Genomic DNA, 144,179 nt, shown 5'->3' with positions numbered 1-144,179 from the left:
TTGTGCTAAATTAATGGTATTAGTGGTGACAACGTTTTTACCTTTGAAAATGTTTTTTTTTTTTTTGCCTAAAATAAGTTAATTTTTTTTTATATTATTAAAATTTATATTTTATTTATTTTTCTTTTTGAAGGTACCAAGTATGTCCAAACAAATAGTTAAGTCATCATAGTTTGGCCTGAAAATAATTTTTTGAAAAATTTATTTTTTTATTTTTTGATATTTGATAGAATCATTTTTTATTATAAAAAAAAAAAAACAAAACAAACACAAAACAAACAAACTTTTATGGATATAAAATATTTTTCACTTGTAAAATTTGAAATTTTTCAGATTAAAGTCTTACTAATGTTATCATACTATGGTGTCGTTTGGGAAGTAGGTTGATTTTTTAACTTTTTTGACTATTTTAGCTTGGGTTAAAAAACTTGGTTTGGAAAGGACTTTTTGACTTTTTAAATTTTTTTTGTGAGAGAAGAGTGTAATGATTATGGATTGAATGTGATGTTTTATTTTTTATGACTAAAATAACCTATTTTTTCTTTTGTGGCTAAAATAACCAAAAAAACTTGGTTTAGCTCTTCCCAAACGAAGCTTATAGGCTAAAAAACTTGGCTAAAATATCACTGTCACTTTCACCTCCACCGTTACACCATCATCACCACAACTACTACCACCATCACCGTTGCTATCACTGCCATCGTTTTCCCACCACCATGCCACTGCTTCCACCTTCAACTTTGTTTTACCACGACCATTATCAAACATAGAAAAATATTTTCTTTAAAAAATATTTTCTAGGCGAATTACACTAATAGTCCCTATAGTTTAAGGCTTGTATCATTTTGATCCATGATTTTTCAATTGTGACACATTTGATCTTGAATTTTAAATTTTGTTCCAAATAAGGACAATTGAAGAAATCATTGCTTAATTTCAAGTGCAAAATCATCAATTTGATAAAATATAAACTAATTTGACAAAAATAAATGCCAAATTTTTTTTAAAAAAATTTAAAGATTATTTCTACCCACTAAAGATAAAATTATATAAAATTGATAAATCTTTTAGACATTTATTTGGTTTTTTTTTTACCAAATTAATTTTTATTATGTGTTTGGATGATGATCATGTAATGGGTGGTTATTTTTATTTTCATTAAATTAGTTTTTATTTTTTCAAAATTCAAAACTTTGATATCATTATTAAACCAATACATTAAAGCAAAAAATTCAAAACTAAAAATATTTCATACATTAATAAATATATCGATTACACATTAAAATTCTAACAAACACCCATTACATAATTATCATCCAAATACATAATAAGAATTAATTTTGTAAAATAAATAAATGTCTAAAGGTTTTATCAATCTTACATAATTTTATCTTTGGTGAGTAGAAATAATTTTTAAATATTTTTTTGACATTTATTTTTATCATATTATTTTATATTTTATTAAATTGACAATTTTGCCGTTGAAATTAAGCAATGACATTTTCAATTGTCCTTATTTAGAACAAGATTCAAAATTCATGATTAAATATGTCATAATTAAAAAATTAAAGACCAAAATAATACAAATCTCAAATTATAAGGACGGTTAATATAATTTACTTGATTTTTTATTTAAAAATGTTCTCCGCCCAAACTATGGAGGTGGGTAATTCTTAACTGTTTATCTGGCAGAAAGACAAGAATCTGATTGAAGCAGTTTTGATATTGTAGGGTGGTGGTTCATGGAGTCAGTCAGGGCCATACTTGATTTGTTTGCCTATATATATATATATCCTAGATATATAGCTTCTCGTGAAATTAATAATGATTTTGTTTTCTTTGTTTTAAAGTTAAAGTTATATATACAAAAAAAGACAATACAATCACACACATGAGGAGACAGATTAGGCAAACAGCCCAGAGATTGAGGGTTGACAGACGAAATATATAATTTATAATATATATGTATATATATACCCCAAAGCAAACGTGATAAAGAAAATCTATCTTGAACATTAAATTATTGTAGGACAGACAAACGCACATAATGTTCCAACTACTAGTATTCATCTTTATCTTTGGTGTAGTACGTCACCTTCTTTTGCGTAGCTCAACTTTCATTTTCTGAGAAAATAATTGAAGGGTGATTATTCGATAGTTCGGTAGTGAATAATCACGTGTTACTTCATGATAATATAATTGGTGAATTATTCATTATTTGTATTGAGTGATTAAAAAATATGATAAATATAATGAATGATAATTAATGAAAAAGTATAATTACGTAATATTCCGGACTATTATGTAATTTTCAATGAATAGTGATTGGCTGCTCCCTCGTAAATTGCGGCTGCTCTTTTTTAGCTTCAATATGATGAGTTTTATTATTTGGGGGTTGGTTGTTATGCATCACTCTAGATGAATTTTATGTGAGCTTTCGCTGTAAGTAGTTTGTTGGGTCATCCAAATCCAATACGTGTAACTTCTCTTCTTCTTCTTCTGGTTGTTTTTTTCCTTCTCTTCCTCTTCCCAAGTTGTATGGTATATGGCTTGGTATATAATATCATTCACCGATAAAAAAAAAAACGTTTATACCGTGTTTGATTGGGGAATTTTTAAAGGAATTTGAAAATAGAAATAAAAAAAGTAGGTGGAATGTGAATAAATCATGCCTATATTTCATATAGTTTACACACATTTTCCTTTTCCTTTTTCCTTTCCAAATCCCTTCCCAAATCTTTCAACCAAACACAGCATTAAGGCCATATTTGTTTATGAATTTGGATAGAAATTTAAAAAGAAAATGTTAAATGTGTGTCATCCTACGGCTTCGTTTGAGAAGCCATGGTTTGGGCTTTTTTGGCTATTTTAGCCACAAAAAACAAAATAAGCTATTTTAGCCATAACAAACAAAACATCACATCCAACCCATAATCATTACATTCTTCTCTCACAAAAAAACTCAAAAAAGTCAAAAAGTCAAAAAGTCAAAAAGCGCTTCCCAAACCAAGCTTTTAAGCCCAGACTAAAATAGCTAAAAAAGCTAAAAAGCCAAAAAGCCAACCCACTTCCCAAACGGAGGCGTAGTTATATTTCATTTACATTTTACCTTTTTTTTTCACTCTCTAAATACATGAACCAAATACAGTTTAGATGAAAGTTGGTGAGACACCTATATTAGATTTGGATAAAAATTTAAAATGAAAAATAGAAATAGAGAAAAAAATCTGACTTATATTTCTCTTATCTTTCCCTTTTCTTTTTCCAATTCCCTAGCCAAATCTATAATCCAAGCATATATATTTTGTAGCTGATATATTGTGTAAGATGAACTCACAGTTACATAATATTTATTTATATGTGGCACTCGTTTGAATTAGCCCTCAACAACATATACATAGGGATTATTTATACGCATTCTATACGATGAAGATTTACAAGGAATCGAATAACATTATGATGGTTACTGATCAAAGATGGTGTAGTTTTCACTTATTTGACATATAGTTGAAGCAAGTGGTTTACAACTGCTTCTCTCTCTCTCTCTCTTGCGCTCATTCTTTTTGTTAGAATTGATCATTTTGTTTATTTATTTATATATGTAGTGTTTAGGTTCACTGAAATGAAATGTAATGCTCATTTTTTAATTTCCCTATACCTTTACAATAATAAATGATAATTTTATTTATGATATATTCTTTAATTTTTTTCCTGGAGTGGTAAAATGAATCGAATTATTCTTACTCTGTCTGTGTTTAGCTCGTTAAATTTCATTTGAGATCAATTCATTACATAAATAATTCAAACTTAGATATAGTTTAAAACTCATTTAGTTTTAAAGTTTAATTTATTATAAATTGGCAAGCTACTCGATCGATCGAAGTTGACTTGTTATGAATTGATTAAAACACATTCGAGATTTATTCGAAAAAGTAAAGTTATGGTTAAGATCGACAAGTAAAACTTAAAAATCTTACTAATCAAGTCACTTCTACCCCCAATCTTATAGGAGTTTTGTCCAATCTTCTGATCGCATCTTGATACATCATCAAAAGATTGATTACACGTGATCTACGAAGCTTGCACTTGTAAATTACAATTTCCCCATGTTTCCAAGCCATTAATTATATGAATCTTTCTAAATTGATACAAAGTTTTTTGCTTCTAAATAAATTAGAAAAGACAATTTTGAAGTTTGTAATTTTGTGGGTGGCCATATATATTGGAGGTGTGCCATTTATTTTATATGCTGAATCAGCTTCAAATAATTTATGTGGGGGAATATGCTTCTTGTTTAATTAATGGCAAAAAAACTTGTCCACCTTTTTTGTGACAATGATCTAGTTGTTATTATAGTTTAAATTATAGTTTAATGTCCATGTGAAGCATGTCATAGTTTGAAGGACCAGCTATTAGTTAATTGTTTGAATTGCCATTTTACATTTTTAAAAATAAAAAATTGTGAGAAGAAATTTTAGTAGGAGGCAAAAATAATACCAGATATGTAATAGTATGACAAGTAAATATATATATATATATATATTTTCAAGATAAACTACAATTATTAACCAAAAAAAAAAAGAAAAGGCAATCTTGTGTTAATGAAAGAATGTGCACTCCTTTAATACAATAGCTAGTACATTAGTTTTAATAACACAATCAAATATAGAAAAATATTTTTATGTTTTGAAAAAAGTTTATTATAGAAATATTTTTTTGAAAATTTTTTTCATAAAAAACAAACAGAGGATAATTGTCAAGTACTAGTTGCATGCAAAATTTCCAGATTAAGAACTAAGAACCATTTCTTCTTACAAATTGAATAAAGTGAAGTTAGGGCACAAAAAATCTGCACAAAAAATAAAAATGTATGATTCAGAATCAAATCAAAATCAAATCCTAGCATGCTTATCCAAGAAAATGTTATTTATTTGATCCAAAGTGATATTATTAGAAGTAGAAAAATTGGAGATGAAAAGATAAAGACAAGGCAAGAATCTTGTTTTTCTCAAGCCAGAGAAAGTCCTTTTACCTTGTGCCTCAAGCTTCTTCTAATTATCCAAAATTCATTTTATTGAGGGTTAAAAAGTAGTTATTTCTGTTGTCAATAAAGGTGTAAAAAAGGTAATGAACAATAAATAAATAAAAGTAGATGTTGAACAAAACGTGGCTGTCAATCAAATGCGAATCTTACGATAGTGAATAAAATGTTCAAATATAAAGCCATTGAGATTATTTGTGATTATTACCATTTTAATAAGAAAATTTTGACAAAAGAACACCAGAGAATGTTATGTGGGTCCAATCCAGCTTTTATTGTCTAAGAGGAAATGTATGAAAATGTATGAAATTATTTTAAGATATATGATAAGTTTATTGAGATTATAAATATTTTAACATTTTATACTTTTTATTTAACAACCCTCAAAGCACAACTTGTACAAGATTACTCCAAGGCTGCAACCTGATGGGAAAATGTTAAAAATATTGAAAATTTATAGAAAATTTTCTTAGAAATTTATATAACATCTAATAATAAAATTTCACAATTTGAAATGGGATTCAATAAATAATGTTATAGTAGACACATAAGTTTGTAAACTGAAAAAATTAAAAGTTTTTTAGTTTGTACAATATTATTTTTCTGGATAAAAAAATGAGAAACTAGTCAAATATAATTTCAAATTTTGTATGATGTGAGACATATTTGTAATGAATTTAATCCACATATTTTATTTATTTATTAATATTTTTGTTTGAGTTTCATAAAATTTCTAATTCTAAATAACAAGTGGAACTTATATATATATATATATATATATAAATTTATAGTGATTGCTATATTTTAATTATGTATATATCTTAACAAAAATATTTTGGAGTTCTAAAACATGAACTCTAATGCTGTATTTGGTTGGGGGATTTGAGGAGGGATTTAGAAATGAAAATGGAAAACGTAAGGGAAATGTGAATAAAATATACTTACATTTCACCTAGTTTCATACACCTTTTTCCTTTCCCTTTCTCTTTCTAAATCCCTGCTCAAATCTTCCAACCAAACACAGCATAAAAGAGTTTTAGGAGTGGGCGTTGTGGGGACATATTTTTTGAATACCAACACGTGGCATGGTGACGCCGACGTGTCAGCCGAGGTGCCACGTGCCCTGGTAGTTAAGCCGAGGTAATCTCGGAGAAGCCGAGGTAATCTCGGAGAAGCCGAGGTCATCTCCGAAGATGTCGGAGTCCGAAGATAAGGGACAAGAGTCCTAAGGCAAAGAGGGGACTTAGTTAAGATAAGGATAAAGCTCTTAGGGAGTTTATCTCTATCTCTTAAAGAGTCCAGAGTAAGCACTAAGATTGGAGTTCATAGAAGTCATACTTCTAGTTGGACTTGGATTGAGTACATTATAAAAGAAAGGCACCCCCGTGGGTCTAAGGTATGTAATTCATACTTTGAGTATTCAGCTTAATACTTGATTATCCTTGAGAATCATACTGACTTGATCGTCGGAGTGCCCCCGGGTGGAAGAACCACCGCCGGAGCTTTTCTTTTCTGTTACAGGTTGCTGGAGCCATCTATTCTGCCGGTGCTTAGCTGCTGATCACTAAACGGGCAGTGTGGTCAGATTTTTACCCACACAATTTGGCGCCGTCTGTGGGAACGAAGGAAGAATAGATGGCCAGTAACGGACAGCTAGGAAACGCTGGGGACGATGCTCCTTCTGGAAGCAGCAGACCGATTAACCTTGACGCCGAAGGAGACAATCACAATACAGAAGCCCGTGACCAGGGTCACAGGGAGAACAACGATATCCAGGAAGGTGACACAACAAAAAGATCAAACCAAGGAAAATACTACAATGAAGACAACCTCCAGGTATGGAGGGACAGGTGCCTACGCAGAGACGAGGAAGTAAAGGAATTAGCAAACAAGTTGGCGGACCTCCAGTCGGTCGTCAACTTCATGATGCAGAACAATGTCATGCAACCACCATACCCGCTGCAAGATACGCCAATGCCAGCAACCAACACCCAGAAGGGTGGAGGAAAAACAATCCCCGAGGCCCCTCAACATACCAGGAGCGGAAGACATTCTCACCGGCCTTCCAGGGAAGTCGGACGAGAAAGGCCGAGGCAAGAAGAGTCCCGAAGGACGCAACACATGAAGAATCCAGACCCCAAAGAACATCGACATGTTCAGGGGCAAGTACTCCACTTTGACACAACCCATGAAGAGAGACCCAAACGGACCCACCTCGAGGCCGAGAGCAGTATACCAAAAAGACTAAAATCAAAAGACAGCCGAGCTCCAGGGAGGAGCAAAGAAGACTTAAGGGACTACCTCAAGAGGAGGCAGCAAAATGCAGAGGCCGAGGTAAACTCCCCAGTAAAACCGAAGACAGCCTTCTCGGTAGAACTGGACAAATTCGAACCACCCAAGAGGTTCAGTATGCCGAGGTTCCAAATCTATGACGGTAAATCAGATCCAAACTTTCATGTTGGGCTATACCTAAATTCAATGGCACTATATAGCGGGAACGAACCATTGCTCTGCAAGGTATTCCCCTCATCCTTTGGGGAAATTGCATCTGATTGGTTCCACAAGTTACCGAAAGGAAGTATAAAGACATGGGAAGGCCTGGCCGAGATGTTTGTGGCCAGGTTCGTGACCAACAAGCTGCAACCCCTGAGGGTTGATGCTTTGATGGCTCTAAGAATAACCAAGGAAGAAGGCCTTAGGGCCTATGCGAAGAGATACTACGAGGTGTTCAACCGAATACCTGAATGCAACCAGGAAGTAGCAGTCGTGTCTTTCAAGAACGGCCTGAAAGATGACTGCCCACTACGGAAGTCTTTGGCAAAAACACTACCAAAGAGCATGGAAGAACTCATGGCACGAATTGAGAAATACGCCAGGGCCGAGGAAGATACGTCGGGAAACAAAGAGGTGAAGCAAGAAAAGGGAAACGGCTCGCCAAAGCGAGGCCGAGTCAACAACGGACTCACCAGGCAAGAAATAGAATTAAGAAATAAACAGGCGGTAACCACGGTATTCCGGATCCCCATCCATAAAATCTTGGATCGGATTCGGAATCAACCATATTTCAGGGCTCCAGAAAGAGCACCAGGGGAATTCATGGGAAAAAACGTCGGCAGACGTTGTGCCTACCACAATGAAGGAGGGCATCCAACTCAAGGTTGCAGGGCCTTAAAAGCGCACTTGGAGGACCTAGTAAGGCAAGGCCTTCTGAGGGACCTGGTCGATGAAGCCAGAACAAGGGAAGAACAGGCAAGGTTGCCTCAAGCACCAGCAGCACCCCCTCCCCCAGCACAGCGACCACAGGCAGGAGAACCAAGGGTGGTCAATGTGATCCACTCAAGGGTCAACGAAAACGAGGTCAGAGGAGAAACCCAGAGGGTAAGACATTTACAGCATATCCACCAAATTGGGGACAAGAGACATCGGCCAGAAGAATGCCAAGGGCCAATGATAGCCTTTACCGAAGCCGACCTAGAACTGGTCCAACATCCGCATAATGATGCCTTGGTAGTATCCCTCCAGGTTGGGGAATGCCAAGTAAAACGCATCCTAATAGACCAAGGCAGCTCCTGTGACATCATGTACGTCAGATGCTACAGAGAGCTAGGCCTTCACCCCGATGACCTAGAGCAATCCAGCGGCCCGATGGTCGGCTTTAATGGAACGCCAACATGGCCACTGGGTGCAACAAGCTTAGAGGTACAAGCCGGCACTAAGAAGATCAGGACAGAATTCCTGGTCATTGACACACCCTCACCATACAACATCATCCTTGGAAGACCGTGGTTGCATGCAATGGGGGCAGTTTCCTCGACGTTGCATCAACTACTCCGGTTCCCAACGGAGCATGGGATTGAAGAAGTCAGAGGGGATCAACTACAAGCCAAAAATTGCTCCATGGCAGCAATAAAGTCCACCTGTAGTATACAGGAGCCAAAGAAAGCAGAAGTTGAAGATGGAGACATGGAAGTCCTGGAAGACGTCGGAAAAGAACCGACCGAGAAAAGCGAAGAAGCACTAAAGAAAATCTTCGTCCAGGAGGGCGACGAAGAACGATTTTTTCTTCTCGACTCCGGCCTAGCCAAAGAAGAAGAAAAAGAACTAGAAGATTTTTTAAGGGCAAACATAGAGGCATTTGCCTGGACACCCTATGAAATGCCTGGCATTGACCCCGAGGTCACTTGCCACAGTTTGAATGTCGACAGATCGGCAAAACCAGTGATTCAACGAGCCAGAAGGCCGACGTTATTACACGTCGAAGCAGTGGAGGAAGAGGTAGACAAACTCCTTGAAGCCAGGGCAATCCGAGAAGTCCAGTACCCAACGTGGCTGTCCAACACAGTAGTAGTAAAAAAGAAAAATGGCAAGTGGAGGGTTTGTGTGGATTTTACCAGCCTCAACAAAGCTTGCCCCAAGGACAGTTTCCCCCTGCCCAAAATCGACCAACTGGTTGACGCCACTTCGGGACACGAAAGGATGAGTTTTTTAGACGCATACAGAGGGTACCACCAGATTGCTATGTACCCTCCAGATGAGGAGAAGACCGCGTTCATCACCCCGAAAGGCCTGTACTGTTATAAGGTAATGCCTTTTGGGCTGAAAAACGCAGGAGCAACCTATCAGAGGTTAGTAACAAAGATGTTTAAACATCTGATCGGCAAAACAGTAGAAGTTTACATTGATGACATGGTCGTAAAGACCAAGGAGTCAAAAGGTCATCTTGCCGACCTAAAAAAGGTCTTTGACATACTCAAAAGATATCGGCTCCGACTCAACGCCACAAAGTGTGCCTTCGGAGTTGGGTCAGGTAAATTCCTAGGCTATCTGGTAACAAGAAAGGGCATAGAGGCCAGCCCAGACCAAATCAAAGCCATCCTGGAGCTACAGAGCCCAACATCGGCAAAGCAAGTCCAAATGCTCACTGGAAGGGCCGCAGCCCTGAACCGATTCATCAGCAGAAGCTCGGACAAGTGCATACCCTTCTTTAACCTGGTAAAAAAAGCCACAGACTTCCTGTGGACCGAAGAATGTGAAGCAGCCTTAGCCGATCTGAAAAAGTACCTGACCACAACCCCGGTCCTTTCTAACCCTGTTCCAGGAGAAGAATTATTTTTGTACTTAGCAGTCTCTGAACACGCAGTCAGTGCAGTGCTAATCCGCGAGGAAATAGGGGAGCAGAAAGCTGTCTATTATGTAAGCAAGACTTTGGCTAACGCAGAAACAAGGTACCTACCACTGGAAAAATTAATGCTAGCCTTGGTAATGGCCTCAAAGAAACTAAGCCATTACTTCCAGGCACACAAGATTGTGGTTCTAACAGAGCACCCATTAAAGTCCTTATTACATCAAGGAGACTTAACAGGAAGGATAGCAAAATGGGCAGTAACACTGGGACAGTTTGACCTAGAATTCAGGCCAAGAACAGCAATAAAGGGCCAAGTTTTGGCCGACTTCGTCGCAGAACTCACACCTGAAGCCATCGCACCTCAGGCTCCGTCGAGCCGAGATGAGCATCACCCCGACAAACAAAAAGAAACCCAGTCAAAGACAAAACAGCAAGAGAAAGAAAGGCTCAGACCATGCAGCATCTACATCGGCGATTCGTTCAGACTATATGTCGATGGAAGTTCAAACCGCCAGGGAGCAGGAGCAGGAGTACTGCTGATATCTCCAGATGGAGAGATTGTAGAACAATCCATCCGACTGGGGTTCAAAGCCTCCAATAACGAAGCAGAATACGAGGCATTAATTGCAGGACTAAAGCTAGCAGCAGCAGCAGAGGCAGACGAGGTAATTGTTTTTTGTGATTCGCAATTAATTGTTAACCAGTCAACAGGAGAATTTGCAGCCAGAGACGAAAGAATGTCGGCATATGCAAAGGAAGTCATCCGACTGGCGGCCCTATTTCAGAACTGCAGATTACTCCAAGTCAGCCGAGATGACAACACCCATGCCGACGCATTAGCCAACCTGGCCAGTTCAATTCAAACTGGAAAAACAAGGACAATTATGATCGACTACATGTCGGCCCCGAGTATAGATAAACAGAGCACCGAACAAGAAACAATGTGCGTGGGCCTTGGACCAAGCTGGATGGACGCAATCATTGCGTTCCTAAAAGAAGGGAAGCTGCCAGAAGACCACAAAGAAGCACATAAAATTAGGCTGAAATCCGTCAGATTCAGCCTAACAGCGGAAGGCCATCTTTACAGGAGGTCCTTCACTGGACCACTTTTAAGGTGCGTACACCCTTTGCAGGTTGAAGATTTTCTTTATGAGATCCATGAAGGAATTTGTGGAAGCCATGCCGGGGGCAGATCGTTAGCCCATAGGGCCATTACCCAGGGGTATTGGTGGCCCTATATGCAAAAGTGTGTGGGTAAAAATCTGACCACACTGCCCGTTTAGTGATCAGCAGCTAAGCACCGGCAGAATAGATGGCTCCAGCAACCTGTAACAGAAAAGAAAAGCTCCGGCGGTGGTTCTTCCACCCGGGGGCACTCCGACGATCAAGTCAGTATGATTCTCAAGGATAATCAAGTATTAAGCTGAATACTCAAAGTATGAATTACATACCTTAGACCCACGGGGGTGCCTTTCTTTTATAATGTACTCAATCCAAGTCCAACTAGAAGTATGACTTCTATGAACTCCAATCTTAGTGCTTACTCTGGACTCTTTAAGAGATAGAGATAAACTCCCTAAGAGCTTTATCCTTATCTTAACTAAGTCCCCTCTTTGCCTTAGGACTCTTGTCCCTTATCTTCGGACTCCGACATCTTCGGAGATGACCTCGGCTTCTCCGAGATTACCTCGGCTTCTCCGAGATTACCTCGGCTTAACTACCAGGGCACGTGGCACCTCGGCTGACACGTCGGCGTCACCATGCCACGTGTTGGTATTCAAAAAATATGTCCCCACAAAAAGGATGCCGAAGCCTATGTAAAGAGATGTGAGCAATGTCAAAGGTTTGCACCTTTGATACATCAGCCAGCTGCCGACCTAAACCCAGTATCCAGCCCCTGGCCGTTTGCCCAATGGGGCATGGATCTGGTGGGACAACTTCCCCAGGCAACTGGGCAAAGAAAATATTTACTGGTAGCAACGGACTACTTCACAAAATGGATAGAGGCAGAACCTCTTGCCAAAATCCGAGATGTGGATGTCAAGAATTTTATTTGGCGAAACATAATCACCAGATTTGGGATTCCAAGAGCAATAGTTGCCGACAACGGAACACAGTTCGACAGCAAACTTATCAAAAACTTCTGTGCGAAATTCAAGATCAAAAACTATTTCTCAACTCCAAGTTTTCCTCAAAGTAATGGGCAAGCAGAGGCGTCCAACAAAGTAATTCTGGATGGGATAAAGAAGAGGCTCCAAGCAGCAAAGGGAAAGTGGGTAGACGAGCTGCCCAACGTACTTTGGGCATATCGGACCACGCCGAGAAGATCAACGGGAGAATCCCCTTTTGCCATGGCCTATGGCACAGAAGCAGTCATCCCATTGGAGATCGGCATCCCAGGGATCAGAACCCAGGGAGTAGAGAATGGCACCAATGACATACTCTTAGCCCGAGACCTGGATCTACTGGAAGAACGAAGAGAGAAGGCTGCAATTCAGCTTGCAGTATACCAGCAACAGCTTGCCAGAGCTTACAACAAGAAGGTTAATCCAAGGGATTTTCAAGTTGGCGACTTAGTCCTAAGAAAAGTCGTCGGAAACAAGAAGGATCCCAGGGAAGGCAAGCTTGGCCCGAACTGGGAAGGACCCTACAGAGTTACTTCAGTATTGGGCAATGGAGCATATCGGCTTGAAGACAATGAGGGCAAAGCACTACCCAGACCTTGGAATACTTGTAACTTGAAATTCTTCTATCATTAGATAAACATCATTGTTTGGCCGATATTATCAATAAAGTCTTTTCAGAATTCTCTCAACACGTATGATTAATGGTTATTGAAGACATATCAAACTCAGGCAAACTAAGCCGATGTTATCCCTTGATCCACTTGTTGAAATTTGTAGCAATTTACAAGTTGGAATCAAGCTGATTCCTTATCTTCACTTGTTGAAATTTGTAGCAATTTACAAGTTGAAGTTAAGCCGATATAATTCCTTGATCCACTTGTTGAAATTTGTAGCAATTTACAAGTTGGAATCAAGCTGATTCCTTATCTTCACTTGTTGAAATTTGTAGCAATTTACAAGTTGAAGTTAAGCCGATATAATTCCTTGATCCACTTGTTGAAATTTGTAGCAATTTACAAGTTGGAATCAAGCTGATTCCTTATCTTCACTTGTTGAAATTTGTAGCAATTTACAAGTTGAAGTTAAGCCGATATAATTCCTTGATCCACTTGTTGAAATTTGTAGCAATTTACAAGTTGGAATCAAGCTGATTCCTTATCTTCACTTGTTGAAATTTGTAGCAATTTACAAGTTGAAGTTAAGCCGATATAATTCCTTGATCCACTTGTTGAAATTTGTAGCAATTTACAAGTTGGAATCAAGCTGATTCCTTATCTTCACTTGTTGAAATTTGTAGCAATTTACAAGTTGAAGTTAAGCCGATATAATTCCTTGATCCACTTGTTGAAATTTGTAGCAATTTACAAGTTGGAATCAAGCTGATTCCTTATCTTCACTTGTTGAAATTTGTAGCAATTTACAAGTTGAAGTTAAGCCGAGATTATTCCTTAATTCACTTGTTGAAATTTGTAGCAATTTACAAGTTGGAATTAAGCTGATTCCTTATCTTCACTTGTTGAAATTTGTAGCAATTTACAAGTTGGAGTTAAGCCGAGATTATTGGTTCTCTTCACTTGTTGAAATTTGTAGCAATTTACAAGTCGAAGTAAAGCCGAGGTTATTGCTAAACACTTATAGCAATATATGGGTTGTCTGAACCCTAGAGAAGATGCTTAACACTTGTTGAAAGTTGTAGCCATTTACAAGGTTATGTTAAGCCGACGTATGATCACCCGCTGAGGTATACAGGAAATTAACGGGTCGATGCAAAGGTTAAGTATATTATTTAAACACTTGTTGAAATTTGTAGCAATTTACAAGTAGGGTAGAACGAAATCATTGTTTAAATACTTATTGAAAACTTAAAAGATGGCAAAAGTATACATTGAGTAGTATATGTTTAGTTCTTGACAGAATTTATACAAGGTTTGCAGGTCAGTATCTCGCCGAAGTAAAAGCCTTGCAGTTATACCCAGGGTATGTAGCCCCGAGAAGATTGCACAAAGAAAGCATGCAAAAATTTCTAAGTATAGAACTATGCAAAAGCAAGCAACAGAACATCACAAGATCAAAAATATCCATTGCAAGAACAGTTGCAATTACATACTGAAAAAGGCACATTGGCCATAAGAAGGAATGTACATTGTTCAGGAATTAAAAGAAAAAACAAAGACCAAAATCCAGAAAAGAAAGAAGGGAAAATCAAGACTCTGGAACATCAGCAGCAGCAGAAACTGGAACCTCGGATGATTCAGCTGGAATATCCTCGGCCACCTTCTCCGCTCGTATTTCGGCATCTATCTCTGCTAAAGTTGTGTCAAGACTTCTGTCAGTCAGAAGAAGGTCAGATGATGGACACCCCTGAACAGGTTCCCTGGGCACTTCCTCAGCCTCATCACCCACTTCATCTTGAGTTAAGTCTAAAATTTGCTCAGCTGGAAAGGACTTGGCCTCAGTAGCGCCCCTGGGTTTTCTCACCAAGGCTTCACCTTCATCTTTCTCTTCGTCTTCACCCTCAGCTTCTACCTCGGTCTCTGATTCATCCTCAGCTTGACTTGGAGGAAGAAATGGTAGAAGATTAGCATCAACTTGGCGCAATGGTGAGTCAGCAGGGAGATCAAGCTTCTTTATCAGAGACATCCAACCAAGGGAAAATCCCCTGTTGCATGCCTGCCTGACTTGAAGTTTGTATTCTTCTGCAACGTCGGCCATGCCTTGAGCATAGGCCTTTTCATCGGCCTCCTTGACTTCGGCCTCCTTGGTGGCCAGAGCTTGTTGAAGTTCTTTTTGCGCTTGGACCTTCTGAGCCTCGGCCTCCCTTTTCTCGGCTTCAGCTACTTTTTTAACGGCCTCAGCAGCTTCGGCCTTTTCAAGAGCTAAGGTTTGGTTCTTCGTTGCAGCCTCGGCTTGATCTTCTAGTTTTTTCATTTTTACTTCAAGGGCCCTTAATTCTCTCTTCATTGAAGTTGCTTCCCTCTTCATATCAACCAATCTTTGACGATTCTCAAAGGATTGCATTGAAAATGAATGGGCATGTTGGATAGCCTGAATGAAAACAAGAGTATCAGAAAGTGTTCTCAGAAAGAAACAGAAGGAAAAAACACAAAAACAAATAGAAATACTTACTTGGGCAGAGTGTTGGAGCATCAGAGCGTAATTTTCATACTCACTGAACTTGGCATTTCGCTCCAAATCATTCGGTAGAAGAAGAGCGGTACTAAGGGCGACAGCAACGTTGATATCATCAGTACTTTCACTAGCCATGATAGGCCTGTCCTCTAGAGATAGATCAGGGGCCCATGGGACGTCGGGCTTCTTTGAAGCCGAGGTCGTCGCAGACGATGACCTTGGCCTCTTTGTTTGTGTAGATCCTGAGGGTTGGCCCTCAGCAGACCTTTTGGTTGAAGTAGAGGTCGATTTTTTGCTTTCAGCTAGCTTCAAAATCGGCAAAGCATCCTCAGCATCGGCATCTGTAACCTTGGCCTTAGGCTGAGCCTTTTTTACCCTCTTCGGTTTGGGTGGAAGCATTGATTGCGTTGCTGCGGCTTCGGCGTCAGCTGGAATGTCGGCAAGAAGATCTTGGACGACAGGCCTCGGACGAACCATCTCGGCAGTCTTTACTAGCCTTCGTCGGCGTTTACGTTCAGGAATTGGTATTAAGAAGGGGGCCGAAGTTGATGGAAGATCGGCTGGGTCAGATGTGGACTCTTGATCTGTCCGAGATGTAGAAGCAGTTAAGGTTGTGGCTGTTGGTGGAGAGAGACTCTTCTTCCTTTTTCGAGGGACGTCGGGTAAAATGGATCTGTGTGTGGGAACAAAGTTTAATAATACTGGGGCTTTTCGTTTAAGGATTGGAAGACCAAGAAGTGTTCTCAGATCTGGTCCTGGGAAGAAGGATTGACGAAAATTTTTCGGTGGTTGATGAAGATCTGCAAAGAATCAGACGTCAGAAACAACAAAAGTATTTAAGTGTTGAATGAAAACAACTAAGTGTTGACTCAGGGCTCTTACTCTTGCCCTCTGTAAGTGTTCGAGGAAGAGGGTAAAGGTGGACATCTTCATCTGGGCCAAATTCCCAATTTCCAGAGGCAATAAGATAGTCATCTCCAGCCCCCTTGTTGGAGTCTGGAAGGTCGGCTATAATCTTGTACTGAGTGGATCTCGGCTTAAGGTAATATACAAAACCCCTATCCTTCAGATCAAGAGGGCACATGGTATAACAATATTGAAGGTCGGCGAGGGTGATTCTGAGGTTTTCTTGCCTAGCTAAGGCTATAATACCATTAATTATCCTATAGGAATTGATAGTAAGTTGCATGGGGTTTAGCTTATAGAAATAGAGAACTTGACGAAAAAGGGGATCGAGTGGAAGCCGAAGTCCACATTCGATAAAAGCAACTACTGGAAAAGGCATTGTATGGTCTGTAGGCACGATAGTGTCATTATCCCCAGCCAGCTTAAGATGAACGTCGGCTGGGATAGAGAATTCTTGCCTAAAGTATTCAAGACTTGTTGGGGTATTTACCCTGTGCCTCCACATACCCATTGTGTCGGCCTAAATTAAGAGGAATATGTTTCAGAAGACGGGCGTTTTTCAGGTTTCCCTAAAGATTAAGGGTTTTACAGACAAATCCCAAACCTACGAACTATTAAGATAAAGATCGAGGGCACAGATCTGGGGCAGATACAAAAAAGAGAAAACAAAAACGAGGTTTCAGATTCAAGAACAGAGGTATAATTTTCAGAAACAATAGAGGTACAGGAAAAAATCAAGAACAGCGGCGAAAAGAATGATGGAAAAGCATAGAGGTTCAAAATATAGCCACAAAATTCAAGATACAAATAGATCCCAGACCTCGAGTAAGATCAGCAATGGCAACAGACTGGCAATAGCGCATAAAGAGAATGAAAGAAATTAAAGGAAGGGGACTTACCAGGAGAAGTGAAGCCAAGGCAATACTCGTTGAATCCAGAAACCAGTTGCGACAGCAAAAAAGGCTTGCAAGAAATACGGGACTAAGAACAGTTCCAGAGAAGAAATTGAAGCAATGGCAGATTTGAAGAGGAAGAACGAGCTTTCGGAAGAGAAAGAGTAAAGAAGATGAAAAGAAAAAGTGAAGAAAAGATAGAGGCAAAAGAAGTTTTGTCAAAAATTTGAAACGGCGGCAAAAATAGGGCAATTATTGCGCCTAGGGTAACGCACGCGTCAGACGGCGCAGACGAACGAACAGACAGCTTCCAGGCGCGTCACTAACACGCTCAAACAAAGACGAAACACGTGGAAGGAACAGTTAGACATGAATGACAGCTCATGTGCATAGGGGAGTACGACCGAAGCCACGTTCTCCGAAGAGAACACGTCGGCTGAAAGAAGATAATCTTGGCAAAAGCAGTCTTCTTGAGCCATTATTCAGAAAGGAAGTGACAAAAAATTCGGAATAGGTTCCATCACCTCAGAATGCCGAGGTAATAGAACCTAGGGGGCAGTTGTGGGGACATATTTTTTGAATACCAACACGTGGCATGGTGACGCCGACGTGTCAGCCGAGGTGCCACGTGCCCTGGTAGTTAAGCCGAGGTAATCTCGGAGAAGCCGAGGTAATCTCGGAGAAGCCGAGGTCATCTCCGAAGATGTCGGAGTCCGAAGATAAGGGACAAGAGTCCTAAGGCAAAGAGGGGACTTAGTTAAGATAAGGATAAAGCTCTTAGGGAGTTTATCTCTATCTCTTAAAGAGTCCAGAGTAAGCACTAAGATTGGAGTTCATAGAAGTCATACTTCTAGTTGGACTTGGATTGAGTACATTATAAAAGAAAGGCACCCCCGTGGGTCTAAGGTATGTAATTCATACTTTGAGTATTCAGCTTAATACTTGATTATCCTTGAGAATCATACTGACTTGATCGTCGGAGTGCCCCCGGGTGGAAGAACCACCGCCGGAGCTTTTCTTTTCTGTTACAGGTTGCTGGAGCCATCTATTCTGCCGGTGCTTAGCTGCTGATCACTAAACGGGCAGTGTGGTCAGATTTTTACCCACACAGGCGTCACTCCATTATTATGATGTTTTATTTTATTTTTATTTTTTTTAAAATTTCCACGTTACTAGAGCAGAGAGTTATCTGTCATCACCCATATCTTAATACGTGGAAAGTCGCTATATAAGAAAGTGAATGGTGAGATTGGGCAGTGGCTAAGGGTCCCATGAAGAGGCCATAACTTACGGAAGTGAATTAAGCAAATCACAAATGGACCACTTTAAATGATGAACCAAATTCCCGACAAATTATTTTGGTTCCTAAGGCTGGAATATCAAGCCGTTACTCTTTCTCCAACGCCTCTCATATTTAATCCTTCCTCCCAAAAAAAATTATTATTTTTTCAGAATTTCTTTCATCAGAATAATACCACAATAATATTTTTATAAATTACAAAGTGCCTTAATGAGTTCATTTATACAAGTTACTCGACCACAAATGACACGTTATAAAAATAATCCAAACTCCATTACTCACAGAACCAACTATTACAATTAGTGAATTTATTTTTAAATTCTTTTATTTATCTATAAATCTTTTGTGTTTGTAAATTTATTTATTTATTTATTTTTTGAGAATGTAAATTTATTTTTTGTTGTATTTTTCTTCCATGGTTAGGATAGTCAATAATCAAAGGAGAATTACATGCTGGTAAGAGTTAGGGAAAAAATTACAAACATATGGAAGTGCAAATGTGTCTGAGGTGCGGTACAAATGAAATGCTGTAATTTTTTTACCCCAACTCCTATCTGCATGTAATTTCTCCATAATCAAATCTCCAAAGAATTGACACGTCACGCAGCAATGACGTGTACTACGTCTAGATTATATGATATGCATACATCACATCAAATATGTGCTCATTTGGCATGTGGGTTTGGATTAGGTTGGGATTATTTTAGTCACAAAAAGACAAAATAAATTTTTTAACTCTAGGCTAAAAGTTATCATATCCAAACTATAATTATTTTATTTTTTCTCTCACAAAAGTAAAAAAGTTAAAAAACCCATCTTAAACGAGACTATTTTAGCTTCAGGATAAAATAGTCAAAAAATCCAAAAGCTAATTCATTTTCCAAACGAAGCAGTTCTCATTGGAATCTTGATAGAGAACTTTTATTTATTATTATAATGCGATTTAGTTAATTAATGATTTTAAAATACGATGTGTTAAGTGCAGAGCCTTATTACCTTCTAAAAAATAAAACAAAATAAGTGCACCATCACTTGAATAAATGGTACAAGAACAGAAGGGTAATATTATAATTTGACCTAAAGTATAAAAATTGAATATCATGATTGAAAGTAAAGTAAATCAAAATAAAATTTTGTTTTCACCACCCAAATTTTAATTTCCTCAAATGCCCCTTAATGGAGGTTGACATATCAACTTAATATGTTATAATTAAAATTATATGAACAAATCGACATAAAATTATATAACTAATTTGATTATTTTATAGTCCAAAATTTGATTTGAACAACTTTATGTCGAATCAAGATGAGTAATTTAATTAACTGTGGCAACATTTTTATATTTATCTCCCAGGATCCCAACAGGGCTTATTAACGTTCTTTGAATTTTCTCACTTCATTTTTTGGTCTTCATATTATGTTTTCTTCTTCTCCAAGCGACGATGTGAAAGTGATTAATTGGCTTTGAATTTATGAAACAATGGCAAAACACACTCATCATTACTAGAATAGGTTCTTGACACGTGATGCTCGATCAAGAATTGAAAAGATAATCTTGACATTTTAGAAAGAATCAAATGTAGAATCGGACACAAAAAATAAATAAAATAAATAATTTTTTTGAAAAATAAGTTCATAAAGAAATTTTATAAAGTCTTATTCAGACTATTTTGGAAAGATAATTATAATCAGTTTTTTAGTTAAACGTTTCAACTTTTTGTGAATGAGGGAAGTGGGTTATAATCTGGAAACTGAATTATAATCCACTTTTCAAAAGACCCCTTCATTTATACTGCTTCCAAATTCTGTATTATTGTCTTAAAAGTAGGTGAGATCATATATGGTTCAAACTCCATTATTTCCATCTCTTGTACCAAGAGCTAACTTTGATGGACCCATTCATGTCATTATCTACCATATACAAGCCTAATTATTAGCATTAAATTATATATGTTGTGACAAAAATACATTCTGTCCTCATTTTAATTATTAATTATTGCATCAACACTTAACCAAACTTTCCAAAATTCATGTCAATTTTTTAATAAAAAAATAAAAAATAGTGATGGCCCCAATGTCATTCATATCATTAGTAGGCCTCAGATCTCGTGCCCCGCAGCAGTTGCCTCCATCAAAGAAAAAAAATATGAAAAATGTTATAGATTCTAAATTTTTTACTAAATAGATAATCAAATATCTCACATAAGTATAAAATTTATATAAATATTTGATCATTTATTTAGTAAAAAATTTAATATATCTAATATTATTCAAAAATTATTCATATATGACCGGGATCGAGATCGAACAGATGGGACTTCTCTAACACCATGATTAATTAGCATTCTAAAAAAATTTAAAAATTACTCTATAGGTTTCATGAATTTGATTTGTACAAGTCTGAAGACGTGATGATCAAATAAGACGGATCAGTGTCTCGTCAAGGAGAATGGCCCACTGAAAAAGATTGGAGCTCCAAATAATTAAATCAATAAGAATGGAAGTGAAATGAAGTTTTAATTATAAATAATTAATTAATAGTCATATAATCTAGTAAGCTAATATGTGACCCTTTGCCTTTTGCATCACATAGGTTGTCTTGTCTGTTTGATATAACTCTAAGAGCTTATTGTTTAATCTATAGGTTTTTTAAAAAATAGGTTAAAAGTTAATTTTTTAATTTTTTTTAAAAATATATAAAAAAAAGAGAGATAATTTGACTCAAAATAAATTAAAAATCAAAAGCTGACTTTTAATCTGGTGATGGACCCAATATTGCTTGATAAAGCTATGCTCATTATTTCCCCTCTTAATAACCATTTTTAATTCTTTGATGTCAAGCAATTTTATTATGTTTTGTTTTGTTTTGTTTTTTTTTCTCTTCTTGGTGGGCCGTGGCCTAATAATCCCATTGGCTGCATGACCTTAGCTATTTGATGGAGATTATGAATTGTTTTGCTAAGAGAAGAAATCAAGGCAATGAATTTTTTCCCCTTAAGAAGTGAAAAAATTGCTAGTACTAAAATTAATAAGGCTTCATTTGGGAACTGAGTTGGCTTTTTGACTTTTTTGATTATTTTAGCTTGGGATTAAAAAGTCTAGTTTGGGAAGGACTTTTGGCTTTTTTAATTTTTTTGTGAGAGAAAAAATATAATGATTATGGGTTGGATGTGATATTTTGTCTTATTGGACTAAAAAACTTATTTTATTTTTTATAACAATTTTAACCAAAAAAACCTCAAACTCATCTTCCCAAAGGTGCCTAAATAAGTTCTCTTTGTCTACTTATATTTGTTCCCATATCACCCACGGGAGGATATGAAGTACTAAAAATAATTATAAACTAAAAAGGAGTATTTTGGAGGTTTTATCAAATATATAATTTGGATTTTACTCATTAAATGCACCAAGATTTCTCCCTTTATGACCCTCACCAAAAAAATTCTTCCGACTTTGGTTTTTCTTGAAAGTTTCCACTATACGGATAACCAACAACTCCTTTTTATCATTTGTTTTTTAATATCTATAACGATTTTGTTATTATTTTTATTAAACCTGTTAGCAAAAGATAATCCCTAGTTTAAATTTTTTTTTAAATGTATTTTTATTTTAAATTACACATTTTAAAACTACATTGATTTATTTCAATTTTAAATTTGAATCATTAAAAATTACATTTTAAAACTACAAGAAATTACATTTTTGCCGACCAAAAATTTAATAGGCAAAAGTCCATTTTTATCGGCAAAAGTTTTCTGTGACTAAAATTTGTAGTCGCCACTTTAGTCACCAATGGAGGGTCAGAAAAAGTAATTAGCGACTAAAATTTTTTTAGTCGGGAAAAAGGTTCTATTTACCGAATAATTTTTTAGTCGATAAATATATATTTACCGTGACTAAACTATTTTGTAACTAAAACAGTTTAGTCACTAATTGTTACATTCTACATCGAAACATATTAGTCGCCAAAAATCACATGCCTCGACCAAACACGTTAGTAGCCAAAAGTAATGTTTGAGCAACCATTACTTTAGTCAGTAAAAAACCTATTAGCGACCAAACCCTTTGGTTGCCAAAATTAATAATTTTACCAACTACTTATTTAGTCGCCAAATATACCCTCTCGCCCACCAACATTTTGGTCGCCAAATGTGAGCGGTGATACACTGACTACCTTATTTAGTCGACAAATTCTTTATTGATGTTTCCCGACTAGTCACTTAGTCGCAAAAAAAGAAAAACAAAGCCAAAATTTGGTCGCCAACATGCAACAAAATCAACCTGTAATTTATAATAATTCATCCAATCCATTCAATATAATCTATAATTTACAATAATCATTCAAATCAATAAAATCAATGGAATTATGAATATTCAATAAAATATATCAATCATCCAATCTTGAGCCTGTTTAATTAAAATCATCAACTTTTATAAGTTTTCATTCACAAGTAATTCCAAACTACATATTTCTCTAATTAAAAATCCACTTATAATCTATGTAATCATCCAAGTCACATCATCTAGCATAAAAATTTAAAACATAACAAGTATTTGTTATTATGTTTTAAATTTTTATCCATACGTATCTATCAAAAAATATAACTAGTAGCCTACCCAAATATTTTTCATACACATCCATCCAAAAATATAATTGCTAGTCTACCCAAACATTTTTTATACACATCTATTCAAAAACATATAATCCTTCAAAAAATGTAACAAGCCAACTAGTCCTATACAATTCAGCTTCGTGTACCAGTTCATCCATCTGTACAAAAGAAAAAGAAAAATAATGTTAAGTAATTTTTTTATGAAAATATTTGCACATCAATTTTTTTCCTCACATTTTTTTTGGTCTAAATTTCTAATAAGATTTCAATTTTGGGCCTATTACACACACACACACACACACAAAAACCTTCAATTCCACTTACATCTAGAATCAGATCTTTCCCTTAGTAAAATTATCCTTTTCACCTACACAAAAATAGTAGTTGCAAATTATAATCCTTTTGAAGAAAATCTACAACAAAGTAATAAATACCATCAAAAGCATGAAGAGATAAAAGCTAATACATATATCGCCATATTATAATAAGAATATGTATATCCCTATATAATAAGATCTTTTAGGTGAGTTTTATCAATCAACATTTAGATATTCAAACACCAAAAGATCACCATGAACTTTCTTTATTATCCATACTTCTTTCCATTACCATGGTAGCCAATATATACTCAAAAAACATAATCATCATACAACAAATTCCCTTATGAACTTTCTTTATTACCCATATTTCTTTCCACTTATTTTTTAATTCCCAAATTTCATTATATATAGCCAATCGTTGCTTATTCTAGATTTAATATAATCAATTATAAAAATCATATTATGTAAGTTCAATAATTAACCAAACCAAACCAAATCAAGCCTTAAGTCCCATCAAATGAGGGCGGCTACATGAATTCTTTTTCTCCACGCGGCTATATCAAAGGTCATTTCATTAGTCAAATTAAGTATATACATATCTCTATTTACAACGCTAGCCAACGTTAATCTAGGCCTACCAGGTTCTCTAACACTTCCATCTACCGTCACTGCATCACATCTCTTCATCACTGCCTCTGTTGGTCTCCGTTGAATATGACCAAACCATCTCAATTGATGCTCTCTCAACTTATCTTCTATTGGTGTTACTCTTACCCATTCCTGAATACACTCATTTTTAATTCTGTCTTGCCTAGTCTTGCCACACATCCATTTTAGTCTCTTTATCTCAACTACATTCATCTTATCTACATGTTGTTTCTTGGTTGCCCAATACTCCGTCCCATATAACATCGCTGGTCTAATAGCCGCTCTATAGAACTTACCTTTTAGTCTAGTAGGTATTCGTTTATCGCACAGCACTCCAGATGCACTTCTCCACTTACACCATCTTGCCTTAATCCTATGGGCCATATCCGCATCAATCTCCTCCGCTGTTGTAATAATCGACCCTAAATAATGAAAATGTTCACTCTTAGGCAGTTTTTGGTTCTCTATCTTCACTTTTCCCCTACTTTCATTGTTACTGTTACAAAATTTACACTCCATGTACTCAATCTTAGTTCTGCTTTTCCGGAATCCTTTAGATTGAAGTGTTTTTCTCTAAATCTCCAATTTTGTGTTAACTCATTCTCTTGTCTTATCCACTAGTACGATATTGTCTGCAAAAATCATACACCATGGCACGTCATCCTGGATATTTTTCGTCAACTCATCCATAACTAAAGTAAAGAGATAAGGACTCAAGATAGATCATTGATGTAACCTTACAGTGATAGAAATTCATTTATCTCTCTAGCAAGTGATCTAATAGTGGTCACCACCCCTTCATACATGCCCCTAATCACATCAATGTAGTCTTTTGTCACCCATTTTTTCTCTAACACCCATCATATTATATCTCGGGGCATTCTATCATATGCTTTCTCAAGGTCGATAAACACCATATGAATGTCTCTTTTCATTTCTCTATACTTTTCTATTACTCTCCTCAAAAGATAGATCACTTCCATTATTGACTTGCCAGGTATAAACCCAAATTGATTCTCTGATACCTCTGTTATATCTCTCAATCAGCGTTTCATTACCCTCTCCCACACTTTCATTATATGACATATTAGTTTCATTCCTCTATAGTTGTTGCAATTCTAGACATCTCCTTTATTCGTGTAGATTGGCACTAAAATACTCTTCCTCCACTCATCTGGCATGTTCTTAGTTAACAAAATTTTGCTAAACAACCTGGTCAACCAAATAACCCTTTTTCACCCAAACACTTCCAAGCTTCAATAGGGATATCATCGGGTCCTAAAGCCTTATTTGATTTCATCTTCTTAAGTGCAATCTCTATTTCAAAGTTCCTAATCCTACGATAGAATCTATAGTCTTGGTTTATCGTATTGCTGGTTATTTCTTCTCCTATTGACGTACCTCCATGTTTCTCATTTAATAGTTTCTCAAAATAGTTCTTCCATCTTTCCTTAATCTCTTCATCCTTCACCAATACCTTAGAATCCTCACTCTTGATGCAATTAACTTGATTAAAATCTCTTATTTTCCTCTCTCATATCTTAGCAAGTTTGTAGACCTATTCTCTCTCTCCTTACTATTTAGTCTAGTGTATAGGTCATCATAAACTTTCAACTTAGCCTCTTTCACTACTTTTTTGACCTCCTTATTAACTAATCTATAACTCTTAAAGTTTTCCTCAATTCTATCTTTCTGCCACTGTTTAAAGCATTCTTTTTTTTTCCTTAACAACTGCTTGAACCTCTTCCCTTCACCACCAAGTTTTTCTAGAGCTGGGTCCTATTACTTTCGACTCTCCAAGCACTTCCATTGAGATTCTAGTCATACAATTGGCCATCAAGTTCCACATAGTATTAGCATTATCTTCCAAGTCCCAAGTACCTTTTTTATCCATTCTATTATTAAATATTGCTAGTTTATCCCCTTTTAGGTCCCACCATCTCGTCCTATGACGCCCACCATCCTTCCTAACTTGGTATTGTCCTTTAAAACATAAATCTAGTACCAAAATCCTATATTGAGAGGTTAGGCTCTCTCCAAGAATCACTTTACAATCATTGCATTTTAGGCGGTCCACTTTTTTCACTAAGAAGTAATCTATTTTGCTCTTAACTGACTCACTCTTAAAGGTTATCAAATGCTTGTCCCTCTTCTTATACATAGTATTGGCCACCACCAAGTCAAATGCCAACGCAAAATCTAAGATACTCTATCCAGGCTCATTTCTGTCACCAAAATCGTATCCACCATGCACCCTTTCATAGCCTAATTTATCTATGCCTACATGGCCATTAAAATCTCCACCTATAACCAGGTTCTCTCCTACGGGTATCTCCTGTAAGATCTCATCTATTTGCTCCCAAAAATCCCTCGTAGTTTGATTATCTAATCCTACTTGAGGGGCACTAATAATGTTCACTAGATTCCCTCAAATAACTAGTTTAACTAACACAATCTTTTCCCCTTTCCTACTGACCGCCACTACACTCTCCATAAAACCCTTGGCAATTATGATTCCTACCCAATTCCTGCGTCTATCCTTATCACTATAATACAGTTTAAAACCGGTATCCTCAATTTCCCTAGCTTTTTCACCCGTCCACTTAGTTTCTTGTATGCAAGTTATACTAACTCTCCTCATAATCATAACATCTACCAGAGTTGTTGGACCATAGAGGTCCATTCACACTAGTAGAGATCAGAGAAACGTGGAGGAACAAGATAGGTTCTCTCTAACTTGAATGCGTGTTTCTCATGCTTGTAGTCTAATTTTTTCAATGAAATTAATTAATAAGCATAGAAATGGAAATTCAAGTGCAAAACTTGTTAAGTTCTAAAAAAATTCATTACCTGAACTCGCTGATGTCGAAAATCCATATCAAACAAAGACTTCCTTTTTGCTGAACTCCTTTTGTTTCTAGTTTTGTCTTTTTATCTTCCTGAATAAAAAATTTCAACAATGATCTCACCTAGTTAACTACATGAACAATTTAATAAAATTGAATAGACAAGGAAAAAAAGAAGAAATTCTCTTACACACTCCTCATTATTCCAACAAAGTATTAATTAGCTGTAAGGAAGCAATTCATATGTGATATTTAGATGGGCAATATGACCTACATGAAGTGATAGCAACTCATTCAACACTAAAAGCAACATTTAGTGTAATTTCAAGTAAACCAACATTCTCAGTAATTCTCTCACACACTCCTCATTTTATTGAATGAGTTTGTCCATGGTTTTTCCTGCATATTTCAAGTAAACCAACATTCTCAGTAATTTCATAAAGAAATCAAGTAGCTAGTAATAAGAAAAATTTTAAACCATGATGGACTTGAGAAACTTGCACATAATTCATATAAATTAAAGAGAAAATTATATAGAGGATAGCTCTAACTACTCCTTTTAAGAATTCATAATTTCAAAATAGATTAAAATGACAAAACTCAAAGACAAAACTTGTTAACTAAAAACCATAAATTATTTAAATCACATTTGGTATTTTATGCCAAGAGTGATAGGTGCCAAAGAGGAACAATTAGGTACATGATTTATTGGACACTGTCAATAAGTTCACATTCAAATTTATCATATGAAACTCTTGAAAGGGCTAGACATCCTTTTTCGACTAAGTTTAAGGCATTTTCGACTCTAACTCCTAACTTACGTGTGCTAATTACATGTCGTCTATCCCCATAGGTCATATTTTTCATGGGGAAGCTACCCGTGACATCCGTAGAGTGGTTTGGAGGCTGTTTTGTATTTTCGCCCCTCAAACGCCCTTTTTCGACTAAGTTTAAGGTGTTTTCGACTCCAACTTCCAACCTACGTGTGCTAATTACATACTGTCTATCCCCACATGTCCAATTCATCATGAGGAAGCTTCCTATGACATCTGTAAAGTGGTTTAGGGATTGTTTTGCATTTGCACCCCCCGAACGCCATTTTTCCACTAAGGTTAAGGTGTTTTCGACTCTAACTCTCAACCTACGTGTGCTAATTACATGCCGTCTGTCCTCATAGACCCTATTTATCATGAGGAAGCATCCCGTGACATCCGTAAAGTGGATCGGGGATTGTTTTGCATTTTCGCCTCCTGAACGTCTTTTTTCGACTAAATTTACAACGTTTTCGACTCTAACTCTCAATCTACATGTGCTAATTGCATATCGTCTGTCCCCACAGGTCCTATTTGTCACAAGGAAGCTCTTTGTGACATCCGTATAGTGGTTTGGGGGCTTTTTTGCATTTTCACCTCTCAAACGCTCTTTTTCAACTAAGTTTAAGGCGTTTTCGACTCTAACTCCGAACCTACGTATGCTAATTACATGTCATCTATCCCCACAAGTCCTATTTATCATGTGGAAGCTTCTCATGACATCTATAGAGTGGTTTGGAGGCTATTTTGCATTTTCATCCCCCGAACGCCATTTTTTAATTATGTTTAAGGCATTTTCAACTCCAACTCCTACAATTCATTGACAATGAAATGGCAAGGAACATGGGCCTTACATGGTGAAGTTTGTGGCAAATTAAAAGTTAACGCATAACTTGGCATGTCATTGTGGGTCATCTTTTTCCTCATTTATATTAGAATTGCTACAAGCAACTCTTCATTCCATAACCTAAGAACAAAATTTCATTTCCCTTCCACCAAAATAAACGAAAAATTTCTTTCGCAGGAAACCGACATAAAACACTAGTTAGTGGAATATCAAAAATTTTATTTTTCAACTTAAACACTATGAAACAATTAGCCGTTTCAACACCAATTAGGAATATTTAGTAATGGTCATTTCTATTTATCTATTTTAGTTAAATGAAAATCATTCTTACTTAAGGGACTTAAAGTATTATTAGGTAATCAGTAATTACGGAAGTTAGGAAGCAAGATTTTGAGTCAACTTAATATGGTCAACAAGTCGTAGTAGAAGACTTTTAATTATGTGTCTAGTAGAAGACTTGGGATGTAGGTAGATGATATCAAATGTTATAATATCTTACAAACATGAATGAAAAATATGGACAAGGCATACTTTTCAACTTAAAAAAAATATGCAATATTGGGATCTCTTCTTAGCACATTGTTCCAACCTTAGTTGCCAATTTAAAGAAACTGCAGATTTATTTCGCACAAACTCTTCGTAGTGTAATTTCATTATTGAATCACTTATTCTTTTTTTTGTTACTGTAAGTACTACACTCCTTTTTTTTTTTCTTTGTCATCCTTAATACTACTAGAATGAACATTTTTTATGCTTTCTTTTAACATGGAAAACCCATACCCTAACTAACCTTTTGTTATTAGATTCTAATATTCACGGACCTTCATTGAACCTTAAACTGCTTTAAGAAATAAAAGTAAAAGAAAGTTTAATATTATTTTCCCAAAATATTTCCTATAACTTGGAAACCTTTTGATCTTTGTTTATTATTTTTTTGCAAAACCTCACTTGGTTGGAACCTTATGCTCCCTAAGAATAGCATACACTTGTTCATGGTAAGATTAATTTGTTTGACATTAATTTAAATTTAATAATTCTTAATTCCCCTTGAGTTTGCTTCCGTGTTGTATGTTGGTATTTTTCCATAATAATATAAGAAAATATATAAAATACATTAAATAGAAATGACAAAATAATTATTTATTTATTTTATTTAAAGAATGAAATGCATAATAAACTACACAATTAAAATTACAGAAATGAATTAGATTACATTACTAATTAAACGAATTATTAACATGAATAACTAAATATTAGAACTCATCTTTGTAAACTAAGTATTGAAAAATTTAAGAACAAATGATAAGAAAAGCAGTAAACCTAAGCCTCCACTAGACAATTTCTTTAAAACAGATTCACCGCTTCCCGATGGATGCTGGAGGTACACCAGCGTTTGTCTCCTAGGATACGACGGTCGAAACCAGCTAATGCATAAGCACCTTCTGAATAGCTTCAGCAAACTTGATAATAGATGCACTTTCTCTAACAAGAACGAAAGAAGGAGCTGACAAAAGAAGATAGGAAATTTTTTCTTTGGTGTAAAAAATCATCTCTAACTTTTTCATCTCAAAACACTATCTCTATTTTTTATCAAAAATCTCTCTCTAAAACTCTTCTTCTAAGTTGAAGGGAAAATGCCCTTTTTATACTTGTAGAGAAGGGGCCTTAGCCATGAAAGCTAGTATAAAACCTAGCATCAATGACCATCAACACTAACCATTAGGGCTAAAGTTACAAAGGTGCAAAACTCCTATGTACATAATATGATCATCAACTCTATCATCAAAAAATGAGAGTTACAAAGGTTGAATAAATAAATAAATATATATATATATATATATATATATATAATGCTATTTAAATAAACCAACTAGATATGTCGCAAAATGGATACAGGTGTTGGGTCACAACCCGATCCTGTCACGACCCAAACCCGGCCCTATGGGTTTAGCACCGTAACCGGCCAGTAATCCGAGATTACCGAAGGCCTACAGAACAGTAGTACAGTAAAACAGAGTACAGGGCCTGGCGGAAGCCAATACAGTAAATAAATAATGTCCACTGAGCTGTGACAGTCTGTATGCCAAAAAGATTTTTTTTTATGCATTCATATAATCACAACAGTACAGGCTACGCAAGCATTTACAGACATTCAGTACAGGGATCTAATCCCTTGATAACAGTACAGTTCAGTGGATAACAGTCTATACAGTAGTACAGTAAACAGTCATATGTGGTACATCCATTAGCATATCAGTAACAGTAGGTCTTAAAAGACCGAACAGTAATGATGGCCATCAGTCGGTAAACAGTAGTGGCTCCACGAGGGAACCGACAGAGATCTCTGTAACAGTAACAGTAAACAGTAGGTGCTAAGGATGCCACAATACAGTTCAGAAATAAAGGACATACATTCATTCAGTAATACTAGTTTAGTAAACAGTTCAGTTCAGTATTCAAAGGTAATCAGTTGAACATATCTTTACACAATTGTTACTCACAGAGTTCTGGGCTACAGTAGGCTAGAGCGTCTCCTCGAAATGCCAACCCTATACAGTTAACAGATTGAACACACTCTAAGTTTCACAGATGGGAAAGGTAATAATTAAATCCCTAAATTTGCCTCGGTGTGTTCTACATCTATATCCTCATTAAGATGTCTAAAACTAGGCCTAAGAATGCCTAGGATGACATGAGGATGCAAAGATGCACTGAGAAAACATTTTCGGAAAACAGAGTCCCGCTCGAGCGTAAGTTACTCCGCTCGAGCGGAAATGCAAACAAAGGTACCCGCTCGAGCGTATAATTACCCACTCGAGCGTTCTGCAAAAACAGTCAAAAGTGCTGGATAGATGGAATCTCCGCTCGACGAACGCTCGACGCCCGCTCGAGCTTGAGACACAAGACTTCGCTCGAGCGCCCAGTCCTCCGCTCGAGCGGATAGTAAAACAGTGCAGAGATGCTGGATGCTCGAATTCCCCGCTCGAGCGCCACTTACCCCGCTCGAGCGGGAGTGCAAAATCTGGAAATCCCAGATTGCACCTCCAAGCTCAAACTCAAGTTTAAAAGCATCAAAACCGATCCTCTTGGGCTGAATTTCCAGAAAACACTTGTAAACACATGGAATAGCATGATTCAAAACTCAATTTGAGAAATCAAAGCCCAAGGGTGTTTAATTGAAACTCAATTTCAAATCAATTTCAAGAACAAGATGAACATGCAAACAAGCATGAATTCAAACCAATTTAAAGCTTCAATTTGATGCTCTAAAGAGCCAATTATTTCCAAAACATGATGAAATCATGGCCTACACTCAAAACATGGACATGAATGCAACAATTTGCCATGAACTCAACTCAAAATACAACAATTCAAACATGCATGCATGAATTATGTTCTATGTCAACATGTATGAACCAAAACATGGCTTAGCTCTACAATTTATCATGGACCATGCAAGACTTAGCTCAAACACAAGAATGAGAAGATGAAATCCTTACCTAGGTTCCTTGAATGCAAGTCTAGAGGTTCAATTTAGCAATCTACACTTCAATTACCAAGCAATTCTTCAAGTTTCCAAGCAATTCAAGGTGAAAAACCAATTTCTCTCCCTCTCTACTCTCTAGGTCGGCAAGGCTCAAGAAAAGGGTTGAGGGAATTATGTTATGATCAAGTGTAAGGCTCAATGTGTGAGATAGTGGCCCACTTAGTGGCAAGTTTGGTAAATAAGTCAAAGTTTGTAATTGATCAATGTTTAATCTAATTTAATCATACCTAATCAGTTTTCAGATAATTACACCATAAAATCACACAAATTATGATGATCATAAAACTTCAATCAATTCCGGATTCGGCCGCCGATAAGGCCTTCAACTTACAGTCTAAATATATAAACATGAACAGGTAGAATACAATTTAATATACACACTCAGTCAATTCAGTTCCAGTTTTCAGTCAGTCAGTTCAGTACTTTAATCAGCTCAGTTTAACGGTAATCAGTGTTTATTGGTAATCAGTCAGTCATTAATCGGTAAACAGTATGAGGGTTGTTACAGTCTCCCCTCCTTATAAAGAGTTTAGTCCTCTAAACTCGAGTTACCTTCAGTCTGGAAGAAAACAGGGTTCAGTGGGAACAGTTCAGGATATCTTTTAGCCATGTCCTCTCCCCTTTCCCAAGTGGCATACACACCACCATGGTTCTGCCAGTCAACTTTCACTAGCGGGATCTCTTTGTTTCTCAACTTCTTGATCCGTCTGTTTACAATCTGTATAGGCCGTTCCTCATAAGTGTAGTCATCACTCAGCACTACACGAGTGGGCTCTATTACATGGAAAGGATCCCGGAGATAGTCTCTCAACATAGAAATGTGGAAGACGTTATGCATATGCTCCATTTCAGGAGGAAGCGCAACTTGATACGCCACCGGATTGATTTTCTCTATAATCTCATATGGTCCGACGTATCTCGGTGCTAACTGGGCTTTGACTCCAAAACGAGTCTGGCCTTTCATTGGTGTCACTTTCACAAATACGTGATCACCCACTTCATACTCTCTGTCTCGTCTTCTGATATCAGCATAACTCTTCTGTCTGCTCTGCGAAGTTCTCAGTCTCCGTTGTATCAGTTTCACTTTCTCAGTCGTTTCATATACAATTTCTGGCCCAAGCAAAGGCCCATCTCCAACTTCTGCCCAGCAAATCGGAGATCTACATTTTCTGCCATACAATGCCTCGAAAGGCGCCATACCAATACTCGAATGGTAGCTGTTGTTGTAGACGAATTCAGCCAATGGTAAATGGCTTTCCCAGTTTCCCTGAAAATCAAGGACACACATTCTCAGTAAATCCTCCAGAGTCTGAATGGCCCTTTCTGACTGGCCATCTGTCTGAGGATGGTAGGCACTACTCAGTCTCAGTTCAGTACCCAATGCAGTCTGTAGGCTTTGCCAAAATCTCGATGTAAACTTCGAATCCCTGTCAGAAACAATGGACACAGGCACTCCATGCAGTCTAACAATTTCGTCAATATAGAGTATAGCCAATTTGTTCGCATTATAAATTGTCTTAACATGTAAGAAGTGAGCAGATTTAGTCAGTCTATCAACAATAATCCAAATCGAGTCCATACCTTTACTGGAGCGAGGCAATTCCACAATAAAATCCATAGTGATATGTTCCCATTTCCACTCCGGTATCGATAAGGGCTGCAATAAGCCTGCGGGTCGTTGATGTTCGGCTTTAACTTGTTGGCAATGAAGACATTTCGATACAAATTTTGCGATTTCTTTCTTCATTCCCGGCCACCAGAAATTCAATTTCAGGTCTTGGTACATTTTCGTGTTCCCTGGATGGATAGACAGTTTTGAATTGTGGCCCTCTTGCAGAACTCTTCTTCTCAATTCAGTATCGTTCGGTACACACAGTCTTTCTTGAAATTTCAATACACCATTCTCAACCTTGAAACCCGGTCTAGGTTTAGTTTCCCTTTCTTCGATAATCTTCTTTAAGAAGTCATCCAGTTGCTGTTTCTCTTTAATTTCTTCGATCAGTGCTGGTTGAGCAGAAATAGTAGCTAAGGTTCCGCCTTGTTCTCGCAAAACAATTTCAATTTTAGATTTTTCAAGGTCACAAAGCAGCTCTTTCTGTCCAGTGAGTAAACAGGCTAAGTTTCCAATTGATTTCCGACTCAATGCATCGGCAACGGTATTGGCTTTTCCGGGATGATACAATATTTGTAGGTCATAATCTTTAATCAATTCTAACCATCTCCGCTGTCTCATGTTCAGTTCTTTCTATGTGAAGAAATATTTTAAACTCTTGTGGTCGGTATATACTTCACATGTCACTCCGTACAGATAATGACGCCAAATTTTCAAGGCAAATACCACTGCAGCAAGTTCCAGATCATGGGTCGGGTAGTTCTTTTCATGCGGTCTCAGTTGTCGGGAAGCATAGGCAATTACTCTCCTATTTTGCATTAAAACACATCCCAAACCCTTATGAGAAGCATCACTAAAGACAGTATAACCATCCGTACCTGAAGGTAAGGTCAGAACAAGTGCAGTCACTAATCGAGTTTTCAACTCCTGAAAAGCAGATTCTCTTTGGTCAGTCCAGTCAAATGATATCCCCTTCTGAGTCAGTTGAGTCAACGGTAAAGCAATTTTGGAGAAATCCCTGACAAATCTTCTGTAATATCCAGCCAAACCCAAAAAGCTTCGGACTTCAGTCACGTTTGTCGGTTTAGGCCAGTTCACTACAGCTTCAATTTTCTGTGGATCAACAGAAATTCCATCTTTGCTAACAACATGCCCCAAAAACATAACATGGTCAAGCCAAAATTCACATTTAGACAGTTTAGCATAAAGTTTCTATTCTCTTAAGGTTTGTAGGGCAAGTCTCAGATGATGTTCATGTTCTTCTATATTCTTGGAATAAATCAATATGTCATCAATAAATACAACAATAAAATTGTCAAGGTATGGTTTAAAAATTCTGTTCATGAGGTCCATAAATGCAGCTGGTGCGTTCGTGACTCCGAAAGGCATAACTAAAAATTCGTAATGTCCATACCTCGTTCTAAAAGCAGTTTTATTAATGTCATCTGATTTAACTTTCAACTGATGGTATCCAGATCTGAGATCAATCTTCGAAAATACTTTAGCACCCTGTAACTGATCAAACAGGTCATCAATACGCGGTAATGGGTATTTATTCTTTACAGTTACCTTATTCAGTTCACGATAGTTAATGCACAGTCTCAGTGAGCCGTCTTTCTTCTTTACAAACAAAACAGGCGCACCCCATGGCGAAGTACTGGGCCTGATAAACTTCTTGTCTAGTAGTTCTTGCAATTGCACTTTCAGTTCTTTCAATTCAGTTGGAGCCATTCGGTACGGAGCTTTAGAAACCGGCTGTGTTCCGGGAACCACATCAACAGTAAACTCAATCTCCCTGTCAATCAAATCTCCTGGCAAATTGTCTGGAAAGACATCTGGAAATTCTCTGACTATAGGAATACAGTTCACATTAGCATTATCATCAGTAGATACAGTCAGTACAGAACACAGATATCCCTTACAGCCCTTTCTAATCAGTTTAACAGCTTTCACAGATGAAATCAGATACGGGGGAGGTACTACTCCAACCCCATTAAATACAAATTCAGGCAAACCAGGTGGACGGAAGACTACTTGTTTTGTTACACAGTCTATGGTGGCATGATATTTCGTTAACCAGTCCATCTCCAATATAACATCAAAATGATCAATATTCAATGGCAGTAAATCAATAAACAGATGTGCATCTCCAACAATGATTTCACAAGCAGGGTACATGTATGCACAGGTCATAGATCTCCCAACGGGTGATGATACAACTAACAGATAATTCATAGGTTCTAAGGGCGACACATAAGAATGCGTAGACCCCGAATCAATCAGTACATAAGCATTTTGAGTACAAATAGAGAGAATACCTGACACAACGGTCTCGGTATTCTGGACGTCTCCCGGTACTAGGGCGAACACTCGGCCCTGCCTCATAGGCTCTTTCCCGGTAGCTTTGGGGTTCGGTTTTGGTGTAACAGTTGATGCCGCTACGCTTGGTGTAGCTTTACTACTAGCTTGTGGAGTAGAGGGGCAGTCCTTAACCATGTGGCCCACCTTGCCACACCTGTAACAGGCTCCTGATATCTTGTAACAGACTCCCTTGTGATTTTTACCACATTCAGAACAGGGCAGTATTGTACGGTTTCCTTGACTAGACGTAGTCGTTGACCCCGTATTCTGTTTCTTGTTCAATGGACTATGCTTGCCTTTCTTAAACTTGAAACTCTGCCTTTTACCCCGCCATTCAGACAATGGCATTTCAGTTTTCAGTGCTTCAATGTTCGATTCAGCCATCAAGGCTCGGTCAAGGACATTCACATAGTTCGGTAGTTTCAAAACATTTATTCGGTCAAGAATTGCAACATTAAGGTCGCCTTCAAATTTTCTGGCCTTCTTATACTCAGTATCCACCATATGCGGTGCATATCTAGCAAGCTCGGTGAATTTCGTCTCATATTCAGCCACATGTCTGAGCTGTTCAAACTCAGTTACTTTCCTGTCCCTAACACACTGAGGGAAGTATTTTTCAAAGAAGGCTCCCTTGAATTGAGCCCAAGTCAGAACGGTATTTTCATCACGGATGAGCATCCACCACCTTCTAGCTTCTTCTTGCAATGTGAAGGTGGCCAACAGTACCTTATGTGCTTCAGAGCACGGAAAAACCTCAAATAATTTTTCGGTTTCCAGAACCCAAGCTTCAGCTTTTAACGGTTCAAGGCCTCCCTGAAAGGATGACGGTTTCATTTTGCTGAACTTCTGGGTCAGAGCAATTATATCCCCATCATTAGCATTCACATTCACATTTTGTTCCGGTACAACCGGAGGAGGAGGTGGGGGCTGTTGATTTAGTTGTTGGTCCAGTCTTGCAGTTATCAGTTCCATCATGTGTTCCAGTCTGGCCATTCTGGCCTCAGAGGATGAGGTTTCAGTTTCGTTTGCAGTGTTTGCATTATCCATTTCGCTATAAGCAGTTATAACCGTTTTAAACATAAGTAGTCATTTGTTTAACAGTTTACCACATTAGCATATATTCAGTCAGTCATATCACACACTTATCATGCTCATGAGATGCCCTAATTACTTTTCTAGGACACCCTATAGCTCATTTGGACACGTGTGTGCGGTATAACTCGTGATTAAGTATTGCTCTAATATCACTCTGTCACGACCCAAACCCGGCCCTATGGGTTTAGCACCGTAACCGGCCAGTAATCTGAGATTACCGAAGGCCTACAGAACAGTAGTACAGTAAAATAGAGTACAGGGCCTGGCGGAAGCCAATACAGTAAATAAATAATGTCCATTGAGCTGTGACAGTCTGTATGCCAAAAAGATTTTTTTTTATGCATTCATATAATCACAACAGTACAGGCTACGCAAGCATTTACAGACATTCAGTACAGGGATCTAATCCCTTGATAACAGTACAGTTCAGTGGATAGCAGTCTATACAGTAATACAAAACAGTAACAGGGACCAGCGGGGGAAAAGACACCCCAAGCCATAGCATGGCGAACTCGGAACCTCGCAGTGAGACATGGTGGTTGGCTTGACAAAACTGGAATAACCCTGACGCCTCTAGCTTTGATCCGGTGCCTGTACACCTACATATATATATGAGCAGTGAGCTAAAGCCAATGAATAACATAAAGTGTAAAGGGGTTTAGAATGAATGTCCTTACAGTAATGAAAACAGTTCATTTCGATCAGTATTTCAGTTGCTCAGTACAGTAAACAGTCATATGTGGTACATCCATTAGCATATCAGTAACAGTAGGTCTTAAAAGACCGAACAGTAATGATGGCCATCAGTCGGTAAACAGTAGTGGCTCCACGAGGGAACCGACAGAGATCTCTGTAACAGTAACAGTAAACAGTAGGTGCTAAGGATGCCACAGTACAATTCAAAAATAAAGGATATACATTCATTCAGTAATACCAGTTCAGTAAACAGTTCAGTTCAGTATTCAAAGGTAATCAGTTGAACATATCTTTACACAATTGTTACTCACAGAGTTCTGGGCTACAGTAGGCTAGAGCGTCTCCTCGAAATGCCAACCCTATACAGTTAACAGATTGAACACACTCTAAGTTTCACAGCTGGGAAAGGTAATAATTAAATCCCTAAATTTGCCTCGGTGTGTTCTATATCTATATCCTCATTAAAATGTCTAAAATTAGGCCTAAGAATGCCTAGGATGACATGAGGATGCAAAGATGCACTGAGAAAACATTTTCGGAAAACAGAGTCCCGCTCGAGCGTAAGTCACTCCGCTCGAGCGGAAATGCAAACAAAGGTACCCGCTTGAGCGTATAATTACCCGCTCGAGCGTTCTGCAAAAACAGTCAAAAGTGCTGGATGGGTGGAATCTCCGCTCGACGAACGCTTGACGCCCGCTCGAGCTTGAGACACAAGACTCCGCTCGAGCGCCCAGTCCTCCGCTCGAGCGGATAGTAAAACAGTGCAGAGATACTGGATGCTCGAATTCCCCGCTCGAGCGCCACTTACCCCGCTCGAGCGGGAGTGCAAAATCTGGAAATCCCAGATTGCACCTCCAAGCTCAAACTCAAGTTTAAAAGCATCAAAACCGATCCTCTTGGGCTGAATTTCCAGAAAACAATTGTAAACACATGGAATAGCATGATTCAAAACTCAATTTGAGAAATCAAAGCCCAAGGGTGTTTAATTGAAACTCAATTTCAAATCAATTTCAAGAACAAGATGAACATGCAAACAAGCATGAATTCAAACCAATTTAAAGCTTCAATTTGATGCTCTAAAGAGCCAATTATTTCCAAAACATGATGAAATCATGGCCTACACTCAAAACATGGACATGCATGCAACAATTTGCCATGAACTCAACTCAAAATCCAACAATTCAAACATGCATACATGAATTATGCTCTATGTCAACATGTATGAACCAAAACATGGCTTAGCTCTACAATTTATCATGGACCATGCAAGACTTAGCTCAAACACAAGAATGAGAAGATGAAATCCTTACCTAGGTTCCTTGAATGCAAGTCTAGAGGTTCAATTTAGCAATCTACACTTCAATTACCAAGCAATTCTTCAAGTTTCCAAGCAATTCAAGGTGAAAAACCAATTTCTCTCCCTCTCTACTCTCTAGGTCGGCAAGGCTCAAGAAAAGGGTTGAGGGAATTATGTTATGATCAAGTGTAAGGCTCAATGCGTGAGATAGTGGCCCACTTAGTGGCAAGTTTGGTAAATAAGTCAAAGTTTGCAATTGATCAATGTTTAATCTAATTTAATCATACCTAATCAGTTTTCAGATAATTACACCATAAAATCACACAAATTATGATGATCATAAAACTTCAATCAATTCCGGATTCGGCCGTCGATAAGGCCTTCAACTTACAGTCTAAACATATAAACATGAACAGATAGAATACAATTTAATATACACACTCAGTCAATTCAGTTCCAGTTTTCAGTCAGTCAGTTCAGTACTTTAATCAGCTCAGTTTAACGGTAATCAGTGTTTATCGGTAATCAGTCAGTCATTAATCGGTAAACAGTATGAGGGTTGTTACAGATCCAAACCCAGTCTAAAATATATGTACAAGATAAGCCTAGTCTAGCATAACACAATTTAGCCCATGCCCAAGACTAAGTCCAACACATGCACATACACAAGCCTAGACCAGTCCAGACCAAGACTAAAACTAAGTCCAAGTCCAAGCCTAAGCCTAAGCCCAAGCCCAAGCCCAACTTCTATTGATGCCCACTTTATGAGACAATTCTCATTCACAACTCAATGGTTTCGGCCCATCATTTTTATATTATAATCTTCTCACTTGAGATAATACAAAACCACTCAAACCCATCTCAATTGACAGTTGGGTCCCACTTTAATTTTGAATTAAAGTTGTCGAAAAACCATTATTTTCTAACATTGTACACTTGTTCCCTTTATGCAATGATATGTATAGGCCTGTTCAATTATTCAATTATTGAGAATGTATAAGCATTTATATAGACTTCAATTTTTGGTTCAAAATAATTTCATATGTTTCTAAATTCTCTCTCATTTCCATTATGTTTTTTAAATGTTTTTGTTTCCAAGCTAACCGAGACAAAATAACAAAAAAATTTGTTGCTTGTCCACAACTAAAACATTCCTCCTTTATAATTATCCACCCTATGGAATTCAGTTGTATGTGTTTCAAGTCATGGCCCTAAAAAACTAATACCATGATTAGATAAAACACTATACTGTGAGCTTATGTTGAAGAACTGTCCAAAACTCCTATACAACAATCTACATTTGATCAGCCAGTTCTGAAGGTCCACAATAAAAATATATAGGTAGGAAAGATCCATTTAAATATGCTTACAGTAATGAAGCCCAAGTGCAAGGCCATATAGTCACCTCGATTAATGGAGCTCCAAAACTGGCGGCTGAAACAAAGCTGTACACTCAAATAGCTTGAGTTTGAATTCTAAACTCACTTGGCAAAAATGACAACTATAAAAAACAACCAAGAATACCAAAAAGCAAGAGATAAAAGCAATATCATTAAAAAGTTAGTTAGTATTAAACTAAATGGTTGTGAAACAATTTAGATTGAATATGACATGATAGAAATTTTCTAATAAAGAGCTTTTGAACTAAACTCTTAAAAGATAAATGGTACTTCAGAAAAGAAAATATCAAAATCACCCCATGGCAACCTCATTCCAAATTTGCTCCATTTCAATAAGTGAGAAATCAAGTTGAACTATGCAGTAATTACTAAAATGCCTCTATCAGAGATCCAGGGAACATATTATTATTTTGTACGCATTAAGAATAATAGCAGTAGGAGGGCATAAAGAAAATAAAATATATTGATGAACCCATATCAACAATTAGTAGCCCATAAGAATCAAACAGCAACCAGAACCTAAATAAGGAGGGAATGGGAGAGAGAGAGAGATTACCTTAGGTGAAGGGCAATAAAATGCTTGCTTCTCATCCTCATTCAATGGACCAATTGTTCAGCCATTTCAGTTACAGGATCAGTGAACTTCAAGGCATGATAGTTAACTCTGCATCGAAGCTTTTGTAAATCTGTATCCAACCTATTTGAAAGTCTATAATCAAATTTGTTGAGCTAAACAGCCTTCATAAGAATGAAAACCATAAAGTATTAGTTTTATATATTTTTTCAAAATAGCACTTGAAATGAAACTCACATATCAATTGATTTTTTTGTTTTTCTGTGAACAGCTTAAAAACTTATTTTTCTCCTCAAATTATCTACAAGTTTGTAGCTTCACACATAAGAGATATTAGAAATCTAACCTTTCTAGGCTTGTGACCATTGTCAATAAGCTCCCAGCGCTCTTTATCTAAACAGAGCACTTCCATATTTCCATCATCATATAGTACCTTTAACACAAAATTGATAAGAGAAAACTTCTTTTTTTGGTAAGTAAATAAATTTTGTATTCAAAAATATATATTATAGAAAGGTTAAATGAGATGCTTCAAGAATCAAGCTACCTATAGTCTATAAAGAAAGTAAAACTCTCACAACTCAAGATAATAGGTATAAAAGAACTATCCTTACATCTCATGGGGTTAGAAGATCCCCTTAGCCAATGAAATTATATGAGATACAATTATAGTTTTATTGATGAAAAGCATCTCCAAAGCATGATTAGCTATGAGTATTTAAAATGAAATTTTCTTTTAAAAAAAGGACAGAATAGTACAACTTACCACATGTTTCTTTTTTTGAGGATCATAACATTTCACCACTCCATACAATCTGTTGATTTCAACAAGAAGCGCTATCAAGACAGTAGCATATTTATACAAGGTTTCTCACTAATGAGTTCTCCATTTTTTTTATTTTTTTGTTTATAAATACCACTAAAGTCTCATTCTCACTGATTGTTATAAAAAAATAATAGATGTCTCACTCTTATTGATTCAAAAGAACGTCTCCATCTCACTTGGTCACTAAACCTTCTCATCTCTCAATTGCACAATTCCTCTCTCATTTAATCTCTTTTCTTTCTCACTCCTCTCTGACTTTCTCACTAGTCTCTCAGGCTCTCTCTCTTCCCCTTTGTCACACCTCTCTAACTCTTGCTCTCTTCTCTCTGCCTCCCACTCTCTCTACCCTCACTCTCTCATTGATGAGTTATATGAATTTGGATATACTGTAAGGTTTGAGTTTTTTAAACTAGAATTTATATACAAAACATAGCAAAACATTTTTCTTTAAATACAAAACCTAGGAAAAAAATATTCAATCTATTTCAATGCAAAGGATTTCTTAGACATCCTAGGTTTTATGGATAAAACACACAGATTGCTAAGATATATTTAATATCATCATTATTTATATTCAATGACATCACAAACATACACGAAACACTAAAATTACCTCTCATCAATTGTATGAATCTGAAGCAATAGAAGGGAAAAAATAGAGCATGAGAATCGACAAACTTAGGTGATCGATTCTAGCAATCTCAATCAAAATTCAACACATACAACCGAACAGAACAATTCAATTAATAGAATTGATGAAAAAGAGAGAATTAACCATTTCAAAATCACGACAAGCAACATTAGGTAAGACAAGAGTCGGTGAATACGTTGATCCAAACCCTAGAAGTAGATTCGGATAAAAAAATAAGAAGAAACAAAGAGAGAGGAGATCCGAGAGAGAAAGAAGGAGCACGGAGAGATTACTAGATAACGAAGTTAGGGAAGTTCATACTATTGGAGGCCTCTTCTTCAGACGACCATGGCAATTTATAGAGCGAGAAATAGAGCGAAGTCGAGAGAGAAATATCGAGAGCGAAATCAAGAGAGAGAGAGAGCAAAACTGAGACAGATTTGGGAAATGAGAGTGAAAGGAGATAGGGCAAGCTCGAGAACAAGAGAACCTGGTATTGCGGTGGTGGAGGTGGCGATTTGGGGCGGTGGCGATGTGCGACATTGAATGCTTCTCGGCAGTGAGCGCCTGCGATGCGGTGAGGTGATGTGAGGTTTGGTGGTGACTGATTGTATATGTGAGAGAGACAGTGTTTGGTATTCCTAAACAGGGCGCCAATAGCTTTTTATTTTCCCACTCAAATTTTGGCACCTTTGGCGGCTAATGTCAAATTTTGTTGGCAAAATTTTTAGTAATAGTGACTAAATTATTTAGTAGCCAAACCAACTCTAATAGCGACTAAAATGTTAGTCGCCAAAAGTAGACATTTGGCGACTTGTTTTTCTTTTGTCGGAAAAAATGAATGTACCACGACTAAATTTTTTTCAATCACCAAAACTTTATATTTGCCAACAAATTTTTTGGTTGCCAAAGAGTAACAGTAAAATTATGGCTATTATTTGTTGACTAATTTATTTTAATCGGCAAAAATTAGCATACCATGACTAAAATAGACTTTGGGAACCCTCCATTTTAGTCAAAAAGTCAAAAAGTTACTAAATTAGTCAAAAAGTCAACAATCCATACCAAAAAGTCAAAGATTCTTTTTTCTCTCTACTTTTTGCACATCTTTTTGTAAAAAGTTAAAAAGTTATCCCAAACATGCTAGTTTTTTTTAGCTCATATTTTAGCCAAATAGTCAAAAAGTTACTAAATTAGCCTGTTTCCAAACGAGGCCAGTAGCCTAAAAACTAGACTAACGCCGACAAAAAAAGTATTGGTCGCCTGTTATGGCATATTTAGCGACTAAAATTTTTTTTAGTTGCCAATAAATAATATACCTCGACTAAAAAAATTTAGTAGCTAAATCCTAAACCAACGCCAACCAATACATTTTTTAGTCACCAAAAATTACACTTTTGGCAACTAAATTCCTTTTAGTCACTAAATTTGGTCGCAAAAATGTAAATTGTTGTAGTGATATCAAGGTCATTGCAGAGAAAAGGAAAATGTTTGGGACCCCCACAAAAGAAGACCCCCATAACCCCCACTAATGTATTGACCATTAATGTGTTTGAATTTTTTTTTAGAATTGTGTCTGACAGTGACATGAATGGTTCAGATCATTTTAGAAGTTGTAAGAGTGATATTTTGTGGGGGTTTTTATCATTACTGGCAGAGAAAATCTTGATCCAGATAAATTACTTGCTATGCACGTTGAATAATCTGTCCCAAAATACAGTTAATAAAATTTTTGTATTTTGAAATTTTTTCACATTCTATAAATTTTAAGTATTTTAAAGGAAAAAGATAAAAATTTAATAACAGAAAATGCTTGGCTATTGGCTTTGGCCGAAGTACCTGTCAACCCATCTATAAAAATAATACATCCCTTTCTTCACCCATAACATTTCCCAACTCCCAAACTAGAGAACTCAAAGCTTTCTTTGTACACCAACTGCATTCCATCTCCCACCAATCCCTAACTGATCTATAAATTTTCTTTGGAATCTCAAACTCATAAAAGTGTATTAATTTACAATTTTCCATCCAACCAACCCTTTTTATATACCCTCCAAAAACAACAAAAAAAATGGGTCTAAGAGACATTGGAGCATCACTACCACCAGGGTTTAGGTTCTATCCAAGTGATGAAGAACTGGTTTGCCATTATCTTCGCAAAAAGATTGCAAATGAAGAAGTTTTGAAGGGAACTTTGGTGGAAATTGACTTGCATACATGTGAACCATGGCAGCTTCCTGGTAGGTTTTAATCTCTTTTCTGTTCTTTTACTTAATTTCCGTGGCTGGTTTGCCTCTTTTCTCTTTTGGGAAATGTTTTTCTCTTCCTAGCAATTATATCCTCTAACCTCTGTGAGACTGATGATTTCAAAATGTTTTTACAATTTTTTTTGTTTGTTTGTTTTTGTTATCAAAATTGATGAGATGTTCTTTTCTTAGATAGTTATTGTTTTGTACTACATGAAGAACATATTTTTGACATAGAGAAACTGTAAAACTTGCGGAAGATTACCACAAAAGATGAGAGAGAGAGAGAGAGAGACAGAGAGAGATGGTCCTGGTAGAAGGTGAGGCAGACAACAACAATGATATCAATTGAGGAAAATTACCTGAAAACTACCCCCAAAAAACAAAATTGTGAAAGAAGATATTTTTGATGTAGCCCACACCGTATCAAATTTGAACTTACGCTATCTTTTTGTTGTGTGTATAATTTTTTCCGGTGGACACAACTATCCACAATTGTTTAAAAGGACAATAATTTACAAATTTAAAAATAAAAAATCTATTGAATAAATGTGACAATAGTATTTTTGAAATAATAAATGATTTTGATGTAAATAATACAAATTTGACACATAATTCCGCTTTACAAAAAATTATATAAATTTTTTAATTTGTATATCATCACTCTAATTAAAAACTTTCAAGTAATGACTTATGTTGGGTAATATTTAAGTTGTTTTGAGAATTAATAACTTTTTGATTAAAAAAAACTTACAAAAAATTAGAAAGAAGGTTAATTTTTTTTTATAGTGACTTTTTGATTAAAATTTCAACTTTTCAAAACACAAATGGTTATGCTATCTTGTACAATGGTGTGACACACAGACTGTGGTTTCATCTGTTTCAAAAGTGATATATTAATTAGAATAAAGCTTTGGACCCCAGTGGGGGTACTGGGGTCCCTTCCCATTGGTCCAAAAAAATAATTTTTTTTTTTTTTTTTAAGTTTCCAGTCACCCCAGGCCGACACGTGGTACTGAGGTCACTGGGGTCACCCAACTGGAGTCTGTAGCATTACTGTATTAATTATTCGATCTTTTTCGCCTTTTCCCTTGTCCTCTTAGTCAAAAAGCATCCTTTTCTTTTTTTTTAAAAGTGGGAAGTGACACCGAGAGAGAGAGAGAGAGAAGTGTTCTTATTACGCTTCTAGAGTGCATGCATGCATGCGTTCAGTTGGGGAATTCACAAAGCTAGATTACAAATGGAACAAAGGATGAGAAAAATAATTTTGATTAACTCAAACCTCCTTTAAATTCACCATAAAAACAATAAATTTTTCCCCCCTATTTTTTGATATTTTAAAGACGACATTAATCTCTTATGAGACTAAAGAGTCGAATTTTGATCTCGCACTATTGTGATATTGTCAAGTTCAAATTATTAAAAAGATATGATGCTGAAGAGTATTTTTTAAGGCCATTAAAATTAGTTCTTCTTCTTCAATGAATATTTAAAAAGAAAAAAGAAAAAGTGATTAGATAAGATTGAGAATAGGTAAGTACATAATGTGATAGACTTTCTACGACCTTTCACATGAGAGCTTTTCTTAGACACCAAGTCTGATGGTAATATTCCGAGAAATATATGACTTTGATGAGTTGCTTGCTAATAACACTTCAACTCAGGCCTTTTCGGGAAGTGGCTTAAAAATTATTTTTATTTTAGATCATATCATCTCTCATATTATTTACAGGTTTTTCAAAAAATATCAAAAAAAGTTAAAAAATTAATTTTTCACCATCTTCCCAAAACACCCTCAATATATAATTTGCCCCTCTTTTTAACTGTTTTATGTTTTGAAAAATGCCTGTCTACCTAAAAATTTTATCCCAAAATTTATGTATATAGTGTAGCTTCAAAATTAATGTGGTTTGGTGGGGACTATAATCATAATGAATGTGATTCATAGTTGTTGTTTTTTTTTTCTTTGGTATATACCACTGTTGTTAAATTTTTTAATTGAGTTGATAGTTAATAATTTAACATGGTATTAAAATAAACAATAGATTCTATGTTGAAATTTCATTACTTTTTTTTTTTTTTTTTAATCGGCGAAAGAAAACTTTATTGCTTACATCAATGAGGAAAATACAATCAACAAAGAAGAGGGATGCAACGAATATCAAAGGATTCTAACTAATCCCACTAAAATACTTTACATCAAAGGATTCCAATTAACATACTTGACATGTATTTGGTTTGTTTTATAAAAAAGTGAGGGTATGAATCAAAAAAAAAAAAGAAAAAGTGAGGGGCGCGCTGAAGATATGAAGTATCACACTTTAACAAATTATAATTTTAAATGAATGGGTAAATATTTTATGTTCCTAGCATTAGTGTATGATTTATGAATTGTTTTTTGGTAGTCAAGTTTGAATTCAGTTTATGCATATTTTGACTAATCTCGAGATATAAAATTAACGATTGGACAAACTTTCAATAATCTTGTGAGATGACTTGTGGTTGAGATCTTAAATTTTACCAACTCGGCCAACCAAGGGGTTGCATTATTGTATGATTTTTAGCCAAACTTTTGAAGTTTTTTTTTTTTAACGTCATGTAGGCAAATATTTTCCTGACACACACAAACATGGAAATGCACAGAAATTGAAATTTGTGGTCCAAATTCAAATTTGTAGGATTTGTTTAAAATATATATTTTGTTTATTGTTTTATGTTCGTAATTATTAAAAATATGAATAATAAAATTATCTCCGTTTGTTTGTATTATTATTATTATTATTATTATTTTTCTCTATGCTGTTAACTGTTATGCTATGTAAAAAAAAGAGGTGGCGAAGCTGAATTCAAACGAGTGGTACTTCTTCAGCTTTCGGGATCGCAAGTATGCGACTGGGTTTCGGACAAACAGGGCAACAAAAACCGGGTACTGGAAAGCAACAGGGAAGGATCGGACGGTGAATGATCCGAGGAGCGGAGAAGTGGTGGGGATGAGGAAGACACTGGTATTCTATCAAAACAGAGCTCCCAATGGGATCAAAACTGGTTGGATCATGCATGAGTTTCGCCTTGACAACCCACACTCACCTCCCAAGGTTTATTCATCTTACCTTTACTGCTTTTGAATTCATCCCACACTTACTCATAGGACTCACATTATTAAACTATGTTTGGTTTTCACTTTTTAGTTAAAAAAGTATAAAAAATAAAATTGATTACATAAGTCAATGAAATAAAATGTCATATTCAAATTATAATTATCATACTTTTTCCTTTAGAAAAATTAAAAAAACTAAAAATAAAAATCAAACGAAACTAAAAAAACCAAACTATTCTAACTCTACCCAAACTAAGGTCTCGTTTGGGAATCCTTCTTTTTAGTCAAAAAGTTACTAAATTGTCAAAAAATTAACAACTCATACTAAAAAGTCAAAGATTCTCTTTTCTTTCTACTTTTTTCACATCTTTTCGCAAAAAATCATCCCCACCATACTAGTTTTTTTTGCCCATATTTTAATCAAATAATTAAAAAATTACTAAATTAACCTGTTCCCAAACGAAGCCTAAGACTGGCTCTCTCACTCCATGTGTGTGAGTGAGTGTGATTGTCCCATTGTTCATTCTAAAAAGAGTAACTCGATAATTGAAAATCGTCATCTAATTAAATATTTGAATTGGACTTTTCTCTAGCCTACATCGGTCTAGTTTGGGCAGTTCGGCCTACTATGAACTCTATTTTAATGATTTAATTTGTTATTTTTTAAGATTTTGCATTTAGATCATTTATAAAAAAAATATAAAAATAAAAAATTAAATTAATTTAATAATTGTAGTCACATGATTTTGTTGTATTTTTTTTAAAATGACAATAATAATTAAAAAAATATACCGTTTATTTTTTTCAATGACAAGTGTAATTAAATCATTTATTACAATTATCATATCAATTTGATTTTTTAATTTCTTTTATAAATGATGTGTACTAGGGTTTAAAAAATTAAATAATCAAATCATCAGAATGAGAAGGCCTATAATGGACCCACTAGTAAGAACAGCACACTCTTAGATGATTTTTTTTTTGCACATTTTTCTTCTTTTTTTTTTAATTAACTTTATCTAACTGTTTCGTACTGATGAATGACAGGAGGATTGGGTTTTATGTAGAGTATTTCACAAAAAGGCATCAGAGAACAGCAACAACAACCTTAGCCCACAAAATGAGTTTGAAAGTGCCATAACTACTACTACTACTCGTGCCACTTTTCCTCCTCCGGACCAACACCAAAACCCTAGCACTGTACTACACTTGTCCGCAATAAACCCTAATTTTGTTCAGTTATCTCAGGAGATAAACAATAACATTCCAATCACTGAAATCAACTCTAAGCTTGAGGACGAGTACGGGTTCTTATTCGATATGGGTTTCGAAGAAAGCAGCAGCTTGGGGGATGGAGTTGCTCCAAATTTAGACGAAATGAGATTTGATTATGATGATAACAGTTTGGTTTTCCTATGAATTATCTTGTGATTAAGGTTTGGTGTTTGGTTTCTTGGTTTAATTAGCCGTATATAAGTCTCATGTTTGTTGATTATATTTAGAAGATTTATTAGGTATTGTAGGTATTAGTATTGCTCAGGGTTGGTGGCTTTGTATTAAATTGGCTTTTGTTAATGTTGTAATTCTTTTCCCCGTCCTTATTTGATATATATATTTTTTTGTTCTTTTATTATCGTTCTCTGTTTTCCTAAAAAAAATATTAATTAGATGCTATTTAATTTGGATTTTTCCCGCATCACATTTTACAGTGTGCACAATTTCGTGCATGAAAATGTTAAAATAAATTTTCATTAAATTTATCTCAAAACCGAATGTTTGGGAGGGCATTTGGACAGATGTCCGGTTCAACAATCACTTACAAATTTGATGAAAGGATAAATGCTTCTTACATTTGATGAAAAAAGTATAGCTTCTTTCATTTGATACCAAACTAATGAACAGTTAAACTTGATGAAAGATCTAATAAAAGATTGAAGATGGTCTAAAAATTATTTAATTCATATTTAAAGGAGTATATAAAATCTTTAAAATAGTTTTTTAAGTTAGAGCAAAAAGAGGTTGTTTGGTGGAGCTCTTGAAACGTGATTCACCGTCCTTTGAGTGTCGTGTTTGGTTAGTGATTTTAAAAATTAATTTCACACCCACTTTTGAAAACATGCCTACCCAGTCATCCTCTCGAATGTCCCCCCGGATGTTCGGCTAGTTGACCGGAACAATATTTTTTTGTTTTTTTTTAGCACCTGTTATTTTTGTATTTTAAGTAAAAAAAAAATCGGAATTTTTTAAAATTTTTTTATGAGTTTTGAATAGGATTTTAGGTTGTGTGTTTGGTTATAAGTTATAAATTTTTGAATCAAATATCATATGTCATATCATTCAATTCAAACCCAATTCAAAACTCAAAACCAAACAAATTTCCACACTCAATTTATAATTTCAAAATTCACCAACTCAAAATACAATTCTATTCTCAAATTATAATTTTAAAACTCTACCAAACGCAACCGAAATGTTTCCACATAAAAATGAAAGCAATATAAAAATTTAAATTTGATAAAAGATTAGAGATGATTTAAAAAATGTTTAATTCATATTTACAAGGAGTTGATGAAATCTTTAAAATAGCTTTTTAAAGTTGAAGCAATACGAAATGTTTCCACATAAAAATGAAAACAATATAAAAATTATTACGGTTTTTGAAGTTTTAATGACCTGTCAAATTTGATATCTATTAATAATTGGAGTTACTCTTGTGCTTCGTCTGGTATGTTATAGTTTTAGTTTAAAAATCAAAAAGTTATTAAAAAAAGCTTATAATTTATATTAAAAAGTCAAATATTTTTTTTTCTTTACTTTTTACATATCTTTTTATAAAAATTTAAAAAATCATTTCAAATATATTAATTTTTTTATTTCATATTTTAACTAAAAAATTAAAAAATTAGTAAAATAATCTATTTTCAAAGGAGACATTATTCATCATGAAATATGGCTTGCTTTGGCAAGTTAGCAAAAAGCTAACTTTTAATTTTTTTAACCAAAAAAACTAACTTTTTTTCCCTAAGCCACTACCCAAAAAATTAACTTTTTTAATTAAAAAAAATCAAAAATTAATTTTTTACCAATCTCTCACAACACTACATAATAGACATTTTCATCCCATTCATATAATGGAAATGATCCAAATCCCAAAAAGCAAATTCAAAATCCAAAGGTTCACAAAGAAAAAAAAGGCTAACCCGACATTGCTTGTTGTAATCTTTTACTGGTAGGACCTATTATGGGCAGTACCACCAGCTAATGTTTTAAAAATCAGATTGAAGACGGAATCGAAAAATAGATGAGATAAATAGGCTACTGGTTCAACTGTCAAATTGAATTATAATTAAATCGTGATGTCATAAATATATTAAAATTATATTTAAATAAAAATATAAGTAATAAAAATATAAATTAAAAAAAATTGAAAATATTAAAATATTTTAAATATTTTTCCTAATTTTTTTATTAAAAAATATAGTAATATATTTTAAAATATTATTAATTTTAATTTTGAAAGAGGAAACCAAATATTCAATGTTTCCTTTATATGATTTTAATTCAAATAATTTGATTGAAAGAAGAGCGAAAATTTTGAAAAGATATCAAAATTTCAAATATTCCTACAATAAATTTGATTGAATCTCACATTGATTTCTTGAGTTTTTTTTAAATAATTTTTTTCTTATAAATATGTAGAGATTTTCACAATAATTTCAAACTCTCAATGAAATTTCTCACAAGATGGGACCTTTGAAAGAGAATTTCTAATCAAAATTTTGTTATATATATATATATATATATATAATAAAAAAGAAAAAAAGAAAAAGAAATAACGAATAAAACAATAGTTAGAAAATACCAAAAAAAAGTCTAAAATTTTTAGTTTTATCAACCCAGCCAATTCGCTTGATCCGTTTTCGGGTCATCCGGTTCGGCATTCTAATAATCAGTTTTTCTAGTTCGCTTGACCCATCTCCGGGTCATTCTGTTCAGCGGTCCAATCACTGATTTTTCGATTCTCTCTAAATAGGCTGATTTTCGACTTCAAACGACTTAGAAGGTATCCGAACTGAAACTCTGACCGATCAATGGCTTAACCAGCCAATTCAGTCCGATTTTTAAAATCATGCCACCAACATTTAACTTGGTTTTTGGGCTTTTAACTCTTAATTCTTGGATTTTTCTATATATTTAAAAGTCAGGATAAAGTTTTAATTTTTTTCCCCACCTTTAAATAAATAAAACATAATCCAAATAGAGGTGCTGTCGAATGGTCAATGATCAAGTTTATTTATTTATTTATTTTTGTAATTCGATATGCGGTCTATTAAACTGATTGATCTCGAAGTTTAATCCTGCCATTCATTTGTGGGAGTTCAATCCCACTCTCCATCATTAGGCATAATGTCCGAGGGCTAATCTGACCCCAAATAATTGATACATAATAAAAATTAAATCCTTGTTTGGCATAAGTTAAATGAGAATTTTTTGATTAAAATAGTTACAAAAAAATAAAATAATTTTTTAATTCAATAAGACAAAATATCACATCCAAATCATAATTATTTTATTTTTTCTCCCACAAAATTAAAAAAAACCAAAAAACCTATCCCAAACAAGACTTTTTAGCCAAAAACTAAAATAGTTAAAAAATCTAAAAGCCAACCAACATCCCAATCGAACCCTAAGGCAAATTATAAATATACTTATGCAATTTGTTTAAAATATGATTTATCTTTTGTAATTTTTAAAAATTACATCTCGTCCTTTGAAATTTTCAATTTCATAATAAATTACTTATTTTCTTAATAAATCAACAAGTTAAATAACAATTTTTAATATAAGATATTTATTATAATTAATAATTCAAGTAATTTTATCATTGTATAAGAAAACAAGAATTCTATTTTTTCAATTAATTCTCTTAAATAAAATTCTTTAACCAACAAGTATTTGTAATTTTTCAAATTACAAAAATAATTCACATTTTAAATATATTTTATGAGATGTATTTATAATTTACCTTAAAAATTAAGAATCAAAATAAAATAATTGTTATACATAGACACTAAAAAATAAATAAATAAATATAAACAGCACAACCGTCTTTTTCTTTCCCCCCCTTTTTTTTTTCTTTTTGTTGGAATTATTATATCAACAATGATTCATCCCCCCTTTTCCCCTCACCCCCTTTGACCCCCTCTCTCTCTCATTGGTTACTTTTCTTTTTTTTTTTCTTTTTTTTCCTGCTCCTCCAATCACCACCCGCCACGTGGCAAAGGGGGGTGAGGGGGTGACCCCCAAAAGGGGGTCCCAAGCATTATTCTTATTATATAGCTACACCACCCCCTAACTTTCCTTTCTCTTATTTAAGAGATTATTTCATTTTTACATTTATACTTTGTCACGATTTTTAATAATTTCTCATACTATTTTTTTTTTTCACGCGTGCCCCTATACTATTTAAGTTGCTAACAATTTTGCCCCTGTTGTCATATTTGAAATGCAAAAGGTTAAAAAAATTATATTTTTGTCCTAAATTTGAAAAGAAAGATGCAGACCCACCCATTTTTACCAACAAACCACTACTAACCATCACTTTAAGCCCTTCTATCTCATTCGTCATAACTTCATTTCGCCTCATATTTACATCGTTGGATTCAACTCACAGTCTAGTTTTCATATCACGTTTTCTACCTCTTTTTGAATACTATCGGAGCTCCGAAAGTTGATTTAAAAATAAAAAGAGACTTTTCTTCTCGTTTTTTACTTTTCTTCGAATCATTTTCGGACTTCATATATTTTTCGATTCTTAACAATTCTACTTCATTCTTTCGTCATTCTCTTCACCTCACTTCCTACTTCGCCTTACACTATCTCGCTTTCTCACTTCTTAGTGTTGTGGTATGCCGAAAATTGCCTGAAAACTAATTTTTAAAATTTCAAAACATATTCATCGTTTGTTTCTTTCTTCTCTATCTTCATCATTCTTCTGCTTCTTCACTTATAATATGATGTGAAACATGGTTCTAGGTGGTAACAAAACTAGTGATGGTAGTGGTGGCGGTAATGGAGTTCGATGGCAGTGAAGTTGGTGGTTCGGTAGTGATCTTATTCTTCTTCTTCTTCAATTATATACATACATATCATCTTTCCTACTGGAATTTTCTCTGTCCATTTGAATGGAACACCGTGCCCATTCAGACTTGGATCGTAAATAAGATGCAAACCTCAACTGTTTTGCCAAGAACAAAAGAAATTTGTATTGTTAAGAAAAATCTCATAGCAAATAGCTAATTTGTATTATTAAGAAATTTGTATTGTTAAGAAAAATCTCATAGCAAATAGTAAAATATTCTTCAAGACATATGCAATCTCTACCATCAATTTCACCATCACTGCCACTCGAACCATCAACTTCACTACCACCGAACTCCATTACCGCTACCATGAGCATTACTATCACCACCACCTTACAACACCAAACCCACCTTGTTCACAACCAAGTTCCATTGCCATCACCATAGGTATTACCATCACCACCAACACCACCTCATAACACCAAACCCACCGCCATCGCCGGACTGCCACCACCACCATTACCAGTTCCGTTACCGCTTAGAATTATGTTCTACGTCATGTTATAAGTGAAGAAGAAGAACAAAGAAACAAAAAATGAATGTTTTGAAATTTTCGAAATTAGTTTTCGAACAACTTTTGACATGTCAAACTGCCTATTACACGAAGAAGTGAGAAAGCGAGGTAGTTTCGGGCGAAGTAGAAAGTAATGTGAAGATAATGGCGAAAGAATGAAGTAGAATCGTTAAGAATCGATAAAGATATGAAATCTGAAAGATGGCTCGAAGAAAATTCGAAAATGATAAGAAAAGTCTTTTTTTTTTTTTTTTCAACTTTTGGAGCTCCGATAGTATGCAAAAAGAGGAAGAACGAGACGTGTGAGATGTGATACGAAAACTAGACCGTGAGTTGAATCTAACGACGTAAAAATGAGGCAAAACGGAGTTAAGATGAAAGAGATAAAAGAACTTGAAGTGGTGGTTGCTGGTAGTGGTTTTGCTGATAGGAATGGGTGGGTCTGCATTTTTCTTTTGAAATTTGGAGCCAAAATGTAATTTTTTTTAACTTTTCCCGTTTCAAATATGATAGCAGGGGCAAAATTGATAGCAACTTAAATAGTATAGGGGTACGCGTGAAAATAAGAGTAGTCTGAGAGTTTATTGAAAATCGTGACAAAGTATAGGAATAAAAATGAAATAATCTCCTTATTTAAACCTAAAGGTTAGGTTTGTTTGGCTTCATGAGTGAGGGGATTGGATTAATAGTGAAGGAGGGCCATATAGAGAGTATTTGGTTGTAAAAGATTGTGATGGGATTAACACTCTAAGGACATGTTTGTTTGGGCGGACTAGATTAGATTGGATTAGTATTTTCATGACTAATAATCCTCAAACTACAAATCCCTTTGGATTGTATATCATATTCTATGTTTGGATTGAGTTAGGATTATAAGGAGGGATTAACAAAATATTATCCAATTTGATGTTTGTTTAAGAGGATTGAAATGGATAGAACATAACATGACATGAGATATCTAATATATTGACCATAATACCCCTATTATAATTATTGTAAAATTTTGCACTAGCATGTGTTATAATTTTTAAAAAGCAAATTTCCCTATTGTTGCTTCACATCCATTTCAATTCATTTGAACAAAATTTAACCTACCTTTTTTTTAAATAGACAAAATAAAAAATCATTCAATTATAAAATTTATATATACATAAGCAAACATTAAAAAAATACACTGCTATTTTAATCACCAAATCATTTATTGCCCAAATTCAAAAAAGTACTTATTTGAACAAAATTTAACCTCTACTTTTTTTAATAGATAAAATTAAATATCATTCAATTATAAAATTTATATATACAGAGTCAACCATCAAAAAATTTGTACTACTATTTTAATCATTAATTGCCCATATTCAAAAAAGTATTAATTTGAACAAAATTTAACCCTTTTTTTTCAATAGAAAACATCAAAAATCATTTAACTATAAAATTTATATACACAAGCAACCATTAAAAAATATGCACTATTATTTTAATCATCCAACCATTCATTGCCCAAATTTAAAAGGGCATTCATTTAAACAAAATTTAACTCTTTTTTTTTCGGACAAAAAAATATCAAAAATCATTCAACTATGAAATATAGCTATTTAAAAAAATAATGATATCAAAAAATATAGAAAACTGAACAAATATATTTATGAGAAGATGCATACAAAATACTAATTGTAGATTGGAATGTAATCGGTTCGGTACAACCGGTATTTAGGTAAAAAATTACACTGAACCGATAATGTCGGTTTTATTATTTTAAACATCGATACAGGCCGCTTTTCCTATCAAACCGCACCGAACCGAACTGATTGAAACGGTTCGATTTAGTGCGGTTTAATCGGTTTAGGATTTTTCAAACTTGAGTCACTTTTAAATATAATCATTAATCTATATAAAAATATAAAATTAGTTATTACATATCCAATACATCCATTTAATACATATTTTTCAGTTCCTAAATTAACAAAAATAAAAATCAAAAAATGTTTAAAAATACTAAAGTTTCAAAAATAATGAGTTAGAGTTAAGATTATATAAAATAAGAGTTTACAAACTTAGATTATAAAGATGATAAGATTAATTAATTAAGGTTAATAATTTATTATACTTATTAATATTATTATATTATTAGATCATAAATATATTATACATACAATATATGTTGAAGCAGTCGGTTTCGTTTTAGATCGGTGCATAAGGTGCATAAACCGATACCGAACCAAAAATCGAAAAAATTCAAATTTAAAAACTGCACAAACCGATTCTTATTAAAAAAACAAACTAAATATAGCCGGTTTGGTCCGATTCAATCGGTTTGGTTGGTTTTTCTTACACCTCTAATTGTAGACATGTTGAATTAAAAGTCTGTGGTAGTAGTTCATAATTGTTATAAGTAATAATATTATTGTTCTTAGATCATCTTTAGCAAGGAATATGTCAATATCATGTTCTCAGTTGCATTTTGAAATTGTTTTGGGGTTTTTTTTTAAAAAAAGTATTTAAAAATTTTCTTAATTTTTAAAAATATTTACAAATTTAAAAAAAAAAAATTGGACTTCTTTTTTTAAATATTTAAATGAGGTAAAAAATAAAATCTATTAGTTATGATTTCCTAAGACAACAATAGCACAAGATTACAGTTGTATTTCTTCTTTGAAAATTAGCACTGATTTTGGAAAGATAGAGAAGGTAGAGACGAAACTCTGCAAAATCAAACTTCTTCAAATATATATATAGTCAGGGTTAATTTGGTTATTTGATGAGTTAGTCCAGACTTTGGCTTAGGCTCCGTTTGGTAGGCAATTCAAATTATAGTTCCACTCATTGATTTGAGTGTGTTGTTTGTTTTGAGCTTTCAAATCATAATTCTACACCTATTTTTCAAAACTCATAACCAAACACACAATTCAAAATTCTTTTCAAAACTCAATTCAAATCAATATTTTAAATATTTTAATATTTAAATATGTTATGATTTTTTTAATTTCTTTAATTTTTTTAATTTTTTAAAATATTTTAATTTCAAAATATTACGATTTTAATTTTTTTAATTTTAAAATATTTTATAAAAAGAAATTCAAACTCTATTTTATAAAAATATTTTTAAATATTTTAATTTTTTTGTTATGTATTTGGTTACGATTTGAGTGTAGAGTTGTAAAAGTAATATGGAGTTTTGAGTTATGTGTTTGGTTATGAGTTTTAAAAATAATTTCTTAATTGAGTTTTGTTTTATATGTTTGGTTACGATTTGGGTGTAGAGTTGTTTTTAAATTTAAAATATTAACATTTAAAATTATTTAAATTTTTTGAATATTTAAATTATTTAAATTTTTACGATTTAAATTTTTTGAATATTTATTTTAATTTTTTACTTATTAAATTTTTTAGATTATTTAAATATTTATGATTTAAATTTTTTGAATATTTATTTTGAAAAAAAATTATTTCCTTTTTAGTATTTTTAATTAAAAAATTGATTAATGTTATTTTCTGTTAATAATAATTTTTTTAATTGAATTTTAAAAAGAGTTTGGTTTTGAGTGTTGATCAAATTTTTTAATAGTATGAAAATAGTATGTTTTGTTATGAGTTATAACAATTTGAATTAAGTTTTGAAAACTCTTTCCAAAACTTATAACCAAACAAATTTTCTTACTTCACATGTCAAATCAAACTTTCAAAACTCAATTCCACACTCAATTCAAAATTCAATTCAACACTCTATTCAAAAATCATAACCAAACAAATTTTCTACACTCAAATCATAATTCTACAACTCACAAACTCAAAATATAACTCATACTCTCAAATCATATTTGCAAAACTCTACCAAACGCAACCTTAGTTTCTCAATTTATATCCTACCCCTCTCTGTGGGATTAAATAGTCCATTATATGTGGAATATTATATCCAGATGGATTATTAGTCAACATTTCAATTTTTTAACCGAATATCGGATTAATAATTTTATTAGACTATTAATCAAATCTTAAGCACATGTCTGTCCAAACAAACATAGCTTAAAGGGACTAGCAATCCTCTTCTTGGTTGGACTAGTATGGAAGGAAAATATATAAAATTAGAAATCTAGTGATAGGATTAATAGATTAAAATATTAAATAAAATAGATTAAAATATTTTTAATATTATTTGTGAAAGAAATATTTAATTTTTTTTAATAAAAACTACTATAAAAATATGATTTTTTTTTATATTTAGTGAATTTTTAAATAATTTTTATGTAAAATTTTTATTTTTTTAAATGTTTCTAGATTAAGTGGAAAGCATAATAATAATAATAATTATTATAATATTAAAAAAATTGGAATTTTAAAAATATTACTTTTACATATTAATACTATTTATAGTATTACTAATTCGATAATGTACAAATAAACCCATTCTATTTTACAACTCTAACCTAATATTACCATATTAATAATCCCCTAACTTAATCACTTCTATTTTTAATAAAAAATGCTATACGTCCTAAATTTTTTACAAAATATCAAATATTTCACATAAATATAAAATTTATAAAATCATAGACCCTACACCCATATAAATCATTTGACCATCTATTTAAGAAAAAATTTGGGCCTTAGCATTACCGCTTCCTAATCACTCTATCATATGGGCCAAACAAATGAGTCCAGATTGATTTGAGTTCCAAACACACCGTAGGAGTTACGATGAATCCAATTGCCGCCACGCCAGCTGTGAACTATCTTACTGCCTACAAAATCAAAATCAAAACGTCATCGAACCCTTTTCGGTTCACTTCACTAGGTTAGGGTTTTGATGTACGGAGTTGTTTTTTGAGAGCGATTGTCTGAAAATTCTTCAACACACACTTTCAAGTTTTATCTCCATCACTGTAAATTTTGTGTTCTCGGGTATGCTTTCTTTTGATAATCCTCATGGTTTGCTTCGACTATTTAACAAATTTTTATGTATATAATCATTTAATAGAGACGATTCTTTCTACCCATTACGTTTGATCCTCAAACTCGAATTGGGTCAGAAGTGAAATTGATGGGTTCGATATGATTTGGGAAATTTTTTTAATGATTGTTTTTTTAGTAGCAGTGACGTTCTTTTAGTTGAGATTCGATTTTACTCACAATTTAATAATTGTATGTACGAAGAAAGTGAATTTGAGGTATTTATGTCAGTTGGAGTTTGGGTCTTTATTTATTTATTTCTAATTATGGTTTGGATTTAAGTATTATGTAAATGACAGATAGAGGTATTATTAAATTGTTACCATATTTGTGTTTAAATTCTGTATTGACATAAAATGTCATGCTTTGCGATTTCGTGGTGATTGCAGGATTGATGCACCTTCTATCTATCTTGGTATAGGTTACGAGAAGAGCCTATGATGTTGAAGTTACTATCAGGATAGCTGATATTCAGGTATTTTACCTAGAAACTAAGATTGAAATGTTACTGTACGATCGGAAATTGAATGGTAGTGGTATGACGTTACATGTTTTAATGAAATTTTTACTTTGCCAATCAAAAAAAAAAAATGTTACATGCTTCGTCCCTCATCCCCCTTCCCAAAAGAAAGAGAAAAGAAGAGAGTAGTTTGTACTTGGTTCCTTAATTTTGTATGCTTTTGACAATGCATATCATTCCCCACTAAAAAAATTAATGGTTGGTTATTTGTTTTGTTATACGAAAATGCTATTTGTAGAGCAGGGAAAAAAAAGCAGGGAGGGAGGGAGGTTAGTAGGAGGGGAGATGTGCTTGGGACCATATGTGACAAGGTTACTCAGATACTAAGAGTGTTGCACTGTAATTAATGGAATCATTTGAGAGTATACACATTTTAGGTAATGTCTAGTGCAACTCACGTGCAAACTTCAGCAATACTTTCTAGACATTTTTTTTATTTTTATTTTTAAAATTCTGACTCATTGTGTGCAAAAAGTATGGTTATTTGAAAACATGGCAAGTTTGAAAGAGTGATTTTTTTCCCCCCACAACTATGCCTTGCAATATGTATATTTCACTAGTTCACATGACTGATGGATTTATCCTGTGTGCCTTGGCTGTTTGTGCAACCTCTGGTAAGAAAGATGAGAAACAGGTGACAGTTTCAGATTCAGCATTTGATATCAATCACTATTGAGGTAACTGCTGAAGAACAGAAATAAGCAAAGGATATGAAGAATTATGTTGTGTGGTCTTCCCCAGCTCCCCAGCCAGCATTTAAAAAATTTCTTAATTCAGATGTGTAGTCTTGTTACATTCTATTTGATTTAAGCCATTGGTACACATATTTCTAGATTTTGTAAGGGATAGTATTTTGTGTGTGAAAACTTAGTTAGGAACTAAGTACCGTATTATTCAAATTGAATGGAAACGAATTACAAGAAATATATATATAAAACAACTATGCTAACCCTAATTGCTACTACTGACTAAACTACCCTTAATACACATATGCTTAACACCCCCCTGCAAACTCATGATGTAACAGCAGGAAGCATTGAGAGTTTGTCAAGCAAAAAATAAAAACGCATGATAGTATGAGACTTGGTGAAGAAATCAGCGAGCTGCATAGTAGAGGAGACAAAGGGCAAGGACAACGTGGGAAGCTATAAGTGATGGCGGACAAAGTGGCAGTCAATCTCAATATGTTTAGTTCGCTCATGGAAAACAGAATTATGAGCAATTTGAATGGCACTGGTATTATCACAATACATAAGAGTAGGACTAGGGATGGAGACACCAAAGTCGGAAAGCAACCAACGCAACCAGACAATTTCAACAGTGGTAGTAGCCATAGCACGATACATAGCCTCAGCAGGAGATCAAACAACAACAGTCTGCTTTTTGCTCTTCCAAGAAATAAGAGAACTACCCAGAAAAACACAAAAGCCCGTAGTAGACTTACGGTCCATAGCATCACCAGCCTAATCAACATCAGAAAAAGTACGAAGATCCAAAGAAGAAGTAGCAGAGAACAATAAACTCTGATGTAAGGACCCACGAAGGTAGCGCAAAATACGAAGAACAACAGTCCAATGAACAGTAGTCGAGGAAGAAACAAACTGACTGACAATATGAACAGCATAGGCAATGTCGGGCCGAGTAATGGTAAGATAGACAAGGCTGCCCCACTAGAATCCGATATAAGGTAGGATCAGGCAAAGGGACACTGTCAATGGAAGTATAGTGCACATTAAGTTCGAGAGAAGTGTCAACAGTGCGGGAGTCGGTCAACTTGGTCCGCTGAATAACATCAGTTGCATACTTGGACTGAGATAGAAGATAACCACGAGGCGAAGAGGCCACCTCAATGCCCAAAAATTAACGAAGTGAACCAAGATCTTTCATCTCAAAATGATGACGTAAGTGAGCCTTGAGAGCAGAGATTACCATGTCGTCAACATATAACAAAAGAATAATGAGCCCCGGAGAAGTGGAGCGCAGAAAGAGAGCCGAGTCATGAGCACTGGTACCAAAACCCAAGTCACAAACAACAGTAGAAAATTTCTCAAACCAAGCCCGAGGAGCTTGTTTGAGACCATATAAAGCTTTGCGAAGATGACAAACTTCACCAGGTGCATGAGAGAGCCCAGGAGGAGGGACCATAAAGACTTCCTCAGCTAAGTCACCGTTGAGAAAGGCATTCTTGACATCCATTTAAGAGAGATGCTAGTGACACACAGCAACCACGGCAATCAAGGTACGAACAATGGTCATTTTGGCAACCGGAGCAAAGGTCTTCTCATCATCAAGACCATATTCTTGAGCAAAATCTTTAGCCACCAAACGGGCTTTATAGTGTTCCACAGAACCATCGGCTTTGGTTTTAATCTTATACACCCATCGACAACCAACAATATGTTTACCAGAAGGCAAAGCAACAAGATTCAAAGTACCAGTCTTATGTAAAGCAGAAAGTTCCTCATTCATAGCCTGTTGCCAAAGAGGGTTAGAAACAGCCTCCTTATAGGAGGTGGGCTCAGAAAGAGAGTGAATGGAGGATAAGAAAGTACAAAATTCAGAAGAATAACAAGAGTTAGAAGACCCGCAACAAGTAGGACATGTACGTACCTGTTGAGGATGCCGAGAAACAGGAGCCTCATTAGCAGGATAAGAAAGTACAAGATTCCGAAGAATAACAAGAGTTAGAAGACCCATAACGAGTAGGACATGTACGTACCCATTGAGGATACTGAGAAACAGGAGCATCATTATCAACAGGTAATGAAGAGGTAGCAGGTAATGGAGAGACAGCCGGAGGAGGAAGGGGAGGTGTACCTACAGGCAAAACATGTTGTTTCTTACGAGCATAAGTATGAATAATAGGAGGAGGGACAGAGGAGTGGGAAACGAGGGAGAAGATGAGGGAATATCAGAAGGAGGACAAATCGTGAACATAAGTATCAAAAGGGATATCATCAGGAAAATGATCAAGATAAATAAGATCAGATTTAGGGATTGTTTGGGATGATTTAAATAAGTGTACTTTTTGACTTTTTATGAAATATGAGTTGGATTTGGGTTGAATCTGAAGTGATGTGTTAGAGAGGTGATGTGACTTAAATAAGATGATGTAACTTAAATAAGATAGTGACTTTTTGACTTTTTTAATTTTTTGAAACTTGCCAAACCAACCCTTAGTGAAAGGAGTAGACGCAGAGTGAATAGAAAAGAGGGAGATATGTTCAAGAAAAATAACATGGCGAGAAACATAGAGATGTTGAGTTGTGGGGTCATAACAGCGATAACCCTTGTGACCGTCACCATACCTAAGAAAAACACACATGGCAGAACGAGCAGACAACTTAGTACGGGTTGCACGATAAAGAAGGACAAAACAAGTACAGCCAAAAACACGAAGAGAGAAATAGTTAGGAGGAGTACCATGTAACCGTTCAAAAAGGAAAATGCAACAAGTCACTTGGGAGGGTATGCGGTTAATAATATGAACAACAATAAGAAGAGCCTCTCCCCAAAATGAGCTAGGAACAGAAAAAGAAATCAACAAAGAGCAAGTTGTTTCCATGATGTGATGGTGCTTGCATTCAGCCACACCATTTTGCTTAGGAGTTGTAGCACAGGAAGATTGTTGAAGAGTATCATCTGGCTGTAACAAGTGAAGAAAATCACTATCACGATATTCCCCACCTAAATCACATCGAAAATATTTAATAACAGAAGAGTATTGGGTTTGAATCATGACACAAAAAGCAATATAGATAAAATTCTGACCGGTGCCTCATCAAATAAATCCAACAGTGACGAGTATAATCATCAATAAAAGAAACATAATATCGGGAATCCCCTTTAGTGGAAATGGGTGCAAGACCCCACACATTAGAATGCATAAGATCAAAAGGTTTAGACGAAGTAGTGAAACTTTTATTAAATGGTAAAGCAGTAAACTTTGCTAGTTTGCATCCACTATAATTGGAAATATTATGACTACTCAAAGAACCTAAGACACCAGTAAAAACTAAATACTGTAAACGAGAACTAGACACATGACCAAGGCGAGAATGTCATAAATAAAAAACAGACGACTTAGGACTCAACCAAAAAAAAGACAAATCAACTGAAGATGCAGCAAGGGGAGGAACATGCAGCGTCTCCAGAACATATAAACCTCCCAACCTACGACCAATCCCAATCAGCTGCTTGGAATGAGGATCCTGCACAACACAACCAGATTCAAAGAAATAAACACAATAACCAATGACATAAAGTTAACTAATAGAAATAAGATTCAAAGTTAACTGAGGAATACAATAAGCATCCGAAAGAGAGAGTATCAGTCAAAATGGACCCAACCCCGGCCAAAGACATAAGAGTACCATTGGCAGCCAAGAAAGACAATAAAAGGGAGGAATCATGAGTCATATGATGTGTAGCACCAGAATCAAAAACCCATATGGAACGAGATATACCTGGAGGAGATAAGGGAGAGGAAGACAAACTAAGAGGTGAGGAGACAACTAAAGCATTTAGTGTATGAGTAGAGAGGAGTTTTTGCAGTTGTTCAGCAATAATAGTAAAGGATGGAGAGGAATCATCCACTGAAGAAGTCGTGGCAGCTGTATGTCCCTTTTTCCAAGAGGATGATTGGCCAAAATGCCTATCAGAATTCTTTCTCTAAGTCGGTGACTGCCCAAATGGTGGACAGCCCAAAAGTCGAGGACACTGAGCCTTCCAGTGACTTTTTTTATGACAAAAGCTGCATTCATCCATAGGAGAACGAGAATAGGATTTGCTGGGAGTAGTAGAAGAATGACCAGTAGGAACGGCTAGAACTGTCTGAGTTGGCAAAGGAAGCAATCCTTTGCCGTGAGCTGTTTTGAAGTGAAGTTCTTCAGCTAATAACTCATTAACCACATAATCAACAGAAAGGAGAGAACTCCAATGCAATATAGTGCCGCGAAGCCCCTCAAAATTAGCCCTAAAGATCATTAAGAATTGAACCAGCCGCTACTCCTCCCGATAAGTACAATATGCCGCATGAGTGCGTAATGACTTAGGCTCAGTAAAAGCTAATTGATCGGATAGACCAATCATGGTAGAATAAAATTCCTGGATACTCTTTTCGCCTCGTTGAGTAGCATGAATCTCATGTTCTAACTGATACCGTTTAGCAAAATTTGATTGAACATACAACTGAGATAGATGATCCCAAATTTGTTTCGTAGTAGTGAACTTGGCAAAATGAATCCAATAAACTGATCTACAGAATTATTAATCCAAGTAATCATCTTGGTGTTAGTAACTTGCCAAGTAGAGAGTAAATCTTGAAACTTTTCAACATTGGCATCAGTGGGCATAGGAGAATCACTAGTGACAACATCCCGAATATTTTTACCCAGAAATTTTTTTTTCATGACATAGGCCCAATAAACATAATTATCTCCCACTAAATTCACGCTAATGGCTTGAAGTGAATCTGACGTTCCACTAGACATAATATCAAAATATAAAGAACTTCACAGAGAAGACCACAGAGAAGTCACAGGACCACAAAGAAGTCACAACAACACAAAGAAGAAGAGAAGTTGAGGCAAATTACCTAAGTATCACACCTTCGAACCAAACGAGGCAATATTAGTCGTGATTAGAAGAATCAAACGCGACTGTGAGATGAGAGGGAGAGTTATGAGGGAGAAACAACTTAGACTATGAATCGCGACTTCTTGAGGCACAGACAAGCCCACTCGACTTCGACTTTGACTTCGACTTCACAAGGCACCAACGCGACTGTGAATCGCAACTTCGTGAGGCACAGACAAGCCCACTTGACTTCGACTTTGCAAGGCACCAACGCGACTGTGAATCGCGACTTCGTAAGGCACAAACAAGCCCACTCGACTTTGATGCAAGGGTGTATAGTGGCAAACGAAGAGAAGCAACCACAAGCCTGCCTTCAGTTCATACCAACACCAACACCAACACCAACACCAACACCAACGAGAAGTTAGCTTTCAAAACCTTGCTCTGATACCATGAAAACTTAGTAAGGAACTAAGTACCCGTATTATTCAAATTGAATGGAAACGAATTACAAGAAATATATATATAAGACAACTATGCTAACCCTAATTGCTACCACTTACTAAACTACGCTTAATACACATATACCCTTAACACACATATGCTTAACAGTGTGAAACCTAACAACATGTTCAGGCATATGGCATGTTTATTTTTGATGATGTTAGTGTTTGTCATATTCATGTAGACACTGCTTGTCTGTAGTCAACCTTTTGAAATCCTTCTCTTTTCCTTCCTCTCGTGTTTTAGATGAACTTTTCAAAGTTTAGGATTTTTATAAGGATCATGAGTCTTGACAAGGAGGAGGGATGCAGGATAATGCTAAACAACTGTTATTTTTAACACTGTAGCGAGAAAGAGGTACTTTTCTACTTCATTATCTTCTTGATATTCTAAAATCAGATGGTTCAATTTATAATTTCAGAGGCTGAAATCAAGACTCCTTGTTCTTGGCGTTTACTTAAAGGTTCCTTTGTTTTCAGTCCTAATGGGGGCAGAACACACAAAGACGGGGGTTAAAAATGGTGAAGGGGAGAAGCTCTCAGTTCCACCTGGTTTTGCGTCACTTACATCTTTTGTGCTGAAGAGGGTAGAAAATAGTGAAGAAACTTGTAGCTCCATGGCCTTGGGAATGGAATTTGAACCAGAACCAACACAGGTGGACATTACTTGCAGCATAAATGACATTACAAAGCTTAAGAGGTCTCTCAAGCGTAGACCGTGGTTACTTGATGATCAGTACACTCACAAACATGAGGAATCCGACTCTGAACAGCTTGATATGGTCGTCTTTCTTCTCTTTCTTTCTTTTTTTTTTTTTCCTATGCATTATTTTTAAAATGTGGATTATATATTGATGCCACAGTATATTGACTGTTTATGAGTGAAAATTTATTTATTTGAAGTTCTTTTATATTCTGTAAAGGTATAGTGAGTAAATTTATTACTATTAGAGGGCATGGTAGAAGTGACGTGGAGTTCAATAAACCCGGTCTACTTTTATAAGAGGTTAAATATGTTTTAGTGCATTATAAAGAAAGACATTGCAAAGTTTAGAAAGTAAAATTAGGCATGAATCTATTTCTTCGAAGTTCAGCAAAGACGGATGTCTTCATTAGTAGGAGATATGAGCTCCGTGTTTATTGCTATGAGGTAAAGGACTAGCCCATGAAGAATTACTCTAAGATTATATAGGGCATGGTGATTAGTGACTAGCTACATGACCCTGATAATACAAATGGTGAAAAAGGTGAAAAAAAAAACTACTTTTGTGCATTATTCTTTCACATCCCATACTTATTGTTATATAATCAAATAGAATGCTATTTTGTGCAATTCAATGCAAATACTCTTGCTGAAAGCTAAGGCATTCTTTGTGTGCTCCTGTTCTTGCGAAAAACTGTATTGAACAACTTTGTTGGTCTGTGTATGTAGTCATGATGCCTTTGGAATGGAAAACTTTAGCAATATTCTTCTGAAATCTGTGGGCCTTGGGCAGTGTTTTTCTGAAACCTGTGGGTGTGTTGCAGTTTTTATTTGAAATGTGTGGGCCTCTGCAAACTTTGAACTCAGAAGGCACCATTCCAATTTATATAGCATTCTAGTGTGGAATATAATTTTTGGGGATGAGCATTTAAAAAATATGCCATATTTTTTTGTACACAGTCAATTTTAAGTTTGCTTGGAATGGCAAAATCCATTTGAAAACATAATTTTTAGATGGCTTCCATTTAGATGTATTCAGGATTATGAATTTGTATGGTTAAATGCTATTTATAAGTAAATGGGGCAGTTCAAATTGGAGGGGGTCGGCAAAACTGGCCATCTGTGTTGGAATTTATTTTAGGATTGTAACCAACATAGTGGGACTGAAAGTTAGCTGGTGCATAACAAGTGTCGCTTCTTTGTGTGTGACTAAGCTCGAGTATTGTGGTGAATTATGAAACTTATTGAATAAACCAGTTATTTTATTATGATGCTTGAGGATTTAATTTTCCTTGTTATGGAAATTTTGGCAATGTTCTTGTTCTAGTCGGTCTATGTATACGTAGGATTCAAATACATGGACTCTGCGGTTTGAGAGGAAGTATCTGTGTTGACATGACACGACGTGACATGGGTGCGGGTATGGGATCTGTGTTGGACGCAACACTGGTTATCAGCACAAAGACAACAAAGCAAAACAGAAAATTTACTTACAGTTGCCGATGTTTAGGTTTCCCAACTTCGTCTGCGCTGTATTATCATGGTCTTATTGTCGTCACCCAACCTAGATCGAGCCCCTTTGCCATTGAAACATATCAGAGCCCTAGGACCTGGTATACTCTCTGTTTGCCTTGCCTTCTCGTCTAATGGGTCATCGCCTTCAATCTTCTGTGTGTGTGTGTAAACGTTTTCTTGTCTCTTGATCTCTCAATTAATTTGTAAGATACTTGTGCACTGTTGGCTCTCTGTCTACCTGTTCCTTTATTTGAGAAGTGACACATGTCAATATTGAAAAAAAAAAAAAAACACTTTGCACGTGCTAGACTTAGAAGAAGAAACAGTTTTTAGATCCATAAATCAAGGTTATAATCTGGTGTGGTGTGTACATAATGTTACCCATTTTCAGCATGTCATGATGTGTCATTTATTTTAATTAAATTGACATGGGAAATATATAATAAAGTTATTGAGGAGCTGCCACACCAGAGCAAAACTCATTTATTATAATTAAATGGGTCTTGTTAATGTGTGCTCTTAGGGCACATATTAAGATGATTTAAAAAGATTGTACATTCTTTATTGCATGGGCGCACATTAACAAAATCCTAATTAAATGAGTTTTGAAAGTTAGATGTAGAATATAGAAGGTTAGTAGTTTAATATCACTGTAAAATACAAGCTTTATAGTTTTCCATATAAACTGTGGCATACACAAAGCAATCAAAAGCTTCCTTTATTAAATGGGAATTACATTAATTAAGATACATTTATTAGCTGGAAATTAAAGCTAATTTTATTTTATATTTTATAGCAGTTCTTTATTATTGCAACATTTGATATGTGGGAAAAAATTGGTGTCGAATGCTTTATGCCGTCTCCTCGTATCCCTATCCACTTTTTGGATACTTTTTAGACAAGTCTTCGTACTCTACAATTTGAATAATATGTTAATCCGATTTCTGGACACATACACGAGTCTAACGGCCATACCCAACTCTGGGTAACAGATGATAGGCCTAGCTGATATTGAACTTCTTCTGCAGAATATTCCTTCGAAGACTTGCCTTCCTAAAGGGGTGACCCGCGGATGTTCAATTTGTAGTAATTGCCAGAAGGTTTGAAGTTGTTTACCCAGTTGACAATTATTTATTTTATTGAACTACTGATCTCTAAGTAGCAAATCTGTAATTTTGATTTGTGGAAATTCCAATGCATTACCAGATTAAACTTCCGTCTCTTGCTTTATGCTTATAATCCATATTCCATCCTGATGTTTTGGACATCAATAAAAAAAAAATACCGTATAACGAATTTTTGGAACAGGTCACAGCAAGGTGGCGTCCAGAAGAGGCATGCATGACTGTATTTGAAGATGCTCCTGTTTTCCACCCATCTGAAGAGGTGTTTCTTTACAACATCAAAAAATTAGTTTATGCATTTCATTTTTTTGCCTCGACTTTTTGTTGACATTATATTTTGTTCAGCTTGGTGCTTTGCCTGCCAGATATGAAATATTTGTCTGTCTTAATGAGTTTTGAATCTTCTTGCAGGAATTCAAAGACACACTTAAGTATGTTGCAAGCATACGGCCACAAGCAGGGTCCTACGGAATTTGTCGCATTGTTCCTCCTCCTTCATGGCAACCACCGTGCCTTCTTAAGGAAAAGAACATATGGGAATGTTCCAAGTTCCCTACTTATAGTCAACGGATTAATGAGTTACAACATTTGTATTCAGAGAGAAAACTTGAGGGAATTCATGAGAAGATGAAGGGAAAAAGGAGAAGAACTTTGGGAATGAGCTTGGAATGTGGATCAGATGAAGTATTTGTCTCAGACCCTGATAAAACTGGGCATTTTAATGAAGGCTTTGAGTTCAAACCTGGTGAAGAGTTCACATTAGAAACTTTTAAGAAATATGCAGATGATTTCAAAAGGCAGTATTTTTGCATGGAGGGCAGGGTTACAGAGTCAGATGATAATTCCTCCGTGTTTGAAAACCACTGGGAGCCTTCAGTGGAAAATATTGAGGGTGAATACAGACGGATTGTTGAGAATCCAACTGAAGAGATAGAGGTTTGTTGGAGAAAGCATAGCTAGCCCATCGAGTGACCATTTTGTTAACTTGTTTTTATTTACCAGCTTACCTTATCATTCTGTTGTGATATTTTAGGTGCTACTTGGTCTTAATCTGGAATCTAGAGTTCTTGGAAGTGGGTTTCCAGTGGTATCAGATTCAGCAGAGACATTTGAGTATCCTGAATATGAAGAATCTGGTTGGAACTTGAATAATATTTCTAAGTTGCCTGGTTCTCTTCTTGCTTTTGAGAGCAACAAGACGTCTAGCATTTCGTTCCCTCGGCTCTTTGTAGGAATGTGTTTTTCATCTCTTCTTTGGGTGAGATTGTAAAGTTTTTCAATGCCCATGAATGAATTAACTTTTCTGTTTGATTCTTTTTGCTCTTGTCAATCCAATTTAATCATATTCAAACTGTTTCTTTCAGTATCTGGTTAAGCAGAACATGTTAGTTCATCCAGCTGCTTGGATATAGATTGATCATTGATCTGATTTAATTGTTTACTTTTGAGAAACAGAAAGTTGAAGAGCATCACTTGTATTCACTGTGTTACATGCATTTGGGTGCTCCAAAAGTATGGTATGGCATACCAGGACGATGTTACTTTAAGTTTGAGGCAGCTGTGAAAAAGTACTTTCCTGACGTGTTAGTAGAAAATTCTGGATTGCTTAATAAAATGGTGAGTAATGATCTCCTTATTATTCTATACTGCATCATGTTAGAGAAATGCTCCTGTTGCTCAAAAATTTAGATGGAATGCATGTTAGTAGTACCTTTGGGTAGTGTTTGGTTCACTGGAATGGATTGGAATGAAATGATCACCCCATCAAAATGTCCATTCCCATGTTTGGTTGACTAAAAAAATAATTGAAAAATACATTGCGAATGAAGCATTACTCACAATTGTAAGGGAATGATCATTCCATAGGGGAGCTTAAGGAATGACTATTCCATTCCATTTCATCTCATTCCAGTCAACCAAATAGAGCATTGGTGTTATATTTTCATCATAGAACTGGCCAAAGCCAATTGCTTTAATTTGTATTGTCAGAAATTTTTAATTGCATATTTTCATGTCAGAAAGATAAAATGTAAAATGGTTAATTTTAGATAAATGAAATCAGAAACATCATCAATCACTTTATTGACTTATGCCCCTCCAAGTAGGCTATAAGTTGCTTGACATACTTTTTGAAGGAAATGTACTAATATCATTTTTGCTTATATGTAGAATTTTCCTAGTCCAATCATGATGTCTGGATTCAGCCCTTAAGTGGTTCTTGACATTGCTTTCTCTGAAAGTTCCATGGTTTATAGATTTTTCCGAAAGAGGCAATATTTTTCTTTTTCATGTGAAAACTTCAATGGCCTTGTTTTTCACAAGAAGTATGGATTCCTAATGGATGATGATTGAATGGGATTGGTGTTGCACATTGTGCTTTCATCACATGAATCTTGTTCTTATGATGATGGACTGCATTACAGACAATAAAAAGTGTTCCCCAACGACCCGCCAACCACCCCCCCCCCCCCCCCCCTTTCTATCAATATCAAAATCAATCAGTTGTTTCAGGGTTTTCTCTATTACCTTATAGAGCACTTTTCCACTCTCTTGTTGGGTGTAGTTATAAGTAAAGTTAAAGCGTCATTAGTTGGTGTGCCCAATGGGTGAAAGTTACCAGCATTATACATTCCATCATGCCACTTCACTTGTTTATAAAACAAAAGAGGTGCCCAAGGGTGTTGAACCTGCACAGACAGTGTGTGTGCATACACCTTCCCATTAACTAAAACATATGGTGGTGATTTGATGTTAAAGTCTCATTCAGGTGTTTCCTAGTTGTGAATTTGAATAGTGGTTTGAGAATCAAATAGGAAAAGATTCCGAGATGAAGTCATCTATCTTACAATTCTCACTATGGTATCCTTTATTTTCTGATTGTTTAATTTGATTTTGAGCTTTCTCATATTGACTATGTTTCTCGTGACTGGAAAGGTGATGTAGTAGAATAAAGGTGCCAAGTGTTAAAAATGAGTTGCATGTAAATGTCCACTTAGTGATTCAAGTGTCCTATTATTAGTTGTGTAGCCTATAAATAGGGTGATGTAATCTCATTTGTACATAGTGTAATTGAAGAATATTGACATTGATTAGAACAAAGTGTTCTGGTTCTCTTTCTAACCCTTGGGGGTTTTCCGCTAATTGGGGATTTTGTTCTCTTGATTTTGGAATTTTATTGCAAAATGGTTTGCACTAAAAGGAAACTGGGAATCAGTGAACAAATAATTTTAATTATAATTTAAATTTCAGTGACTTATTATTATGTTTTTTTGTTGATATGCGTATTATTAAAAATAAACTATATCATGGATATATAAATTCTTGGTACAGGTCACGCAACTCTACCCCTCCATATTGAAGTCTGAGGGTATACCTGTATATCGTTGTGTGCAGTATCCTAGGGAGTTTGTCCTTGTACTCCCAGGAACTTATCAATCTGGATTTGATTGTGGCTTCAATTGTACTGAAAAAGCTAAGTTTTCTCCCTTTGACTGGTTACCTCATGGTCAGAATGCTGTGGAACTTTATGGTGAGCAGGGTAGGAAGACATCAATCTCTCATGATAAGCTGTTGCTTAGGGCAGCCATGGAAGTTGTTAGGGCGCAATGGGAAATCTCATTAATGAGGAAGAACTCTGAATATTATCTAAGATGGAAAGCTTTATGTGGAAAGGATGGGATCTTATCAAAAGCACTTAAGGTAAGCCCCCACGTTTTGTGAATTCATATTGTTTCAGATAATAGGCACACTCTAGGCAGCCGGTTGTAAATTCCACATATGTACATGTCCTAATATGAATGTGAAATATGTCATCCTAAGAAGCACGGACACATGACACAGCACGGCATGGACACGTAGACACACAAATTCTCAAAGAATGCATGACACGACATGTTGGGGACATGTTTAAAACATATAGTTTGATATATTATTTTATGTCGTATCTTTTAATATATATGTTTATTCTATTTTAAATTTTTATTCTCATCAAATTCATCAACCTTAGCATGTCACTGAGTTCGTGAAATGTTTTTCTTTCTTGCATAGTCACGTATTAAGCAAGAAAGCTTGAGGAGGGAATATCTTTGCAATTCATCACAATCACAAGAGATGGAAATGGACTTTGACTCTACTAGTAAACGGGAGTGCGTTATATGTCTCTATGATTTACACCTTTCTGCCACAAGTTGTCCGTGTTCCCCAGACCGATATTCTTGTCTAAAACATTCAAAGCAGCTCTGCTCATGTCCGTGGAGTGCCCGATTTTTCCTCTTCCGATATTCAATCACCAAGTTAAATGTCCTTGCTGAAGCTTTGGAAGGGAAATTAAGTGCAGTTTATAGATGGGCTACGGAAAACCTTGGACTAGCCATGCGTACTCATTTCCCCATAGAAGAGTTTCAGGCACCCAGCCTTGTTGGAGATGGATTGCCTTTTACTGGGGCAAATCAAGAAGATTTCAAATCCCATAACACCACAATGACCAATGGCATCAATAGCAAACTGAAAGAGAAAGAAAATACGACAGCTTTTACAGTCAGTTCGGAGGGTGTCATATCTGATGCTTCCTCTGCGCAAACAAAGAAGCCGTCAGAAGTTTTTTCTGATAAAATTAGCATGCTGTGTACCTCACAATCTGAAAAAGAAAGGTCAGACCTTGGCCTTCAGTTTAAGGAAAAGGGAAGCTTTACTGTTAATTCAAATTTGCATGCTCGTCTCAGGAAAGGAGTCACACTAGTTGAGCCTCCACCACACAGTTTGTCTTATAAGCAAACTGTTTTGAAGGAAGGTCCTACAGGCATTTTGGCTTCTGAGAAGCAAATACCAGAAAAATCTTCCATCTGTCAAAGTAATGTTATTCTTATTATTAGTGATGATGAGGGTGAATAGCCAAGAGCCTACAGTGTGAATAAGACTTGATTTAAGTTATTGCAGGTTTTACTTCAAACCGAGTCATTACACTCTACAATAGAATCATATAAAGTTGAACGTAGTGTTCTGCCATTGCTGTTGTTGATTGTAGTATTCAGGCCAGTTAGCCTGATCAACAGTGTCTCGATTTTGTAATTATGACAGAATTTAAAGGTGTTTAATGTCAGCAGTTATTTGAAGAATCTTGTCTTTTGTCCGACTGTGCATGATGTCTTATCCTATCCAGCTTCTTCTCTTTATTTTTCCCTTCTCACTTGAGGACTTAAAATAGAGTAATTAGTTTGAGATGATCTGTTTTTATTGGACCTTACTAATGCACATTTTAGAGCTTTGTTAATGCAGATGCTATGACTTGGAAGTCTGGGAATTGTCATTCAGATTTGCTCTATGTGTGACACCCTTTTTTAACATTTTGGAAGAAAAATCAGAGAATTTTCTGAAACTAAATATTGCCACTCCACAAATTCTTGGAATGCTTTAGGTAATGAGTTTTCTTATTGTCATTATCGTCGTCATCATCGACATCATGGGCAGTGTCATTATCAGCATCATTGTAATAATCAGGAGTCACGAATTCATATTTCATGGGATAACACAAATGCCCTTAGATCAACCAATTAACTTTTAGAATTAGGTTTCAACTGATATCTAACCTTTGTTTGATCTCTGCACTATTCTTTCTGTTTCTCTTTCTTGTTTTTTCATTTTGCATTTTTTTTTTTTCTCAATTAGGGTTATGTTCTCATCTTCCCTCTCTCCCTTTTTACTGCATGTTTAAGGCACACAAGGATGGCGCAGGTTTTTTTTTCTTTCAATTTTTTTTCCATCATTATTTTGCTAGCATGCATGCTTGTTGATCAACTATACTACAATTCTTATCGTGAAAACTTAGAGGCACCTTGATGCATTTGCTTAGCTTTTACTATTATCCTCTTTTTTTGTGTGTGTGGCTTTATGACATAGTTGGATCGATCCTATCAAGTGAATTAAGATCTGAAGTTTGCTTAGTTCTCCAGTATTAACTGAGATTTGTGCCTGTTGAGCAGAAAAAGTTTGAATCTAGAAATCAGTTTAGAATGACTTGTGGTTCTGATGGGAGAAATCCTCTTATTAAAGATCTGCAGTTCAATTTGAACTTCAAGTAGAGCCTTTTTCGAACTCTGTAGGCCAGTTCTTTCGCTGTTTTAATGCTGTTGCCTGTGGTACTCACTTTGTTGTAGTTCTTTCAGCTTGCACAACCGGTCTCTGCTGCTTGTCATTTTTGCCCTTCTACCTCTCTTCAATTGGCATCACAGAGAAATGAACATCTTTAGACTCTCGGGTAAGATCAGATCAACCCGTGCTCTTAACTCTGATCTGTTTTTGAACGGGGCTTGAGGGGATAAATGATAAAATGAGGAGTGGTAGATACTAACATTCTGTTCTGATAAAATTCTTGGTTCTTTCACTGACTTGTTGCTCATTTCTCCCACTTTCAGCAGCTTGAATTTGAAGAAGCCGCCTCCGCTAGCATTCAAAGCACGCCTCTAATTCCCATCCATGGATGTACTTATCAGATGGTTACTTGTCGTTGATAACAAGTAAGACACTCATGTTCTTTTTCATGGCATCTTATACGTGCATGTTGAATAATTTAACAAATTCTGAGTATTTAAAATTTTACTCTTAATCTCTTCTTTATATTGCTGATATTTTACTTGGCATCGAATTTGAAATTAATGGTTATTCGGCTATAATAGTTTAATGCATGCAAGCAATCAAATATGTATCTCACTCATAACTAACCTACGAGTGAGAAAAAACTTCCATTTGATCCTTGAGAGAAATTTTTTAATTGGACAAATACCAGATACTTTAGAAGTTAGGTTCCATGTACCAAAAAAAAGCTTAAAAAGCAGAGTAGACTCAGATAAAACATTGAAACAGATATTGAATTATCAGAAATTAGTAACATAACATCAAGACCATAGTTGATTTCCTACCCATTTTGTCTTGAAAATGTATACTTGTCCAACCTTGACAGATAGAACATATACATATATAGGCTTCGTTTGGCTACGGCTTTTTGACTTTTTGGTTATTTTAACCTATCTAAAAAAGTTGTGTTTGAGAAGTTCATTGGTTTTTTTTTTTTTTGATAGTTATAAGAAAAAAGTGAAATATTTATGATTTAGATGTGATATTTTATCTTATTGACTGTTTTAGTCTATTTTATATTTATTGGCTACTTTAGCCATAAAAAGCCATGCCAAACAGGGCCATGATGTATATGTAAATGCATATTTTATGTATGTAGCTATGTATGTATGTTGAATTACAGATGTAGATAAAAGTATTAAATGAAGATGATGACCTAAAAAGAGATGAAGGAAGCTGTACAGACACTTCAATTAATATACCTATCTAGGGTAAAGACTAAAACAGTACACACTTCAAAAATTTTAAAAAAATAAAAAAATGCCAAGTTGGAAAATTATGAATTTTTTGTGTCAATAATAGTTCCATATATATATATATCTTGCCCCACGACCAGCAAGCCAGCCAAAACATTTATATTTTTAGTCAACACAGTGCACACTTACACTGAACAATTGGATGATATAATAATATAATAATATGAAAAATTCTATACTTGCTTAAAAATTATAAAAACGGCGCTGCTTGAGGGCCCGAATTTCGGGGCTCGAATGCGCCGAAATTTCCACTTTAGGTAAAAAAAAAAAAAAAAAAAAAGGAAAAAAGAAAGAAAAAAAGAAAACAGTTTCTAAAAATGGAAATTAGGGGCATTAGGGGCAAATTTTTTAGGGCCACCAATCATTTTCCTTATAAAAAATGATGTGATAAAGCTAGTTTTTTTTTTTTTTTTAGCAATACTAGGTATCATGAAAAAATTTTCATGAAAATGATCATGAAATATTTATAACCTTTGGATTACACTTAAAATAAAACATCGCACACTAATTAAGGTAATCCAAGGATCATAAATTTTTCATGATCAGTTTCATAAAAGTTTTTTCATGATCCCTATCTTCTTCTTTTTTTTTTTTTTTTTTTTTTTTTTTTTTTTTTTTTTTTTTTTTTTAAGTCAGTACAACAGCAGTTGGGTGAACAAAAGGGTACGCTTTCATTTAAAGTGTCTTTACCATTAATGTGAAGCTTGGAGATTTGTGCCCGATATATTTTGATCAGTAGGATTAATAGTGAGAGATTAACGAGTTGTAAATTTAGTGTAAGCTTGCTTATCTAATTAGATTAAAGAGATATTCCTCTTATTCACATTTATTTTGTAATGGATATAAATATATAATTACAATTTATGTTTATTTTGTATTATTAATTGTAGGATTAAAAAATTTATCAATTTTGTTTGATAAAATATTCATAAGAATATAGCCTCTGTTTGGCAACTTAGGTTTTGGGGTTTTTTGGCTATTTTAGTTACAAAAGATAAAATAGGCTATTTTAGCCACAAAAAACAAAACGTCACATCCAATCCATAATCATTACACTCTTTTCTCACAAAAAAAGTCAAAAAAGTTAAAAAGTCAAAAAATCCTTCCCAAACTAAGCTTTTTAGCTCAGGTTAAAATAGTCAAAAAAGTCAAAAACCCAACCCACTTCCCAAACCAAGCCATAATTCGAATAATAAAATTTACAACCAAATAAGGAAATGTAAGTCTCATAAATTAATAATCACAATCCTATATTGTAATCTGTCCAATTATACAGGCCCATTTAAGGTCATGTTTTATTACCAGATTAAGTTAGGTTGAATTATGAGTATAATGAGATTGAGTAATGAAATTATTATTAGGTTGGAGATGTAAAATAATTTGTGTTTCTTTATGTACTAATTTGGTGACATTAGTTCGTTGGGGATTAAGTCTCCGAAATAATGTGAAAGCTTTCATTTTATAAAAGGTGGCTTCATAATTTTTGTAAAGTATAAGGCAAAATAGTCTTTTTACTAATACCACATTTTTCTAAAAGTGTTAATCTCTTTTTTTTAAGGGTCTTCATGTCTTACAGACTCTTATGTTGTGTTTGGTTGAGAGATTTGAGGAGGGATTTAGAAAGAAAAATAAAAAAAGTAGGTGAAATATGAATAAAATATGTCTAAATTTCACATAATTTCACACACTTTTTCTCTTTTCCTTTCTAAATCTCTCCCAAAATTCTCCAACCAAACACACCATTAGTCTCGGAGCATTTTCCCAACTAAACACATGTTTTTGTGGTGTGTCCAAACAATTGTCAATCCAATCCCATGCATCATGGAATAAAACAAACATAGCATAAAGATAAGGGTGATCAGTTAACTAGCTACCTTCAAGATTATTGAAGCCTCTAGTACTCTATTAAAATGAATAATATATTAAATGATCAAATATTCACGATGAAATTTAATTTATTAGGAATATTTAGTTTTTTTTTTTAAAGTCCCAAGTGCTCTTTAGAACTGAAGAAGAGTGGGCATATCAAAATGCCTCTAAACTGAGAAAAGTAGACATTTAAAAATGTTTGATGATCTTAAAAATGATTAGTAAAATCTCAACGAGCAACTATAAAGTGGATTGTCAATCCCAATATAGCTTTAACTGTTTGACAAGGACACTTGTAAAGGAATTGGAGAGCTGTCAAATCCAATAGAGAATTATTTATGTAATTTTTGACTTTTATCCAAATGATGCATTAGCATTATAATCATTTAAACGCTGTACCCCTTGTGGTCAAAAATAAAATAAAAATTTACATAGTTAAAGGGTATTTAATAATGAATGCTGCTTCTCTTTTATTATATAGAGTGAATTTTATTGCTTGTCTTACAACTTGAATTTAATTGAGTGGAGGAAGGAAAACCACGTTGTTGAATAAAATTTGATCTATTATTTCATATTTAAAGTTTCATTTTTTAAAAAAAAAAGAAAAATTTATTAAAAATAATCATTTTCCGTAGTTTTTATATGGAAGCTATTGCATGAATCCATCCAATATCACAAAAAACAAATTGAGTTAAACACGAGAGTATCCCATGACTTCACTCACAAGTGACATGACAATTCATCATAATTTATTATACAATTTCTTTCGATCTTATTTATTCAATTCTTCTAATAAAATAAAATAAAATTAAAAAAGAAAAAGAAATGAAGTTAGGTAGTATTAAAAATTCCATGTATGGGTTGTAGCCGAGGTGAGGAGGTGGGAGAGGTCCGTACAAGAGTGGGGGAAAAAGTCCAATAAGCGCATCACCCACAGAAAGTGGGACGACAGTGGGGTTAAATTAGAAAATAAATTAAAAAATTAGAATTTAAATTAACAAAATTAAAATTTTATTTTGTTACAAGAGTTAAATTTTCAATTTTTTTCTAATTTTTCCATTTTTATTTTTCAAAATAATTTACCAAATAAATTATCCTAGTCATTTTTACTATGTTTATTTAAAAAAATATTTTTTTAAAATAAAAAGAAGCGGGAGGGGGGGAGAGCGTGAATTTTGTGGGCTTTTTCGGCCTGGTATCTGGACCGGACCGGACCGAAAGTGATGGCTTTTTAAAATTTTTTTTTTTCGGTCTGAATTTTGGTTTTTATGGGGAGGAGACATGAATGACAGGGATGCACGTGGGGGGCTTGCAGTGGTTTGGGTCGGGTTGGGCCCACTAAATGTCTAATCGAACGTCCCTTCCGATTGACCGCAGAATGCGAGATTCTCGTACAGACTTTACACAGAATACTTACTTAATTACTTAAGAGTTATTTGGAATACATTTTTTTATTTTTTTAATTTATATTATCATTTTATTTTTTTATTAAAAAAATGTACTTATTATTTAACACTTTTTAAACAACTTTTTACTACTACTGGAATAATGTTTTAGAGCACTAAATTGGGAGCTCTAGAGCATCACTAATGATGTGGCACAGTGGCCCCCACCAAAGTGATGTGATGTTTTGGCTTGAGTTTGTTTTTTTTTTTTTTTTTAAGCTCATTAGAGCTATTAGTGGTCCAAAAATTAGTGGGATGAATCACCACTCCTACTACTGCACTCTTCTCTCTCTCTCCCTCCCTCTTTCCCTTTTAAATTCTATGCGCATGTTTTCAATTGGCGTACACGCACCTATAGCTATAGACCTCTCTCGAGTTAAGTTGAGTACTGAATTTTTTTAATTTTTTTAAATATATTTAACTTCTTTTTGTTAGTTTTTAAATATTTCAATAACTTAATTCCTATAATATAAATAACAAAAAGCCTTATCTATATTAAAAATCAATAATGCTACGTAGCTCAAATTTTGTAGCTCAAAAGTGACTCAAATGATCAAAACGACGTCGTTGTGAGTACAGAACAACATAAAAATGGCCAAAACGACGTCGATTTGGCCATTTGAGCCACTTTTGAGCCACAAAATTTGAGTTACGAGACATTTTTCATTAAAAATATATGAGGTCAAAGATAATTGAATGTAAAAAAAATAATGATATTTAAACTAATGTCACATAATACACTATGAGGGTATGTTTGGAAAGTCAAAAAATTAGAAATTCACTATTAAAAAGTTAACTATTATCTTTATTTTTTTGTATTCTTTTTCGTAAAAAAATTAATTAAAATAGCTAGTTTCTAAAATAACATTGAGAGTATTATATAAACAATATCACATAATATATCAAAAAAATTATTATTTGCACCCTTAAAAATGGGGTATGTCATAAGAAAATTACAAAATTTTTGAGTAAAAATTATTAATGTTTGGGATGTGTTATGTCAATTTGTAATAAAAGTTACTAATAACAACTTTATAATGTGCATCCAATGTTATTTTATAGTTTATATTACAAAATTTTGTAATATTATTATGAAGTGTATACCATGCATACTTTTTCAAAGAAGTACATAACATCTCTCAATATTTCAGAACCACTGAATAATTATTGTCACATTCTATGGTGTCATACAATTCATGAAAATCAAGCCTAATAATTTTTTTAATGCCTAATAATTTTTTTGTCACTGATTGAAAGCGCCACTCAAACAATATCACATTATATTCTAATAATATTGAATGATTATCTTGCATATCCCTATTCAGGGTATTTTTTTTTTTTTTTTTTGATCGGCAAAAAAATCTTTGTTGATGACAACATACAAGGTATGGAATAGTACATCAATAAAGAGGAGCTTGGAGCTAAGACAAAGCTCGAAGCGCCAGTTGGTGAGGAACCAACGAAAAAAGATCAAGAGGAGAAAGAGAAGGGAAAAAAAACAGCAGAAAAACAAAAAAACTAGTAACAAACACCTAGTTACACCACACAGCACAACCCTCAGGTGGATTAGCCCCCAGCTGAATCAATTAACTTCGAAATTCTGGATCAATTATTAGTTACAAAATACTTCACAAAAGACTCCTAATCAATGATGTAATATAAAACTTTTCTGATAGAATAATTCCGATATTTTTATTGAATGCTTGAGAGATAAAAATAATTCACTCAATAAAATTTAAAAATAACATAATACTAGGAGACAATCTAATAATTTCCTCCATATTCTATGGTTGTGGGCAATTCATGGAAGACAAACTTATTGGATAAATAGAATTTACAAATCTAGCTAATAACAGTTGTTATTAAAAAGATAAAATGTCAAAATATAATATTAATATGTTTTTTTATATATCTCAAAAATGTTTACATATATTTTAATTTTTTTAATACATTTTTCAAGACTAAGAACAGCCTAAAATTGTTTTTAGCATTTTTTTTTTAATTTCTCTATTTTGTTAAACTGTTGTTTTATCATCTAATATTGACCTATATATCTATATCCATGCAAAATAATCAAACAGGTGAGTGGGTCCCTCCCCAAAAAAAAGAAGACTTCTCAGCAGTGTCTGTCTCTCTCAAACAGTTGAGTTTCATTCCTCATTGCCCCCTCTCTCCTCGCCTAGAAGAGAGAGAGAGAGATTGAAACTGTACACTCACTTCACTGTAGAGACTTAGAAACAGACAAGAAGGAGAGATGGATGGGTCAGGGTCAGCGTCAGGGTCAGTGGTTTTTAGTTCTTCATTTCAAGAGGAGTGTGATTTTTTTTTTTTTTTTTTTTTTTTTTTTTTTTTTTAAGATTGGATGATAGAAGTGTGTTTGGTTTGTGTTTTGAAATAAATTTAAAAAAAAAATTGGGAAGAGAGTTTAGAATTTTTTTTGATTTGTTTGGTTGTATATATTGAAAATAATTTTGGAGTTTAAGATAATTTAATATTTTGTTATAATTTAGTAGATGTGTGGAAGAGAAAAAATGATTGAGAAAGAGAAAAGAAAGAAAAAAAAGTAATTGATTGATATGTATGAAAGATAAAGTGATTCTAAAAATTAAAAAAAAAATCAAAAAATTTAAATTAAACAAAATTTTAAAAAAATTTCTCAAAAAATATATTTTGAGATACAAACCAAATAATCCCGAAGTTACAGTTTTATAAATGGGAAGCTGAAAATCTTTTGCTGACCCACTGCCAAATTTAGTTTTTATTGCCCGATTTGTACAATTTTAACTTTGTCTAGCTTTTAATAACTCCTCTCATCTCTCTCTACATAAGTGCTTTATCCAACTTTTTCATGCCTTTATTTTGGCATTTTCTTTAGAAAAAATTACAAATCAATTGTATTTTTCTAAAAAAATTACGAATAATTACTCTCTTTCTTCAATTTGTTAAACCAATAACTAGTGTTTTATGTATCATGAAACCCAAGGGAAAAATGACAAAAAAGAAAAAAGGGGTGTTTCTAAAACATTGCCTGGCTTAAAGAAAAAAGAAAATAAAATTTGATTTATTTTAGTGAATCGTTTGTTTTTAAATTATAAAAGATGAAAGAAATATGAGAAAATAAAAACAGATGGGGAGAGACAAATTACTCTTGAAATTCGCTTTTTGAGATTGAGAGAGAAAGGAATTAGGATGACTATTAATTTTGAGCTATTTTGGAAAGATGGTTATAATCAGCTTTTTGGTGAAAAGCTGTTTATAAGCAGTTTTTTTTATGAGAGAGGAAGTGGGTTATAATCTGAGAAGTGGATTATAACCCACTTCCCAAAATTGTAATATCAAAATTGTTCAACTAGGTACTAAAAAATATAAAAACTAGAAGATTATTTTGATAATATTAGAGGAAGAGAAACTATAATTTGTTTTTTCATCTCTTAACTTAACAAATCATTTATTCTCTTTTCGATTCCCAAGTAAACAGTTAGTGTTAGGATTGTATATTGAACCAAGTTATTATTCGAGTTTGGTTTGTTAAAAACTTATTCAAAATCAATTTCTTATGTAAACAAATAAAATTTAATCATTTTGTAAAACTCATTAATTTTTTTGAGTAGCAAGTTTAGGCCAACTGCCATCAGCTCCCTCATTCAGGCTCCATCAATTTTTTTTTATTTTTATTTTTGTTGCATTTTTTAGCAAAATTCTGAAAATAACTCAACTCAGATGGTGTAAACATTGGGACTATTTAAATTCACATTTTGTAAGATCAGGAACATATGATTGGCTGGAGTGCATGTGCCAACTTAATTGCCATATAATCTTAAAGGAATGATGCTAATTCCTGCTTTATCCCTCTTGCTTTTTTATGTAATTTATGTGACTCATCTACTCTGGGATAAACTATCAATAAGTCTTAATAGTTGGACTTAATTTTTGTCAAATGCTATTGAAAATAAGTTCTAGTAAAATTGTCGTTACAAATTACTTTTTGTGATAATTTTTTATGTATGTCACTAAAAATTGACAATTAGTGATTTTTTGGTCATGATTCTTATAAATTGTCGCTAAAGTTTATAATTAGCGACGTTTTTTATGATGAATTTTTTGAACTGTTGGTAAAAGTTGAAAATTGATAACTTTTTTTAAAACTGTCACGAAACCTTATAATTAGTGACATTTTTTATAGTAATTTTAAACTGTCGCTGAAAATTAACAATTAATGATATTTTTTGATATTATTTGATAAAAAATATCATTAATTATCATAGAACCTATTAGACAATAAGTTCATCTATTAATACTTACCCACAAGTTCGTTTACTTTATATTACATCAATGAATTTTTTCTTTTCATTAATTAAAAAAATAAATAAATAAATAAATAAAAAATGCTCTAGATTACAATGAATGAAGTAAAACCACTAATCATTACATTTACTTCTTTGGTAGAGCAAGAGGAGTTAAAAAACAAAAAAAAAATCAGATTGTTGCAAAGTTTTGAAATTGCAGGTTCACTTTATTAAAAGTTTTATTTTATTTTCTTTTTTTTTATTATTTTTTTTACCCATATCATTTCTCAATTGGGAGTGAATTACCTGGCTGGCAACCGATTATCCCGAGATCAGAATCCAACGGGACTATAATAACACCACAAAATCCTAATTTTACCTGATGAAAAAAACAAAAAAATTAATAGATTTAAAGGATCAGCATCATGATTCATTTTAAATAGTATATGTCCTGCTCACGCATATGACAGATGAAATGACTTAATGCTTTAAAAGTGATGTGATCACGATGAGTCCGATTTCTGTGTCACGATTTTTTTTTTAACAATTTTATTATTTTTTCAATAGTAAAACACATTAGTAAAATAAATAATTTAATAATTTAACTTAAAATTGAAGTAAATTGATTATTTAAACCAGGCACTCAAAACCGGCGTAATTTTATTTCCTAAATTTAAACATAGGTCATTGAATTATTGCAACAAAATTATTATAGTAAAATTTATTGTAGAGAATCTTAATTGTATCAACATATATCTCTATCACGGTGAAGGACAACTTTTTTTTTAGACAATTATTAGACATGCTTTATATATTAGAAAACTGGGAAGCAACATATCCATACAATGATCGAGTCTAAATTAATGCAGATATAGAAATGGATAAGTGGCAATCAAAATGAGAATAAAATCATAAACTGAATACATTTTTGGGGTAGTGAAAATAAGCACAAAAATGAAGGCACCATTATAGAAAATAGGTACTCTATATTGAGTTTGACTAATTAGCAGGATAAGGCTTCATGCGAGATAACTATTTTCTTTAAAAAAAAATCGTGTTCATGTTCATGCTCATGCTTTGAATATCCGATATATTTTTCGAGTAGCTATATAAATTAATAAATTTTAGGTCAAATAACATATGTGGCCTTTTTAATTTATCTTTTGTATTAATTTAGTTTTCATAATTTTAATTTGATCAATTCCATTCTTTAATTTTTTTTTTCTATAATATGTCAATTTGGACGAATTAAAAAATACTCATTGAGAAATTTGATATAAGTAAATGTAAAATAGTTAATTCAAAAGAGAATGGAATGTTTCAAATTAATCACTTTGAGAAGCTTGAATAATGAACTGCTATGCCCCATTATTTCAATCCAATTTCTAAAGGGCATTATCCGTTGACCTAAATTGACACAATACAAAAAAAAAATGAATAACATAATTGAGGTAATTAGAACTACGAAAATCAAATTAACTACTGGGATAATTTGTCCTTAATTTTATTAGCATTTACAGCTTTATGCTGTGATTTCCAATTGTTGAAAATTTAATCGTGGCCGCTACTTTGACATGATCCTTTGAATCACAACCCTTTTTACATTTCTTTGTTAAAAATGCTATATACACAGAATTCGATTATAGAATCAAACAATTTTCTTTCATTGGGTGGGGGCATTTCTATAATCGAATTCTATGCGTCTAGAAAAACTAATCTTTCACTCCTAAATTCAAAGATTGACAAATTGACAAAACCTATCACATTGGTGGAAAAAACTTAAGCTACACTAAATTTAGGCAATGATTTCATCCAAGAACACACAATACGTTTAGCCATTGACTGAGAAAATCAATTTCTCCATTCATTCATTCATTCATTAAAAAAGATTTGTTGGGCTGCCAACATCATGAAATGACCTTCATATCTAAAAGCCCTTCTATAATTGAATTTCACCTTCCAAACCACATCAACAACAAAAATAGAAAAATGTCAAATAAAAATTAACATTTAAAAAAAAAAAAAAAAAAACTACTACACACAAGGATGAAACTTTGGAATTTGAATCAAAACCCACTTGTTATTACTTTTTTTTTTTTTTTTTTTGCAATATGTTTCAGAAAATAAGATGATATCACTACATTCAAAGTGAAGTTCAGCTACAGCATCAACTCAATATATGTTTGAACACTTTTTTTTTTTTTTATCAGCAAAACAAAGAAGCTTCATTGATGTAAAATATAGTACATGTAAAATATATGTTTGAACACTAAGAAGACAGAATAGGCAAATGGATAGTAATGAAATATACAAATCTTACTTTCATGTTAAGTAGAGAATATTTTTATCTTCCAAAACATGAAATAAACCTTTGTTTCTATATGATCAGCTGTCGTAATATAATAATAGGTATAATTTTGCAAATAACCATATTATAAACATAATATATATATATATATATTTAAAGTGAAAGATAATTAACAATAAACCTGAATAATCACAAATACACATTTTTAGCTCACTCACAAAATATGGAACAACATATATATGCCAGAATTCATCCTCAAAGATATGTTATTCAGTCTCAAAAGAAATTTCTCAAAAAAAATTGGATCTGACTATACCTTTGCAAATTGCAACATCACGACGAACGACTCCGCGATTAGATTATAGACTTTTGTTATTATACTATACCGGTATCATCAGCCCATAGTTTATTGTATAATGCATGATATGTTTATGGCACATCACAAGAAAATGCTTTGATCATTTCTCACTTTCTTTTCTGTGGAGGAGGTCACCATTATTGAATTTAAATCATTTTAATCTAAATCCTATGATAAACATTAATGATTAGTAGTTTGAATATATCTTTTATTCCTTAGCCCACCAAAGTCACTTAAAAAGAAAAGAAAGTTCCTAAGCAATCATCTGATACAACTTTAATTAATTCTTTCTAGGCTATATGCACATAAAATTAGAACTTTTCCATCAAAGCATAGCATCAAAAAGAGAAATTTGAAGGGGATTCATCAGTATCATTGGCCAATCATCCTAATGTTGTCGGCCAGATTGATTAAGAAAACTTCCCTCAAAACTCTACACCTCTTTTTTCTAATCACACTAATTTGTATTCAATAAAAAGTCATTAGCATACATGTTTTCATGGCTATCTTTATTCATGAGGGGGAAAAAATCAGATCTGGATTTTATCTTTTTTAATTAATAGAGGTCTAATGATATTTGTCTTTGATTGAAAAACATAACTAGATTTCGTTATTTCAATGTTCATCTTAGTGTAACTTCCTCACTGGTTTTCCCCTCTTTGGGGAACATCTTCTACTGATATGACAATTCAAGAACAAAGGAAATAACCTACCAAAATTAAATGAGGTTAAAAAATATGTTTAATCACTAGAAATCCAATTTGTAGTTTCTTTGACCAATTCTGTGATCGGATTTTATGCAAGTAGAGTGTTCTTTGACCAATTCTGTGATCGGTTTCTGTACATATAGAAGTATTGCTTTAAAAACTCTTCCCTTCAAATAAAATGACAGCACCAATGAACCAACCCTGCATTAATTAATAATCCACATACACAAACACTTCTAAGATTTTACTAGCAAAGGTACAAGATTATTAGCCTATATTTTTAGATTTTATTTGCATAATCTCAATATTTTTTGACTTAAGTTAAGTAGCACTAGAAGTCTAAAACTAATGTTTATTGATTTATTTTCTCCACAGTATAATTGTATGCAACATTGATTCCCGACAGTAAAGCTGTGATAGTGGAAAACAAAATGAAAAAAGTGAAGTCAGAGAGAAAGATCAGTTCCAGATATCAAATTTTGACCATCACATACATAAAAATTTCAGGGGTTGAAAAATAAAATTTAATTTCCAATGGAAATGGAAATGAAAATGGAAATGGAAATACATATCTGATACATTCATGAATCATGATCTGCAAATAGACATGGTGCTTAGAATAGATGAGTCTTGTTCAAGCACATGCAAGCAATATATATAAATATATGACTGCAATTTCATTTACTCCAAACAACATATTTAATTTACTAGTAGTACAACTATCACTATAGTCTCTCTAACAACTACTAGTGCTTCTACTACAACTACTGTTTGCATCAAAAGAAGAATCATATGGTGTCTGATCAGATCTAAGACATTGTTTTCTCTGATACCAAACAGTACATACACACTCAAAGAAAAGAAAAGAAAAGAAACACACTTCATATATAAAAAGTCACTAACCTTCATGCTCGCTCATATATATATAGCTTAGATGCAAAATAAAGATATGGGCTTTCTTGATGAACCAAGATTATATATCAAATTGCACCTGGCGGCGGCGGTGGCTGCGCCGGCAGCTGCTGCGGTGGAGGGCGTTTTCGCTTCTTCTTCTCGTAGCTGATCCCTCTTGCTTTAGATTGTAAATCGCGAACCTCGCGGAGATAAAGTCTGACTGCTCGAGCACCAAATGGGTTTGTTTCAGGGTTTCCTCCATTTTCTTCGTAGGCAGCACGGAGGCGGCCGATGAGGGCGTCGAGGCTGCCCCAGGCTTGGCGGAGAGGGCACGGGCACGGGGCCGGGGGGTTGGGGTGGCCGTAAAAGGGACAAATGGGAGTGTGAACTTTGGTTTTTCCGAATTGGTCGAGGTATCGGAGGAATTCCAGAACATGAGCACCGCTGCACCGGGAGAGAGATAGCGGAGGACGGTGGTTTTTTAGGTATTGGCCGAAGGTGTTCCAGTCTCGGCGTTTCTGGTTTTCGTATCGGCTCGGGGTCGAAGACGATGAAGAAGAAGAAGTAGCAGCTGAGTTGTTGTTGACACTGTTGTTGTTGCCAGTGTTTTCAGAGTTGGAACTCTCAAATTCTGGGGTTGAGCTTGAATCCATTGAAATGGTGATCTGGGTTTTTTTCTTTTTTTGCTTGTTTGTTGTGGGTTTTTAATTTTGTTGGATCTTGTAGAGTAGTGTATGGAGTCTGTGATGTGTTTTCTCTTTTTCTAGGGTTTCATTTTGTGGTGTGTATGTACTAGCAGTCTAGCACCTAAGAGAGGGAAAAAAAACACTAAGGGGAAGAGAGAGAAACTTGATTAGCTGATGAATGAGGAACACACCCCAAACTCCAAGAAAAAAGAAAAGAAAAATTAATGTAACAAGATTACCATATTTTTGTGGTTAGAGAGAGTGTGAGTGAAGCAAAAGAGGAAGATTTTAGGCTGAAGAAGTGATGATGGGGTGATGATGAGATAGATTGATGGGAGAGAAGAGAGAGAGTGAAGGGAACTGTCTTCTCTGGTCGTGGAGTTTCTTTGTTTGAGCAAACAAGAAAATCTCGGGAGAGTGTATTTCTGGTAGACTTGGAAGAGTGTAATTCTGATAATGCTAAAAGAGATTTTTTCTTTTCTTTTCTTCCCCAAAATAGGGGGTGCAAAACAGAGTTCTATTTCTTAATAAATAATGGAAAATGCGAATGACAGCCTAGGGCTGTGGTTAATATTGATATTTGTGTAAGAAAATGTATTTAAATATATAGAAGAAAATACTAGGGCTACCAATTGAATGGTGATCAATGTTAGGATGTAGGTAAAAAAAAAAAATTAAATACATAAAAAGTATCTAACAATATATGAGAATATGTGAAAATGTGTATTAGTATTCTACGTAACGTTTGGTAGAGTTTTGTAAATGTGATTTGAGAGTATGAGTTGTATTTTGAATTTGTGTGTTGTGGAGTTATGATTTGAGTGTAGAAAATTTGTTTGGTAAAGAGTTTTGAAAATAGTTTTGGAAAAGAGGTTTGATTTGAGTGGGGAATTATTGATGTGACATTTGATATGTGATACAAAAATTTACAACTCATAACTAAACATACAATTCAAAATTATTTTAAAACACATAAAAAATTAAAAAAATTTCAGAAAATATTTTTTCCGATTATATAAATCAATTGCAAAAAAAAAAAAAAAAAAAATACTGTTCCGGACAGCCGGCCGGTCAACCGGCCGGACGACCGGCCGGACGTCCCCTTAGCAAAAATTTTGAAAAAAAAAACAGAGCAAAAGAGCGGCTGAGACAGATTTGGTACAGAGCTCTCAGCAGAGCTTTTGAAACGTGATTACAAAATCCTAAACAAACATCATACTGAAACACAGGTGTAGAATCACGTTTCAAAAGCACAACCAAACACCGCCCTAATTTTTTAACAAATGTTCATTGAGAGGTTTTTAGCTGTTCTCATATATAAAAAATAAAATAAAATGAAAATATGTATTCAAAATCCAATTATTGTTATTATTATTATTATTATTTGTCCTTAATTAGTTATTCTTATTGTTATTGGTGTTTGTACGTGGAGAAGGGGAGTGGAGTTGGGTGGGAACAGTGTTAGGGCTTTTGTGGAAATGGAAGAGGAAGACAGCAGGTTGAGAGATGGATGGAGACACATGGAAAGGCTGGGTTAGGAGTAGGAGTAGGAGTAGGAGTAGGACAGGGAGGGAATATCAATTGTCTTGTTTCATTGCTTTACCTACTCTGTTAATTGTTGAATGACAGCTCCTCTTGTGGTGACCAAAATACCCTTTCTATTTACCAACAAATAGTAGATAATAGGGTAAATTACATTTACCTCCCCTGAGGTTTCTGACAAATACAAGAATCTCCCTTGTGGTTTGAATAATTACAGTAACCTCCCCTGCTTTATCTGACAATATCAAGATTCCCCCTGCTGTCAAAAATCACTAAACGGTGTTACTTTTTCCTTAGAAAATTACCTTATTGCCCTTCCCTTGAAAATATTAAAAAATGTTTTTGGATTGGAGGATAGGTTTGGAGTGTTTGGAACAGTTTTTTTGGATTTATTTTTTTAAAATATTAAAAAATGTTTTAAAAAAAATATTTTTTATTTTAAATATATAATTTTTATTTAAATATTTTATTTTATTTTGTAAATATTTTAATATTTTAATTTTAATATTTAAAACTCAAAACACAATTTCACACTCAAATCGTAACCAAATACGTAATTCAAAACTCAATTCAAAAATTATTTTCAAACCTCATAGCCAAACACATAACTCAACACTCCACACTACTTTCAAAACTCTACATTCAAATCGTAACCAAACGCATAACAAAAAAATAAAATACTTAAAAATATATTTATAAAATAAAATAAAATATTTAAAATAAAAACTATATATTTAAAATAAAAATAAATATTTTAAAATTTTTTAATATTTAAAAAATATATTTAAAATATTAAAAAAAATACAACACATAGATGTATGAAATATAATGCACATTAAAATAAATAAATAAATATTTAAAATATAAATATGTATCCTAAAAAAATAATTTCAAAAAATTTCAAAATTTATAACCAAACAAATTTTTTTTTTTTCAAAACTCATAACTCAAAATACGACTCTACACTCAAATCATGATTCTAAAAATAATTTTAAAAAATAAAATAAACTTTTTTGAAATTTTTTTTCTTTTAAAATAGAGTTTTTGAAAAAGTTTGATTTTGAGTTTTGGAAAAAGTTTTGAGTTTTGAAAAAAGTTTTGAATTGAGTTTTAAGTTTGTGTTTGGTTATGAGTTTTTAAAATAATTTTTGAATTGAGTTTTGAGTAATAAAAACATGTTCCGAATTTTTTTTTTTTTTAGGAACATGTTTGGTTCTTTTTTAGAATCACAATTCCAATTACAAATTTTCAAAAAAAAATTCAAAACTCATAGTGTTAACCAAATACACAATTCTAATTAGAACTTTTCAAAAATCTTTTCAAAACTCATAGAATCACAATTCAATTAGAAATAATTTCTTGAATTTATTTTTTTAGGGTAAATATTTTATATTTTAAATATTTATTTATTTATTTTAATGTGCATTATATTTCATACTTCTATGTGTTGCATTTTTTTTGATATTTTAAATATATTTTTTAAATATTAAAAAATTTTAAAAATTTTATTTTTATTTTAAATATATAGTTTTATTTTAAATATTTTATTTTATTTTATAAATATATTTTTAAATATTTTATTTTTTTGTTATGTGTTTGATTACAATTTGAATGTAGAGTTTTAAAAATAGTATGGAGTGTCGAGTTATGTGTTTGGTTATGGGGTTTGAAAATAATTTTTGAATTGAGTTTTGAGTTATGTGTTTGGTTACGATTTGAGTGTGAAATTGCGTTTTGAGTTTAAAATATTAAAATTAAAATATTAAAATATTTACAAAATAAAATAAAATATTTAAATAAAAATTATATATTTAAAATAAAAAATATTTTTTTTAAAACGTTTTTTAATTTTTTAAAAAAATAAATCCAAAGATATTGTTCCAAACACTCCAAACCTATCCTCCAATCCAAAAACATTTTTTAATATTTTCAAGGGAAGGGCAATAAGGTAATTTTCTAAGGAAAAAGTAACACCGTTAGTGATTTTTGACAGCAGGGGGATCTTGATATTGTCAGGTAAAGCAGGGGAGGTTACTGTAATTATTCAAACTACAGGGGAGGTCCCTGTATTTGTCAGAAACCTCAGGGGAGGTAAATGTAATTTACCCTAGATAATAAAATTCAATTTTCATTTCTGCCAGGAATTGAAAAAGCCTAAATATAAGGAAATTACAATTCTCCTATGTGGTGTGAAACACATAACTATATGCAGGCCTTGTTTGATTTCTAGTTTGACATATTATTTTTAAAATATTTTTTTAAAAAGAGTTTAAAACTTGTTTAGTTGTATATTTTGAAAATAATTTTAGAGTTTTAGAATTTAAGATGATTTGATATTTTTTTATAATTGAATAAATGGGTGTGAAAGAAAAAATCATTGAAAAAGAGAGAGAAGAAAGAAAAAGTTATTAATTGATGTATAATAGACAGAAAAGTGATTTCATAATTTTTTTTAAAAAAAAATTAACTAAACATATTTTTAAAAAAAATTTTCCAAAAACATATTTTAAGAGATAAACCAAACATATCTGTGGTTCCTAGCAAAATTAGATCAAAAAAATCTATTGGCTGAAAGCTACAACTAAGGACTATTAGTTCACTATAACTGATTTTCTTTTCAATATTTTGCAGATTAAATTTTGTTTAGGTGGAAGGGTGTAATCTTTGTTTTGTTTTGTTTTTGGAGCTGTACGGAGGTGTATTGAGTTGGAACGTCTCTAACACTTGGGAGAGGCTTTAGAGATGCACATGATTAGTCTTACTGTGATCATCAACTTAGTCTGGATGCTTAGGCCTAGTTTGGGAAAATTAAATAAGTATACTTTTTAACTTTTTATAAAATATGAGTTGGGTTTGGGTTGGGTTTGAAGTGATGTGTTAGAGAGGTGATGTGACTTAAATAAGATGATGTGACTTAAATAGGATAGTGACTTTTTGACTTTTTGTCTTTTTATCTTTTTTCAATCATACCCAACTTGGCCTTAGTTTTAACAATGATGTTACTTTTTCCTAAGTTAGTTTGTATCTTTTCAGTTTTGATAAAATTTCTTTGTTTGCCGTTAAAAAAAAATCAAAAAATCCATTGGCATCCTTGTTAGTTTCAAACTGACCCCCCCAAAAAAATACAGTTAACATTGCAGGTTGGTTTAGAGGTATTTAACTTTTCTTTCAATTATTTCATTTGAGTGAATCAAAACTAATTATCAATACATCATCATGTGTTTGAGCAATCAACATGAACACTATCAAATATCGTAAACTGAGAATGATGAGCTCTCAGGTTTTTTTTGGCTCATCAAAACCATGGTCTCAATTTAGTCCACGGTTTTTCTTTTCAGAGTGGCAGCACTGACTGTGTCCATCTCGGTGACGTATGATCTAAGAATGAATGCAGTGTTATCAAATTTTTATTTATTTTTTAAAATTTTGAGCACGTAAAGCTTCCTCCGGTCTATATTTGTGAATTAGAATTGGGTTCTCCAATAATCTGATTTGTTGATTTTGTAAATTTTTATGCATAGATCGTGCATTAAAAATATTAAAAAAAATGACTTCACCCGATAATTATAATCATATTATTTTGTTATATTTGTCTTAAAAATAAATTATTTTCAAAATTATTCTTATGGTCCATATTTTTCATAAACGATCTATACATAGAAACTTATAACTTACACATATTCACTGTAATAAATTAAAGTTTTAGAAAAAATGTTAGGGACTAAATCATTTTTTAGAGACGAAATATTTAGTGATGCAATTGGATATTGTAACCGGTTGGGATATCGAACACGAAGTCAGAAGTGAATTACGAGTTGGACCAATCTATGAATCGAGCGAGCTCCCCTTGCATGCGATGATGTGGTGATGAACCTCTCATTCTAATTCAGTGCTCTCCAAATTGTGCAAGAAGGTTTGTGTCAACATAAATTTCAGAACATAAACCTTATACTTTGGATCATTTACCATGTGTATTATCAAGAAATCAAGACAAAATGACATACCTGAATCCATTGATGAACGGTTAAACGGAAGCGTGATTATCAATGAACTCTTTGTTATTGATTATGTTATTGCCTTCTAATCCTTTCCCCTTTGGTGCCTTATGTTTCTCCTTGAGAGGATTTAGAAAGAAAAATGGCAGTGTTCTTATTTTTCCACTTGGAAAGGAATAGGGACCATAACCTTTTAAAGGTTGTAATTGGTTTTCAAAACTGAAAGGTTGTGGAAGTTCAAAAGGAATGAAAACCAACTTTAACCATTATTAGTTTTAATTTCTATTTATTGGTTTTCAAAACTGAAAAGTAGTGGAAGTTCAAAAGGAATGAAAACCAACTTTAACCAATATGTTTTAATTTCTATTTCTGCCCCTCATAGAAATAGAAATTATACAACTAGTATCTACATATTAGGTCCATAACACATATACCCTTAAGCCTATTAACTAAATTGAATCACTTAAATTGTAGGCTTCTTATAAATGATAACACCACATTTAATTATGTGGTCCGATTGAGACATTATCTAACAATTTTCCACTGGACCACATATGTATCATGAAAAATGTGCTTAACTTTAGTGAGCTCAGAAATTTGTTATCATAACTTGAGGGTATCCAAACAATCTTGTCCATTAACTATATTAATATAGGATCAAAGCAGTCTTCGTTACATCAATCGTAACTCGACCCACCAATGGTCACGTATACTAATACAGCTAAATGACATAGATCAATCATGGATGCGTAGCATGGAAATTACATGTGATGTGATCCATACATGCCTATTTCCAACTGGTCCTACTTAACTTTATTGAGATCAATACTTCATAATACGTAACAAAGCGTAATAAACTGAATATTTCAGTTCTGCAGAAATTAATCTAATTACATAGATAAAACTCAAGGCTGACATAAAGCGGTAATATAAATACAAACTCCCACTAAACCAGAATGTTCTCAAATAGAACAACACCCATCTGAGCAGTGTGCTCATGAAAGACCTTGGGTGGTAGTCCCTTCGTAAGTGGATCCGCTATCATGGAGTTTGTCCCAATGTGCTCTATGGAAATCTGTCCACTCTGCACTCTTTCTTTTACAACTAGGAACTTGATATCAATATGCTTTGATTTTGTCGAGCTCCTGTTGTTATTGGAATATAAAACTACAGACTTATTGTCACAATATAACTTAAGTGGTCTTGTAGTGCCTTCCAAAATACGCAATCCAGTGACAAAATTTCGCAGCCATATCCCTTGGTTTGATGCCTCATAACATGCTACAAATTCTGCGGCCATGGTAGATGAAGCTATGAGCGTCTGCTTTGCAGACCTCCAAGAAATTGCTCCGCCAGCTAATAGATAAATATAGCCTGATGTGGATTTCCTACTGTCTTGACATCCAGCAAAATCGAAGTCGGAATATCCAATGACCTCTAACTTATCCGACCTCCTATATGCGAGCATATATTCCTTTGTTCTCTGTAAATATCGCATAACACGCTTGACTGCTTTCCAATGATCCATGCCAGGATTACTTAAATATCTGCCTAACATGCCAACTATAAACGCAATATCCGGACGCGTACATACTTGAGCATACATTAGACTCCCTACAGCCGAGGCATAAGGAATCTTCTGCATTTCTTGAATTTCAAGACTGCTCTTCGGGCATTGGCTGAGACTAAACTTGTCTCCCTTAGCAATCGGGGTTTCAACTGATTTACAATTTTGCATGCCAAATCTATTAAGTACTTTTTCGATATAGCTCCTTTGTGATAATCCCAAAATACCCCGAGAACGATCTCGGAGTATTTCGATTCCTAATACAAAGGAAGCATCACCAAGATCTTTCATTTCAAAATTCTTAGATAGAAATCTCTTGGTGTCATGCAATAAGTTTATATCGTTTGTGGCAAGCAATATGTCGTCAACATATAAAACCAAAAATATGTGTTTACTCCCACTGAACTTGTGATACACACATTCATCAACAACATTAGTTTCAAAACCATACGAAGTGAGAATTTGATGAAATTTGAAGTACCACTGACGAGAAGCTTGTTTGAGTCCATAGATGGATTTAGTCAATTTGCAAACCATATTCTTTGGGTCTCCTGACACAAAGTTTTCTGGCTGCACCATATAAATTGTTTCTTTAATGTCACCATTAAGAAAAGCTGTTTTGACATCCATCTGATGCAACTCAAGATCAAAATATGCAACAAGCGCCATAATTGTCCTAAAAGAATCTTTCGAAGAAACTGGAGAGAAAGTTTCTTTAAAGTCAATTCCTTCTTTTTGAGTAAAGCCTTTGGCTACAAGACGTGCCTTATACCTCTCCACATTACCATTTAAATCCCTTTTGGTTTTAAATATCCATTTACAACCTACGGGCTTCGCACCAACTGGTAATGAGACAAGTTCCCAAACTTTATTGTCTTGCATAGACTTATATTCTTCTTTCATGGCTTCTATCCACTTATGAGAGTTGGAACTTTCCATGGCTTGACGAAAGTTGATTGGATCATCTTTCGACATTCCATTTTCTACCTCATGTTCCTGGAGATATACAATATAATCATCTGAAAATGCAAATCTCCTTTCTCTGGTGGATCGCCTTAATGGCACAGATTCTTGAGGTTGAGGTTGTAGAGTTTGTTCCTCAGGAACAATTACCTCATCTTGAATGGGGGTTTGAACTATATTATCTTGAACAACATTGTCTGGTTGAGGATCCGAAATTACTTCTCGAGCAATGACAGGTATAGGAACCTGTGATTGGTCAAAAGTAGTAGTAGGAAGTGGGATTACTCTTGCTTCCTCCTCAAAGACAATGTCTCTAACTGGATTTCTCCCCCCAAACTCAACATCCTAAAAAAATGTTGCAATTCCCGTCTCAAATATTGACCTATTTGTGGGATCATAAAACTTGTAACCCCGTGATCGTTCGGCATAGCCAATAAAGTAACTGCTAATGGTTTTAGAGTCCAAGGAATAAACAATTATGCTCACATTAAGTTACCAAACAGATAATCTCTAAATAAATTAATTTAATGACAACATCTCAAGATACCTAGCACAACATTAATACCAAGCCTTTGGGTAGTGATATTAATTGTAAGTGGTATTCTTGTTGTAATGATCAAACATTGACAATAAGTTATGTCAAATAACAAATCTATCTTTTGATGGATTTATTATTCACATTAGGTTTTCTTGACAATTGGCACATGTTTATCACCACAAAATGTGTGTGTAATTCTGCCAAGTCTTAATCATGTCTTTGGACCGATAAATACCCGCATGAGATACACAGACATAAATTTCAAAACATTCCATATAAAATAATCTAGACAAGAGAGATCACTTTTGTGACATCTTGTTTGAATTGACTTATATTGAGAGTGCTAGAAAATTAAATTTATTTAGAGATTATCTGTTTGGTAACTTCATGTGAGCATAATTGTTTATTCCTTGGACTCTAAAACCATTAGCAGCTACTTTATTGGCTATGCCGAACGATCACGGGGTTACAAGTTTTATGATCCCACAAATAGGTCAATATTTGAGACGGGAATTGCAACATTTTTTGAGGATGTTGAGTTTGGGGGGAGAAATCCAGTTAGAGACATTGTCTTTGAGAAGGAAGCAGGAGTAATCCCACTTCCTACTACTACTTTTGACCAATCACAAGTTCCTATACCTGTCATTGCTCGAGAAGTAATTTTGAATCCTCAACCAGACAATGTTGTTCAAGATAATATAGTTCAAACCCCCATTCAAGATGAGGTAATTGTTCCTAAGGAACAAACTCTACAACCTCAATCTCAAGAATCTGTGCCATTAAGGCGATCCACCAGAGAAAGGAGATTTGCATTTTCAGATGATTATATTGTATATCTCCAGGAACATGAGGTAGAAAATGGAATGTCAAAAGGAATGAAAACCAACTTTAACCATTATTGGTTTTAATTTCTATTTATTGGTTTTCAAAACTGAAAGGTTGTGGAAGTTCAAAAGGAATGAAAACCAACTTTAACCAATATGTTTTAATTTCTATTTCTGCCCCTCATAGAAATAGAAATTATACAACTAGTATCTACACATTAGGTCCATAACACATATACCCTTAAGCCTATTAACTAAATTGAATCACTTAAATTGTAGGCTTCTTATAAATGATAACACCACATTTAATTATGTGGTCCCATTGAGACATTATCTTACAATTTGCTATCACACGGCACAACAACTTGATCTTTCACAGGAACCTTATGTCCGAACAGGCCTGAAAAAATAGGTAAGGTCTTGCTTTCCTTTGCCACTCAAGTGTACGGCATTTGCCATGCTTAGGCCCCTTCATCCCTTCCCTAATGAAATAGACCACCGCATACCTTAGTAGTCTTAAATAGCGTGTCCAGGATTGCCCCCTTTTTTTTAGTAAGTGATTCATTACCAAAGCGAAGAAAAGCCTGGATCAAGAAAGGGTATACTACGAGTCCTTTGTCCCACGCATATAACCAACTGACGTGGTTCCCCGGTTCAACCAACTAGATCGTTAGAGTGATTTAGTCGATACAAAGGTGTGCTTAAAGTGGGGGGTGTGTGGTTTCTATCGGGTGCATTTATTAGTAACATCTTTAAAATTTTGTCACTAGAGTTTTTTTTTTATTTTTAAAATACTTATATGTTGTAGTGATTGGACTACATGTGTCATTTGCACAGTATGTTGTCCAAAAAAAATTTGGTGCGCATTATTTTTCATTTTCTTTTATCATGTGTACAATGCATTTTTCTTCTAAAACAGATTAGAGGATTTCTTGGGTTCCCATACAGTTCTCTTTTGGGAAAGTGAGATTTTAATCAGAAAGTCATAAATTTATTAGAAAGTTAGAAGTGTTGGTATTTTTTCATAATAATATAAAAAATATATATATATAATAAAATAAATACAAATGATAAAATAATTATTTATTTATTTATTATTATTAAAGAATGAAATAAAGAATAAACTATACAACTAAAAATATATAAATAAATTAGATTACATTATAGAACATATTACAAGATAGATTCCCATGAACATATAAAATAATATGTAAGAAATAGTTCAAATATAAAAGTTTGAAGAACAAAAGGTAAGAGATGCAAACCAAAACTTATGTGATACCACAGTTTTCTTAAAATAGATTCACCGCCTCCCAATGGGTGCTAGAGGCACGCCAGTGTCTGTCTTCCAAGATACGATAGTTGAAAGCAGCTTGTTATCCCAAATAGGCAACCCAAGAGGGGGGGTGAATTGGGTTATTAAAAATTTCACAATATTCAGAATTTTAATAAAAAAAAACAGAATAATAATTATCAATATAAAAGTAGAAGAGATAGAGAGAGAAAATCAAACACTGCGATTTATAGTGGTTCGGCACGCCAGGCCTACGTCCACTCCCCAAGGAACCTCCTTGAGAATTTCTTTACTATCAATTGAATAAATACACCACCAAACTTGTGGATTTGGCACAGGACTTACTCTTATCTATTGAGCCTCACTCAACAATAAATGTTTTACCCTTACAAAATCTCTCACAAAAATAAGGAATAAGAATAAGTGGTAATTGAACCCACTTTTACAATAATTCTCTCACAAAGAGTAGATATGAAAGTGTAAGAACAAAAGCTAAACTTAGATCTGAAAGTGAAAGAGCAGAATACTCAGAATTTTGGAGCTCACAGAAATATTTTCTCTTCAAGTTCTTGATGATATTCTCCACACACAACACTTCTATTTATACACAAAATTATACCCGTTGGACGCTCCTTGCTGACGTCATGGCTTACATAAGCACGCTCCTGACGTCATGGCTTACATAAGCACACTCTTGATGTCATCGCTTACATAAGCACACTCCTTGATTTTGAATAGTCAGCAAAAGATAAAAAATAAGACTGATTTTTTTCTTTTTGTTATTTCAAACATGGAGCCACCATTTTTGTAGACAATTTAATACAAAGTTCACAACTTTCAAACAAACAAATAATTTTCTCCATCTAGTTTATAATATATATATATATACACACATATATATATATATATATATAACTCCATCTTTTTCTTCTTGTTTAATTATAATATGATATAATCAATGTAGTGTAGTGTGATATGATATAATCAATGTAATGTAAAAAATTTAATAGCGCACGTGATGTATTCTGCATATAATGTTATATAAGTTCTGATCAAAATTTTGCATACAGAAAAATCTCTATAAATTATATTTATGATGGATCTGAAAATATATGTCATTTTGAAAATATTGTATATGTTGTAGAGATTTTAAACTAAATATATTTTACCACTCCATATTAATTTTGTCAAAAAAAGACAACCCATAAATATCAAATTTGTCAAAATAATACAACCAATCAATCATTTTTGTCAAAATAATATAATTAATCGATTTGTCAAAAGATGAATAGTAATTAACCCTATTTTTCAAAATAATATAATTAATCGATTTGTCAAAAGATGAATAGTAATTAACCCTATTTTTCAAAAAGTGAATAGTAAAGTTTTTGAAAATATTTAAAATAATATTTAACATAGATATTTTAAAAAGATAATATTATTTTATTTAAATAATATTTAACAAAAAGATAATAATTTGTGTCAAATAATATGTATATTAACTAATATATTTTAGGCATCATCAAAATTAAATAATATGATTAACACAGCTAATGCAGAAGCACTTTTTAAATAGTTTCGACAAACTTGACGATGACTACACTCTCTTTAATAAGAACCAAAGAAAGAGCTAGTAAAAGAAGATAGAAAAAAAAATTCTTTGATGGAAAAAAATATAAATATCTTTAACTTTTTATCTTAAATCACCATCTTCATTTTCCATCAAAAATCTCTCCAAAAATTATTCTACTAAGTTGGAGGAAAAAGACCTCTATTTATACAAGTAGGGGAATCACTAGCCATGAAGGCTATACATCAATAGGGCCATCAAATACGATTAACCAAGGCTATCAACTCTAGCCATTAGAGCTAAATTTACAAAGGTTGAAAACCTATGGCCACTAATATAATCATCAACTCTATAATCAAAAGATGAGAGTTACAAAAATTTACATTTCTCATGTGCTTAATATATACAAATAAATATGTATATAATGATGTTTGAATAAACCAACTAAATGGGTCACAAAATGGATACTAATGTTGGGTCACAATCCGATCCATTCAAGCTCAATTTTCAAACATATGCACAAGCTAAACCCAGCATAATATAATTTAGCCTAAGCTCAAGATTAAGTCCAAGACCAAACCCAGCAGATGCACAAGCACAAGCACATGCCTAGGCCCAGTTCAAACCAAGATTAAGTCCAACTTTATTAATATCTATTTTATGAGACAATTTTTATTCACAACTTAATGGTTTCGGCTCATTATTTCTGTATTGCAACCTTTTCACTTAAGAAAATACAAAACCACTCAAACTGTCACGACCCGCTCCCCGTACCCAAGGGTTAAACATCGTGATGGCCAGTAACTGAGGTTACTTCTGGCCAATTCTTTAACAAATAAATAAACGTGAGCGGAAAAATATTTAAATAAGGGTACCAAAATAATCATTGGAGTTTCTATTTTTATTACAAAATATATTGACCAAAAAAATCGATATTTACATAGAAAAATATCATAAAAGTATTGTGTGTGTCTAATCCATAGCCTCGCATCTAAGACTTTCCAAAAGTTATTCCTGAATTGCATTGCTTCCTGAAAATTGGTAAACAACTATAAGCACATGGCAGATTGAGGAATATTATACTAAGAGAATAAGGGCATAAAATTCACCATGAATAATTATTGGCTAAAAAGAGCTTGGTATTAAATGCATCATATATAATACGGAGATCATTTAACATATACTACATAAATTACGTAAACAATTATAACCACAGTACGGAACAGAACAGAACAGGGATCACTAAGTGACAATCACTATAGGGGTCAATGGATCCATGACAAACATGGGACCACAAAATAGTCAAGCACGGGCCAATGGTTATTTAAGTCCCCCAAGGCGTGGGACTCCCGTAGTGGTAGTTACAAAACATAATTGTTTATAAGGTCATAGTCAAATATTCTTTAAAAGTAAAAAAAACATATCCATGGGTTTCTTTTTAAGCAAATAGGGTTCAGAAATAACCCACGTAACTGAAATCTTTATAAAACATAACTTTTATTAATATACTAATAAAACATAACTTCTATAAAATAGATTTTGGTAAGTCAAAACATAAGTAAAATACAGTTTGATAACTCAAGATATAATATAACTCACTCTGCCATGTGCTTATAGTTGTTTATAAATTTTCAAGAAACAATGCAATTCAGGAATAGCTTTTGGAAAGTCTTAGATGCAAGATTACGGATTAGATTCACACAACACTTATATGATATTTTTCTATGTAAATATCGGCCTTTTTGGTCAATATATTTTGTAATAAAAATAGAAGCTCCAATGATTATTTTGGTACCCTCATTTAAATATTTTTCCGCTCGCATTTATTTATTTATTAAAGAATTGGCCGGAGGTAACCTCAGTTACTGGCCATCACAATGCTTAACCCTTGGGTACGAGGAGCGGGTCGTGACAAATGGTATCAGGGCAATGGTTTACATAAATAAAAAAATAAAAAAATCATTGGAGCATAGGACACACGCACATTTATGAAGTAGGATAGCGAGTAATTAGTACCTAAATATTATATTTTGTTAGTCGACTTAATTATATTATAATTTTATATGATTATATATATACATATATTAAATTTTTTTTTGGGTGCAATTTGTGATAAATATTTGATATAATTTATATTTGTTATAGCAAAAGAGGGAAAATAAACAAAAGGTGTCAGACTCAAGTACCCACCAAAATTATAATATAATTAAATATATAGAATTTTTAGTTCAGTATTTAAAAAAAAAATTTATTTCGACTTTTAAAAAGTGAGTTCAAATTTTAAAAAATACTAATTTTGAAACTATTTCATATTAATGAAAAGTTCATCTCCAAATTTTTCAACTCTTACATATGATTCTGTCATTGTGGTCTTATTTTATTTTTATTTTTATTTTTATCGTACACAAAACAGGTGGAAAGTTTTTAAAGTCACCCATTATTTCTCATTTTGGCCCAGACTAATTTTTGACAACTAGACAATGAATTGTTTTGGTAAAGTGTTTTTTTTGAAGTAATATTTTCTATCAAATTAATCATCTAATATATATTTATCAGAGTGCGCAACGGATAATTGCACATATGACAAATTTTGAGGACGAAATTTTAAAAGGAGGAAAAATTGTAACAACTCAGATTTTTAATTATTCTGTAGAATTTATACTAATATTATTTAATCACAGTTAGGAAAAATATATCATTTTTTATATATTATTATGGATAATTTTGTAAAATAATATAATTATTAAAAATTTAAGAGTCAAAATATAAATAAATAATTAAATCTAAGGGTCAAAGTATAAATAAGTAATTAAATTAAGTTTGGATAAATTTAAATTAATGAAGATTAATAGAAAGGCGACACGTGGCAATTTAGCTTGGGCCTCACGAATTCAATGTATTTATATAGGGAGAAGTTGACTCTGTGAGAGGAAGGAAAGAAATGAAAGAAGGAAAAGCAAGAGTGAAGAAAAGAGAGAAAAGAGAAAAAAGAGAAAAAAGAAAGGAAAAAAATAATGGAAGTTTAAAGGATTTTTGATGGTAGAAAGAAAGAATGAGGTATTAAAGCTAAGATGAATTATATTATACCTTGAGTTACCAAAATATATTTTACGTATGTTTTGACTTACCAAAATCTGTTTTATATAAGTTATGTTTTATTAGTATATTAATAAAAGTTATGTTTTATAAATGTTTCAGTTACGTTGATTATTTTCTGAACCCTATTTGCTTAAAAAGAAATCCATGGATATGTTTGTTTATATTTTGAAAAATATTTGATTATGACCTTATAAGTAATTATGTTTTGTAAGTACCGCCACGGGAGTCCCACGTCTTGGGGGACTTCAAATAACCATTAGTTAATGTTTGACCACTTTGTGGTCCAGTGTTGTCATGGATTCATTGATCTCTGTAGTGATTGTTACTTTAGTGATGTACCGTGGTTATAATGATTATTTCAGTTTCTGACACTTAATTAATTTGTGTATTCAACTCAAATTATGTTAATGTTTTGGCCTAACTAATTATCCATGGTGAATTTTATACCCTTATACTCTTAGTATGATATTTCTCATTCTGCCATGTGCTTATAGTTGTTTACCAATTTTTCGAAAACAATGCAATTCAGGAATAGCTTTTGGAAAGACTTAGATGCGAGGCTACGGATTAGACACACACAGCACTTTTATGATATTTTTCTATGTAAATATTGGCCTTTTTAGTCAATATATTTTGTAATAAAAATAGAAACTCCAATGATTATTTTGGTACCCTTATTTAAATATTTTTCCGCTCGCGTTTATTTATTTGTTAAAGAATTGGCCGGAGGTAACCTCAGTTACTGGCCATCACGATACTTAACCCTTGGGTACGGGGAGCGGGTCGTGACACAAACTCACCTCAACTGACGATTGGGTTCCACTTTAATTTCAAATTAAAGTTATCGAAAACTATTATTTTCCAACAATAAGTAAATAATTTTAAAAAAATCATGTAAAAAAGTCAAATATTTCTTCTAATCTCTCTACTTTTTTCACAAAAAATCATTTCCAAACTCTTTAATATTTTTCACTTCATATTTTACTCAAAAAGTAACTAAAAACCTATTTTTGGTTGTGTAACAACCCCGACCTATGATTAACTGTCAAATCATGATTAAGAATGCTTAGTGAGTAATTAAGATGAAATTATGAATTAATTGTATGCATGTTACATTATTTGTGTATATATCTGTCTATCGTAGAAATATTTGTTCATGTTTCTGTTTTATTCTACGAATTGAAGGCCTTATCGGCATCTGATCACGAAATTGACCTAGTTTTTGCGTTAGTTAGAATTTTTAGAATTTTATGGTAGGTTGCATTAAAATTCGATTCGGAACGAATAAATTATAATAAATGATCCACTTAATTATCTTTAACTCCAAATTAATTAAGCTTTATTCACTAAGCCTATATAAGGCTAGTATGTGCTTCAACTCACATCCTTTCACAACTTTGAGCCTATTCAATCAAGCAAAATGTGAGAGAGGAAGAGAAAGGAGAAGACTTGAGCTTAACTAGGGTGATTGCTAGGAAATTGGGAAGAATCGACTTGAACTTAGCTAGAATATGAGGCATTGGGAAGAATCACTCAAGAACTCAAAGAATTGAAACTTGTAGGTAAGGAATTCAACCTTAAATTATGTAGTTAACTCATTTAATTTGTGAATTCAAAGGAAAATGAAAGATTAGTGCATGAAATGAACTACGGTAGTAGGAAAGAAAAAAAGTAGAGCTTGTATGTGCATTTTAAGGTATTTTGAAGTTGATTTCAAGTAAAATCTCCATGTATGTCATGTTTTCAACTTAATTATGAAATTTCATCTTGCTTTTCATCAAGTTCCTTTGTTTAAACATGATTTGTAAGATTTAAGTTCAAGGAAATTATTTACATATTTGTATCATGAGTTTTGAGTTTGAATTCAACAAAATTCATTTGTTTTTCGGCCTTGATTTTGCGAAATGATCTTCAATCTATGATATCCTATAAGTTTCTAAATGTTTCCTTAAGTTTTGGCCCAAAAAGAACTTGACTTGTAGCTTTGACTTTAAGTTTGAAGCTTGGAAGCAAATCTAGAAATTCCAGAATTTTGCCTTTCCACTCGAGCTACCACTCTGTATTTTGCACTCCTGCTCGAGCTACCAAATGTTGGCTCGAGCGTAAAATGCATGCTCTTAGAAGTTTACCATTTTTGCAGACCGCTCGAGTGACAAGAGTTGCGCTCGAGCAAGAACCTCAGTCTCATGCTCTATCCACCGTCAAGCGGAAAAATCAAGCAATCAATACTTTCGCAAAGTTTACAGACCGGTCAAGCAAAGGAAGCTGAGCTCGAGCAACCACTCACATGTTTGGACATTCGCTCGAGTGAAGGAAGTTGCGCTCGAGCGAGACCCTTGTTTCCAACATATTTGACTAAGTGTTTTCAAATGCATTTTAGCATCCTCATTGCATCATATGCATTCCTAAGTCAAAATTAAGACATAATAATGAGGATAAGACTTAGAAACACACTAAGAATGAAACGTAATGAGTTGAGTATATTTTGAGCGTGTGTTTCAATGTGTATCTGCTATGTGTTTGTGTAAGTCATGCGTCATAGACTATCTGAATCGTTTGCTTTCTCTATTTTGATAACGGAGCCATCTGTTAGTAATAACTCTGTAAATTTATATTTAGCTTTAATTATTTTCTGATGATATAAAATCGATTTTCTGAAATGCTATGTTTTGTGTGAATGAATGATTGTCCAAGTTTCTGAAATGTATTCGTGGTCTCCTTAGCATCATGTGATATGCGTCCCTCTATGGGTCATCGGAAACGTCTCTATACACATGAGTCATCGAAATGCCTTATGGCTGCTCCTTTATGGGTCATCGGAATGCCTTCACGGTTGTCCCTCCATGGGTCATCGAATTTGTTAACGTTAATTTATGTACCATGTACTATTATGTGAAATGTATGAATTGTGAAGGCAAATATGATTACGTACACGAATTTGTTTCTGCTTTGACATCATGTACAAGACTTTGTTTCTGTATGGACATTATTCAGTAAAACATTCACTCTGTTATTATTTACTGGACTTTCGTTCACTATTTATATTATATATGTAGGTGAGTAGGCGAATGACCAGGCCTAAGCTGCTGCCTAGAGAGTTTTGGGTCAGCCAGCCATCGTGCCTCCAGGAGAGGTTCCTGTTTGTAAAGTCAAGTTTTGTTATAATGATCCCGGTTTTTTCCAGTCATTTATTGTATTCCGGACTCGGGTTTCGTGGTTGTATGTTGTTGTTTATATCTTGTTTGCATCATTTAATTCTTTGTATTTGAGTTGTGAGATGTGTTGGGTAAGTTTGGAATAGGTTGGTTGTGAGTTGGAACAAAAGGTTGCTGCCTAGGATTTGGCTTCTGCGCTCGAGCGAGCCTTGGGTGTTTGCTTCTCCGCTCGAGCGAGGCTTCCTGCGCTCGAGCGAGCCTTGTGTGATGTGTCTCTTCGCTTGAGCGAGGACTCATGCGCTCAAATGTGCGCCTACGTCTCTAAAAGACCTGAAGGTTGGTATTCTTCGCTCGAGCGATCTTTCTTGCGCTCCAGCGAGCTCTGTGTTATTGATTCTTTCGCTCGAGCGAGAACTCTTGCGCTCAAGCGTGCTTTTGCGTTGTAGACCTGAAGATTTACATTGTTCGCTCGAGCAACGCTTTTTGTGCTCGAGCAAGGTTCTTTTGTGTCTGGTCGCTCAAGCGACGACTCATTCGCTCGAGCGAGCCCTGTATATATCAATTCGCATCAGCGTGATTTTTATCACTTTTTCATCTCTTTTTTCACTCCAAATCCTAAATCTGGCTGTCTCTCTCTCTAAACTCTCTCTCTCTCTCTATAAATACACCATGTTTTAGAGGTTTTCTACCCTATTTCCTTTGTTAAAAAGATAGAACTTGGCGAGGGCTTCCCTTTGATCCGAAAAAGTATGGATTTGGAGCATCTTGAGTTTCTCTCTTCTTCTCCTTTGAGCTTCTCCATTTTAGGTAAAGATAATCTACTCATTAATATAAGCTTTGACATAAATGTTAGTCATTTTATATAAATGGTGGGATTTAAGAATTTTGGGTAAAGTTAGGGTTTGAGTTTGAATGTTTAAAAGAGGGGTTTCCTATTGTTGGGTTCCATTTGTATGTGAGGTCTTGAAAATTGGGTTGTTTGTGTGTAATGGGTGAGATTTGACCTTGGGAGCAATATTTGAGAAAATGGAGAAAATGTCCTAATTTGAATTATAAAAGTTATTTGCATAAATAATGAAAATGATGTGGAAATATGAAGTTGGTTTGAAAATCATGAAATTAGAGGAAATTGTGATTAAATGGTGTAGTTGGATTGATAAATCACTCACCTATGGAAAATATGATATATTATCTGTTGAGAAATTTATTTATCTGTTTAGATATATCTGTTTTGGGCTATCGGTGGAGAATAATCATGATTGTTGTAGAAACTGCATGATGATTAGGTAAATTGAAACTAATCAATTGGGCTATGTCATTTAATATGACGGTTGAATATAAACATAGTATATGTGATTAAATTGGTCATTGTATATGACAACGTGTTTAAATACATTGTATATGTATCTGTGTTTGGGAGGAGATTGGGGATGTACTCCATTGTGTGGGAGGAGATAGGAGATTGACTCCATTGATAATTAAGTTAGCCGGCGTGTCCAGGGTGAAAGTCCCGAAATTATATATATATATTTGGGTGCCGGTTCCCTCGGACGTAATTCCGTAAAATGGCAAGTGAATGGAAGTGTATGAATGATGTTTATGATTGAAGTGTTGACAATATGAGTTGTAGTCTCATTTTGAAATGTTTAAATATCAATGAACTATGTCAATGAATTGATTTGGATAAATAAATGGAAATGGATTGAAATATAGATGTGATTGTTGATTGGTTATGGAAAGGATGTACGTGGTTTACAAGTGTTACACATTTATCGGATGCTAATGTTTTAGTTAATTCTCATATACTGTTTAGCATATCTCTACTAGGTATTGGCTCACCCTATTTGGGACACCATTTTCAGGTACAGGTGATATGCCGCCTCCTTGAGAGGTTTAGGAGTTGAAGACTCCGTTTGTTATTTATATTTTGTGTTAAATGTAAATCCAAGCCGAGGGCTTTTTATGTATAGAGTTAGAACTCTTCTTTTGTTGTAACTAAGTGATAACTTGGAAAGCTGTAAGCTTGTAGGGCATTTACTTTGTTGTTAACATGTAATATCTTTTGTAAAAAAGACTCTGATGAATGAAAATGTATTATTTCTTTATGTTCATGGGACTTGTGAATGAATGATTTATGTCTTAAATTAAGGGCGTTACATTTGTGATCCATGACAATGATGTTTTATTATTTTGTTTTTGTTTACCTGTACGATGGGCTAAGTCCCTTATGAATCTGTATGGTGTTGCATAACGTATGGAAGTTTGGCAACATATATATATATATATATAAGTTTGAAATTTTTCTATCACATGTATGTTTACACAGCTCTATGGATATTATATTTTGTATATTTGCTTCTGCAATCCCTCGACTATTATAATTTCGAAGTTAGAGGCCTTCGGTAATCCCAGAATTACTGGCCGGTTACGACGCTAAATCTATAGGGATAGGTTTGGGTCGTGATAAGTTAGTTCTGGTTAAATTCATAATCGACTAATTAACGATTCAACATTAGAAGTAAAAAATAAATAAATTTCATGGAGGAAAACTACGGAAGATATATTCCCATAATCCAAGTAAGTTATGTGAAGTTAGTTCATCAAAACTAACAATTGAAATTGAGATTGACTGATCCATGGCCGGTGATCCTCACTAATCACCATTTTCTAGTTCAACGCTAAAGAAGCAAATGTTAATTTTAATATTCATATGATTAGAGTTTGTGTGTAAATTTAATAGATGCACACGTGCTTTGTATGTACGATAATATTATGAGCATTTGATTTATTGGTCAAAACTAGGTTAGTACAACATTTTGTTTCACAAAAATCAAGTTTTTAATTATTTGAAAATAGATTATTTTAATAATATTTTGACTTTTATAAAAGATGTATAAAAAAGTAGAGAGTTTATATAACTTTTTAACTTGTCGACCCCTAACGTGGTCTTTTTTTTTTTTTTTTTTTTGGGTGACAACCACAAGAATCAAGAATTAACCCAACCCTTCTATTTAAAAATGCCTTTAGTTTGTTTATGTGTTGTCGCCTCTGTCTAATTAATGAAGTTCTTCTTTTATCCAAAAAAAAAAAAAAAAAAAAAAAAACCTTCCACAAAAAATAAAAGTAAATAAATAAGATTAATGTCTAAGACCCCCTTTTTTCTCACCCCTTTGACCCCCTCTCTCTCTCATTGATTGGATTTTCTTTTCTTTTTTTTTTGTTCCCCTTGTTTTCCAATCACCACCTGCCACATGTGTATGGGGTGGTGATTGGAGGGGGTCTCCATCACTCTTCTTTGTTTCATTTTGTTTCTCTCATGGCTCCTCACATGAGTAATAGTATAATATCGCAAAACAATTTGTATGGTACTCTCTTGAGACCTATATAATAGAGAATATTAATTTGTGGCATTATTGCTGATGACAAGTAATAATGTTTTTGACAATAGGTAGTATAATTATATGTCGGTTATTAATTTAACGATCCAAATTATATTATGAATGATTAAAATCACATATGGTCATTTATATCCCTAATTGAAGTTCAGGGCAGCTGGCTAAAGTGGCAAAACCTGCCCTAACTGTTTTTTTTTTTGTTTTTTTTTTGTTAATATTCCTTTTTCTTGAGAAAAGCAAAGTAGAACAGTGATAATGTCCCAAGCTTTTAAAAATGTGAGATATTATCTCAACATTTAACCCTTGTCATGACTGATAAATTTGGGGGTTCTCTCCCGGTGGCAAACACAGGTTTTTCCTCATTTGTAGAGACATATTCTTGATGTTCCAAGAAATAGAATCATATGATAAAATAAGTGAGATAACAGGAATTTAGACACTTATTTATTAAACTCTAATGGAATCTTTGTCCTGGGTGTGATTTTTAAAATTATTATGTGGTCGGTCTCATATACTATATGTAGTGGTGTGTGCACGACAGATAGTACTTTCAATCTATCAAAATTGTCAATTAGCATAATTTTTGGGGGTCAGCAGAAGAAAAACTAAATTTGGAGCATGGTTACTTTATCTTAAAAAGATGGTTACTTTATCTAAATTTCAATCAATTTTTAATTTTAGTGAGACATAACAAACAACTTAACGCGCAAATTTTGAATACTATCTAAAATATCACTAATGCATTAGCATAAACACACGAAAAAAATAAGATGTATTAATGCATTTGTGACATGTACCCTCAGTTCGATAACTTAAATTTGTTGAAGATTGTATTCTTATCATTAATAGATTAAAAAAAAAAAAAGCAGGCAGGCAGGCAGGCAGGAAGAAAGATAATAGTGAAGGAGAAAAAAAGTTTATCAAAACCCAGACAGAGTCTATTACCGTCAAGGAAACCTAATCAGAAGATAGCTTAAGAACTTGCAAAATTCACCATTACAAAATCTTCAGAAGCATATCAGCAAAAAGACAATTCTAACTAAACTGACAAAACATTAAGTATGATGATGACAAAAAGATGCATGTCAAGATTTACTCAAGATGTAAAATCGGTCTCTTTGTCTAGCTCTTTGTGAATCAAATAATCAGGTTGAGCCCCCAATCAGCAACTCGAGGAGCTGGCGTTTCTTGAGCTTTGAAAACCCTTTCATGCCACGAGACTTTGCAAGGGCTCTCAATTCTGGCAGCTTCATTGAGTTTAAGTCCTTGTCTACAATAGGTTTCTGTTTTTCTGCATCATCCTCACTATAAATTTCATCAATGTCAGAAGGTTCATCCTCTGACAACCCATCAAACACGTCCCCATTAGAAAAAATGGGTTCAGGCTCAATTTCAAGCTTGAGTTCATGTATTTCAGGTTCAAGATGAGTCCCATGTCTTTTACCATCTAATAGTGTATCTGCAACAGACTCAGAATGATTTTGCTGGAATTTGAGTTGAGGTACCGGAGACCTACGTTGAAAATTTGATACTGGTCTGCTCAATGGAGGGGATTCACGGTCCCGGGGCTCATCCTTCAGAGTGTTATTCAAGTCCAAAGAGATCGTGCTTTTCTCTTCCTCAAATGCACCATTCTGATCATGCTGGTCCAAGACAAACTCTCTGCTGCTACCATCACTGCTGATTTGTTTCCCTTGTTGAGTAGTGTGTTTCCTTAGAAGCTTGAGGAGAGAATCAACAGTCTTGCTTTCCTTACCTTGTCTCTGCGACAACTCTGTCTTCTTCTCTTCCTTGACAGCTGCTCTTTCTCGAAGTTGAGCCTGGACCTTTCTGAACAATTCAACAATCTCCTTTTCTCTTGGTCCTGGAGTTGCCGTTGCTTGGAACTTTGGGCCACCGGAAACAGAAAGTAATGGCCCATTTTTTGAGGGAAACAGTTCAGATTCTTCAAGGGTTTCAGAGCCATCTCTCTCTTCATTTTGCCTGTTCCTGTTTCGGGAGAACCCATGCCTATTTTGCCTTGAGAAGTCCGGGTTTCTTCTATAACCACTAGAACCTGCCTTGCACAAAGGATACATTCCCCTGGAAGTGAATCTTGGCAATATAATCTTGATCTGTGAAAGGGTTTTGTAGTCGCCACGAGAAGAGCTAGGGGACAAACTGAATGCTCTTCCAGAAACTCCTGAGAAGGGGACACATCTTCCATCTGTTGTTCCATAACCTGTAAAAAAGTTGGGATCCATGCATTGAAAATATTACAGTTTCAGGATGTGAACACTGGTAGCGTTTGGTTTACTTTTCAAAACTCAACTTTGTTTTTAAATCATGATTTGGATTAAACATGTTAACCGAACATATTTTTAAAATACAATTCAAAATTACTTTCAAAACACCTCTCTTCTCTTTTTTAATTATTATTATTCAATCAATCAATCACTTTTTCTCTCTCATCTCTCCTCTCTCCTCTCATATTCTCTCACATTCTATAGATCAATCAATCAAAAAAAAAAAATTACAAATCATCCCAAAACTATTTTCAAAACTCCTAACTAAACAAATTTTCTCTTTTCAAATCATGATTCAAAAACTCAAAATTCAAAACACAACTTCACACTCAAATCATAATTCTAAAACTAAACCAAACAGACCCGTGAATAATGTGTCAAAGGCTGCACGAAGAAATATCAAAACCCAATACTAGAATATATCCGAACTGTGAAAGTCAAATGGTAAATAGCTAGGGTAAACAGATAATCGAAAGCTTCATCAAAAAAAAATAAAAGAAAATAAAAGAAAGCCAATGCAAGCATCAAACTAAAAAGCTGAAAACATGTTATCGGCCCAATTGGAGGCACATGGAGATTCTACACACCACTAAGCCACTCCATGCTTCCATTTACAGAAATTTGTATTCATACATACTTCCCACACCGTGGATGAAGAATGCACTTGTTAATTTTATATTAGACACGAAACTAACTACATTGAGAAGAAGTCTGATGTGTGGATTTAATGGTTGGCTTGGCTGTGATATTTGAAGGTACATAAGCATAGGTCGGTTCTGGGTTGGCACAGGTAATCCAAGCATTCAAACTGAGAACCAAACTGATCTGGTTAGTTCTCGAAAATTGGGAAACAGGACTGAACCAACTATCCTGAGAACTGGACAAAATGAACAACAAAGGTCATTTTCGGTTCAGTTTGCAAGTTAATTGGTTCGCTCATGCACCCCTAGGCTAGTAGCCATGTACATTGGACACCATGCACCAACGTAGGATAATATCAGAACATCAAAAAGTGGAATGATATGTCACACACAGTTTAGGCTCCTATTTCCAATAAATGGCAAAAAAATTGAATTTCTTTCAACTAATAAACATAGTTCTCTTCTTCAGGAATTCATGAAATGCATGCCTAAGAACAGTATGGATAGTCAACAGAATATGAAACTCTTAACAATTATATAGCTTAGTACGATCCCCTTATCAAATCCCAGATGACGGGTCAAGACATTGATAACAAAATGAAGCATTTAACAAATAAAACAAGACATCTAATATCAAAAGCAGCCAGGGGGATTCACAGTTTGAAAGCCAAGTGGGCAAAGACAGCAAGTACTAATTGGAGTTATTAAAGAAAGGCAAATACTAACAAGTGACCCTTATGCATTGTTTAATGTTGGAAAGTATGCAAGTGTCTTGAAAATATCTAAAAATATTAAAACGTGTATTGATTTCAATAAAAGTGAATTGAATTTACTACAAACTGTATGGTGTTCTTCAATTTTTTGTCTTTTTACTTGTGCACTAGGGGCACTTGTTAGCAACACCCTTAAAGAAAAGAGCAACCTTTCCATAATGAATTTCTCGGTGGCAATATTCCTAATCCAAAATGATACATAGAAGACATAGAGTCATTTCATCGAACAAATGGCGGGCGTCGCTGAAATTCTTAACCCAAACAATTCAAACGGGCATAAAGCTCTTTGCTAAATCTCAGGACTAGTTTGCATACATGTGTATACGTTTTATTTATAAAGCCACACATGTCTACACACACATACGCCTATTATAACATCTACATAGTATATAATCGAATGCATGAGCAACGATAGTATGTGTATATATATACATATTGGCATAGAGTTTCAAGCCACAAACAGAAGCAAAGTAATAAACTTCACAAACCCATATACTAATTTGTCGCAAGAAAGTACAAATCCTTGGGGGGAGGACAAGGAATATAAGCGAATGGTTGGATAATTAAGTAGGAAGAACAAAACCCTAGAATGTACCTGAGAAGTTTTGAGTGACGCAGTGGATTGCTGGAGACATTGGTTTGGAGATGGAGGATGAGACTTCAATGGAGGTTTTGCATTTTTTGAGGTGCCCTCTCAGCTCAGAGTCACAGGTCGCAAGCTTGAACTCGGCAAGCGTAAGTGTTTGTGTGTGTATATATAGCGATTGACGACATGAGTCCGAAACAAGTGAGTGCTGTTCAGTATTTCGGGTAGTGTCGTATTCGAATCGCCTATTCGGGTATGCATTTGGGTCGGATCCCAATGAAATGATAGATGGAAAATTAGTATTATATGGTCATACTCTCTCACCAATTATCATTCATTATAACTTTTCATATTCGTTAATCATTCAATATAAATAATTAATACTCAACTTTTTTTACCAATTATTCTATTATGAAACACCACGTAACCATATTTCTAAACCACTAAATAATCACTCGTGATAAATAGACGCTTCCTTTTCTTTCTTTCTTTTTTTTTTTTTTTTTTGGGTTCGGTATATATTTAAGCTTTTTTTTTTTATTGACTTTTAAAATTAATTTTAGCATTTTTGTAGATATTTTTCAATTAACTAATTTTAAAAAAATGTTATGCATTTCAAATAATTTAATTTTATCAAATCTCTCATATGAATGTAAAACCTACACAAATTCATATATATATATATATATATATATAAATCTCATACCCATATAAAAAGGTTGGTAAAATATTTAATAGATTATTTAGGTCCTGGCATTACTCCTAATTTTTTTTTGTGCAATTGCCTATATCAGCTCTTTCTATTACTTAAGTTTCTTATTTCTTAACATCACTTTGCCTTGAAATTCGTGTATATATATTTTTTAATTTATTTCATATGTTTCATTTCAAGTTTAAGATTTTATAATAAAGGAGAAATAACTTGTGTGGGGACATATTTTTTAGGTAACAATACGTGATTAAAGTGGCACTGAAATGTTAGTTGAGGTGTCACGTGTCTTTGACTTGACGTCGAGGTAATCTCGGTTATGCCAAGGTTATCTGCGGAGATACCGGAATCCGAGATGAACGGATAAGGGACAAGAGTCCTAGAATGGGGGAGAACCTCAGACTGGATAAGGGTAAAGCTCTTAGGGAGTTTATCTTTATCTATTGGAGAGTCCAGGATAAGCATTGAGTTAGAGTCCATTGAAGCTAAGCTTCTACAGGGATCAGGTCAGTGTTGGCTATAAAAGTAAGGCACTCTCGTGAGTCTAAGGTACACTTTTTGTTTCCTAGCTAGTGAGTTAAAGTACTATTTGCTATCTTTGAGAGATAATTGAGTACTGACTTGGTCGTCGGAGTACCCCCAGGTGGACGAACCACCGCCGGAGTCTTATTTTTCTGTGACAGGTCGTTCGGGCGCAATCTATTTTGCCGGTGTTCTCCAGCTGAGTACTTGTTTGGCAGTGTGGTCAGAAAACAGCACATATATTTTGGTGTCGTCTGTGGGAAAGAAACGAGAATAGATGGCCAACAACGGATAGAAAGAAAAGGTTGGGGACGACATCCCTACTAGGAGTGGTAAGAACATTGACCCTAACGTTGAGGAGGATAACTGCAACGAAGAAACTCAGGATAAAAATCCCGGAGAGAAAGACGTTGGCAAGGAGGGCGACGTACCAAAGAAGTCAGGCTGAGGCGGGTATTATAACGAGGACAACCTCCAGGTATGGAAAGATAGATGCCTGCGAAGGGACGACGAGATGAAGGGAATGGCGAACAAATTGGCCGACCTGCAATCAGTCGTCAATTTCATGATGCAGAACAACGTCATGCAACCACCGTTACTGTTACAAGATACGCCAATTCCAGCGGCCAAGAACAATGCCCAAAAAGGGCAGAAAACAGTCCCTACAGTCCCCCAGCACACCAGGACCAAAGAACACTCTCACCCGCCTTCAAGGGAGGTCGGGCGAGGAGATTCAATGAAATGAGATTCTCGGAGGACGCATCGCACCAAAGAAGCTGACCCCAAAGAACATCAGTATGTTCAAGGGAAGGAACTTTGTTTTGATGCAACAAACGGAGAGAGGTCCAAGAGGACTCATAACGACACCAGGAGTAGCACACCAAAAAGGTTGAAATCCGTTGATAGCCGAGCTCCTGGACAAACCAAGGAGGATCTGAGGGATTACCTCCAGAGGAAGCGACAAGATGCCGAGGTAACAACACCGGTCAAGCCGAGAACACCGTTCTTGGTTGAATTGGACAAGTTTGAGGCTCCGAAAAAGTTCCACATGCCAAGATTCCAGATATACGACGGTAAGTCCGACCCTAACTTTCACGTTGACTTATACCTAAACTCGATAACACTGTACACCGGGAACGAGCCGTTGCTCTGCAAAGTGTTCCCCTCATCCTTTGAGGAAATCACATCAGACTGGTTTTACAAGTTGTCGAAAGGAACTGTGAAAAGCTGGGAAGGCCTAACCGAGATGTTCGTGGCTAGATTTGTGACAAACAAACTACAACCATTAAGGGTAGACTCCCTGATGGTTCTAAGAATCGGCGAGGATGAAAGCCTTAGAGCCTATGCCAAAAGGTATTATGAGGTGTTCAACCGAATACCAGGATGCAACCAAGAGGTGGCGGTCGTGTCTTTTAAGAATGGCCTGAAAGATGATTGCCTACTTCGAAAATCACTAGCAAAAACATTGCCAAAAAATATGGAGGAACTTATGGCCAAGATAGAAAAATATGCCAAGGCCAAAGAGGACACGCCGGAAACAAAGACGTCAAAACAACAGAAGAGAAACGGCTCGCCGAAGCGAAGCTGAGGTAATAGTGGATACAATAAGCAAGAGACAGTACTGAGGGCTACACAGGCAGTCACAACCGTATTCCGAATTTCGGTCTACAAGGTCTTGGAAAGAATCCAGAATCAGCCTTATTATAGAGCACCAGAGAAGCTTCCTGGTGAATTTATGGGAAGAAGTCTGGGAAAACACTGCGCCTACCACAACGAGAATGGACATCTAACTAAAGGGTGCAGAGCCCTAAAGGCACATCTAGAAGACCTAGTAAGACAAGGTCATCTAAGGGACCTGGTAAATGAGACCAGGATAAAGGAAGAGCAAGCGAGACTGTCTCAGGCACCGGCAGCACCACCTCCACCAGCACCGCAACCGCAAGCAGGAGGATCTCGAGTGATCAATGTGATTCACTCGAAGGTCAATGAGAATGAGATACGTGGGGAAACTCAAAAGGTAAAACGCTTGCAACATATGTATCAGGTTCAGCAGAAGAGACCTATGGCAGACGAGTGCCAGGGACCAGTGGTATCCTTTACTGAAGATGACCTAGAGATGGTGCAGCATCCACACAACGATGCCTTGGTAATATGCCTCCAGATTGGAGAGTGCTAGGTAAAGCGAATTCTGATCGACCAGAGCAGCTCTTGTGACATCATGTACGTCAGGTGTTACAAGGAGCTTGGCCTTCACCAAGATGATCTGGAACAATCCAATGATCCAATGGTCGGGTTCAATGGAACGCCGACGTGGCCCCTGGGGACAGTAAGTTTTGAGGTGCAGGCTAGCACCACAAAGGTAAAAACTGAGTTTACAATAATTGACACTTCCTCCCCTTACAATGTTATCCTGGGAAGGCCATGACTGTATGCAATGAAAGTTGTTCCCTCAACATTACACCAGCTGTTGCAGTTCACAACAGAACATGGAATTGAAGAGGTCAGAGGGGATCCAGTGTAGGCAAAGAATTGCTCCATGACAGCAATAAAATCCACCTGCAACATACGAGAAGCAGAAGCAACAAAGATTGAAAATGAGGACATGGAGGTCCTTGAGGATGTCGGCAAAGAACCAACTGAGAAAAGTGAGGAAGCCCTGAAGAAGATCTTAGTCCAGTAAGGGGATAAAGAACACTTATTCCTCCTCGACTCAGGCTTGGCCGAGGAAGAGGAAAGGGAATTAGAAGCATTCTTGAGAGCAAACCTTAAGGTGTTTGTTTGGACACCGTACGAGATGCCTGGCATTGACCCCGAGGTCACTTGCCATAAAACTGAATGTGGATAGGTCGGCTAAACCTATCATCCAGCGAGCAAGAAAGCCGACGTTGATGATGTTGAGGCAGTAGAAGAGGAAGTGGATAAACTTCTAGAAGCCAGAGCCATTCGAGAGGTAAATTACCCGACATGGTTATCAAACGCAGTGGTTGTGAAGAAAAAGAATGAGAAGTGGAGGGTCTGCGTGGACTTCACTAGCCTGAACAAGGCTTGTCCCAAAGACAGTTTTTCACTACCCAAGATTGACCAATTGGGAGATGCCGCTTCAGGGACAGAGGGTATCATCAGATAGCCATGTACCCCCCAGATAAAGAGAAGACCGCATTTATCACCCCAAAAGGGATGTATTACTACAGAGTGATGCCTTTTGGGTTGAAAAATGTAGGAGTAACTTACCAAAGATTGGTAACTAAGATGTTCAGACATCTAATAGGCAAAACAGTGGAGGTATACATTAATGACATGGTCGTAAAGACCAAAGAACCTGAAGATCATCAAGCCGACCTGAAGACAGTCTTTAACATTTTAAAGACAGTTCAGCCCCGACTCAATGCATCAAAGTGCGCATTTAGAGTTAGGTCAGGGAAGTTCCTAGGATACCTACTTACCAGAAGGGGCATTGAGGCAAGCCGGGATCAAATCAAGGCCATTCTGGAGTTAGAGAGCCCAACGTCGGCAAAACAAGTGCAGATGCTGACTGGAAGGGCTGCAGCCCTAAACAGATTCATAAGTAGAAGTTCTCATAAATGCAAACATTTCTTCAGTTTAGTAAAGAAAGTCACAGACTTCTTATAGACAGAGGAGTGCGAAGTCGCCTTGGCCGACTTGAAGAAATACTTGACCACAGCTCTAATTCTCTCAAATCCAGCACCTAGAGAGGAACTATTTTTATACTTACGGTCTCAGAGCACGCAGTAAGTGTAATAATAATCAGGGAAGATAAGGGAGAACAGAGGGCAGTCTACTACGTGAGTAAAACCCTAGCAGATGCAGAGACGAGATATCTACCTTTGGAAAAGCTAACACTAGCCTTGGTAATGGCCTCCAAGAAGCTGAATCATTACTTTCAAGCCCACAAGATTGTGGTGTTAATTGAGCATCCTCTGAAGTCCCTATTGTAGCAAGGGGATCTGACAGGCAGGATAACCAGATGGGCAGTGGTGTTAGGCTAATATAACCTAGAATCCAGACCCAGAACAGCAATCAAAGGCCAAGTTTTGGCCGACTTCGTGGCCAAGTTCACACCAGGCGCCATCATACTTCGGGCTCCGTTGAGCCGAGGTATACGATGTCCAGGTGAACAAGGAAAAACCCAGTTGGGGATAGCCAAACAGAGGAAAGAAGAGAAACTCAGGACCTACAGTATTTACGTCGGCAACTCTTTCCGCCTGTTTGTTGACGGAAGTTCAAACCGACAAAGAGTGGGGGCAGTAGTAGTACTAGTATCGCCAGATGGACAGATGCTAGAACAATCCATTCGCTTGGGGTTTAAAGCCTCAAACAACGAAGCAAAGGATGAAGCACTGATAGCAGGATTAAAGTTGGAAGCAACAATGGAAGCCGACGAGGTAATGGTCTTCTGTGACTCCCAGTTTATCGTCAACCAAACAACAAGCGAATTCGCTACCCGAGATGAAAGAATGGTGGCCTATGTAAAAGAGGTGGGCAGACTGATAGTATTGTTTCAAAATTGCTGACTACAGCAAGTTAGCCGAGATGACAACAACCATGCTGATGCCTTGGCCAACCAGGCTAGTGCAATAAAACCAGGAGAGGCAAGGACAACAATGGTTGACTACTTATCAGGTCCAACTATAGAACCATTGAACACAGAACATGAAGCAATGTGTGTGGAGATGGGACCAAGCTGGATAGATGCAATAATAGTATTCTTTAAAGATGAGAAACTGCCAGATGATCATAAAGAAGCACACAAAATCAGACTAAAGTCGGCAATATTCAGTCTGACAGTAGAGGGGCATCTCTACAAAAGATCTTTTACTGGTCCTCTTTTGAGGTGTGTACATCCTTCACAAGTTAAAGACTTATTGTATGAGATACATAAAGGAGTGTGTGGAAGCCACATTGGGGGTAGGTCACTTACTCATAGGGCCATTACTTAGGGGTATTGATGGCCCTATATGTAGAAAGATGATGAAGCCTGTGTCAGAAAGTGTGAAAAGTGTCAGAGGTTTGCACATTTGATACACTAACTAGCAGCAAATTTGAACCTAGTATCCAGCCCTTGGCCATTTGCCCAATGGGGAATGGATCTTGTTAGACAACTTCCTTAAGCAACTGGACAAAGGAAGTTCCTGCTAATGGCAACAGATTACTTCACCAAGTGGGTTGAAGCTGAACCCCTTGCAAAGATTCGGGACTTTGATGTAAAGAACTTTATATGGAAGAACATCATCACCAGATTTGAGATCCCAACGGCAATAATAGTAGACAATGGTATGCAGTTTAACAGTAAACTAATCAAGAGCTTCGGTGCAAAGTACAAGATCAAGAATTATTACTCTACTCTAAGCTTCCCTAAGAGTAATGGCCAAGCAGAAGCATCGAATAAGGTTATCCTAGATGGAATTAAGAAAATGCTAGAAGCAGCAAAGGGTAAGTGGGTGGATGAGTTGCCCAGTGTACTCTGGGCATATCAAACTACGCCGAGAAGATCAACTGGGGAATCTCCATTTGCCATGGCTTATGGCACAGAGGAAATATTTCCACTGGAGGTCGGCATCCCAAGGATCAGAACCTAGGGAGTAAAGAATGGGACTAATGATGCATTTTTAACCCGAGATCTGGACTTATTAGAAGAAAGAAGGGAGAAAGCAGCAATTCAGCTGGGGGCATACCAGCAGCACCTTGCCAAGGCTTGCAACAAATATGCCAACCTACGAGAGTTTCAAATTGGGGACCTCATCTTAAGAAAAGTCGTCGGCAACAAGAAGGATCCAAGAGAGGGCAAGCTTGGCCCAAATTGGAAAAGACCTTATAGAATCATCTCGGTCTTGGGCAATGGGGCATATCGGCTTGAAGACAGTGAAGGCAAAGAGTTGCCAAGACCTTGGAATACTTGTAACCTAAAGTTTTTCTATCATTAAGATTCCCTTTTGTTTATAAGTTTTTCTTTTATTAGCCGAAGTAATTAATAAAATTTTAACTTGATTTTTTATTTCAAACTTGTGTAAAAGGATTGATCAGTCACTTAGCGATGCTTCTAATTAAAACATGACGAATAACTTAAACTTATTATATGACAAAGTTGAATTATACTTGCATATAACAGAGTTGAACTAAGTTGGCGATGTTTCTGATTGAAATATGACGAATAACTTAGACTTATTATATGGCAGAGTTGAATTATACTTGCATATAATAGAGTTGAACTAAGTTGGGGATGTTTTTGATTGAAACATGACAAACAACTTAGACTTATTATATGGCAGAGTTGAATTATACTTGCATATAACAGAGTTGAACTAAGTTGGCGATGTTTCCGATTGAAACATGACGAATAACTTAGACTTATTATATGGCAGAGTTGAATTATACTTGCATATAACAGAGTTGAACTAAGTTGGGGATGTTTTTGATTGAAACATGACGAGCAACTTAGACTTATTATATGGCAGAGTTGAATTATACTTGCACATAACAGAGTTGAACTAAGTTGGCGATGTTTCCGATTGAAACATGACGAATAACTTAGACTTATTATATGGTAGAGTTGAATTATACTTGCATATAATAGAGTTGAACTAAGTTAGCGATGTTTCTGATTGAAACATGACGAATAACTTAGACTTATTATATGACAGAGTTGAATTATACTTGCATATAACAGAGTTGAATTAGGTTGGTGATGTTTCTGATTGAAACATGATGAATAATTTAGACTTATTATATGGCAGAGTTGAATTATACTTGCATATAATCAAGTTGAACTAAGTTGAATTAACCTAGATTTGCTGTGTTGACATAATAAAAACTTTGAATGACACTAAATACATATCAATTAGATTAACAGAGACCGAGGTTGATAACCTCAGCCAGTCTCTGTTTGAATATGATTTTGGTGACAGGATCATAGGTTCATACTTAATGTGAACATAAGTGAAACTTAAGTTCACATTAGGGGGCAAAGAGTTGGAAAATAATGCTTGAAAGTTGGAATTTACAAGCTAAAATTGGTTTAACACATGTTGAAATTTCAAGAAAAATTTACAAGTTGAAGTTAAGCCGATGTCATGTTGAAAGGAAATTGGTTTAACACTTGTTGAAATTTTAAGAACAATTTATAAGTTGAAGTTAAGCCAAGGTTATGTTGAAAGAAATACCTACGTACTTGCCGAGATTACCATGCTGTTAAGACTTGGAAAATAATGAAAGACAGAAGTCTTGATAACTGAAGGTCAAGTGGCATGTTTTAGATAAATACTTGTGAAAATTTTCTTACAATGTTTTTTCAAGTGTTACGACAAGGCCGAGATAAACATTCAGCAGATATATCTGAAGTATTTTTACCCCGAGGAGATTACACAGCTAAGGTGTACTTTGAAGACATGCAAAATATTCTAAGTATGGAATCATACAAGACAGTAAAAGAAAGACAAGCATTCAAACACTTAGTCAAAAAAAAAGACTTGCATTCAAAGGGAAAAAAGGCACTTCGGCCTACAAAGAGACTACTTGTTCAGATTACAAAAGAGGCACATCGGCCAAATACAAAGTTAACATTGTTCAAAACAAAGAGATTTACAGCTGTCCAAAAGAGAGCAAGTACTAAAAGGAGGAAAAACTAAAGTTTATGCATTTTTCACAGTCTGCCCTGCCTTAGTAATTGGCGTTGTGCCCGCCTCGACAGACAGCTGGGTAGATTTTTCAACTTGGACCTCAGTGTCGATTTCACGCGAGGTATTATCCAGGCTCTTGTTAGAAGTCTCAACCTCGGCCTCAAAGGTGGTCTTTTGGACCTCATCCTCCTCATCCTGATTCAAGTCTAAAACTTGCTCATTTAGAGTTGGGGACTTGGCCCCAGCAGCTTCGGTCTCCTCGGTCTTTTTGGCCTCGGCCTCCTCCTCGGACTCAGCTTTGTCCTCAGATTGGCTTGGAGTGGATGGGAATGGTAGGACAATGCGGCTATCTTCTTGGAGAGGCAGGTCCTCGAGGACAGCCAACTCCTTTAAGGCAGCCATTCAACAAAGGGTGAAACCCATGTTGCATGCCTATTTCACTTGCTTCTTGTGGTCTTCGCGAACATCGGCTGCCCCCTTGGCGTATGCTTTCTCGTCCGCCGCTTTGATCTCAGCGTCTTTTGTGGCCAAGGTAGCAATGAGCTCGGCTTGGGCTTCGGCGGTCTTTGCTTCGACCTCTTTCTTCTCGGCTTCGAGGACCTTATCAACGGCCTCAGCAACTCTTGCTCTCTCATCGGCCTCGTCTTGGGCTTGTTAGCTGCCTTGGCCTGATCTATCAGTGTATTCATCTTGGCCTCAGCTCTGTTTATAGTCTTCAGCAAGCTAGCAGCCTCCGTGGTCTTGTTGACCAACTCCTTCTTAATGTCAAAAGCCTGCATCACAAAGGAGTGGGCGTACTGGATCGCCTAGAAGAAATAGACAAAACAAAAGTTAGTAAAATTCTCTAAGTATGGAAAAACAGAGAATGAAAAGTACCAAGTGTTAGGGGCTTACTTGAACAGAGTGCTGCAACATCAGAGCGAAGTTTTCATATTTGCTGACCTCGGCTTTGCGTTCGAAGTCTTTTGGAAAGAGCAAGGCAATAGAGAGGGCAACACCGACTTCAATGTTAGTCGCGTTATCGCCGACTCTGACTGGCTTGTCCTCAATGGTGATTGAAGAGACCTAGGGAGCATCAGATTTCATGGACCCCGAGGTCGTGGCTAACTCTGACCTTAGCTTTTTTGACCTGGTGGATTCAGAGGGAGTAGCCTCTGCGGGCCTCTTTTCGATGATAGAGGCACTTTTTTCCGCCTCGGGCATCTTGGAAATCGGTAAGGTATCCTCAGAATCGATCTTAGTTACTATTGCCTTTGCTTGGGCTTTCTTCAGCCTTTTTTACTTTGGCTTTGGCTGAGATTGCGATGGTGAAGATTATATGGTGATGATGTTGGGGATGTCGGCTAGAAGGTCGTCTGCTACAGCCTTTTTATGACCCATCTCGTCAGCGTCTACAACAACGGTAACCTTAGTGCCGAAATGGATCATTGGAAGTGCAATTGGGGGGTTGGTTGGATCGTATGAGGACGCCTCGCCATTTCGGCGTCTTCGGCTTCGAGTTTTGCCTGCTGGTGCAAACAATGGAGTTTGACGTCGGCATTGGCGTTGAGAAGATGGGATCAGTTGTGGAGCAGAGGTTAATGGTTACTCCACGGGACCAGATGTTGATCCTTAGTCAGGCCTTGATGATTCAGTTTGAGGAGTTGTTGCTGAAGGAGGAGACTTGTTTTTTCTTGGGACGTCGGGAAGTACAGATTTGTACGTCGGGATGTAGTTGAGCAGCAAAGGGGCTTTTCGTTGGTCAACTGGCAGACCCAACAACCTCTTAAAATCCTTGCTGAGATAGAAGTTTTTGCAGAAGTCCTTTAGAGGCTGAGGAAGAACTGCAAAATAAAGCATACAGACGTTAGAGCATACAAAAATATCAAAGTAAAAAAGACTTGAGAAGCAAGTAAAAGTAACGCTTGGCCCTTACCATCTCCCTCTCTGAACAATGTACGGCTTAAAGGGTAGAGGTGAAGGTCATCATCTGGAAGGAACTTCCAATTGCCCGAGACGATGAAGTAATCGTCCCCAGCGCCCTGGTTGGAATCAAGGAGGTCGGCAATGAGTTTGTATTCCGTCGACCTCGACTTAAGGTAATAAATGTAGCATTTTTCTGACTTAAGGCCACATATGGTGCAGCAGTACTAGATGTCGGCTAGAGTTACCCTAGCATTTTCTCGGCTAACTAAGGAGATAATACCGTTGATGACCCTGTAAGAGTAAATGGCTAATTGCATTGGGTTGAGTTTATAATAGTGAAGGACTTCTCGGAAGAGGATGTCAAGAGGGAGCCTAAGTCCATAATCTACGAAAGCTACCACTGGGAAGGGCATGGAGTCGTCTTTGGGTATGATGGAGTCCTCCTCCCCAGCCAACACAAGATGAACGTTGACAGGGATGGTAAACTCCTGCCTAAAGTATTCTAGCTTAATTGGGGTGTCTACCTTCCACCTCTACATACCCATAACGTCGGCTTAGAGGAAAAGTGTTGGATTTCAGAAGGGAGTGGTTCGTTAGGGTTTTAAAGACCTCAGCTTGAACTCAAAACAGAAACTGGGGCAAGGGATTTCAGGATCTAAGAGGAATTTGTTTCAATTTTTCCTAAGGAAAGGGGTTTTAGAACAAATCCCAAAACCTAGAGCTATTGAAATAGAAATAAGGAGCAAGAATCTGGAAAAAAAACAACAAGAAAACAAGGCAAAAAGTACGATTCAGATTCAAGAAGATAGCAAAAAAATCAAGAATAGTGTTAAGCTATCAAGAACGCCAAGCAAGAACGTCAAGTGCATATGTGTGTATGTGTATACCCAGAAGCAAAATCATGAGACAAACATGCCCAAGTATATGGTTGAATTCAACGCACAAATTTATAATCAAGAACATGAACGGGTTAGTAATGGTAGCAAATAATGTAGTGGAGTTTTTTAAAGAAAAACATAGATTGATAAGAGGGGAAGCAGTGACTTACCAGAGGGAGTGATGCCGGTGTGAGGTACGCCGGAGTTAAACCCGGGTGGTATGAGTGGCAGAACGTCGAAAGCCTCGCCGGAAAGGAAGAATGAAGTAGTTGCAGAAAGCTTTAAGAATGAAAATGGAGGGTTTGGGAGATAAATGTTAGAGAGAGAGAGTTTGGAGAAAACAAAGATGCAAAAGTGAAATGACGAAGAGAGGGGGAAGTGTTTTTGTCAAAACACGAAAAGGCGACAAATCGTAATTAGTGTGCCTAGGACGACGTGCTTGTTAGACGGCGCATGCAAGTGCGATGCGACTTAATGGCGCATGTCAGGTACGGTTTAATGGGGGAGAGACGCGTGGCAAAAACGGTTGAGTTGCAGTGCGTAACAGCTCATACGCGTGTAGAAACTCTTGGAGTTCTTGATTTAATGAAGCAAAGACCTCAGCCAAGGGGACGATCTCGGTTAAGGAAACTTGAAAAAACTTAGTTTCTGGTTCAAGGGCATTGGTGCAAACGGACTACAAGTCTTGGTCATATGGAACCGACGAGTGATGACCTCGGTAATAAATGATAGAGCCAGCTTAGCCGACATGCTATATGGTTTGAAGATACAGGTTCCATCACCTCAGGATGCCGAGGTAATAGAACCTAGGGAGCAGTTGTGGGGACATATTTTTTAGGTAGCAACACGTGGCCAAGGTGGCACCGAAATGCCAGCCGATGCGCCACGTGTCCTTGACTTGACGCCGAGGTAATCTCGGTTAGGCTGAGGTTATCTGCGGAGATACCGAAATCCGAAATGAGCGGATAAGGGACAAGAGTCCTAGAATGGAGGAGGGCCTCAGACTGGATAAGGGTAAAGCTCTTAGGGAGTTTATCTTTATCTATTGGAGAGTCCAGGATAAGCATTGAGTCAGAGTCCATTGAAGCTAGGCTTCTACAGGGATCAGGTCAAAGTTGGCTATAAAAGTAAGGCACCCTCGTGGGTGTAAGGTACGCTTTTTGTTTCCTGGCTAGTGAGTTAAAGCACTATTTTCTATCTTTGCGAGATAATTGAGTACTAACTTGATCGTCGGAGTACCCCCAGGTGGATAAACCACCGCCGGAGTCTTATCTTTTTGTGATAGGTCATTCGAGCGCAATCTATTCTGCTAGTGTTCTTCAGCTGAGTACTTGTTTGACAGTTTGGTCAGAAAACAACACACACAACTTGATAGTAATATCAGGAGAAAAAAATTACAAAATTGTGACAAAAATTATAAATATTAATAATTAAAATTATAAACTTTATCAATAATGTGTAATAATTTTTAAACATTATTAATAGATGGTAATTTTCCCTATAATAAACATCGGACAAAACAAAACCAAATCAAGATGATAACCCCATTTTCTCGGTACCATTCATCCCTATAAAATACTTTTAGACCATGTGTTGATCATGAATTTTGATAATAAAAAAAAATGTAAGGGGTAAAAAATTAAAATTTAACTTTCATTCATATTATCTCATTTTTATCCTTTCCTGTCACAAATTCTTAAAATCCAAACACAACCTCAATTGGCATATTAAGAATAAGGACAAACTACAAAAATGATCACTATAATTTATCTGTATTTTCATTTTGATCCCTACACTTTTAAATGTATCAATTTTGCCCTTGCAATTTGGCTTTTGGCTCGAAATGGTTCAATAGTTAACAGTGGTTAGACATTTGGATGGAAATTCGACACGTGCAAGGCACGCACAGGCCAATTTTGACTTTCTTGAACAATTTTGACTTTCTTGAGTATTTTTGGATTAATTCAATTTGTTCTCTAATATTATCACTCAAATTTAACTCATTTAATAGATGTTTTATTTAATTTCATTATTTAATTATTATTATTTTTTAAAATAAATTTACTTAAAATTTTAATTAAAAAAATAACATATATTTTTATTGATATTTTATTTATTTAATTTTTAAAAATAAATTTATTTAATTGTGTAAAATAAAATAAAATAAAATAAAATAAATTGTTTACTCATGAAATTAGATGTCTGGAAATGACTATTTTTAGTGAATCTAATGTTTGATTGGACAAACTAAATAAGGATAAATGTGAAAAAGGCTATTTTACCATTTTTTTAATTATTTACTAAGTAATAGCAATATTAAACATATCTTTAATATTTTAATTATTTTTAGCTAGATTAAATAAAAAATTATTTTATTTTATTTTTTTACACAATTAAATAAATTTATTTTTAAAAATTAAGTAAATAAAATATCAATAAAAATATAAGTTTTTTTTTAATTAAAATTTTAAATAAATTTATTTTTAAAAATAATAATAATTAAGGGCTGGTTTGGCATAGTTTATAAAAGATAAAAAGTCAAAAAGTTACTAAAAAAATCAAAAAGTTATCACTATTCATAAAAAAAATATATAAAAAAAACAAATCTATACCAAAAAAATACAAGTCAACTTTTGTATTGAAGTGATGGTGTTGTCCGCAGTGATGGTACAAATTAGATAGGCGGATGCACTTCTCATGATACACAAGAGAATGTTGTTCGGCCTGTGGAGGCCTATCATGAGTACCGTTTTGATAATCTGAACCGTCAATGTGTAGAACTCGTCGAGTAATATATGCTTGTAAAAAATCACGTTGATCGGATATCGATAAATATATGATCAAATTAATTTTGTATAAAAAAATGAACGGTGAACAAATTAACGGTTGACAAAAAACTAATCCAATCAGATAGCTATCAATATCCGATTAACATTATTTTTTACAGGCATATAATATTCAACGATTTCTACACATTGCACGATTCATATTATCAAAAAGAGACCCATAATGGGCCTCCACAAGCCGAACAACACCGTCCAGTCCGATCTTGAACTAGAGGCAAGCTGCTCCTATACATCTATGCTGCCCACCGTACCGGCTTCATGGTACAATCACTGTTAGTACGATCATAAGAATTAGGGGTAATATGACAATTTTACTATTTTATACAATATTTTAATACATATTTTTTCGTAAAAAATTAAAAAGTTATTCCAAACAACCATCTTTTTTTCCTCTACTTTTTTATTCAAAAAATAAAAAAAAAAATACCCTTATTCAGTTCATCCCAAACAACCCTTAAATAATGAAATTAAATAAAACAGAAAGTCAAAATTGTTTAAGAAAGTCAAGAGAGTCAAAATTGTCCCGTGCGTGCCTTACACACGTGGAATTTCCGTCCAAAATCCCAACAGCGGTTAACTATTAGACCATTTCGAGCCAAAAACTAAACTGTAAGGGTAAAATTGATACATTTAAAAGTGTATGGACCAAAATAAAAATATGAGTAAACTATAAGGACCATTTTTATAATTCACCCTAAAAATAATGTATGATTGCTTTTCCCTTTTTTATTTTCTATGCTTTTTTTCTTTTTAATTTTGCTATGCTCTTGTCCATTATCTTCAGAAATTGCGATGGCAAGACGAAGGCCTTTTGGAAATGGTCAATAATACTAATTTATTCAGTCATATCACTTCAATACTTTTTGCAAGTCTTTTTCTAATAAACAAAAAAATTAACTATTTTAGAACTTTCCAAAAACAAGCCAAAAATTGCTTCTCAAATAAATATATATGTCAGCTTAGTCATCCCAAATTTGTGTTATCCACCCTTTTTTCACAATTCAAAAAACCAATGACAAAGATTCACAGGGACAAACGAAAAAAAAATGTTATGTATGATATTGGAAAATTCTTGAGGTCCTCACATGTATGGGCAGTGGGAAGAAATTATGAGAAACAGAAGGATGTGTGTGTGTGTGTGTGTGTGTGAGAGACAGAGAGAGAGAGAGAGATAAGGACCCAATATAAGCATCCACATAAAGTCGGTGGCCATTTGAGGCTGTCTAAAGCTAGTGTTCCAGACTACAATGTCATTTGAAAGTGGTGTTAAATACAGATACAACTCAAAATTCTGAGGCCGGGTCATAGTCTTCAGTCAGAAAATGAGACACACAAAAGAATGGGAGAGGATGAGGGAGCAAGAGAGACCTAATGAGCAAAGGGCTCAATAAAGGACATACAGAACAATTGACTCGGAGATTTTTTCAAACCAGTCTATGCTTTGTGATTTTTTGTCATCTCATCAACATCCAGCTCAACTGCCAATACAGATGAATCCCTTCGCATGCTCAAATGACTGGTAAAAGAAAACTACAATTAAATATCACCATGTTTTCCCAATATATGGTTTGGTTAAAGTTGAAAAGAATAGATCAGCTCACCTGTTCTTCACAGGACCATGATCCACGGCCGTTCTCAGGGAATATATGACTCTACCAACTATGTCTGTCATGGGTAAGGGGCCAAATCTTCGGCTGTCATTGGCTTCCTGCAATTAATAGGAGAACAAGAAGAAAAGATTAACGCAATGAAAATTATAATAAGATCTATCACCCAATAGAAAGTCAAGCATTACCCATAAGCCAAGCACTAGTACGGATAGTAAGTGGTTTGCATTTACAAGCACACATCAAAGTAATGAATTGTCAAAGTGAGAAAGCTCTCTTATTCCGAAACTGAAGGTCTAGAATAAGTAGAAATTATTTGATATTTCTCATATTTTTGGCATTGCTTTGGATGTGATTGGTATATCCAATAGTCCTTGTCTTCAAAGCAATTAAGACAAACAAAACAAGCGAACTTAAGTGTTCTACATGCACAAACTACGAGCCAAAAACTCCAGCAACTCTAAATTTAGGAACCTTCTTATATTAGTTTCAAGTTTTAGTTCATTAGGTTTTTCTTCTCCAGTAATACTAATAAAAAAATATATATATATATATATATATATATTTCTCCAGTAACAAGGTTCATGCATTCTAGATATCCAGTGTTAAGGAAATAGCTCTTTATAGGGAAAGGTGGAATCAGATCTAACTGAAGAAATTAGAAAAGTAGGCTTTTTCATAAGTGATTGAATAATATTAAAGGCGCCATAGGGCACAAAGAATGCAAACAAAACATTATTCTAGATAGTAAGTGGTTTGCATTTACGAGCACACATCAAAGTAATGAATTGTCGAAGTGAGAAAGCTCTCTTATTCCGAAACTGAAGGTCTAGAATAAGTAGAAATTATTTGATATTTCTCATTTTTTTGGCATTGCTTTGGATGTGATTGGTATAGCCAATAGTCCTTGTCTTCAAAGCAATTAAGACAAACAAAACAGGCAAACTAAAGTGTTCTACATGCACAAATTACGAGCCAAAAACTCCAGCAACTCTAAATTTAGGAACCTTTTTATATTATTTTCAAGTTTTAGTTCGTTGGGTTTTTCTTCTCCAATAATACTTATAAAAATATATATATATATATTTCTCCAGTAACAAGGTTCATGAATTCTAGATATCCAGTGTTTAAGGAAATAGCTCTATATAGGGAAAGGTGGAATCAGATCTAACTGAAGAAATTAGAAAAGTAGGCTTTTTCATAAGTGATTGAAAAATATTGAAGGCACCATAGGGCACAAAGCATGTAAACAAGACATTATACAGGAAAAAAATGACACACCTTGGGCTTCAAATTTTCATTGTCAGATAACACCCAACACTGATCCTTTTCAAGAACAAATGGCACATCTTTTTCATTAGTAGATACCATTTCATACCCTTCGATAGCAGCCAATCTTCGGACTAGATAGTTATCGGTTTTTTGGGGGTCCTTCAATACCACCATATCTCCAACAAAAACAGACCTATCAAAACCATACAGTAAGGAAACTGTGAAAGCAGAAAACATATACACGAATAAACCAACACAACCACCACCAAACAGAACATCCAAAGCTGCAAACAGAAAATACGAAGGAATATGAACTTAAGGTGCAGGGCAGCCTAACTGATAAATTCTGTACGATAGTCCTAAGTTGGAACCTACCTTCACCCAGATAGGGAAGGTTTATGGGCAACCCCCTATACAGTTCATTGTCATTAAATAAATTAATGAAGAAACGGAATAAAAGTGGACCTTTAAACCAAGGGCGGACAATAAAAAAGGCACTAGTTGTGAGAATGTTAATTTTGGAAGTATATTCGAGATTGATTGTGTGCATATATAGATTAATTGTATAGTGTTATTATTTCCTATTTCAGATTAGGTTTAGGTTTGCTATATATATCGATTGTAATCTTTGTATTGAACACAAGTTGAATATACAAGTTTATTCAGAAACTTATATGGTATCAAGGCAGGTCATGAAACCCCACATCGTTAGTTAAAGAGTGTCGGAGACCCTCTTTAATACAGTCGTCTAATTTGGGCTTCATTGGGTGACCGTCGAAATCACGATCTTCTATTGCCAGAATTGCGAGTCATTGGTTCAAACTAGTTCGCAATCAATCTCTCTCAAACCTGGTTGTCGATTGAAGCTCCTTGCTTCGTGGGTCGTTTGTTCGTCTCTTTACCTCGGCTTGGTCTGGTTCGTTTGGGTCTGGTTTTTCTAGTGACCCATCTGGTCGACCTCTGGTTCGTCTCTCGACCTCTAACGTGGTAGCAGTGCTTCGACTCAATCTGTCTCTGTTCTTCTGGTTCTTTCGACCTCCATTTGGCTCTCTCGGCTTCTCTCCACTTCAGTCGGTGATCTCTCTCTCTCTGAGTTTGCTTTGGTCCTTTAACTTATTCTGAAATGTCTCTCTTATTACGTTTTGACCACAGTGTGTATTTATGGTTTCGTTTGGACCCATTTGGCTTCTAATATTATGAGTGTGTTCATTGTTCTTGTTTACGAATACATTCATAATGACGGATACCCATTAACTTCAGCCTCTTGCAAAGCCCAAGAAGGAGCTATTGGCATCAGATGAGTGTGCCTTCTGTCATCATAGAAGCCATTGGAAGTATCATTGTCCCAAGAAGGGACGTTTGCCTTTTCGACCTCCCGCAAGTTCTATTGCATCTGCTCCGACTCCTGATCCTGACTTAGCTTTCTCAAGTGCTCAGATTAGTCAGTTTCAGCATATACTGTCTACCTCACAGCCACCTTCGTCTGCCTCCATTGTTTCCTCTTTTCATTCAGGTTTGCTTGGGTCTTCTTCAGGTATTTCTTCGTTTGTCTGGATTTTTTACTCTGGTGCCTCTCATCATATGACTCTCCATCTCTCTTTACTTCAAAATTGTACTCCTCTTCCTTTTCCTATTACTGTCAATACTGCTAATGGGTTTGGTATGTCTGTTATATCTGTTAGGTCTGTCTTACAGTCTGCTATGTCTGTTGTCTCTATTCCATCTGCCCTTTATGTTCCTCAGCTATCTGTTAGTTTATTATCTATCAGTCAACTTGATGCCTCTAGTTTTGATATTATTTTTTCTTCTTCTTATTGTTCTGTGCAGGATCGGATGTCTAAGCAGCAAATTGGGACCGATCGTAGAGTTAGAGACCTCTACGTGGTGGAAAGCTTGCATCTGCCTATGGCAACCTCTCCGACTGCCTTTTCTTCTTTTTAGTTAGATTCTCTGTCTAGTCCTTTCTACTTGTGGCATTCTAGATTAGGGCATTTGTCGGCTAATCGCTTTCGGTCTTTAGTTCAGTTTGATATATTGGGTAAAATTTCTCCTAGTGAACTTACTGAATGTCGAGAGTGTAAACTTGCCAAAATGACAGCCTTACCTTTTCGTAAAAGTACTTCTATATCTGATTCACCATTTTCTTTAGTTCATCCTGTTGTTTGGGACCCTTCTCCTGTTCTTACCAAAGGGAGTTCCGCATACTATGTGTCATTTGTTGATAACTGCACCCGTTATATTTGAGTTTATCTTATGGCTCGTAAGTCCGATTTCTATCAGATATACCGTACCTTTCAGTTTATGATTACTACTCAGTTTGGGTCTACAATTAAAGTGTTACGGTTTGACTTGGGTGAGGAATATTTTAAAAATGAGTTCTGTGAGTATTTGGCCAATTTGGGCACCATTCACCAAACTTCCTGTACAATACACCTGTCTAAAATGGTCGAGCCGAGCATAAACATCGTCATCTCCTTGAAACAGTTAGGTCTCTTATTCTTTTTGCCACAGTTCCGGCTCCATTCTGGGGAAAGACAGTTCTTATTGCTGCTTTTCTTCTCAATCGCATGTCTACTCCCCTTCTTTCTGGTCCGTCTCCTTATGAGGCTTTGTTCTCCTAACTTCCTAACTACTCCATCCTTCGTGTGTTTGGGTTTGCCTACTTTGTCCTTCCTCGCAAAGATAGGACCAAACTTAGTGTTCAGTCTGTCCTCTGTATCTTTTTGGGTTATAGTCCTACTCAGAAAGGCTATCGGTGTTACGACCCTATTTCCCGTCATCTTTATGTCTCTCATCATGTTTATTTTCTCGCACGCCTACCTTACTTTCAGCTTCCTTCTCTCACTGCCCCAGTTTTTAAAGAGGATTTGGTTCATATGGATCTGTTTCCTTCTGAGGTCCCATCTGATTAGTACATCTCCACAGTTCCTCCTAAGCTTGTTTCTTCTTCTCCTCCTGCTTCACCTCTGGCTGCTTTTCCTCCTCCGATTTCTTCACCTCCTTCGTTGTTAGTTTATTCTCGTCGCCAGGCTCCTCTTCCACCGGTTGTCTTTACCCCTGCTGCTGATCCTCTTGCTTCTGACGACTCTGACCCTGCTGCACACCGATATCCTAATCAAGTACGTCATCCTCCAAATAGGTTGGGTTGGTCTAATACATGTTTTTCTGCTTTCTATCATACTTTTTTGTCTACTATTCATTCTTTTTCAGAACCCCAGTCTTACAATGAGACCTATCAGGATCCCCATTGGATTCAAGCTATGGAGGATAAGTTGTCTGCTTTACAGAAAACTAGTACTTAGGAATTGGTTCCTTTGCCTGCTGGTAAGAATCAGGTTGGTTGCAAATGGGTCTACAAAATTAACACTCATTTTAATGGTTCTCTTGAGCGTTACAAAGCTCGTCTGGTTGCCAAAGGTTTTTCACAGAAGTATGGTATTTATTATAAGGAAACCTTTGCTCCTGTTGCTAAGATGACTATTGTCCGTACTTTGATCTCTGTCGCTGCTGTTCATTCATGGCCTCTTTATCAGATGGATGTTAAGAATGCTTTTCTTAATGGCCATCTCACAGAGGAGGTTTACATGCGTTCTCCCCCTGGCCTTCACCATTCCTTTGGACAGGTTTGTCGCCTTCGGTGTGCACTATATGGTCTGAAACAGTCTCCTCATGATTGTTATGATCGCTTTTAGACTGTTGTTACTGCGCTTGGGTTTCATCCTTGTGCTCAGGACTCTACTTTATTTTTTCTCCATACCTTCCCCTGGCCTTCACCATTCCTTTGGACAAGTTTGTCGCCTTCTGTGTGCTCTATATGGTCTGAAACAGTCTCCTCATGATTGGTATGATCGCTTTTAGACTGCTGTTACTGCGCTTGGGTTTCATCCTTGTGCTCAGGACTCTACTTTATTTTTTCTCCATACCTCCATTGGATACATTGCCTTATTACTGTATGTGGATGATATAATCATCACTGGCTCTGGCTCTGACTCTTTTGCCATCTCTGAGGTCAAGCAGCATCTTTTCCGCACCTTTGAAATGAAGGATCTAGGTCCCTTGCGATATTTTCTTGGTATTGAGGTCGTTTCATCTTCTAAGGGCTACTTTCTATCTCAGGCCAAGTATGCTAATGAGGTTATTCATCGTTTCGGTCTTACTGACACTAAGTTTTCTGATAACCCCCATTGAGCTTAATGTGAAACTTATCACTACTGATGGTATTCTTCTAGATGATCCTACTTTATATCGAGAGCTCGTGGGTTACTTAGTTTATCTGACGGTTACTTGCCATGGTCTTGCCTATGTTGTTCATATGATTAGTCAGTTCGTTTTGGTCCTCATTCTACACATTGGGCTGCTTTAGTTTAGATTCTTTGCTATCTCCAGGGTTTCAGGGTTTACTGTTATCTTCTACTTTCTCTTTGGACTTGGTAGCTCATGCTAATTCTGATTGAGCTGGTGATGTCACTGATTGCAAGTCCACTTCTGGCTTTTGCATGTTTCTTGGTAATTCCTTGATTTCTTGGAAGAGTAAGAAACAAACTGTTGTTGCGCGTTCCACTACCGAGGCTGAGTACCATGCTATGGGCCATGGCTCATGCTTCTACTGAAATTGTTTGGCTTCGTTGTCTCTTGACTGATCTAGATGGCCCTCAGTCTTCTCTGACCTCCCTTTACTATGACAACCGAGTGCTATTCAGATTGCCCATAACACTGTCTTTCATGAGCGGACGAAGCACATTAAGATTGATTGTCATTTTGTCTGTCAGCATCTGCAGTCTGGCTCCATCTCGTTTCCTTTCGTCTCTTTGGCATTGCAACTTGCTGATTTCTTTACGAAAACTTACACCACTGCTCGCTTTCAGTTTCTTCTTGGCAAACTCTCAGTGTTTTTTGCTAAACTACCTTAAGTTTGAGCGGGGGTGTGAGAATGTTAATTTTGGAAATATATTCTAGATTGATTGTGTGCATATATAGATTAATTGTATAGAGTTATTATTTCCTATTTCAGATTAGGTTTAGGTTTGCTAGATATATCGATTGTAATCTTTGTATTGAACACAAGTTGAATATACAAGTTTATTCAAAAACTTACACTAGTATGACAGAAACCAGGAAAGCAAAAATAGCGAAGCTGAAAAGGAATCAGTTCATGAGCTAAGATATTAATCTGTTCAAATGGTGAACAGGTTTGTTCTAATCTGCAAATTCAGCATATTACATATATATCTGGAGGAATTTATGATTTGATGGGTTTACAATACAAATTCAATAGCTGACTCAATTTCGCAGCTCCTTTGAACCCTACAGAGCCACTAGGCTACAGCAATTTGACTTGGTACCTGTTGCTCTGTGACATCCCAATATTAATTGTGTTAGTGAACATATAATTATGTTTATAAATGCATATACATAGCCACTCTGGAGACACTTCGAACAATATGCTTTTCAAGAAATTGTGGATTTACACCAAGGCTTCTGCTGGTTGCAGCTTTAGGTCATGACAACTAATTGCTTTTTCTACCCCAACTATCTGGTCAGCAACACAAAATTATACTCTTATGGTACCAGCAACCAAAAGTCTGGTTTGGGCAATCCATTAACTCATCCAAACAAAAGCTAGAAACACAGGTACAATCCACACCAAATGTAGAAAAAAAATTGTCTTGGCTACAAGGTGTCAATATAGCTGAGCCCTCCCTTGTTGAGGTCCATAACCGGTAGTATAATATGTACTTGTGAATGCGTGCAAACTCTGGCCAGACATCAAAATGCCAGCTTGCAAATGAACTCACAGTTGGGTTTAAATCCTAGTATGTAATTTGGAAAAACAGCCTTCTTTCCAACTTAAGATGGAAATAAATACCACATTGTAGCTGTAATTATTAAGTTGATATTAACATAGCCTTATGCACCCAAATTGACCAATTAGACCGCAACACAATTCAGTTGGTACAAGGCAATGAAATGTCCAAACAGTACCTTGAAACACCTAAGTCAATCCATTTGATTTAATAGAACCTTGCATTGATACTGAGTGCCCTATGACGACCGTATTTGAACTTGACTAACTAGCCCAGAGAGAAATAAATAAATAAATAAATGACAAACATTCATAGACATATACACAAATAAATGCACATGTCAACACATGGCTATATAAAAGTTCATCGTGAAAACCACTGTACGTTAAAAAATAGTAATAATAACTGGTTTCAGTCACGAAGAGCATGTAAATTAGTAAATTTTTAAAAAACAATGAACATTACATAATGCAGGTAGAAATATATAAACAGTTTCAGCTACGGCATAACCTTAGAAATAAGGATGGCCACGTTTTTACTTCTAGTAGAATGAGTTAGTGATAAGAATTTGTGCCACTAACTCGAGGGATTTCCGTAAAGTTTGCAAATAACAATTACACCTATTCAAGCTTACACTACTAGAGTTGATAGTAATCCTTGTAGATAAAGCAACAAAAAGTAAATAAATATAGTGATGAATTTAAGAATTGTCCTGTAGATTCTTCAGTAGTTTGATCTTTGATGGTTTTTATTGGACAAGCAAACTTTCATATCTTTGATGGAAATTATTTATTATTTACAAGACAACAGGTCCTAGTTTGAGATTCCTTAATCATTTAAAATATCTAATCTCACTCCTCAATCTCGATTCATTTTCAGTATTGGAGAAGCAAAAAATAATAATTTTAACTTGAGATGAGAGCATAAAAAGGCATCAAATTTATCTTAAGAATTAAATGTTTAAATGATAATGTAATTACGTACGAACTGAGCAAATATGTTTCGTGAAAAAAGAAAAAAGGCATAGATAATATCTATCTAGTTTTGCAAGTCAGTTAATAGTAATATTACGTTGGCTCAGCTTCTGGTATTTTCCGGACAAGAAGAGTTCCCCCCTGCGCTGCTATTGTTGGGACCATCTCCTCTCCTTTGTTCCAATGCAAGTATGTCAACTTTCCCTGAAATAAATTTTTCCATACAATATCAACTACTTCTCTTTCAGTGATTTGACCTCCTTCAAATCTCTGCATCAAAATAAAGATTCTCTCATTATAATCTCCTATAAAAGAAATTCTAAAATCCAACAGCCATAACCCTAAGCGTGCATACAAGAAAAGCAACAAAACATCTACAAAATTAAAGCAGGGAATAAATATGATAAAATGCATAAAAAAAATAAGAGATAATGGCGGCAATGGCGATTGTGATGATTGGCATGAACAAAATAAGAGTTCCACACTTTCAAAAGCAATATCTTAGTGATTAATTTAAAAGAGCATAATCAGTGTATTGTATCCGATAAATAAACAAAAGGTGTCGTAGTTTATCAACAAACAAATTGTGCACATTATGGATGCACTGTTGAATCCTAGGAAGTAATGGAAAATGAATGGAAATCAACTCAAATATGTAACTTGTGTTAGACACAAACAAAAACTGACAATAGCATTCTACATTCATAATAGCCTCGTTGATTTATGTAGAGTTAAGTGCGCCTCGATTTCAATCTAATTCTTTTATAAAACCCTCATGTTGGATTATGCAAAAATGCTTCCCAGTTTTTTTATAATAAGTAAGAAAATTTATATTAAAATAAGCACCAAGGGGATGCAATGCAACCCATTTCAAAGCAAGAGAAGGGGTATACAGAACTCACATATTTTGCTAAGAAATATTTAGTAGAAAAATAATGATCACCCACATCGATACAATTTGAAACATATAATAACAAGAACCCAACACCCCCTTTCACACCCCCACACTAAAAAAACAAATAAAAAAAAAAAAAATATTTCGTAACTCAAATTTTATGGTTCAAAAGTGGCTCAAATTGTCAAAACGACGTCGTTTTGGCCATTTTTATGTTGTTCTATACTCAAAACGACGTCGTTTTGGCTATTTGAGCCACTTCTGAACCACAAAATTTCTGAACCACAAAATTTGAGATACGTAGCATTATCGTAAAATAAAATAAAAAACACTAATTTGTGAAAATAACCAATGCCAGCGCCTCCCCAAAAAAAGTACTTTATACAAATCGAACGAACCTATCAAATACTTTCTGGGGAAAAAAATGAAAAAACAAAAATAAAAAAACCTATCCATCTAAATAAGGAGAGAGAGAGAGAGAGAGAGAGACCTTGAGGCTGAGACAGGCAGAATACTCGAGTTTGTTGGCTAGGTAGCGGAACCAGTTGGAGAGGGAAACCATCGGAGGGTGGAGATGATATCACCCTCTCTGTGCCAGAGTCTTCTGCTTCAGCGTCCCCCTTCCCTTAAACCCCTTTCAACTACTTCGATTGCCGTTAATTTCATAGATTATTATGCCATATTTTTATATTATTATTGGAGTGGATGAGATCAAGTATTTGGATAATAGGTTAAGAAAAATGCCTAACACCCCCAGTGGGGGTCACTGGGGGTCGCCCCTGATAGACTGAAATTTTATTTTTTATTTTTTTTTTTTTGAAATCCACTCAATAGCAGTGTGCCACCTGCCACTGGGGTCACTGGGGTGCCCCAGCTGGGGTCTGTAGCATATGCGTGGCTAGCTTTTGATCGAGTTTCTTCTTAAATTGAGGTATTGGGTTTTTATTCTTTGATATTGTTTTTGGTTTTATGGATTTGGGTTAGTATTTGTGAGGGGAAAAATAAATAAAATGGTGTAAAATATAAATCAAATATAATTATATTTTAAACTTAATTTCTCTTCATTTAGCTAAGTTTGTTTTTCTAAATTTATGAATTAAATTCAATTTTATGAATTAAATGGAAAGCAAAACTTAAAATGCTTGTAATGAGTGGGTATGAATTTTAGAGATGTTTAAAAACAAAAAACAATAGAATCGGTTAATCGATCCAAATCGATTTAATTCCATCGATTTTGTTTGTTTTTTTAAGTAATGGCTCTGGTTCTGATTTTAAAAATAATGAAATCATTTAAATCAGTCTGATTTTTTGTTTCAAAGTTTTGGTTACGGTTATGAACCGAATCGGACTGTGATATGTTTATTTATTATTTTTTATATTTTTATACAAAAATATATATATAATTTTTTTTATAAGATTTGAACGCTAGCCATCATTGTAAATTTAATAAACTCTAACCAACTTAACCAAACTGATTATTACTATAATTTGTTTACTAATGTTACTTATCATATTTATTGTTATGTAAAATTTCTAAAATTGTAAACTGAACCAAACTAAATCAGTTTTTATGATTCGATTCTGATCTGATTTCACATGTTAGCGGTTCGGTTACTGTTCCAATTTTTTCTTGGACCATAAAAAATAGTTTGGTTCCTGATTTAGTCAAAAACCAAGCCAATTTGATTCGTGTGCAACTTTAATGAATTTAACTCCCTAAGTACAAATTTAATAACCACTGACTTTCGTCAATCAAAAAAATATAAACAAAATTTCAGAAAATGGAATTAAAATTTGTTCTGATCTGATTTATTTGTTTCATTTAACTTCCCTTGGATGAGATAGTAATTCATTTTTGTAAACCACAATATGTTGTACTATAAAACATACCAACATTGTTTATAAAATATGTTCTAAAATGCTCGACTTCTTATTATATAATGAATTTTTAACCAATTGAATCCGAGTCACATCTTAAGTTAAAAAAAATCAAAAACTAAGGAATAATAAAAGAATTTAAAAAAAAGTTTGCTATACATGAAGGAAAAATTACAAACAATATAAAAAGTTAATAAAATTATAATGAATTAATAGAAAACAAACAAAAAATTCAATAACAAATATTTTTTTTATTGGCCATCTCTCCCTTTCTCTTTCATTCGCATCATCTCTCTTTTACTTTCTTCCACTCTCATCTATCTTTTTCTTCCATTCTCCTCACCCATTACTAGTTCCTCTCAATCACTCCTCCCTCATTTGCCACCCTTTTGCTTCTTCCACTCTCATTTATCTTTTTCATCCGTTTCCTCACCCATTGATAGTCCCTCTCAATCACTCCCTTCTGTTCATTTGCCACCATCTACCTACTCTACCGTTACCAATACTTCGCAACTCCCTCTCCACACTATGTTAACACATTCATCCCCCATAAAATCCCATATAAAAACTATATATTATAGATCGCATGCATCATTGTAAATTTATATTTTAGCGTGATTTCTATTTCTCTCGCACTCACATAATTCTCTATTGTCATGAGGTTTACGATGGTTATTGGTAGAGGGATGCGTTGAAGAGGGTAGTGTTCGGAAATTTTCTACATTATTGATAAATAATATATATATATATATATATATAAAGGAAAGAGCAAGATCGTTATTTTTTCATAAATTATGGTATGGATTATGATTTATTGGAAAGGTAGTTTCCTTTTGTATTTTTCTTCCCATTATTCCCACCCATAATGTAATTAAAAATTGCTTTCAATCAATTTGTAATATTTTTATAGAATTCGTTTTTAGTTGTAATTTCCTAATATTAAAATGAGGGCTTTTTTTTGAAAAATTTACCCATAAATTTTATTTTCTGAAAAGTTGAACCATTTAGTCCTAAAAGTTTTTTTATGCACCATTTAATCCCATTTTATTTTTCAAATTGTTTATTTAATTTTGATTATTTCACAAGTTACAATAGTATCCTTTTGTAGAATGTTTGTTTTCTAAAAATCTGTAACATCATAAAAACTAGTCTTTTTTTTACATCACAACATCATCATCAAAACAACATCAAACATCATCATCAAAACATAATTAAAACATCAACAACATCAAACATCATCATCAAAACGTAATTAAAACATCGACAACATGAAACATTAAAACACCAACAAACATCAACCATGAACAAAACATCAACAACACTGCCTAATCATGATTCACCGACTATCTAGCTCCGATTATGGTCTCCATTCCTAAGTCTTAGAGCTTTTCTTCCAACTCTCTCTAGGGTTTTCACTTTCCTGCACCAAATTCTCTCTCTCTCTCTCTCTCTCTCTCTCTCTCTCTCTCTCTCTCTCATGTACGTATAATCTTTATTCTCTCTCTAGACCTCAACAATCTCTGCCTAAAAATTAGTGTTTCTGTGGTGTTGCTTTCGAT

The 144,179-nt window shown here is 34.8% G+C and overlaps 7 protein-coding genes and 3 long non-coding RNA genes across 32 annotated transcripts; 4 read left to right on the top strand and 6 right to left on the bottom strand.

The window, feature by feature from the left end:
• Nucleotides 1–14,346: 14,346 nt before the first annotated feature.
• LOC145807510 (uncharacterized) lies at nucleotides 14,347–18,329 on the bottom strand. Its single transcript, XM_082905855.1, has 2 exons — nucleotides 15,419–18,329; nucleotides 14,347–15,337 (listed from the first exon to the last, which is right to left on the bottom strand). Exons 1-2 carry the CDS (start codon nucleotides 15,896–15,898, stop codon nucleotides 14,495–14,497), a joined length of 1,323 nt encoding a protein of 440 aa, XP_082761981.1. The 5' UTR covers nucleotides 15,899–18,329; the 3' UTR covers nucleotides 14,347–14,494.
• Nucleotides 18,330–37,569: 19,240 nt separating this feature from the next.
• LOC145807521 (uncharacterized) lies at nucleotides 37,570–43,260 on the bottom strand. The gene is made up of 4 exons (XR_014350659.1): nucleotides 42,628–43,260; nucleotides 41,535–42,003; nucleotides 41,171–41,352; nucleotides 37,570–37,820 (listed from the first exon to the last, which is right to left on the bottom strand). It is a non-coding gene; the product is annotated as an uncharacterized LOC145807521 (long non-coding RNA).
• Nucleotides 43,261–44,521: 1,261 nt separating this feature from the next.
• On the top strand, nucleotides 44,522–49,621 carry LOC114302913 (NAC domain-containing protein 21/22). Its single transcript, XM_028248005.2, has 3 exons — nucleotides 44,522–44,885; nucleotides 47,721–47,986; nucleotides 49,036–49,621. The coding sequence occupies exons 1-3, from the start codon at nucleotides 44,717–44,719 to the stop codon at nucleotides 49,405–49,407; spliced, it is 807 nt and encodes a 268-aa protein (XP_028103806.2). The 5' UTR covers nucleotides 44,522–44,716; the 3' UTR covers nucleotides 49,408–49,621.
• Nucleotides 49,622–59,244: 9,623 nt separating this feature from the next.
• LOC114302902 (putative lysine-specific demethylase JMJ16) lies at nucleotides 59,245–74,645 on the top strand. 21 transcript variants are annotated; one of them, XM_082905874.1, is made up of 12 exons: nucleotides 59,310–59,541; nucleotides 59,979–60,064; nucleotides 60,733–60,786; nucleotides 66,437–66,547; nucleotides 66,670–66,971; nucleotides 69,436–69,507; nucleotides 69,716–69,793; nucleotides 69,943–70,467; nucleotides 70,565–70,789; nucleotides 70,987–71,148; nucleotides 72,862–73,230; nucleotides 73,579–74,645. In XM_082905874.1, the coding sequence occupies exons 5-12, from the start codon at nucleotides 66,675–66,677 to the stop codon at nucleotides 74,419–74,421; spliced, it is 2,571 nt and encodes an 856-aa protein (XP_082762000.1). In that variant the 5' UTR covers nucleotides 59,310–59,541; nucleotides 59,979–60,064; nucleotides 60,733–60,786; nucleotides 66,437–66,547; nucleotides 66,670–66,674; the 3' UTR covers nucleotides 74,422–74,645. The 21 variants fall into 21 exon arrangements, with proteins under 21 accessions (XP_082761998.1, XP_082762004.1, XP_082762012.1 ...); XM_082905881.1 differs by having other exon boundaries at nucleotides 59,418–59,541; nucleotides 60,011–60,064; XM_082905872.1 differs by lacking the exon at nucleotides 60,733–60,786 and having other exon boundaries at nucleotides 59,245–59,541.
• Nucleotides 61,545–64,509, bottom strand: LOC145807520 (uncharacterized). Its single transcript, XR_014350658.1, has 2 exons — nucleotides 64,354–64,509; nucleotides 61,545–64,274 (listed from the first exon to the last, which is right to left on the bottom strand). It is a non-coding gene; the product is annotated as an uncharacterized LOC145807520 (long non-coding RNA).
• Nucleotides 74,646–74,806: 161 nt separating the features above from the next.
• LOC145807519 (uncharacterized) lies at nucleotides 74,807–77,799 on the top strand. Of its 2 annotated transcripts, XR_014350657.1 has the most exons (5): nucleotides 74,832–74,944; nucleotides 75,510–75,604; nucleotides 75,684–75,784; nucleotides 75,942–76,043; nucleotides 77,549–77,799. It is a non-coding gene; the product is annotated as an uncharacterized LOC145807519 (long non-coding RNA). The 2 variants fall into 2 exon arrangements; XR_014350656.1 differs by lacking the exon at nucleotides 75,510–75,604 and having other exon boundaries at nucleotides 74,807–74,944; nucleotides 75,693–75,784; nucleotides 77,549–77,679.
• Nucleotides 77,800–88,543: 10,744 nt separating this feature from the next.
• On the bottom strand, nucleotides 88,544–89,993 carry LOC114275158 (protein LIGHT-DEPENDENT SHORT HYPOCOTYLS 3). The gene has a single exon (XM_028217148.2). It carries the CDS (start codon nucleotides 89,434–89,436, stop codon nucleotides 88,870–88,872), a length of 567 nt encoding a protein of 188 aa, XP_028072949.1. The 5' UTR covers nucleotides 89,437–89,993; the 3' UTR covers nucleotides 88,544–88,869.
• Nucleotides 89,994–112,327: 22,334 nt separating this feature from the next.
• LOC114275159 (rho-N domain-containing protein 1, chloroplastic) lies at nucleotides 112,328–115,894 on the bottom strand. Its single transcript, XM_028217149.2, has 2 exons — nucleotides 115,706–115,894; nucleotides 112,328–113,632 (listed from the first exon to the last, which is right to left on the bottom strand). Exons 1-2 carry the CDS (start codon nucleotides 115,743–115,745, stop codon nucleotides 112,557–112,559), a joined length of 1,116 nt encoding a protein of 371 aa, XP_028072950.2. The 5' UTR covers nucleotides 115,746–115,894; the 3' UTR covers nucleotides 112,328–112,556.
• Nucleotides 115,895–118,662: 2,768 nt separating this feature from the next.
• On the top strand, nucleotides 118,663–119,103 carry LOC145806937 (uncharacterized). The gene has a single exon (XM_082904800.1). It carries the CDS (start codon nucleotides 118,663–118,665, stop codon nucleotides 119,101–119,103), a length of 441 nt encoding a protein of 146 aa, XP_082760926.1.
• A 12,272-nt stretch (nucleotides 119,104–131,375) lies between these two features.
• LOC114275160 (mitochondrial ATP-independent inner membrane protease subunit 2) lies at nucleotides 131,376–141,486 on the bottom strand. Of its 2 annotated transcripts, none has more exons than XM_028217151.2 (5): nucleotides 141,233–141,486; nucleotides 139,945–140,117; nucleotides 133,079–133,262; nucleotides 131,792–131,898; nucleotides 131,376–131,706 (listed from the first exon to the last, which is right to left on the bottom strand). In XM_028217151.2, the coding sequence occupies exons 1-5, from the start codon at nucleotides 141,302–141,304 to the stop codon at nucleotides 131,625–131,627; spliced, it is 618 nt and encodes a 205-aa protein (XP_028072952.1). In that variant the 5' UTR covers nucleotides 141,305–141,486; the 3' UTR covers nucleotides 131,376–131,624. The 2 variants fall into 2 exon arrangements, with proteins under 2 accessions (XP_028072952.1, XP_028072953.1); XM_028217152.2 differs by having other exon boundaries at nucleotides 139,945–140,051.
• Between the last annotated feature and the right edge of the window lie 2,693 nt (nucleotides 141,487–144,179).

The sequence above is a fragment of the Camellia sinensis genome, chromosome 14 (genome assembly GCF_055761805.1).
Source record: "Camellia sinensis isolate YWXY chromosome 14, ASM5576180v1, whole genome shotgun sequence".
Classification (NCBI taxonomy): domain Eukaryota; kingdom Viridiplantae; phylum Streptophyta; class Magnoliopsida; order Ericales; family Theaceae; genus Camellia; species Camellia sinensis.
This window is presented reverse-complemented; position numbering and strand designations above follow the sequence as displayed.

Bases quoted from the DNA above. Each gene is read 5' to 3' on its own strand.
- LOC145807510 (XM_082905855.1), bottom strand. From the start codon at position 15,898: ATGGTTCGTCCGAGGCCTGTCGTCCAAGATCTTCTTGCCGACATTCCA. The intron at 15,338-15,418 runs GTAAGTATTTCT...GTTTTCATTCAG, and splicing joins TGCTCCAACACTCTGCCCAA to GCTATCCAACATGCCCATTC.
- LOC114302913 (XM_028248005.2), top strand. From the start codon at position 44,717: ATGGGTCTAAGAGACATTGGAGCATCACTACCACCAGGGTTTAGGTTC. The intron at 44,886-47,720 runs GTAGGTTTTAAT...TGTAAAAAAAAG, and splicing joins TGAACCATGGCAGCTTCCTG to AGGTGGCGAAGCTGAATTCA. The intron at 47,987-49,035 runs GTTTATTCATCT...GATGAATGACAG, and splicing joins ACCCACACTCACCTCCCAAG to GAGGATTGGGTTTTATGTAG.
- LOC114302902 (XM_082905870.1), top strand. From the start codon at position 59,784: ATGTACGAAGAAAGTGAATTTGAG. The intron at 69,508-69,715 runs GTTTGAAGTTGT...TTTTTGGAACAG, and splicing joins TTTGTAGTAATTGCCAGAAG to GTCACAGCAAGGTGGCGTCC. The intron at 71,149-72,861 runs GTGAGTAATGAT...TTCTTGGTACAG, and splicing joins CTGGATTGCTTAATAAAATG to GTCACGCAACTCTACCCCTC.
- LOC114275158 (XM_028217148.2), bottom strand. From the start codon at position 89,436: ATGGATTCAAGCTCAACCCCAGAATTTGAGAGTTCCAACTCTGAAAAC.
- LOC114275159 (XM_028217149.2), bottom strand. From the start codon at position 115,745: ATGTCTCCAGCAATCCACTGCGTCACTCAAAACTTCTCAG. The intron at 113,633-115,705 runs GTACATTCTAGG...ACTTTTTTACAG, and splicing joins CGTCACTCAAAACTTCTCAG to GTTATGGAACAACAGATGGA.
- LOC145806937 (XM_082904800.1), top strand. From the start codon at position 118,663: ATGGGAAGAAGTCTGGGAAAACACTGCGCCTACCACAACGAGAATGGA.
- LOC114275160 (XM_028217151.2), bottom strand. From the start codon at position 141,304: ATGGTTTCCCTCTCCAACTGGTTCCGCTACCTAGCCAACAAACTCGAG. The intron at 140,118-141,232 runs GTCTCTCTCTCT...ATTTTGATGCAG, and splicing joins CTGCCTGTCTCAGCCTCAAG to AGATTTGAAGGAGGTCAAAT. The intron at 133,263-139,944 runs GTAATATTACTA...TGGTTTTGATAG, and splicing joins ATACCAGAAGCTGAGCCAAC to GTCTGTTTTTGTTGGAGATA.